General features: G+C 39.9%; 3 protein-coding genes across 18 annotated transcripts in view; 1 reads left to right on the top strand and 2 right to left on the bottom strand.

The window, feature by feature from the left end:
* The first annotated feature begins 28,681 nt into the window (after nt 1-28,681).
* LOC104611010 (Translation elongation factor EF1A/initiation factor IF2gamma family protein) lies at nt 28,682-121,655 on the top strand. 15 transcript variants are annotated; one of them, XM_010277912.3, is made up of 15 exons: nt 28,682-28,820; nt 28,915-29,113; nt 36,481-36,772; nt 36,942-37,048; nt 66,795-66,953; nt 67,100-67,324; nt 67,607-67,684; nt 85,555-85,644; nt 85,752-86,062; nt 86,174-86,284; nt 92,980-93,467; nt 105,061-105,229; nt 110,208-110,447; nt 120,417-120,551; nt 121,217-121,655. In XM_010277912.3, the coding sequence occupies exons 4-15, from the start codon at nt 36,946-36,948 to the stop codon at nt 121,340-121,342; spliced, it is 2,235 nt and encodes a 744-aa protein (XP_010276214.1). In that variant the 5' UTR covers nt 28,682-28,820; nt 28,915-29,113; nt 36,481-36,772; nt 36,942-36,945; the 3' UTR covers nt 121,343-121,655. The 15 variants fall into 15 exon arrangements, with proteins under 15 accessions (XP_010276214.1, XP_010276212.1, XP_010276213.1 ...); XM_010277910.3 differs by having other exon boundaries at nt 28,915-29,148; XM_010277911.3 differs by having other exon boundaries at nt 28,915-29,191.
* A 5,639-nt stretch (nt 121,656-127,294) lies between these two features.
* On the bottom strand, nt 127,295-129,135 carry LOC104611023 (putative F-box protein At1g44080). Its single transcript, XM_010277928.2, has one exon. It carries the CDS (start codon nt 128,875-128,877, stop codon nt 127,555-127,557), a length of 1,323 nt encoding a protein of 440 aa, XP_010276230.1. The 5' UTR covers nt 128,878-129,135; the 3' UTR covers nt 127,295-127,554.
* A 13,436-nt stretch (nt 129,136-142,571) lies between these two features.
* Nucleotides 142,572-144,179, bottom strand: part of LOC104611008 (sm-like protein LSM36B) — an 8,088-nt gene continuing 6,480 nt past the window's right edge. For both annotated transcript variants that reach the window (XM_010277909.3, XM_010277908.3), the window contains exons 3-4: nt 143,026-143,139; nt 142,572-142,936 (exon numbers count right to left, since the gene is read on the bottom strand). In XM_010277909.3, the coding sequence (XP_010276211.1) occupies nt 142,890-142,936; nt 143,026-143,139 (161 nt within the window). In that variant the 3' untranslated portion in view covers nt 142,572-142,889. The remainder of the gene's footprint in view (nt 142,937-143,025; nt 143,140-144,179) is intronic.

Raw genomic sequence — 144,179 nt, 5'->3', positions numbered from 1 at the left:
ACTTCAACTGAAATAGGAAAGATTTCCCCAAATTAGAAAAAATAAATAAAATTACACTCTGACCAAATCAAGTTTAACTGTTGTCTAGAACATAAAAATATTGATCCAGCAACAAGATACACTTAATCAGCCTAAGCCCAAATTGCACAGTTGAAAACATCAAAGAGCAATCCAAGGCAAATAAGAATAAGAAAAAAAACCATCAAAGAGAACATTACCATGCTCTGTTATTTATGCAAAGAGCAGTCCAAGCCAAATTACATAGTCGAAAACATCAAAGAGCAATCAAAGAGAACATACCATGCTCTATTATTTATGCAAAGAAAAAAAATATATAAGAACCTAGAAAATACTTACCAGAACGGCTGAACTTGGTCCCGAATGCTAGAACTCAACGGTAGAAAGAGAACACTGATGCCGAAGGGCGGAGAGAGATGGGACAGTGGAGTTAGAGCAGCTAAACCTCCCATTGCTTCTTTAGTTTTATATTTGCCTTTCAAGACTTCTTGTAGAGTTTTTGCTTGGGCTTGGGCTTGGGCGAAGAAAAGAAAGGAGATGTGAGAGAGACTTGACATTGCGAGAATTCTGACGTCGAATGCCAAACGCTGATGAGAACACCGTTGAAATAAAGAGCACTGGCAGGTGGCGATGATCGATCTTGGAAGGGATGACTGGAGTATGCAAAGAGCAGTCCAAGCCAAATTACATAGTTGAAAACATCAAAGAGCAATCAAAGAGAACATACCATGCTCTATTATTTATGCAAAGAAAAAAAATATATAAGAACCTAGAAAATACTTACTAGAACGGCTGAACTTGGTCCCGAATGCTAGAACTCAACCAAAAAAGAGAAAACTGACGCCGAAGTGTGACAGTTCAGCCACCATCAGCACCATCAGCACGCCATCTAAGTGTTTTGGGTTGGGTCCTTGTACTCTTTTTGTAAGGGGGGTATGCCAATGGCAATTATGTAAATAGTAGTATGAATGTACAGTATTTTGATGTATCCTTTTGTCACTCCCCCAAAAGCTTAACGTACTCTTTGAGGGGAGGTAGGTAGTCGAGTGAGCTCATAAGCATGTAAAGGTTAAGCACGAGATCCCCTCGACACTGTACTGTGTGCTTGTGCTTACCACTGATTAATGCAATACAAGTTGCCTTTTGTCTAATTTGTGTGCACTCTTGTTTCTTTTTGTGTGTTGTTGCTTGCATTTGTAGGCTTTCTCGACCCCAATCGAGCGCCGCACGGGGCCCCGTCGATTAACCCCGTGACAGTTGGTATCAGAGCCTCGTTGACACTAGTGGTTGTCAAGCGCAACGAGTCCCTTTCGTGCCCCGCAACAACACCAGCCGGATGAAGAATCGTGACACGCGAGAGGAGATCCAGGAAGGGATCTCATGGGTTTATGATGAGGACGAGCCTAGAGGTAGCTCTCCCAAGGACAAAGGTGTCAGCTCAAAGCATAGCAAGCGTGACAAGTCAGTTGACAGGCTTGCGACCATGGACAAGCGCATCATGCGCTGTGAAGCAGTGGTTGGCGAAACTCGTGACCGTGTGGACGAGCTTCAAATCAACCTTGAGACCGTAGCATCGGTCGTGGAAAGATTGGAGGACAAGTCCGGTGACAGCTCCAACAGGCCAGATAACCCACTAGAAGACCTGGTGAAGTGCCTACAGATCCAGCTTGAAGACTTGAAGGGCGAAGTGACCCTTCTGAAGAGGCTGATGGCCAGTACAGTTAGCACACCTGCTGCTCCAGCCCCTCCAAAGATCAAAGTCCGTGAGCCTACCTCATATGCAGGGACCCGCGATGCCCAGGAGCTTGACAACTTCCTGTGGCAAATGGAACAATATTTCACTGCCGCCGAACTCGTCGAGGAGGCGGCCAAGGTGCGTACTGTTGTTATGTATCTTACTGATGTTGCTATGTTATGGTGGCGCAGGAGATGTGCCGATGCGGAGCGAGGATTATGCTCCATTAATACTTGGTCCGTGTTCAAGAGCGAGATAAAGCGCCAGTTCTATCCAAAGAACGTGGAGTACCAAGACCGTCGGAAACTCAAGAACCTAAAACACACGGGCTCATTGCATGAGTACGTGAAGGAGTTCTCCGCACTATCGCTCGAGATCACGGACATGTCAGACAAAGACCTTATCTTCAACTTTATGGATGGCCTACAACAATGGGCCGAGCTCGAACTCCAGAGACGAGGTGTGAAGGACCTCGCCACAGCCATGGCCGTTGCTGAACAATTGGTAGACAACAGGCGACCAAGCAAAGACGGCCCCAAACCCAACTCATATCAGGGCGGAGGCAAGATAGGAGGTGATAGGAAACCTTACTACGCGCCCAAGGGAGACTCTGGGCCAAGTAAACCCAACACTTTTAAGTTCTACAGGAGACCCGAAGGAGACACTGGATACAGGGGTGGCCAGTTTGTGAAGAGAACACCTCCGGCACCATGCTTCATCTTTGAGGGAAAGCATTGGACTAAGGATTGTCCTAGTCGGGGGAAGCTCAATGCCTTGCTTGCAAAGCTTAGTGATGATGAGCATAGCGAGGAGGAGAAGGAACTAGGGGAGACAAGAATGGGGGCTCTACGAAGACTCAATGCAATGAAGAAGAAGACGAGCCCGCAAGGAGCATCGAAGTTCAAGCCGAAGGGACTGATGTATGTAGACATTCGCTTGAATGGTAAGCCCACAAGAGCCATGGTGGATACTGGTGCTACCCACAACTTTATCTCTATGGAGGAGGCATCCTGAGTAGAACTTGCACCTACCAAGGAAGTCGGATGGTTGAAGGCTATGAACTCTAATGCCAAACCCATACAAGGTGTAGCTCATGGGGTGGTCTTGCAACTTGGTGACTGGGAAGGGATGATAGACCTCTCAGTCGTGCCCATGGATGATTTTCAGGTTGTTCTCGGCATGGACTTCTTAACTCAAGTAAAGGCGGTGCCCATGCCTTTCCTCAACAAAGTGTGCATTTTTGAAGATCAGGCTCCTTGCATGGTTCCAGTTGTGCCAGATACCACGTCCACCCCCAAGATGCTCTCAGCATTGCAACTCAAGGATGGAGTGCGGAAAGGAGAGACCACTTACCTAGCCACATTGGTGGACTCTGACCTGCCTGATCCACCAACCGAGCATATCCCGCCAGCGGTTACAATGGCACTAGAAGAATTCCAGGACGTCATGCCTCCCACATTGCCGAAGAAGCTTCCCCCAAGGAGAGAAGTTGACCACAAGATTGAGTTGGAGCCTGGAACCAAACCACCAGCACGCCCGCCATACAGAATGTCTCCTCCTGAGCTAGCCGAGCTACGCAGACAGTTGAATGAGTTGTTGGATGCTGGATTGATTCAACCTTCTAAGGCCCCTTTTGGAGCACCAGTCCTATTTCAGAAGAAGCATGATGGATCTCTTCGGCTCTGTATTGACTACCGAGCTCTCAACAAGCTCACCATCAAGAACAAATATCCCATACCATTGGTGGCCGACCTTTTTGACCAGCTCAGCAGGGCCAAGTACTTCACCAAGCTAGACCTGAGGTCGGGGTACTATCAAGTGCGTATAGCCGAAGGAGATGTACACAAAACAGCTTGTGTTACCCGTTATGGGTCCTTTGAATTTCGTGTCATGCCCTTTGGGCTTACCAATGCTCCAGCCACCTTTTGTACATTGATGAACAGAATATTTCATCCCTACCTAGACCAATTTGTTGTTGTGTATATTGATGATATTGTAATCTACAGTAGAACCTTGGAGGAACATGTTGACCACCTCCGCACTGTTTTACAGGTCTTGCGGGACAACAACCTATTTGTTAAGAAGGAGAAATGTTCTTTCGCCACAGAAGAGGTGGCCTTCCTCGGTCATATAATCCGAGCAGGCACAATCAGTATGGATCCAGCTAAAGTCAAGGCCATTCAAGATTGGGCACCGCCCACCAGGGTCACCGAATTTCGCTCCTTCCTTGGCCTCGTGAACTACTATCAAAGATTCATCTCTGGATTCTCAGCACGAGCCACTGCCCTCACCAACTTACTGAAGAAGACTAGTATGTGGACCTGGAGTGAATGTTGCCAAACAGCTTTTGATGATTTGAAGAGAGCTGTCTCAGCAGAACCTGTCCTCGACTTGCCTGATCCAAGCAAGCCGTATGAGCTACACACAGATGCTTCTGATTTTGCTATTGGCGGGGTCTTGATGCAAGAAGGACATCCCATCGCCTTTGAAAGCCACAAATTGAATGATATAGAGAGGAGGTACACTGTACAAGAGAAGGAGATGATAGCCATCGTCCACTGCCTCCGCACAAGGCGACACTACCTGCTTGGCTCCAAGTTCGTGGTCAAGACTGACAACATAACTACTAGTTACTTTCAGTCTCAGAAGAAGCTAAGCCCTAAGCAAGCTCGATGGCAAGATTTCTTAGCGGAGTTTGACATGACTCTAGAGTACAAGCCAGGGCCGATGAACAAGGTTGCTGATTAACTTAACAGGAAGGCCAAGCTTGCAGCACTATCCACAGGTGAAGGTCCCTCTCAAAGCCAGATCAGACTAGACCTCATCAAGCTCATCAAGGAAGGACTCCAGAAGGACCCCATTGCTCAGAGCCTATTGACAGCGGCTCGTGAAGGGAAGACTAGGCGGTTTTGGGTTGAAGAAGACCTTCTTTTTACAAAGGGAAGGCGGATATTTGTGCCGAGAGTTGAAGACTTGAGGAAGACTCTCCTACGTGAATGTCATGACAACTTATGGGCAGGACATCCTGGGTGGCAGCGTACCTTGGCACTTCTACAACATGCCTACTATTGGCCTCATATGGAGCAAGATGTTCGAGAATACACAAGGACATGCCTGATTTGCCAGCAAGACAAGCCCGAACGTGCCAAGCCTCTTGGACTCCTACAACCTCTTCCAACTCCCTCACAACCTTGGGAGAGTGTTTCCATGGACTTCATCAGCGGTCTTCCTAAAGTGGGAGACTATACATCCATCATTGTTGTTGTTGATAGATTTTCCAAGTATGCCACTTTCACCCCAGCACCAAAGCACCTTTCAGCTGAAGACACGGCATACCTTTTCTTCAAGCACGTAGTGAAGTATTGGGGAGTCCCACAGAACATTGTTAGTGATCGGGATCCCCGATTCACTAGTGCTTTCTGGACAAAGCTATTCAAGCTTCTTGGCTCGAACTTGAACTTCTCCAGCAGCAGCCATCCAGAGTCAGATGGGCAGATAGAGAGAATGAACTCCCTCCTTGAAGAGTACCTCCGCCATTTTGTATCAGCTACACAGAAGAATTGGGTTCGATTGCTGGACATTGCGCAGTTCTCCGTCAACACACAGAAGAGCTCCTCCACCAATCAAAGTCCTTTTGAAGTCATCATCGGCCAACTACCAAGATGTCCGCACAGCATCGTCAACGACCATCAAGGAAGAGCCCTCGAGCCTTCACTTTCACCAGGGAATGGAAAGAATGCCTTGACATCACTCGAGCCTCCCTAGAGAAAGCCTCTAGAAGAATGAAGAAATGGGCCGATTTGGGTAGACGACCCGAGAACTTCCAAGTAGGTGACCTGGCCTTAGTAAAACTCCATACCCCTTGCCTTAGGTTCTTTCGAAGAGTTCATCTCGGGCTTGTGAGAAAATATGAGGGACCCTGTGAAATCCTAGCCAAAGTAGGAGCTTCAGCCTACAGACTCAAACTACCTCCATGGCTAAAAGTACACCCTGTCTTTCATGTAAGCCAACTTAAACCCTACCATGCCGACAACCAAGACACCTCCCGAAACCAAAGTCAACGCCCACACCCATCCTACCAACCACCCAAGAACCGATCCCTTGACTCCATCCTCAACCATAGGTTGTCCCAATCCTCCCAAACATCAGAATGGGAGTACCTGGTGAAGTGGAAGGGACCTGCAGAAGAAGACACTTGGGAGCTTGCAGAAGACCTCCTTCCGTTCGCAGTGAAGCTGAACGAGTACCTGAGGAAGAATCTTCGAGGACGAAGATTGAATTGAGTGGGGGAGACTGTGACGGTTCAGCCACCATCAGCGCCATTAGCACGCCATCAGCACGCCATCTAAGTGTTTTGGGTTGGGTCCTTGTACTCTTTTTGTAAGGGGGGTATGCCAATGGCAATTATGTAAATAGTAGTATGAATGTACAGTATTTTGATGTATCCTTTTGTCACTCCCCCAAAAGTTTAACGTACTCTTTGAGGGGAGGTAGGTAGTCGAGTGAGCTCATAAGCGTGTAAAGGTTAAGCACGAGATCCCCTCGACACTGTACTGTGTCCTTGTGCTTACCACTGATTAATGCAATACAAGTTGCCTTTTGTCTAATTTGTGTGCACTCTTGTTTCTTTTTGTGTGTTGTTGCTTGCATTTGTAGGCTTTCTCGACCCCAATCGAGCGCCGCACGGGGCCCCGTCGATTAGCCCCGTGACAGAAGGGCGGAGAGAGATGGGACAGTGGAGTTAGAGCAGCTAAACCTCCCATTGCTTCTTTAGTTTTATATTTGCCTTTCAAGACTTCTTGTAGAGTTTTGCTTGGGCTTGGGCGAAGAAAAGAAAGGAGATGTGAAAGAGACTTAACATTGCAAGAATTCTGACGTCGAACACCAAACGCTGACGAGTACGCCGTTGAAATAAAGTGCACTGGCGGGTGGCGGTGATCAATCTTGGAAAGGATGACTGGAGTCTGGAGTTAAGGAACTTAGGGTGTCACCATTTCAATTCACAGAGCTTTAGCTTAGAACTAAAATGAAAAGGAGGTTCTGGTGGTCGGTTCGGTTAACCACTGGTTTTCTAAGGTTAATCGAAAACTGAACCGATCCTTCGGTTTTTCAAATAAATCAAACTGAAACCGAATCGAATTGTTCAATTAACCAGATTTTCGATTCAGTTTCGGTTATTTTTTTGGTTTTTCTTGCTCACCCTAATAAAATCCTTATTAAATAGGGATACCCTAAAATAATTATATGTATGCCCTATGACAAAAAAGTAAGAGAAAGATGGTTTCCCAACCTTTCCCTGGGAAGTGTCTTCGTGCTTACTTGAGACACAAAGTTTGCATTGCATTCTCACCCACTACATCCTCCCAATGCTTAGCAGTTGTCTTCAATGCTTTCAACCTCATTTCAGCTTGATAAGTTCCCCTGTTGCATTTCAAATATTTTTTTGTTTTAATTATTTTTGCATTGTTGTTCCATATAGCAATTGCAAATTTTAAGGGGGGTTTGGTGCTTTGGTCAAGGATGTCGGACGACTGGGTCATGGGTGCGTCACAAAGCCATCTTGTGTATTAAAATCTTTAGACGTTCGTTATGTTATGTAAATGAAAGTGCCATAGTAGGTAGTCTTGGTATGCGATTTTGCTATGTTATCATTGTTTAATGGAGTAGTATGTTTTGATATGGATGTTTCATTGAACAATAGTAGATATGAGCAGTCAATGGAGCGGAGGGAATCCCGCCCCATTATATATTTAGGACGCTCATAACCCGTAGAAGTTATTCTACAGCTGCCAGGGAAATTTGAGGTAAATACAATGACATTGTTTTAAAAAGTCCCATTAGTCAATTTCAATGAAACTTGCATATATTCACACACTTGCAGGAGAACACAGTTAATGAAAATGAGGTAACTGCCAACCAGTTTAGTAGCCACAGAAGATGCAAATTCTTTAAGTGGACAATTCCTTGTGGATACTCAAAGGAGGTTACATCCCCAGGTAGTAGCAATGATATTTTGGACCCCATTTGAAAGCTGTAGTGTGCAATAAATGATTGTTAGAGGCAGATCGAGTGTATGAGATCACCATAGGAGTTAGTTGTAGAAGGGTTGTATACAACTCAATGGCTTGTTATTTTTTTTGTTGACTCTTGTTATCCTATCATACGTGTTTTAATTGTAGTTTTAGACCGATCTGGTTCAGTCTAGGATTGGTTGTTGTCATGCTCCTCCCTATTGTATGTTGGATTAAGTGACGTTATGTTTGATTTTTTTTTTTTTGTGGTGTGTTGGGGTGTAAGTGTTATGTCTGAACTTTTATTTCTGGCAATGGATTATCTGTTTATTGAACATTTCACCATCATTCCGTTTTGAAAGTAGTGTGCCATAATTTTGTCATTAATAGGGTTATTTCACTAGTGTGGTTCTTACTGATCATACCTTTTACGTTCCTTCAATGACGCACTGTTGTTGTTTCTTTGAAAATCCTTATACAGAAATATTGCATCGTAACTTAAGATTTTTATATCCATGACTCAATGAAAGGATCATGTTCCCTCATTGCGCCAAAGCCATGTGGATGTGGTTCAATGATTGTAAGGTGTGCGAAAAAGAAAAAGGAGGTTCTTCAAAACATCTTTTATGCCCCTTCGGGCAAGTCCGTCTGAATAATCCAATGCTGATAGGTGGGGGCATGTGAGCTAAATGATTGACCTCACTCCCTGTCAGGGTTTGGCGGCCACATCACCCCTCTGCCAGGTCTAAGTGCTAGTGGGGTGGAATTTGGACATTTGGTCACATCTCTTGTGCTGGGATATTTGGGCGTGGATAAGTAATGGGACCACCACAACTTCATAAGGACATGTGCATCAAGGCCACGGTGCAAAACGGGGGTGGTTCAGACATAGAGAAAAATGGAGGTCTTTTAGACCATCAGGAATTTAATAGGCTAGAGGGCCTAGGATGTCTTTTAGGCAAGTGGTGATGCTACCGTGAGGGTTTAGCGGCCCCATCAACCTTCCCTTAGTCGAAGTGTCGGTGTGATGTAATTTGGACATTTGGTTATGTGTGTTATGCTGGGCTCTCCGGGTGTGGATCGGACGTGGGACTACTACAAAGTCATAGGGTGATGTCCCTCAATGCCATTGTGCGAAGCGGGGGTGGTTCAAACCTACGGATAGGTCCGAATCTCCGTTGGGCAAGACCATCGGGAGCTTATTGGGCTGGAGGGACTAGGGATGTCTTTTAGGCGATTGTAACACTACTGTGATGGTTTTGCGGTCCCATGAACCCTTTGCCCGATCTAAGTAGCAGTGGGGTGGAATTTGGACATTTGGTCACGTGAATTTGTGTGGGACCACCGCAAAGTCATAGGGTGATATCCCTCAATGCCAGTGCTCAAACCTAAGGTTAGGTCCGATGTTTGTTGGGGTTTATTGGGCCGGAGGGGCTAGGGATCTCTTTTATGTGAGTGTCAATGCTACCGTGAAGGTTTGGCCACCCCATCAACCATCCGCCCGGTCTTAGTGCTAATGGGATGGAATTTGGACATTTGGTAACGTGTGTCAGGCTAGGATCTCTAGGTGTGGATTGACCATGAAACCAATGCAAAGTCATAAGGAGATGCCCCTTGATGCCACTGTGCGAAGCGAGATGGTTCAGACATATGGATAGGTCTGACCGAGCAAAACAGTGGTTTTGTAGAACCTTCATTTCTCTCTATCGGGCAAACCGTTGAGAGTTTATTGGGCTGAAGGGCCCGAGTATGTCTTTTAGGCGAGTGCTGATGCTACAGTGGGGATTGTCAGCCATAATCACCCATATGTTTGGTCTAAGTGTCAATGGGGTGGAATTTGGATATTTGGTCACGTGTGTCGTGCTGGGCTCTCCAAGCGTGGATCGGTCATGAAACTACCATAAATTCGTAAGGACATTCCCTCGATATCGCAATGAGAAGTCGAGACACTTCAGACCTATGGATAGGTCCGACAGAGCAAAAGGGAGGTTATTAATGATCGGATGTGTGTATGGACATTATCCCTTTCACCAAGGGATGAAAGGGGGTCCATTTTGTTAAACTACTTAGCTGCGACAAACTTTGGCAATTCTTTGAAAGTTGAGGTGTTGCCACTGATTCAAGTCGTAAAATTGGTGGAACAACAAAGATGGATAAATGTAATTGTTGAAGGTGATTACAATTGTTGGTACATAGTGCTCACTCAGTCCCCTAAAGCACAATAGATACTAAATTTATACTACAAGGACGCTTGCGATTAACCCATAACCGGTCCTTCCTTGCGATAAGCCAGTGATGAACCTACGACACATCGGGGTTTGCGATGAACCCATTCCCAACATAGGTGCAAGGCAAATATAAATTAAACTGACAAAGGGGTCCACTCTTACTAGGCCCCGGAACAAACTCTGGACCATTACGGGGCTGCGATCGACCAAAACCGGGATCGAATATTTGTTGCACATGAGGCTTTTTAATCACTCACATGACCAGGAGCCATGTAGGATTACTGGAAGACTACTCGTTAGGTGATGACATCACTAATACTACAACAATTAAGTGAGACGCGAAAGGCAGTAGCACACGTGGTTATGAGGATCTCTGGAAGAAAGAAAGGCTAATATTCGAGAGATCCCATAAGGACACATGGCAAAACCCTAGCAATGTTCCTTAATGATTGATAGTGAATCTAATATTATCTTTCCCAACGGAGAACAAATGCTTTTGGCTCTTTCCCTTCAGGGCCTTGGGATCCTCCCTTTAAATAGAGATCCCTCCCACGACAAAGGGGACATTCAACCCTTAGGAAACCCTATCATCAAGATTCCCTGCTCAGCTGCCTCCTCATCCCTCCTTGGCTCTGAACCCTTCAGTTGATTCTCCGTCCTTGGTCTTCCTCTGTCTTTCAAAGAGACCTCCTACTAACCTAACCACTCCTTACTTACAACAATGTTGTTATTTATTGGATAACCATAGAGGCAAAATCCCTATAGAGATTTATAGGTTTGGTAAGGGAGGCTAGGGTATTAAGGATTCCTTAAACCTATCATTCATGTGGATTCCTAGATAAGCTAATTCCTTAGGTGATGGCATAGCAATATTCGATGTAGAGAATCAAGTGTGTATTGGGGAATGACCTGTCTTGGGGCTCTGTTATTACTATCCTACTATAATTTTTATGTTGTTGGTTTGTTCGTCTTGTGGCTAGTTTGTATTGGCCTGTGGTCCCCTTCTGGACAGGTTTGGGTTATTTTCTAGTTCAATAAATAAAATGTCTCTTAATTTATCAAAAAAATGTTGTTTAATAAAACCATTTATTATGATTGTTATCAATATAAAAGTAATACCTAAAAAATAGGGCTGGACTCGAAACTAAAAAGGGATTTGGTCCTATTTTAGCAGTTAATTCGATGGAAACTATGAACTTACCCTAAAATTACCAAACCAAGCTAGGGACCCTTTGGTTTCCTATTTTCTAGTTTAACCACTTGATCACCAGTCCTATTTTCTAAACTGCATGGTAAATAACATGCTATGTGGAAACAATTCCTTAGATTTGTAACCCAATCGTGAGTATCATGGCTTATAATTTGTCTTACCATATTTTTATCTATATTCCAATACCTTATTAGCAAAGCATGCTCTCTCATTTCATTGAATTGATGGAAATGTTGAATCCTCACCCATATGCATGGTATACTTTTATCTTATTAGGTCCATTTATTCATTACATTCACATCTTTTTATGGTCCTAGGGTATTATTGTGCATGCATACAAAATAATAAAAAAAGTAAAAAGTATGGAAAACTCTACTACATGTTGATAAAAAAACTCTACTTCTACATTCAAAGGACCTACCATTCCATCGTTGTTACTGTTACTATTTTTTCTAGATCTTTCCATTGGATCTTTCTACATCTCTTAATAGATCTCGGAGCTCTCTTGACTCAAGGCCTGTTGTGATTGCCAAGTGTCTAACTAGTTAAAGAATTGCTTAATTTTTTGTAAAAGGGTACACAATTTTTTATGTATAATATTTTAGTTGCACCTCTGCCTCTTCTACATAGAGATCTTTGGTTTCCAGTTTTCATCCCTTTTACTTGGAAGCAAACATGGCATAAAGTGACACTAGGGCATCTTGATCCTTTAATTTTCAATTCAAAGTGCCATAAGCTTTATTGGTACTTTGGTTATCAAGAAAGGTCAAAGGTTACTCCCTTTATTCAACTGTGTCCCTAGTCATCCTCCCTCATAAAACATATGACAAATAATTTTTAATGTTTCACATTAATGTAGATAAGTTATTTGTATATAACTAGTAGTCATGACTGTATGAAACCTTGCACCTTCAATATCTGTTATTGGACGATAACCTAGTGAGGAATCGATGCATCACTTTGTATTTAACCTAAGCTTCAACCATCATCTCGGACTCCTCTTCCCAATTCAAAATTTATATTCTAAACAACTATTCAAATTAACTATATGTAGCCTTGCTCTTGATCTGGATACCCTAGCTTCAGTTAATCTATTAATAACCTTATCAATGACAAGGGATTAAGTTCTTAAGTTAGAAGTGTTTGAAAGTATAAAATTTCCGTTCTAAGTCAACGAATAAGAAAGCTATATAAAAAGTATTTGAATACGGGAATCCAATAGACCTTTTTCCGATGCTTCAAACGAAATGTAATAATCCAATGAGGCAAAGTTGATCACTTGAAGTGTGATTTCTGATCATGCATAAGCAAGTATAAGCAGTCACAAAATGCAACCCATCAACACTTATAGTCATAAGCATGTGCAATCATACATACAAATTGATATAAGGAAATTAAAAATCAATTACTTGGGAATGTTACTAGAATTTGGGCTACAACTACTCCATTGGGGCCTCGTAAGTGCTTCTATAGTGTCCAATCTGGCCACAGTGTACCACCCTTATCTCAATTGGCTAGGACTCAATTCATTTTGTTCATAGTCGCCCAGGCAGACGTTTGGTTCTCGGTGTCTGCAAAGCATTGCTTGTCGATTGATTGACACTCAGACTCATGGATGATAATGTGGCTTCGTTTACATAATCAATGGTGGACATGGAGCGTATTGGCTCCAAGTATATGATCTTCTGCATTTCATTAGAATAGTATGGATCAATATAGTCATACACACTCCATCTCGCATGTGACACAGCCGCATATGGCAGTCCACTCAGCTGCCACTCCTTGCACTAACATTTCTTCTCGTCCAGATGAACGGTACAATAGTTGTCCCCCTTCATCACTTCAAACTCATATACCAATGAGTGGAAAACTTGTATCTGGACGCTTTTCCTTATTGTTGCATACAACTTCTCCTATCTACTTCCCAACCGGAGTGGGGCAATCTCAAGCCTCCCAATGTCACCTCCAAAATAGATCCATCAGCTTTAGACAAAATGTGTTCAATGAAGTCATTATGGGCTAGTCACGAACATATGAAACACGTCCATTAAAGCTCTCTGCAATAATAGATGACATATGATCATACCTCATACCTAGGAACTTTGAGTTTGCCCAATGGTCAAATTGGTTGCCCTTAACACAGTTACCTAAATCTAAATTCAGCATATATAACCTCCTCATTATTGACTCGTACTTACTCGCTGACCTTGCGTACATGATCTTGTATACTACTTTCATTTCGCAATGCCCTCAATAGGCGAAGCCTTGTCATGTTTGATTTTAAGTTCTCCATGAGGTGCTGACAACAAAATGCATGTAGATCTGGACGGAATACTTGTTGAAACACATCTACCAAGCTTGTACCCCGATTGGACACATTTACTATGTCCCTGTCATCATTGATGGATGCCTTAAGATACCCCATAAACCAAGTGCAATATTCAATGCACTCTACTAGAACAATGGCAAATGCTACGGGGAACATACCATTATTTGTGTCTAATGATATTGCAGCTAACAACTTTTTCCGTTCAAATGCATCCCATCTACAAACTAGAGAGGACATCATTCAGATTAAAATCCATGGAGAGATGCATGAAATGCTAAGAACAATTCCTTGAACCTACTGTCCTCATCAATTGTATATATGACGTACAACTCCGAGTGGGAATCCACAATTTTTTCACAAAACCATGTGATACGTGAGTACGAATCATGGTCGGTGCCGTTGATCATTACCTTTGCCTTTTATTTCCTCCTCCATGCTTGATGGTACGTCAAGTACAACGCATAAGAACTATTTAAATCCCTGACAATTTCATTTGGTGTGTACCTTGGTGTATCTTGGACCTTTTCAACAAGCAGGTCACCCAAGAACTTATTGGACCTGGGAAGCCTAACGAAGCAATTTCCAACAACGCTATGGGTGTGTATATATTGGTATTTTTGCACCGGGACCATTGGGCCCCTCCTAGTGAATTAGCATGAATTTCCCGTTGATGGTTGTCCATGTCATAGTGTGCATGGATGCGCTGAGTGTCATTCCTTGTGAATGTATATGGGAACCTATGGCCACTGAGAACTTCGCCAAGGTGGCTTGGAATGCAATAGAATCTTTGAATATCTGCCTGACTCCAATTATCTCATTCTGCCACAATGCTACTGCCATGGTAGCATAATCCATTGGCCCATTTAAGCCAATACATGTATGCAAGCTATCAGTTCCATCAGATTCCATCTCCTAGTAATTTGTAGACAAATTTGCAGTCCTAACCTCTTTCGTCAATGAGACAACGATGTTGGACGATATTGTATTGTACCTAATCACTTTGTTGTTGAAGTTTGAGAGTACAAGTTTACTCGCACTGAATAGTGTACTCAATCTTAGCAACGATGGGGTCCAGCCCAAACCGTCCACAAATTTCATGCACAAGTCCAGTGTATTTTGTTCTTACAATAATAGGAATGCCAACCAAATTGCCATTATATGTGCATATGCACAATATAGATTTCTCACCTCTTGAATCCATTAGAAAATATTAAATTGAACACACACTTGTAATTTGATGGGGGGAGGGCATTCAGTATTAAAACCTTGGTTCTCGTATAGGTTACCGGGTGCAATTCAGGTACAAAATTTAATGGAGGTGTGAATAACACTAACAACAGTTCATACACTAGATCTAGTATTGATCCGACAAATGACCATCCAATGCTCGGTGGACAAAAACCTAGTTGGTAGGGATCCTTCTGTTAGTATTGAACACTAAAGTTTAGAGAGGTTAGCTTTAGTCAAACTTCATTCAACCTAGGCACCTAGGTTTTGAATTGTTCATACTCGCTCAATACACAAACACTTAGACACCTACCAAACGTCCTAAGAAAAACTACAAAGAAGCTTATGGGACTACAAGGAGAATGCCAAACTGGTTGGGGCTTTTCAACAAACAACAGACACTATGAAATGGGGCTAGGTAAAGGATGGTATCCTAAAAGAACAAGGGGTACTATGTTTGAACCAAGCATAAAGGGGATGTCGGTAGTCACCCATCATGAATGAATGGTCAATTTGCGTATACCAGCTTGTTTGGCACAAAATGACCCCACCCCCAACCGACAAAGTGTCTCAGTTGAATAGAAAATAAGGGAAGGGGAAATAGGTGAAGGTGAGGGTGCATGGCTATGATCTAGATTAGTTCCAAAGTGCCTCAATGTGTGTAGGAGTACCAACCTGACAACAAATAGCTGAAGGTGAGTGTCTTTGACCAAGTACAATGTAGGTGTACACTAAGAGGTGCAAGGAGTTCATGGGTATGCGTGTGGAATCATGACCACTATGAGCGAGGATGAAGGCTAGCTCAGAAGACTTGTAGGACCTTTAATGTCAATTAATTCCTTCATAGGTCCCTTTTCAACATCAAATTGGGTCCTACCCACCGTTGAGAAGACATGGTCCTTTAGGACTCCATACGACAAACAAGAACGGTGAAATGTGTAATATAACCTCCAATGAAAGCTATTAGAGAAGGAAATGGAGAGGCAGAAGTTAATGATATCTTCAGGTTGGTAAATGACATGAGAAGTAGCTTGGTGTGAATATGTAGATGATCCAGATTCGAAAAGAACTTCTCACATTGCCCCAGGGTTCAACAGCTCACCTAGGAACTACCAGACTGTCACAAGTGATGAGGAAAGGCCTCCAACTACTAAAGAGCGCTCTTGCAACAAATGTGAACAGTGTCAAACTACACGAAAGAATAAAACAAAGCCTATGACCATCTGTGTACAACGTAGACTCGAGGGTGGTCAAAGTGAGGCGTCTCAGAGAGCACCCCTTGCACAGCTATAAATTGCAATGGGTGGGGTGTGCCCGTCCAGCGATGAGCTACATCTTCGAATACATTCTTCCACACTGGGATGATGGCCTTGGACCTAACGATTTATTCCCCTCCAGTTAAAGGATATAATTCATCGTACTCTCACAATGGATAGTCAGTGCTAGGAATGGCCTTTAAACGAAGCATCTGTGACTATTGGTGGTTAATGGAAATAAGGGCTCATTCACAGGTGAACTTCGACCGGCTCCAGATGCAAGCATCCAAACTGCTGCCAATTTGGTGATTTGACATATGAAGCAGGTGTGTCATGTGCGCGTTGTTGATGACTCAACATCACCTATCCAGAGTTCAGACACCTTGCGTGAACATGCTGTAACCTACAGACGGAAGTGGACAATTTACAGATGGAAAATCTTGCACTAAAAACCCAAATCGTCAACTTGAATCACGAAATCAACAAACTAAGGGCCAAACCAGAAAGTAGTGACTCAAGCAACCACCTATGATAAGTGTAGAGTGGGCTTCCTCCACTTAGTTTTGTGCGGCTAATGATACAAATGTGTTGATCGAATAGATATGTTAATCTCTTCTACTACGATAATAGTGTAACCCCTCCTTTTGTTGGCATGGGAAGACTATCCATGCATATGGTTCAAATTCTATGACTATTGCGCTTCTAATATGTACTAAAATTTCGGATGCATCTTCTTGAATTGGAATCAATCACCTCACAATCTGAGCAACTCATCTCGTAATGCCACACATACACAACAATTCAAACTATGAAACATATGGGTGAGACGTTGTTGTCTCTTAAGCAAAATCCTGTGAATTCATAGGGGCTTCATACGTTGCGGCTTCACACTTTATAGTTAATAATGTACAATAGGATGCATACTACCTACTACAGGTCTAGCTTTGAACTGATCGTAGTCATTCCAATACGGTGAAAGGAACATGTTCCACACTCTTGGAACCAATCCCCATGCAGACTGGGTATAGGATCTATGGATATACCTACCCAAAATGACTCCCTTATCTAATGTGACACAAGTGACCAAATGTCCAAATTCCACTCCACCAACACTTAGACCAGGTGGAAGGGTGATATGGCCACCAAACCCCTACAGTAGCGTCAGCACTGGCTTAAAAGACATCCCCAATCCCTTTGGTCCAATAAATTCATGACGGTCTTTTTGTTCATAATGCATAATATCCATTTCCACACTTGCACAGAGGGGAAAGAGGACAAGGACAACATTTTGTTTTGTTTTCTCTTTCTTTTATGTAATTTCAAGATTTAAATTCAGTACTATATACCATATATAGCTAACTAGTTAGGGCTTGCAATTGATTCTATTTCAAACCTGATGTTGATGGTGTTAAACATGGATCTCCGTGGCAATCATCATATCGAATTAGGTTCCAACCCATGTTCATGTCAGAATAGTATCTACCACATACCCCTTTATTCATAAAAAGACAATATATAACATATCAAAACCGAGTGCATTTGATAGAATCCCTATTGACAAGTGTTTTCTTTCTTCCAAATTCCATGGAACTTTGATGGATGAGGCATGTGACCCTAACACTACTCCTTAAAGAAAAGGTTAGGAATCCTAGTTTCATGGAATCCTTTTTAATTGATTTCGTGAAATTTAAAAGTCAAATCTGATATGAAGCCAGTTTAAGATCAAACCCAATAGTTAACAAGAAATAGAACTCGAAGGAAAAGGTAAGCTATAATATGACCATGAGGAGTTCTCAAGATTAATGGTCCGGGATATGTAAAAGTTGATAAAGTGTAGGGATTTGAGGATTTTACAACAAACTTTGTGAGGCTAATAATGGATACTCAAAAGTAGAGGTGGTTCTAAAGCAGGTGAACTCTTGCACTGCCAAATAGTTGAGTCAATCCACCCCAATCCCCATTCTGTGGACCTATATTTTATGTAGTTAAAGGATTCTGTTTCCTAGATTCTAGTACAACCCCCCCAAAAAAAAAACTAAGCACATAGTTTTATAATATTAGAAATGCATTTTCCTCCTATATCTCATGGGCACACTCCTTCACTCTATGTTTCATGTTTCTCTCTCTTAATTTATTCTTTTATAGTTTCTATGGAAATACATTAAAGAATCTTCAATTCTAAGTGTTAGAAAACAACTGTACCCATTAATTGCAAGAGGCTCTACTCAAGGGATGTTGTGCCACAATATTTGGGCATCAATATCCTAAAGTAGTACATTGATCATTTTCTACAAAAAAAAAAAACCACGTTTGCTACTTAGTAATGAGCATGGACGTAAACCATTTAAGCGGAGCCAAGTTCTTATCTACTTATTGGGTTAAAGTCGAAGCACACATTCCGCACCAGACATTCCATGTACTTCATGACAAAGACACCACATTTATTGTCCCTGTACAAAACTTGCAACGGTTAGTATTTTTAGATACATAGGACAACCCTACAGGTGCAAAACTTGCAGTTAACAAGAATCCATACACATCTATCACCAGTAGAACATCGATGAAAAAGTAACAATGGGATACAAGAACACCAATTATCAAGTAAACTAATGTTAGCGGTCTACACTACATGTGCAACAAAGATGTACCTCATCATATACCCAAGCAGCTGGGTCAAACAAGTGTCGCATGCATCGTGCTACCAACCACACATTATCATTACTCCATATATATTGCTAGCTGCATTAAAAGGTTTTCATTCATTAGAATCTACTAAGAGAGGGGGTTATAGATGAAGCACATGGAACAAGGGTGCATACTTACTACCAAATCATCTTTTTGTAGCAACTTTTTATCCTTAAAGGAAGACCAAATTGATGGTCCATCAAGAAATTGCAATAAAGACATTGGCAGTTACTATGCAAATAAGAAATTCAAACCTACAAACAACAACTAGTAATTTCATTTCACCTTCCCTGTTGCACTTTCTTTGGATTGGCCACAACGACAACTCCTTCGCAGCATGCCCATGTTGCCCTAGAGCTTGATATGGGGAGACCACTGTGCTACTTTGGAACCACTCTCTCCTTGCCCGAAGTGATCTACATTTGTACATGGGTGCAACGAAAGGGGACGACTCAATGATCTCACAAGACTAGGATGCCGCTTTTGTATTAACCCGTTTAGGAGAGTTTGTTGCAGCGGTGTTGCTAGGTAAAACAATGGGGGGCACGACGGTGTGATCGTACTCATCTTTTGGCTAGCAAGAGGCTAATGCTAACACACCCTTGCTTATAGGGACTCCATCAAGATCTAATCCATTGGATGCTAGCATTGTAAATAGCCTATTCACCTCAGCGCAAAGCGCTACATTCTGCTTCATCACCGATGCATACAAGTTAGCCTCCATCTGAATAATTTGGTATTCTAATGGCTCCTTGCAACTTTTATAGAAACCCTAGACACAAAAACAAATAAATTAATTAGTACATTTCATCAGATGCCGCCACACGAAATATCAATCGAACCATTGAACTAGAGCTACACTTGCCTTCCTCCCTCTACATTCGCAGGGAGGATCAGGGTGATCACTTGCACCATGCCTTTCATCCTCGTTACTTAGGTAGACGGTCTCACGAACCTGATTAGTATCACAAATATGTGATTATATATCCTTCAACCAATATGCAATGGGTACAACACATCTTGACTGTTCTAGGATTGGAATCAACAAGAATAAACCCATTAATCATACTAATCGGGACCTTTGCACCCACATCCAGTGAGGGTAGATCATCAACGTTGGGGGCCAGAAATTCAATAATCTATAAAGGGTTCAAGTGTCATTATGTCGGCTTAGGCATCTCAGAATCTCAAAATCCAACAAATCAAAAAATTAATATCATGATTTTAAGGATGTAAAGAAAGTATCGAATCGACTCTGATATTCTTCAACACATTTGCTTTTTTCACCTTCCATTGGTACCCCAATTTCACCCACTTAAATAGTTGGGGACTGGCACCAGGATAAGATGGAATGAACATCAATACATGCCCATACACCCAAACCTATGGCATGAAGCAACCAATTAGAATGTGTCGAGTAGGTCAAATTTAGATACATGTTAACCTTGAAATGAACATGATAACTAACCAATAATGTGACACTACATCCAAATAGGTTGTGACTGGTTCTAGATGCACCTATGCTACAACTCCCCTTATGTATTGGATATGAGCCTATCTAGGCTAGCTACGAGGTAATTATGCATGCATCTCCCCCATGCATAATCACTTGAGAACTACTGTGAGGAAACAATATAGAGCCAAAGATGTACATGATCACCAGCTTCACAACCTCCTCAATGTACTCATTGGCATCGAAACAAACAATGTTCTTCAATTGGTGCACCATAGCATCTAGCTCTACATTGGACAAGTGGTTTTCTAGTAGGTTGAAGGATGCCATGAATGATGCCTTATTGGGCAAACCATTAGATAGGTCAAAGTGTTGCCCTTCAAGCAAAGCCCAGTGATCAAAGCTACATCGTGTACCAAAAAATCTAGTACCTTGCCAACTATAGTGAAGCAATGGGTAGTTGGGTCCCATGATTGCACAAGCTCGCCAAGTATGCTAACTTCAACCCTTACATGTGGGACATTTAGGAAATGCCCAAAGGGGGTCTGTTGGAGCCTATCCTTGTGCTCCAATTTCAATGGCAAACTATCCAACAACTCTCGAACACGTTTCATAGGGCATCATGAACCAATGTTGGGACCCAACATTTCCTACAAAAAATATAACATGTGTAACCTATCTCCACAATGTCTACTTACAAAAAATCCTGTCATAATTGAGAAGAAACTATGTCACAACCCACTAATCACTACTAAAGCATGAAAACAACATCGACCTACAAATGCTTCTTGTTAAATGAGCATTGTGTCTCTTCTTACCCTATTGTATTGAGTTAATTACTGTTTTACTTAAATTCTTTACTTATCTATGAAGGGGAACTTTTGCAATTGTATTGTTCCATATAAGTATTATACTTATAGGTGAATCTTTAGTTCTTTTGTTCTGTTAATTCCTAGGCAAAAGAAATGTTGAATGGACTATCATAGATTCTATCCCTATTCCATCATAACCAATTTTGAAATGTTAAAAGCATGGATAATCCTGCTTGTAGTATAAGAAAGCTCAAATAAGAGATATGATTAAGTAATACAATATCATATGGAAAGGAAGTTTATAATTCTAGGTAACTTTCATTTTTGTATCTTGTTGTTCTTCTCTCTCTTTTCCTCCTTTCTTTCCTTTCTTAGATAATGGTGGTTTTTTCAACAATGAAGGGATCTAAACTTTTGGCAACATTTGAACTCTCATCAAAGCCTATATTACCCAAGTTTGGTTATGATGCAAATGACAATATGTCAGATGAAGAATTTACAATATAAATTGAAGCATTCAACACATTGTCATACTCTTTTACAGGTATTCAGGCATTAGAACAAGACCCAAGTGAAAGACATATAAGACCATCACAAAAGTCATTATATTATATGACAAAAATTGCGACATCACACAAAAGTCACCATTCGAACTGAGTTAGCTAGTTAGTAGTTACTAGGTAATCCCTAACTTGGTTATCTCTATCCTAGTTTCTTCTTTCTAGTTACTTAGTTAATTATTTTTAACATTAACTTTCTAGTTTCTTCTTTCTGATCTTTAGGATTATTTTCCTTTTTTGAGTAGTAAATTTTACATCAAATAGGAAAGTTTGAATATGGCTACGTGGGGAAAAGACACAATTTTAGTTAATTTCAAAAACCATTTTGGGATTGACAAGCATTGCAAGCAAAATCCCTACACCTTTAGACTTGCCAAACTAGGAAATTTTCTCATTTGATACTATGATAGGAGTCTTGGAGAAATGGAGAGTGGACACGTTGGAGACTTGGCTAATTGGCTTCTTGCACTTTTGAAAAGAGTAAAAGAGAGGTTCTATACTCTCTAAGGTATCCTTTACACCAAATAGGCAAATAGGATTATAGGAGTCATAGTCATTCCTAGACTAGAGGTGTAGTGTGGTGCATTGGTAGGTTTAAGCTTTATTGTGTGTGGTGCATTGGTAGGTTAAGTTCTATAGGTTGTAGCAGAACCATTCAACCAAATTGGGAGAGATTTTTTTAGCAGCCAAACCGAGCCAAACCAACTAGGTCGGTTTCAGTTTACTCTTTAAGTAACCCGACCAGGTCGGGTCAGCTGAAAAAAACTATCAAACTAACCCAACCCGATTCGTGAACAGCCCTAGTAAAGCTCATGGCCTATAAAGAATTGTCACAAGGCCAGGTGATCCTTAGCTCAACAAGAATTGCTATGTGGAATAATAGTGAAAAAATAATTAATCAACAAATTTTTGAAATGATGTAACCAGCATTACCAAAAACAATGGACACCTAAGGGCACAAGTCTGTAGCTGCCACGAGGGGAACTCTACCAACCCGAAATGAGGTCAAAAGCGTTGGAGACAGTTGCTACACGTTGGAGACAACCAGTAAGCATTGGGAGGAAGTATTGGGTGAGAATACAATGCAAGCTTCACATCTCAGGCAAGTAGGACCGCTACAAGTGACATTACGTGTGAATCTAAGGGGATGTGCGTGTATGAATTTGGGGGAACACTAACAACAACCCGCTGTGATGGTTCAGCTAGGGAATATGACAAACCTTGTAGGATTTGGAAGAAGAAATCCTTAACATATCCAATGCACATCCTGTTAAAGAAGGGTGAACTTTCCCATGTGAGATGCTAGGAGCCAAGAGAAGGGGGAAGAACAAAATGTTGGCCAAAACCTTTGTCAACAGTCAGTCTTTAGGGGAAAACACCACTCTGGTATAGAAGAGATGGGAGGAGCCAAGAGGAGGGGGAAGAAGAAAATGTTCGACGGGGATTTTTATCACTGGCTCTGTTGTAGAAAAAAAACACTCGCCGAGATCACTCTTCTTTGGAAAACACCACTCTAGTAGACAAGAGATGAGAGGAGCCAAGAGGAGGGGGAAGAACTCCACCCTTGCCGAGGATTTTTACTACTACAGAACAAAACGCTTGCCGAGTCTGGTACCCAGGACAAGAGATGGAATAAGACAAAGGTGCATTCTGATCCAAAATTAGGTGACGTGTGTACCGAGGGTGGAGTTGAAAATAAAAACAAATTTATAAATCGGCTAACACTGCGATTTCAATCACCATACGCATGCTATAATTGTGTGTGAGAATAAACAATAATAGACAACCATATCTAAATTCCAATAATTACATTCAACTTTTATGGTGTTTACAAAAATCAAGACAAGTATCCAATTTATATAGTACATATATATGGTCATGGCCTCTCCGTGCACGAAATGGAATCACACAATAACCATATTGTCTTTTTTCCCATGAAAGCCACTATTATTTATGATTGTGCAATGTGTGTCTCAGCCCCATATTTAAGGGATAATAATCAATTTATGCAAGAGATTTTGACCATTGATCGACCTCTTGGCTTCTTTAAGGCCATGTTCGGTTTAAAGGAAAAGGTAGGGAAAGGAAGGGAAAGATGGGGAAACCTATACAATGTTTGTAAAGGTTTCCCTACCTTTCCCTTCCTTTTCCTGTATTTTCCTTCAAACCAAACATTGCCTTAGGGTTAGTTTTCTTATATATTTGGTTTTACATAGAGTAAAGAATAATAATAATGATGATGATGATGATGATGATGATTAATAATAATAATAATATAGAACAACAATGGCGATAATAATTGTGTACATGGAACCTTCATGACTACCTATTTACAAGTAGTTGAGATGTTGCAATAAAAAAGTATTTTTAGAAAAATAATTATAGATTAGTTTCTTTTAAAAATAAATAAAAAATACTAACCAAGTAAGCAAATCTTTAATTAATATTATTCAAGTGGCATTTTATTTTCTCAAGAAATTACATCTTAAAAGTGTTAAATTTCCACTCTAAAAAAAAGCTTATTTCCTCAGACATGTGCCTACCCACTCAAATAGTAGTTATCTCCACTCTGAAAAAAGTTGGTGGTAGTTATCTCCATTAAAAAGTAAAAAATAAAAATAAAAACATATTTTAAATTCTGTGGGATCCATGAAGTGGGTTATTATTTAGAGATATAACCTAATTGAACTCTTAATTTAAATAATAAATCTATACATAAAAGGTCAATTAAAATAATAAAACAAAATTATTAGAATACATAAACAAAAAATCAAAATAATGGCCTCATGCTCAATATCGGGGAGGGAGGGTTATTCTCTAGTATATAAATGAAAGGAGTTAGGTTGATGCCTCAAACTTTTAAAAAGTTTTGATTTTACCTTTTCCTCTTAAGTTGTCTATGCTAATCTCTTCCACCTAAATTCTGTTGCCACTTATTCTCTTGCAAAGTTAGACGTTCAAATATAGAAATGGTACAAAAATAGATTTGTTTCTATCATGAGCACTTTCTCTCGTTGAATTTTTTTTTCCAATATTGGTTTGTGCTTGGGGTTGCATCCCTGCTTCCCATACAAATTGGTTGCTTTGCCATTGCAACCTTTTCTTTTCTTGTTGTAGATGCTATTACCCAGCTTGTCTTCTTTGTATTAGGTGTAAATTCTATCTCCCTTTTGTTTGTTGATGGGTAGATTGACAGTAGATATTGCAAATATCCACTCTCAGCCTTGACTCATACTTTATAGACTATTCCTAGAGGCTATTTCGAGTTTCCTCATAAGTTTTAACACATTGTTGACCCTTATTTTATCATTGTTATTCTCAGATACAATGGGGTTTGTGTTTTTTGAGTTAGTTCGAAGAACTAACTATAAAGGTTACCAATGAGTTCCAAGGTGGCTATATTGGCATGGCTCCACTGAAGCATGTAAAATCATGCATTGTTTGATCAGTACTAGGGAGAAAGAAACCAATTGATGCACATGTTTCTTTAAAAGGAAGATATCCTAAATCTTGTTCATATGCACATATCAACATAAGGTCATGTTTGATTCACTGCTATGGACCTCATTCTTTTAATTCTTACTCATTTGGGAAAGAACAAGCAAGGATGAAGGACATAAAGAGTATTCAACTAAAAAAATGTTATACATTAATGAAACTTCAAAATGTGCCACTACAATACCTGAATTCTCAAAAACTGTCATTTTAGTCCTTGTCATTAATGGTCCCTCAGGTACTTATGAAAATGTCAAAACTACCCTTCAAAAAAGAAGACAATGACCTTGAGACTGAGGACGGAAATTGTATATTCATTTTGCAAAGTCTTCTACCTTGGCCACAAGTCTGCACACTCCTTTCCAATTATTCTAGTGATAGCAGACCCTTTCATTTCTCCCTTGGGATTCATATCACAATCACCCCAACATTATCTTTGAAGCACATGTAGACACCATCCTTTCAGCACCATGGCTTTCTCAGATGAATAGTAGTGACGAGCACGAAAGTTGGTTGAGATGCACCACAAGGCTCTCCAGGAGGCCCTTCCTGGTGACAATGTTGGGTTCAACGTGAAGAACGCTGCAATGAAGGATCTGAAGCGTGGGTATGTGACTTCCAACCTAATTGAGCTTATTCATGTCAAATGCACCCCTCTAGTTTCATAAAGCAGGTTGCAAATTTTTTGGAAACAAGTATAGATATTGAACTTATTCATGTCAAATGCACCCTTCTAGTTTCATAAAGCAGGTTGCAAATTCTTTGGAAACAAGTATAGATATATGTTGCTTTCCTGTAAACGATCCTTGTGGATAAGTTCTTAAGTTTGGTGAGATGAATAAGAATTATTTGAGAGATTCAATAATTGGCATACAAAGTGTTCATCTATTTTGGTGTTATCTTGTAGTGGGACTACAATTGAACTAATCAAGGCTCTAAGATGAGTTGATGCCTTTCTTCTCTTGAATTTCTTAGGAGCTATGACATTGAAATGATTGACAAAAATGAATAAATTACAATTTCCAGCCACCAAATGAGTTGTTTTCAACATTTTTTGTTTCAACTTATTAGAAATCTAGTGACCTTATGGAGCTGCATATCGGTGTGAAGTTTAAGTTAGAATCATGTGATGCTCAGGTTCACAAAGGTGATAGAATCAAAGTACACTACCAGGGCAAACTCATAGATGAGACTATCTTTGATTCCAGTTTTGAAAGAGGTGACACAATTGAGTTTGAGCTTGGAAGTGGACAAGTTATTAAAGGATGGAACCAATGGCTTTTGCGAATGTGTGTGTGTGGGGGGGGGGGTGGAGGAAGTTGAAAATACTTGCAAAACTTGGTTATGGGACTTAACGTTCCTCGCCTACCATCACAGGTGGAGCAGCATTGGTTTTTGATACTGAACTTTTGTGGTGAATGCAAAATCACCTAATGGAGAGAAAACAACAGGTGGCAACATCGAGTTATAGTCAGAGGAAGAATTAATTCCTCAAGTGTTACATGGTAGCTAAATTTTGGGTGCCAATCTACTCTACTTGCCAAGAAAAACTTTTTTTGCATCCTCCATTTACGAGTTAGGCTGAGAATCCTTGTCTAGAACTTCCGATTTGTTGTTTCTTTTTCTTCAATTTTGTCTTTTGAGTTCAAATCCTCACATCCTCTATACTCTATTGTAATTGAAAAATGCATCCCTTGTCTCTATTTTTACTTAAACAGCAACCTACAACTACAGTGGAGAATTTTCCTTTAGGTGATCTAATTTCAAATTCCTGTTAGATTTCAGGTAGGCAAAGTGGCCATGTCAACTACTTCTATCCATAGTTAACCACCCCAGTTTAAACCATATCCAACTCCAAGGATGATCCTACAAAGGAAGCTGCCAATTTCACCTCTTAGGTCATCATCATAAACCACCCAGGCCAGATTGGAAATGGTTACGCCTTTGTGCTCAAGTCCTCCAAGCGGAGGTTGCATAAACGGAGGGCTGAAGGCCGTCCAAAGGAACACGATGACGACTTAAGAGGTGAATAGCGTTTATTTTGGTTCAAACTTAAGGTAAAAGACTGTGAACAATGTCTTCTTTCGAAGAGTAGTTTTGACATTTTAAAAACTTTTAAGTCACACATGTCATCATGTGATATAAATGACTGATAGACTGTTAACATCGGTGATTATGGGCCTGTTCGTTTGCTCTGAAGTCTCACATCTGAAAGTGTAATAATTACATTAAGAGGTATATTGGTATCGGTGAACTTTTCTTTCCTTTGAACTTTGAATGTAAAGAATGTTGTTCTGAATTTTGAAAATTATCAAATATCCATTTTGACCCCATATATTAGAGTTTTTGTTTGTCTTTTTGGGGGTATCATTGGAAAACAAAAAGTTGTATAATTACACTTTAAGAGATAAGAGATAAGAGGAAATGAACAACCATCTTTCTCTTAAAGTTAAAAGATTCATCTTAAGAGATGAGAGTTAAGAGGAAATGAGCACGCCCTAAATGGACAGTTTTCGTAAAATCAGGTATTGCAATAGCACGTTTTGATGTTAAGGTATTAAAATGAGACTACCCCTAAACTACATGGTAGGAGTGATCATTTTAGCCTGGCTTGGGCCTCGGTTTTTTGTTAAGGCTCATCCCGGGCCCGGGTCTACAAAACTTAAGGCCGGGCTTGGGCCTAATTTTTTAGGCCCGACCCGGATATTTATAAATAATATATATCTTTATGTATATATGTTATTTAAAATATTTGATAATTGATGTTTTATATATTAAATAGAGATTATTAAAGATTTGTAGGAGATTAAAGATTTTAATCCAATAGTCTTAGATCTTACCAAATTCTAATATAGTATTTAATGAAATATAGAAATTAGTAAACCCTAATCTTCTCAGCTCTCTCTTTCTTTCACCAATTTCACAAAACCACTGCCCAATCTCTCTCTCACCAAAAGACGAATCTTCTAGGGATGAAGACTCCATTGATGAAGATAAATATGAAGTTTAGAGTGGTTTCAAGTTTTGGGTAAAATTGAAACCATTTTCCATATTTGATTACTTATTTATTTACATTAATTTAAACTATTTTTCTTAATTTGCTAATATCTTTTTTATTTCACTTTTGATTTGTAAGAGTCGAATGTAAGCTAGAGCCCCTTATAGAGATGTTTACAGTTGTTTTCTGGGTATTACATGACAATGGATGGTTATTTTTTGATAGATATTATATATAGGTTATAGGTTGATTTTTTGTTGATAGAAGAATTGGTTTATTAAAATTATCATTTTTAGCATACTAATGACCAATTAAAACTTATAAATTATAAGGTATAATTATTTAATTTCTTTTATGTTAAAAGCTTTTATCTTGATATTAAGTTTAAAGTTTCTTAAAGGGTACAATAATCTCCACGATAATAAGTGAAAAAAATACAATTATTTAATTATAGAACTAGAATGCTATAATTAGGCTTGGAATCTTGGCCCAGCCCGACCCGGGCCTAGGCTTATATTTTTAAGCTCATAATATGGGCCGGGTCGGGCCCAGACCCAGCCTAAGCCCGTTGTTACGAAGGCAAAGCACGGCCCATGATCACCCCTACTACAGGGTACTAATATGAAATTTTCTCAAAATCATATATATTTATTTGCATCACAAATAATAATCGTACTACAAGCTTCCAATCTTCGACTTTATTCTGTTATACAATCTGCTTTCTGCCTTTCTCCTCCCTTCTCACTCTCTCTATTCACGGAAGTCTTCGAGCATGGTAATAACGATCTCTCTCCCGCGTTATGGTAGGAGCGATCTCTCTCCCTCTCCTTCTCTCTCTATTAGATTGCGAGGTTATGTCTGATCTCTGTTCATCTAATTTGTTTTTTTCCCATTTAGGACATTAATCGGTGAAAGCAGTGGATACCACAGCACAAAATTTCATATTGGGTAAGAAAGAGCCTCATTTTTTTTTCAGAATGGGAAATGGGCTATTAGCGAAAAATCAGTAAAGACCGCAGCACAAAAGAAATCTATCTCCAGCAAAATTTTCGAATCTCACGGCGTTTTCTCGCAATGATGTCTTCTCTCTTCATTGGTAAAGCTCTCCGCCGCTGATGCTGATGATCTCTGGTACCTGAGTCATCATCTCTATTAATTTTTCTCAATTTTTTGCGTATGCCTCTTCATCCCTTCTCTCTTTTTCCTCTTCTTCTCTTGAAATATTTAAGCTTTTTATCTGATAAAAGGGTTGGCCTCATGGTCAACAAGAAATTGGTAATTTTCATTGTGACTATTTGTAGAAAATAAATGAGTGAGAGGGATATGCTGTTGAAGCTCAATGCGCATTGCTCTGTGTTATAGTCCTTTATGCTTGTTTGGTTTAATCCTAGCTTTGCCTCACGAAAACATCAAACAGGAAGGAATGACAAGGAAAAAAGAAGAGCTTTTATTATCAGAAAGTCTACTGGTCATAAACTCTATTTCTTCATAAGCAAACGAGATAGCATGATTTCTTTCTCCTTCATTTTCACAGGAAGGAATGACAGGGAAAAAACGTTTGCTTATTTAATTTGGAGAACTGCTATTGTTTTGGGTGGTTAGTATGATTAGTTCACTGAATAAGCAATAAGTAATGTTCGTACTCCATATCTACTGAATTTGGAGCAAGTGACAGGAATTACAAATTACAACACAGCCCAAAAAAGTTGAACTCTTCCCACCCCTTGCTTGGCCATTTTTTAATTTTTTATTTTGTATTCTTATTTTTATATTATACTCATTTTTTGATATATATCTACTGAATTTGGAGCAAGTGACAGGAATTACAAATTACAACACAGCCCAAAAAAGTTGAACCCTTCCCACCCCTTGCAGTTACATCCATGAACCGAGGTATTTGGTTTCTTATACCCATCGTCATCACTTGTTTGGGAGCTCAAAGCCAAAGAATGCGCTCTGCTTCCCTGAATTTGAGTTTGATTCTAAGGGGTAGTTCCCTTGTTGCAATTTCCAAATTTCTTTGTCATACTGAATGGGTGTAAGAGTTGTAAGAGTTTGAGAACCTTGAGGGAAACTGCTGGGATTTGTTGAAACTGAGCTTCCATTATTTGAACCTTTCTGTTGTTTGTGCAATTTTGAATAAGCTGATGTGAATTCTATGTTACTTTCTAGAAATTGATGTTGTTGGATTGAACCTGGGTTGCTTCCAAAACTAGCTTTCTCAGATGTTCCATCAAATTGTTCTCTGTATTTGACAGATCTTGAACTCTGAGATGTGAGTGCCAAAGAACCCTGCAAGAGGATGAGTCCAAAGGGAAATATGCATCAGCTATTGTCACTGAAACAAAGTACTGTTATAGTGATTGCTTATAAATGAGAATAAGAATAACAGTTTTAGCATGGAAATTCAACAAAGGGAATGCTATTTTGAGACGGTAGAGAGTTAGTAACAAATACTTCCTGTTCCATAATTTTGGCATAGATAGAGGGATTGGAGTCCATCATTTGATGGTGATCAATGATCTATTCTATTTCTAGGATAACGTAGATGATAATGAAGATACAATTTGTATAATGTAGAGAAAATGGTTGACCAGCTTGTGGTCCTCCACTTGTTCATATGTTTTTATACTGTTAGAATACTCTTTTCTGTTGTTTCTAGTGACAGGGGTATTCCTGTCATTGTACCACTTATTATTGAAGACCTATTTTAAATATCACTTGGGGCGGCAAACTAAGCTTGACCGAATCCCTCTTTTCTCTTCTTCCTCTTCCTCTTCCTCTTCCTCTTCCTCTTCCTCTTCATCTCTGTTTTCTTTTCTGTTTTCTAAACAGGTCTGAACCTCCTTGGTTTCAGAAAACTTGGTATCAAAGCAGGCCTAAAACTGGTTAGGGCTCTTATGTAGGTGTAGTCCAGCCGACTACATGAGAGTATTTCTAGGGCTGGAAGTTTCAGCTTGATTCGCCTGGTTCTTGGAGGTCATTAGAGATTGAAGAAGGTGCCCAAGGTTCAGAATACTTGGAGAGCTGTACGGTGACCAGGAAGAATCGGAGAAAACAGGTTGGTTTCTGATTTAGAGCTTAAATAAGAGATTGAGAGTGGTGCCCAGTATTTTCTCGGTTGTTTTTCATACTTTTTTGGACTGTTAAGCATCTGAAATTTTTCTGGAATCAGTACAGCTGTTCGGATGTTCTCTAGGATTGTTTTAGTGCTTCTTTACGGACTGTTCTTCTGCACTGTATTGTTTTGACAGTGTTGGTCACCTCTATTGCCCACCTTGTGTTCGTAAAAAGGCCTCTGAATCCTTTTTATTTTCTTTGGGTGCTGTTGGACAGTACTAGGAATTTCTGTTTGGAAAAGGAGTTTGGACAGTGCTGTTCTCTCCATTCAGTGAATATCCTTTGTCCATTTCAACATGGAAATGGCTAGATATGAGAACAAACCAAATGGAGGACTTGTAGGATTTGGAAACTCTATTGACAGTAGTTCATTTCAGATTACTACAGTCAAGTTTGATGGGACAAACTATTTGGAATGGGCCCAATCAGCCGTGATGGCCATTGGAAGGAGGGGAAAGCTGGGGTATGTGATGGGAGACACAAAGACACCAACACAGGAGGACCTATCCCTTGCTAAATGGGTCCAAGAAAATTATTTGGTTATGACTTGGTTATGCAACTCCATGCAGCCTCATATCAGTAGAAACTATCTTTGGGCAAAGACAACTAAGGAAATTTGGGACAATATGAAAGAAGCCTATTCTTAGCCCCTTCATGTTGTTAGAGCCTACGAACTGAAAATTGAGGTGAATAATCTTAACAGGCAGAGAAATCTGTGTTAGTTTATTTCTCTACCTTGAAATCGTTGAGGTATGAGATTGATCATCTTGAGACTATTGAGTGGGAGAGCCAGAAAGATGCTGCCACATATAGGAAATTAGTTGAGAAAAATAGTGTTTGAATTCTTGGCTGGGCTAAACTCTGACTATGACATTGTAAGACAACAACTTCTCACTAGAGATAGTGTCTCTTTATCTCAAGTTTACTCTCTGGTACATAGTGAGGAAAGTAGAAGAAAAGTTGTGTTACAAATTCCATCTATGAAATCAGCTTTAGCAGCCATAAAACCAAAGATTAGAGGTGTGATAAGGAGAGGGATGTAAAGAAGGATGGAAAGAGGGATGTGTTTTGTGACTACTGTAAGAAGCCAAAACATACTAAGGACACTTGTTGGAAGCTTCATCCTCAACTAATTCCAGAAAGACTTAGGAACAAGAAAGGAAATGCTAATGCAGCTATAACCACAGGAGCTTCATCCACACCCAACACTAGATCCAGTTCTCTTGATGCATTGGCTGCTATTATGGCTGGTTTATCTCAACTGGAGAGTGAAGTTTGCTTCTCTGGACAGTCTCATTCTACTCCTCCGTCCACTTCTGCTTTTGCTCAATCAGGTACAAAGGCCACTTCCTTTCATGCCTCTACCCCAGGTAACACTAGCCATTTTTGGATTGTAGATTCAGGTGCATCTGATCATATGACCAGTTTATCTTCCTTATTTCTATTGCTTGTCCTCTGGTAGAGACAAAAGTGTCTATTGCTAATGGCTCTCTTGTCCCTATTTTAGGCAAGGGAGACATCAATGTCTCTGTTGCTATTTCTTTATTCTCGGTTCTGCTTTCCGTCAGTAGTATCACTAAACACCAGAACTGTTCTATGACCTTTTTCCCTGATTATTGTCTTTTCTAGGATCTGGCTACAAGGAAGGTGATTGGGACTGGCCGTGAGATGAATGGGATCTACTTGCTTGAACATCCACCTGGGAAGAGTAAAGAAGTTGGGAAGTCTTTTTTTTTGATCAATTAGCTGGGAAGTCTTTTGTATCATAGTCTATGAGTCAGATTATGCTTTGGTTGATTGGGTCATCTATCTTTTGGGTCTTTAAGGAGTTTTTTTTCCTAATTTGTTTGAGCCAATCCAAGTGTCCAGTTTGAAGTGTGAGAGTTGTGAGTTGGCAAAGCATTGTAGATCAACTTATCCACAAAGTAATAGAAGAAGTTTTTTTTCCTTTTGAAATTGTGCATACTGATGTTTGGGGGGCCTATCATATTCCTGCTATGGGTGGGTACAAATACTTTCTATTGTTTGTTGATGACCACTCTCGGTTTTCATGGGTTTACCTCATGCACTCTCGGGATGAGGTTCCCACTTTGACCCGCATTTTTCATCAAATGATCCTGACTCATTTTGGGGTTAAAATAAAAAATCTCAGATCTAATAATGCCAAAGAATATTTTGCAAAACCCTTATCTTCTTATCTCCTTGAACATGGAGTGATTCATCAGAGCACTTGTCCTCATACACCTCAGCAGAATGGTGTTGCTGAGAGAAAAAATAGGCACATCCTTGAAGTTGCAAGAAGCATCATGCTGAATACTAATGTTCCTATTTGTTTCTAGGGGGATGCCGTTCTTACTGTTGTTTATCTCATTAATAGGATTCCATCATGAGTCGTGGACATGAAAGCTCCTTTTAACTTGTTATATCCTGATAAGGAGCAGTTTTCTGTTCTTCCCAAAACCTTTGGTTGCACTTATTTTGTCCAAATCCTTGGGCCTACCTGTTCAAAAATTGATCCTAAGGCTGCCAAATGTATCTTCCTGGGGTATGCACAAAATCAAAAGGGGTATTGTTGTTATAACCTTGTCTCGAGAACCAGATTTGTATCTATGGATGTCACCTTCTTTGAAGATGTCCCCTATTACCCTAGAGTTTCACCTCAGGGGGGAGAGTGGTGAGCCGGGTGTGTTTGCTCAAGATGTTCCTTTGCCTTTTCTGTTGTTTCTAGTGACAGGGGTATTCCTGTCATTGTACCACTTATAATTGAAGACCTATTTTAAATATCACTTGGGGCGGTAGACTAAGCCTGACCGAACCCCTCTTTTCTCTTCTATTCTCTCTTCCTCCTCTTTCTTCCTTTCTCTTCTCTTCTCTTCCCTTCTCTTCATCTTTGTTTTCTAAACAGGTCTGAACCTCCTTGGTTTCAAACAACTTATAAATTTTCTTGTTTCCTAGTTTGGATTTCATTGATGGTCATCAATGCCTTATGACTACAAGATAGTGCAAATGGTGGCCGAACTGAAGATGCTGTCCAACACATTTTTAAGTAGACCAATCTGTCTAGTGAAAATGAACATGACTTCCTTTAGTACATGATATAGTCAGCCATTTTTTGTTATAGGGTAATAAAACACATACACTCCTAGTTTATGTGTTTTATCACCTCTCCTAATTCATGTGTTTTATCACTTTATAACAAAAAATGGCTGATTATATCATGCAATTACAAAGGTGGGGGGTCCTAAGAAATTTCATTTAGTAAAGTGGGGTAAGGTGTGTAGACCCAAGGACAGAGGTGGGCTGGGGTTTAGAAGGGTAATAATCTTTAAAAAGGCCCTCTTGGGTATGGTTATGGGGGTTTTGGTCAGAGAAGGAGAGGGAGTCCCTTTGGAGGAGGGTAGTAGTTGGGAAATATGGGGTGGTGAGGTTTGGGTGGGAATTGAGGGAGGTGTAAAATTCATATGGGGTTCGTGTCTGGAAAGGAATAAATGCATTTCAACCAAGAACTTAGAGCATTTGTTAGCTTTAAGGTGGGAGATGGATCAAGGGTATTCCTGTCATTGTACCACTTATTTACATTCTTCTAGAAGAATGTATACAGTTGCTGGAAAGACTTCGGCAAATGTTTCAGCTTTCTCAAGGGATGGGCTATGGTGGAAAGAAAGCGGGGAAGGAAAATTTACTGTTTGAATCTTTTTATTTGGCTTTGGTAAGGGATCAGCTGGTCTCTGATCAAATGGAAGGTGTGTGGGGTAATCCTATTCCTCCTAGAGTGGAAGCTTTTGCATGGCTGGTAGCTTTGGACAGCATCCTAACTTCAGATCACCTGAAGAGCAGAGGTTTCAATATGGCAAGTTACTGCTATCTGTTCTGTTTGGATGAAGAGATTGCCATTTGTTCTACTTGTTTAAGATTGCAAGATTTTTTTGGAAATTTTCTTCCTTCCTTTCTTGGGGTCAGAGTATTTCAGCCAAGATCTTCAGCAGAATTGTTCTCTTCTTGGCCAAGATTCAATGTCTGCAGGAAAACAAGGATAGTATGGAGGTGTATCCCATTTGCTATGTGTTGGGTCATTTGGAATGAAAGAAATAAAAGGTTGTTTGAGAATAAGTCCAAGGATATGGAAGTTTTAGCAGCTTTGGTTGGGAAGCTAGTGTCGAACTGGGTATTGGTGCTTCCAGAGTTTGATCAGGTTTGGGAGAACTTCTGGAATGTTCTTGAAATCCAAGCTTGTAATGTCGACCAGTTCTCTGTATTCTAGTCTGTTTCTGAATTGTATTGTTGAGGTGTCACCTTGACACCTCTCAGATTGTAACTTTGTTATTGTTTAATGAAATCCTTCATTTTACCCTTCAAAAAATCACATAAATTAGGTTTTGTGTGTGTGACCCATGCAATAGGTGATTATCAATGTTTTCAGTATGTGGTTACATGTTACCTAAACGGATTTCCTAGTCATTTTCACCCCCCAAATTGCTTACTTGCGATAGTGTTGATTCAGTCAATGACCCAGTGATCTAACTGGTCAAATCGCTAATTGGTTACGGGATAGACTTTATTTATTTATTTATTTTTTTTTATTTTTTATTTTTTATTTCCAGCGGTTTCCACCATTAATAACAATAATTTTCATTTAACACACCTATTCTTGTTTATGATGTGGGTTTGGGCCTGGTCCAATTTGAACACAACCTAGGCCCAAGCCCAAAAGTTTTCAAACTAGGTTGGGGCAGGCATTTGGGCTGGGCTGCAAATGATCACCCCTAACTGCTGCCCAAATATTATTTTAGTTGACAAAAGAAAGGATTGAGAATGAAAATTGTAACCAAACGTGTTCAAAGTCATTTCCATTCTTGCCACAAAAAAAAATCTTTTTTTTTTTTTTTATTTGGAAAAAAGAGTTTAGTTCACAAATCACAACAAAACTTTCTTATTTTCCCCATTCTTGTCCATTCTAAAATCTCATTCTGGGCAAGAATGAACAAGAATGAGAATTGAACCAAGTATGGCATTAGTTTCCTTCCACTTTTTTGGCACTCTTTTGTTATAATTGTGTTTCATTGGTAGAAATGTTTAAAGATTGAATAGGAAAGCAATAAACTCCATTGCATGTTGGTTGAGTGCTTTGGTTGCCCAATGAGGACTTGAAATATCATGTGGACTATCAAAGATTACTTTCCCCAAAAGCTTATTTGGCCAATGAGGGTTTATGCAACATGTTTTGTATCTGCATGGTGTCATTTCCATTCTTATTGGTTCTAAATAAATAGTTCTGTTTTGCTTATAAAAAAATGAAACATGAAATTAATTAGGAACTGATGACATTTCTCTGTATATGGGCAGTGTCTTTCATGAGAAGTCTTCCTGTGCAACTTCTTTTCAGATGGAAAAGGCGATAATCCTTAGCTGTGAATCCTATTTTCCATGCCATGACCAGGAATTATTATGGGGATGCCACTTTATTAAAATAAATTACTCCTGCTTGCCACTGCAATTACCTGCATCACATATAATAAGTGCTTAACTCGTGGAAATGGACAACAGACCATCTTCAAGATGCTTTCAGTGTCAATAGCTTCATCACTGTCTTGACAGGGGATTTTTAATAATCTTTTTTGTGCCACAAGTCTTCAGGGTATGCTGGTTTTTATGGTTCAAATAAACCTTGACAAGTCTGGATATGTTGTATGTTGCATTGACCATTAGGATGTTTCACTGTGTAGGTTTGTTGTATCTCCTTTCATTTTGCTTATTGGAAATTTAATTGGATCTATCTTTTTCATTCTCTGTTTTCTTTTTTTCAGGAAAATGCCTCGAAAAGTAAATTATGGCCTTGATTATGATGAAGACTATGACATGTATGATGATTATGATTATGACTATGATCACGATTCAGATGTAGAAAGAGATGGTTAGTAATTCTCTGATTCAACTTACCTCTGTAATGCTTTTTTATAAATTAACTGATGTTGGGTTTCTTTTTTAGTACCTTGTTATTCCAAATTTAACATTCTTGGGATAACCATTTGAATTGATTTGTGAATATTGAGCTGAAGTCTAGGGTTTTTGTATTTTGGGTAATTAAATGAAGATTTGTATTAAATAGAGGGACAGGAACCCTCACAATCCTTTACATACCTGATGGAATCTTATGTACAAAATTTGACACTAACAGCCCATGTATAACATGTACCCTAATCTAACAAATTTTTTTATACTTAGGAGCTTACCAATAATCTGTTTCTCTCGCGATTCAAAGTGATCAAGTGTAAGCCCTTCAAAAAGTTTGGATATACTGGCCCACTTGACGTCTGATCTTTCCACTTTAATCACAGTTTCCTTACCAGTTTTGCCTTCAACTTTCAGCTGTTTCATTCCATCCAAATATACCAACACACTGCAAATATACTGGCCCACCTGATCACTGACCTTTCCTTACTACTGTTCTTGTATTAATCTTCTGACTTCTATATAAAAATCCGTGAAATGCTGGGAGCCACCTTTTCTTATATGATCCTAATTAAATCTGAGTAGTGTTACTGCTCACGTTAATTTTCTGTTTGTATTATTGGGGAAGGGGTGAGATGGTAGAGACTATGCTCATGCTAATTTTCTTGTAATTCACAACCTCTTGTTGTACTTGTTCTTTATTTATTGAATGAATTCTTCTTTGCTACTGATAAAATCCGAGTATTGTTACTGATTTTTTTTTTCAAACTGAGTAGTGTTACTGATTAAAAAAGTTCATCATAGACTAGGCAGAAAAATGCTACTTTTTTTTGATAAATGAGTAAAAGTTTTATTAATCCAATAGATAAGAGTTACAAGCAACCCAAGGAAAGGCATGAGATGCGACCTTTCCTTTAAGATTGATCACAGAATTACAAGTTCAAATGAACAAAGTTACAAGGTAGCCCAAAATAAAGAAGCCTAAGAAACTCCCTGTTTAGCAAGTGAGTCAGCCATCGAGTTTGCTGATCTGCCTACCCAGTGGACTCTAGTTGTCATTATTCCTTGTTAGCAAGTGAGTCAGCCATCGAGTCCCCTTCAATAAGCAAATGCTCTATCCCTAGCTGGTTCGCAAGCTGGATTCCTTGTACAGCAGCAAGCAGTTCAGCCCTTATAGAGTCTCCAAAACCCACAGGACCTGAATAATAAAGATATGATACTACTTTCTTCATTTCTCAGCACTCTGATATGACCCAGAAATTTGACACGCAGTTCACAGACTCACAGCAGAATCCAAACCACTAGTACATCAACAGGGAACTGATATTCATTCAGAAGAAAAGAAGATCACTTACAGTAGGTCGGTTCTTCGAGAGACCGCCGGCTCTCCCAAGCACTCTCAGAATTCTGTACTCAACAAAAGTCTGTCTCCTCCATCCCCCAAAGCCCCTTCTTATACACATCTTACAGCATAACTGCCTTCCATAATAAATGCCCAGCTGGCCAACTTATAAATGCCCCACACTCTTCTTATTCCCAACTGACAAGCTATAAATGCTACTCTTCTTATTCCCAACTGACAAGCTATAAATTCTACAAAACTCTCCTTATTCCCTCCAGCCATAAGTTCCCCCTTGTTCAATTATTTCCCCCTGTTATAATTCAGGTCTGCCTTAGAGTTCGGCCTGACTGAGTTCAGTTATGTAGAAGAAGAAAAAGTGATAAAGAAAGAGAGAAAGAGAGAAAGAGAGAAAGAGAGAAGAGATAATTCTGGTTCGAACTGAAAGAGTCAACTCTTCTTCTCCCAGTCGGCCAGTAAGTATTTATATTATTATTAAAACATGACTGAAAAGACCTATGTGCCTTTACTTAAGTTAAGAGCACATGTTTCAACACAACATTACAGATCAGCAACATCAATCAAGGTATAAAGACAGAAATACCCCTATGCTAACTCTCCCCCTCAAGCTGGTGAGTATATATCATATACTCCTAGCTTGTTACATATGTAGTCCACTCTTCCCTGACTCAAGCCTTTTGTAAATAAGTCAGCCCACTGATTTCCTGTATTAACATGTGTAGTGTCTAGTTCTCCATTCAGCACCTTCTCCCTCACAAAGTGACAGTCAACCTCAATGTGCTTGGTTCTTTCATGAAACACTGGATTAGAAGAGATATGAACTGCAGCCTGATTATCACAATAGAGCTTCATCGGAGTGTTAATGTTGTACCCTACTTCCTGTAGAAGGTTCCTTAGCCACACTAATTCACAAGCGGTGTGCGCCATAGCCCTATATTCTGCTTCTTGCCACAACCGTCTGCTTCTTACTTTTCCATGTCACCAGGTTACCTCCCAGAAATGTGCAATAGCCTGTAGTAGACCGCCTATCAGACATAGAACCGGCCCAATCAGCATCAGAATACCCTTCTATTTCAAGTTTTCCCCCACTCTTGTATATCAGACCGCGACCCGGGGCCCCTTTTTGATACTTCACAATTCGTTGAACTGCATTCCAATGAGGAATCAGAGGTTTTTGCATGAACTGGCTTACCACACTAACTACAAATGAGATGTCTGGTCTGGTAATGGTTAGGTAGTTCAGTTTGCCCACAAGTCGTCAGTATCTGCCAGGGTCTTCAAACACTTCACCCATATCACTGCTTAGCTTGGTATTTGTGTCCATGGGTGTTTCTGCTGGTTTGGCACCCAACAAGTCTGTTTCTTCCAACAAATCAAGTACATACTTCCTTTGGCACAGGTTAATCCCATACTTGGATCTCGCTACCTCTATCCCCAAGAAGTATTTCAGTTTACCCAGATCCTTTGTCTGAAAGTGATCCTGCAGATAAGTCTTCAACTTGTCAATACCAATGTTATCATTCCCAGTAATAACAATATCATCTACATACACCACCAACAGTATTTTTCCTCTCGGAGAGTCGTGACTAAATACAGAATGGTCAACTTTGCACTGTTTCATGCCAAACTTCTTGACCACCTCACTGAACCTACCAAACCATGCTCGAGGAGACTGTTTAAGCCCATATATAGCCTTCCTTAGTCTGCACACCTTACCATCCTCCCCCTGAGCAATAAACCCTTGAGGTTGCTCCATGTAGACCTCCTCGAGTAAGTCACCATGCAAAAAGGCATTCTTGATATTAAGCTGATATAGTGGCCACTCATACATGGCTGCAAGAGAGATCACAACACGAACTGACCCTATCTTAGCAACCGGTGAGGTCTCTGTGTAGTCAATGCCATAGGTTTGGGGGAGTACCCTTTTGCAACTAATCGCGCTTTCAGGCGTTCAACGCTACCATCAGGCAGATACTTAATCGTATAAACCCACTTACAACCAACAGTTTGCTTCCCAGGAGGAAGAGCAGTGAGGTCCTAAGTATGATTATGATGAAGGGCTGAGAGTTCTTCTTCCAAGGCACGGCACCACCTTGGAGAGGCAAGGGCTTCCTGGACATCTTTAGGAACAATAACTAATGATAACAAGGTAACAAACTGGCGATGGGAAGCGGAAAGGTGAGTAAGAGAAACATAATTAGAAATGGGATGAAGGGTGCAAGTACGTTTACCTTTCCGGAAAGCAATGGGTAGATCAATCTCAGATGCTAAGTGGGGGTTTGGTGCCAGATCCGTCGATGGAGATGTAGCCGGAGGAGTAGTAGCTGGTGCACGTGGGCGATGTGTATACACATGACGGATAGGTGGGCGTTCAATTGGTGGTGGCACCGGAGGCAAGGATTTGGTCATGACTGGAACAAAGGGAGGAGGATCGACAACGGGAAGTGGAAGAGGAGGTGATGAGGAGGAAGAAGCATCACCAGACCCCTAAAAGAACGGAGTAGACTCAAAGAAACTGACATCAGCACACACAAAGGACCGTCGAGAACCGGGATGGTAACACCTATACCCTTTCTGGGTTCGAGAATAGCCAAGGAAGATGCACTTGAGAGAACGGACATCAAACTTGTCGTTCCCGGGACCCATATTATGGACAAAACAGACACACCCAAAAACTCTTGGCGTAAGAGGGAACGGAGACAAAGTGGGAAACAAGACCTGAAACGGAGACTGACCATCAAGGATGAACGTGGGCATCCGATTAATCAGAAAACAAGAGGTAAGCACTGCATCACTCCAAAAAGGTTCGGGAACATGCATGTGATGCATTAGGGATCTTGCTGTTTCAAGGAGATGGCGATTCTTTCTCTCAACCACCCCGTTTTGTTGTGGGGTGTAGGACACGAGGTCTGATGTATAATGCCGTGTTGGTCCAGGTATTCCTGAAATGATGAGGATAAATATTCGCGGCCATTATCAGAACGAAAAACTTTGATGTGGGTACCAAATTGGTTACGAATTTCAGCATAAAATTTTTGAAAAATGGTAAACAATTCACTTCTTTCTTTCATTAAATAGAGCCACGCCATCCTTGAAAAATCATCCACAAAAATGACAAAATATCTGTATCCATTATATGACATTACTTTATAAGGACCCCAAACATCTGAATGAACTAAAGAAAAAGGACTCGACACACGGTTATCAACCCTAGAACTAAAGGGAACGCGATGGTGTTTCCCAAACTGACACGACTCACAATCCAAAACAGAAAGTTTACTCGAGGACGGAACCAAGGACTTCAAGACTTTGAGCGACGGATGACCAAATCGGCAGTGCCACTGGAGAGGAGAAAGAGATGACTGGAGAGCTGTTGAAGTTCTACCACCACCACCGTCAAGATAATACAGTCCACCTGCTTCATGCCCTCCACCAATCTTCATCCCCGTCTTGAGATCCTGAAAGACACACATAGAAGGATAAAAGGTAATGGAGCAGTTAAGTGATTTGGTCAGCTTACTAACAGACATAAGGTTAAAAGGCAATTTAGGAACATACAGAACTGATGAGAGGGATACAGGATCTAGGTCAACATTACCAACACCACAAATTGAGGATGTGGAACCATTAGCAAGGGTGACAGATTGTGATGTTGAGCAATGAGATAAGGAGGAAAACACACCTGGAGTTCCAGTCATGTGATCGGAGGCTCCAGAGTCAATGATCCAGGGATTGGGTGTAGATGCCAGACAAGCCATACCTGAGTGAGCAAAAGTCGCCGTGTTCTGCTGTGATTGGATAAACCTCTCATATTCATCACGGGGAACACTCACCATCTCCTTCATGGGACCATCTGTGGATGTAGGAGGCAACTGGTCAGATGAATGATTCTCCTGTCTAAAGCTGGAACTTGAGTCACCGGTCGCGGCATGATTGGCCCAGGTTGAGGGAGGATCATGTAGATCATAACAATAGTTGATGGTATGTCCATCCATACCACAATGAGTGCACTTCCTCGGGCCTGAGCTACGTCCTCTACCACGGGCTCCCCCTGAATCTCTGCTCCCAGTACGACCACCACCACAATTATGAGTAGACCCACCATTGCCACTTCGGCCATATGCAGAACCACTACCACCACCACGGCCAGACTGAGCTCCCCGAGCTCCACCTCTACCACCACAGCCTCTCGATGCAGCAAAGGCAGATCTATCTGAGATATTAGAGTTCTTAGTAGATCCGATAGAAATCCTCCGAAGTCGAGCAAATACCTCTTCTAGGGACGGAAGAGCTGATCCCCCTAATATCTGAGCCTGTACTGGTTCATATTCAGACTTTAGTCCCACCAAAAATCTAGTCACATCAAGCTGCTCTCTCTGTTGTTGCTGAATCTTGACATCAGAAGTGAGAGGATGATAGACATTCAACTCATTACGTATGTTCCTCATGTTGGCATAGTACTCCTCAAGACTCTGATTGCTTTGTTGCAGATTAAAGTACTCTTGATAAAGCTGATAAACTCTGGTTGTATTGTCCTGCCCCGAATACAATTTCTTCGCATGGTCCCACACATCTTTGGCAGTATCAAGGAACATGAAGTTCACACTAATCCTGGGTTCCATACTGTTCCACAACCATGTGATGATCTGAGCGTCCTCTTGCTCCCAGTCTTCATACTCGTGAGAGTCAGAGGAGGGTTTCTCCTCTTTGATGCGTTTTACCTTCTTCTTTGCCTTCAGAAAGACTTCAACGGATTTAGCCCAAGGCACATAATTCTCTCCATTTAACTTAATGGAGGTCATCTGAACATTCAGGTAGTCTGTAGGCACCATCACACTAGGTTTATAATCATTATTGTCTCCCATTATGTTATCACCAATTCTGCACACTTGCTGAATTCTATTATCACTGAGATCTGCACACTACACACCACTAGGTCACACCTGTCACACTGATTGTGTTATGGGCCCGAGCGTAGGATCGCGTCACGGGTTGTTCCACGGCAGGAACCCCTGATCTTCCCTTGCCCTTGGCCTTGCGCACAGACCCTATTTTGCGTATCTAGTGGGTGGTTTGTCCAAGAGACCACCCGAACTCTCCCTTGGGGTGATTTGTCCAAGAGACCACCCAAACTCTCCTCACTCTTTTCTTGGCTGGAAAACTGAATGCTTTATTTCAATTCGTGGCTCCTTAAATAGGAGCTTACAGAAGGAAATTCCTAATTAAACTCAAACTCCAACTTGACTCAAACTCCTAATTACCCACTCCTATTGGTAACTCACTATTACTTAAGATAAGATAAAGATGAGATTAAGATAAAGCTAAGGGATAAGGGATAAGATAAGGATAAGGTAAGCTGGTGGCGAGTTGGCATATTCAGATAAGGGTGGGCCCACCCCCATGAGCTGCCGTGTGGGCCCCGCTCTACTACTGCTGCCGGGTGCGTGCGCGCGGCTCATGGTGCCACTGCCGCGCGGTGCGTGCGCGCAGTGCTGCTGCCACGCAGTGCGTGCGCACGCCTCAGGGTGCCGCTGCCGTGCACGCGCCTCATGGTGCTGCTACCGTGCTGCTGCCTGGTGGTGCGTGCTGCGCCATGGTGCCGCTGCCGTGCGGTGCCGTGTGTGTGCGCGGTGCGTGCTGGCGTGCAGTGCGTGCAGTGCGTGCTGCTGCCTGGCGGTGCGTGCTGCGCGCCATGGTGCTGCTGCCGTGCGGTGCCGGGCGTGTGCATGGTGCGTGCTGCCGTGCGGTGCGTGCGGTGTGCGCTGCTGCCTGGCGATGCGTGCTGCGCGCTATCGGCGGTGCATGCTGCAGTGCTGCCAGGCGGTGCCCACTGTTGTGCGGCCTGTTGTGCGGGCTGCTGCCTATGGCTGCGCCGCGGTGCCTTGCCGGATGGTGTGACCATAACAGATTGCAGCACTAATTGTTGCTAGTATGTGTGCTCTTTACACCACAAACCCCAGATCACACCTGTCACACTGATTTCAGCACTTGTTGTTGCTGAAAAGTGTGCTCACACCACAAACCCTACTCCTACAACTACCTGAAATCTCACCACTATATGATCATATCTCTTCCTTCAAAATGCACAAAGAAACCAGCATAAACCCTAGCACTTACTGGCCGAAACCCTAGCAAATGGTCTGAAACACACCTCCTATTTAATCCCTAACAGATATCATGCACTGGAATCTCTTACCTTATCGCTGAAGTAACACCCATGCGAGCAGGAGAGCAGTCCACACACAACAGCCGCTTCACACACAACAGCCACACACAATAGCCACTGCCCACACAGTTCGGCCCTCTATTCTTCCTCTACTAGGAGAGGACGATCTTAGAAATCACAGCAACCGACCACATACGACCTGACTGGAGGCATAGAGACCCCCAAGGGAAGAGGGCGATCACTCCTTTTCAGCCCTTTCCCTTATCTCCAATCGAACACAGAAAAGAAGAGGAAAACCCTAGATAGGGTGCGCAGAGAATAAACCGTAGGCAAGCAGAAATCTAGGCAGATTTAACCTGGCTCTGATACCATGTTATAATTCAGGTCTGCCTTAGAGTTCGGCCTGACTGAGTTCAGTTATGTAGAAGAAGAAAAAGTGATAAAGAAAGAGAGAAAGAGAGAAAGAGAGAAGAAAGAATTCTGGTTCGAACTGAAAGAGTCAACTCTTCTTCTCCCAGTCGGCTAGTAAGTATTTATATTATTATTAAAACATGACTGAAAAGACCTATGTGCCCTTACTTAAGTTAAGAGCACATGTTTCAACACAACATTACAGATCAGCAACATCAATCAAGGTATAAAGACAGAAATACCCCTATGCTAACACCCCCCTTGGCCGAAAGCTGACCTTTCCCCTTCCTGGCATATGTAAAATTAATTGGGGGCCTATCATTACCCGCCGCCCAAAGTCTAACCTTGTCCTCAAGGTTGAAATGAGAAAATTGGTCGCGAAGTAAGTCAAAAGACTCCCATGAATCTTCAAAATCAGGCAGGTCCTGCCAATGGATAAGCACTTCCGGACCAGTAACTCCAGGCATAGTGGATGGACGCACCCCTCGAACGGCCGCAGGTTCCACCAGCATTTCCATATCAGCTGACAGAGTGGAAGGAACCACAGGAGAAGAGACATGATTGTCAATTGCCTTCTTGAGTTGCGAGACATGAAAAACAGGATGAATCCTTGCCTCTGGAGGAAGTTGAAGTTTATAAGCGACAATGCCAATTCTTTCCACAATAGCAAATGGTCCATAAAATCGAGGGGCAAGCTTTTCATTGGCTCGGCGAGCTAGAGACTGTTGGCGATAAGGTCGCACTCGCACATATACCGAATCTCCAACCTCAAATTTAACATCACGACAGCTCACATTAGCCGAGTCTTTCATCTTTTGTTGTGCACGGTGTAGATGAGCACGCCGCTCCCTAAGTATAGCATCTCGCTGAAGGAGAACAACTTCAACATCAACATTAGCCGTAGAGCCAAGCTCATAGCGGATTAATGGAGGAGGATCGCGCCCATAAACCACCTTGAAAGGTGTCATGCCAGCGGCAGTGTGAAAAGAGGTATTATAGCTGTATTCTGCCCACGATATCCAAGAAGACCAGCGGGAGGGGGAATCAGCCGCAAAGCACCTCAAATAAGTCTCCAAACAGCGATTAACCCCCTCCGACTGTCCATCTGTCTGAGGATGGTAAGCTGAACTACGATGCAATTCTGAACCCTGTAGGGTAAAAAGCTCGTGCCAAAAGAAGCTCATAAAGACTTTATCACGATCAGATACAATCGAGCGGGGAATGCCATGTAAACGGACTATGTTGTGCAGGAAGGCCTGAGCAACTGTGAGAGCTGAGAAGGGATGACTGAGAGGGATAAAATGGGCATACTTGGAGAGACGATCGACCACCACCATAATTGTGTCAAACCCCTTTGACTTAGGAAGAGCCTCAATAAAGTCCATAGCAATATCCTCCCAGATCTGTTCAGGTACGGGTAAAGGTTGTAAAAGGCCAGCGGGGGACATGGCTTCATATTTACTGTGTTGACACACATCACAAGCCTGCACAAACTCTTGGACAGAACGCTTGATCCCCCACCAGTAAAATTCAGCTGCTATTCGCCTGTATGTCCGGCGGATACTCGCGTGACCTCCCACAACTCCCGAATGAAACTCCTTCAGTAAGGGGAATAAATGGGGAAGAAGCCGACAGAACCAATTTACCATGATAACGTAGGTGTTCTCCAACGAAAGAATAGGCGAGATAGGATGCCGGTTCATGCGGTATGGCATGCTTGATGGGGCCCAGGAAAGGATCAGCATCAACTTGCTCCTTAAGGTCATCAAAATCAAGGAAAATAGGGACTGTAAGAGAGTTTAAGTGCATTTCAGCAGGAACTCTGGATAGGGCGTCAGCCACGGTATTATCGGCACCCGGTTTGTACTGAATCTCAAAGTCATAATTCATAAGCTTAAGAAGCCACTTATGATGCTCACCTTCGACAATCCGTTGCTCCAACAGATACTTGAGACTACGTTGGTATGTCCCAACAATAAAGCGTCTTCCAAGAAGATAGGGGCGCCATTTTTTAATGGCAAAGACAATGGCCATTAATTCCCGCTCGTAGACAGATTTTGACTGTGCAGACAGGCTAAGCTTGTGGCTATAAAAAGCTATAGGCCGATTATTCTGCATTAATACCGCCCCGAGACCTACACCGGATACATCCGTCCCGATCAAGAAGGGCTGGGAAAAATCTGGAAGGGCCAACACAGGTACGGTCGTCATAACCCGTTTCAACTTCTGAAATGCATTCTCAGCCTCCGCATTCCATGAGAAAGCATCCTTTTTAAGCTGCTGCGTCAATGGCCATGCTATTTTACTGTAGTTATGCACAAAACGACGATAATAGCCTTTGAGTCCCAGAAAACCGCGAAGAGATTTAAGTGAAGATGGTTGAGTCCAGTCAACCATGGCCTGGATTTTAGAAGGATTGGCAGAAACACCAGCCGCGCTAATAATATGACCCAGGTACTCAATGCTAGGCTGAGCAAAGATACATTTCTTTGAGTTAGCAAAGAGACGGTGGGCACACAATATAGAGAAGACCTGTCGAAGGTGATCCAAATGGGCAGCTTCGGAAGCACTGTAAACCAGAATATCATAAAAAAATACCAGCATAAAGCGACGGAGGAAATCATGGAATACCGTATTCATTAATGACTGGAAGGTCGAGGGCGCATTGGTGAGACCGAAGAGCATGACAAGGAATTCATAATGGCCCTCGTGGGTGCGAAATGCAGTCTTGGGAATGTCTTCACTGCGGACCCGAATCTGGTGGTAGCCCGATTTAAGATCAATTTTGCTGAAAATAGAAGCACCATGGAGCTCATCGAGAAGTTCTTCGATAACCGGAATGGGGAATTTATCCGGAACCGTAGCACGGTTAAGGGCTCTGTAATCCACACAAAAACGCCAACTTCCGTCTTTCTTCTTGACTAAAAGGACCGGGCTTGAGTAGGGTCTAGTACTCGGCTGAATAATACCCGCAACCATCATCTCAGAGACAAGGCGTTCAATTTCATCTTTATGGAATTGAGGATATCTATAAGGACAAACAGAGATAGGAGAAGTGCCCTCCTACAAGACAATAGCATGTTCCGTAGCCCGTGTAGGGGGTAAGCCCGTAGGCATGTCAAAAACATCTTTGAACTCATCTAGTAAAGCGGAGATTGGAGGGGATGTAGGCAATACAGAGTTCAACGGAGAATCCACTATTTGCAATTGTTTTAATTCTAACAAAACCCCTTGTTCCTCATGTTGTAAGTTACGCATCATAGCATGCAAAGATACCTGAGAGGAACAAAGAGAAGGGTCGCCCTGCAACTTTACCCGGACACCTCCCAAATTGAGCTTCATAGACATGTTGCCCCAATTCATCACCGAGTCCCTGAGGGATGCTAACCAAGGAAAACCAAGAATGACATCCGTAGAACCCAACTTTAAGGAAAAGAAATCAGCAATGACATCCAATTCGGGTAAGTTGAGGCAAACCTGACGACAGACTCCGAAAGTTCTCACCTCATCACCATTTCCCATCTGAACTACAAATTCGTGTGTAGGGGTGCGGGGTAATTTCAATTCTTCCACTAAAGTTTCGGAGATAAAGTTGTGGGATGCACCCGAGTCTACCAATATGACCACCTCACGTGACAAAATGCGTCCACGCACCTTAAGGGGATTTGTCGCACACAACCCAACAAGAGACGAAACACAAAGTGCGGATGATTCTGGAGCCGAAGCAATTTCAGTGTCCCTTGAAGTGCAGTCCCAATTAGACGCATCAGAAGCAATTTCCTCCACATCATCTTGAACCCATAAAACCTGAAGTGATTTCTGAGCACAACGATGTCCCGGGCTATATTTCTCGTCGCAACGGAAGCATCGACCCTTCGCACGTTTTTGTTGCATCCCTTTGTCAGTCATCTTGTTGAAAGCAGGAGGTGGGGCCTTAATAATAGGGTCTGATGAAGGAGGGATTGCGGCACGTGCAGGTCGGGTGACAGCAGAAGTAGTCACTTGCGAAACCCGTGAGTTAAAGTGGGTTCCAGGGAGGTACGTTGCGGGCCCACGAGGAAATGAACTTGATTGATAGGCCCATAAGGCCTGATTCTTTTCCTCAATTTTCTGGGCTGCAACCATTTTTCTAATCAGCCCAATGGGTTCCATCTGTCGGAGTTCGGCCTGGATATCTGGGCGCAACCCATTCACAAAGGCTGCTTCAAGGACTGATTCTGGTAGGTCACGTAAGGGGGCAGAAAGCACCTCGAAATGGCGACGATATTCCTTGACAGTAGTGGATTGACGTAATGATAGAAGCTGCTCCTACAAGTTTCCCTCCTGAGTTGATCGGAAACGTTCAAGGAGGAGTTCCTTGAATTCTGCCCAACTGCGAAAAGGTCGCCTACCATCCTCCCAATAATACCAAGCCAGTGCATCACCCTCTAAACAGACCACTGCCGCCTGCAGACATTCCGCCGTAAGCAAGCCATTAATCTCAAAATAGCGCTCTGCGCGAAAAAGCCAGTCATCCGGATTTTCCCCATAAAAAATGGGCAACTCCAACTTCCGAGGAAGTGGATCAGAAGTATGTCCCGACACTGACATTGAAGACGACGTCGGGAAAGCTGCACTCTTCCCTTTGTCAGCCGCATGACTCGATGTGACTAAAGGAGGAGCAATGTCAGTTGCAGACAAAGGAGTTGAATAGGCCTGTTGCTGAAGCAACAAATCAAATCGTCTCACCAGATCTTGAACACCTCCTTCCAGAGAGTGTACCGAGTTCTCTAGGGACGAGATCTTCGAAAGTCCAGCACCTACCTTATCTGGATCGAGTCGCTGAAACTCATTGCGTAAGCCATCCATCACCAAACGAAATCCAGAATGCAGAGAAGTCAGGCGTTCTTCGAAACCCTCCACCTGCGATGCCACTTCCTTAGCTGTCACCATGGCTGAGGAAAGACGTGCTCTGATACCACTGATATGACCCAGAAATTTGACACGCAGTTCACAGACTCACAACAGAATCCAAACCACTAGTACATCAACAGGGAACTGATATTCATTCAGAAGAAAAGAAGATCACTTACAGTAGGTCGGTTCTTCGAGAGACCGCCGACTCTCTCGAACACTCTCAGAATTCTGTACTCAACAAAAGTTTGTCTCCTCCATCCCCCAAAGCCCCTTCTTATACACATCTTACAACATAACTGCCTTTCATAATAAATGCCCAGCTGGCCAACTTATAAATGTCCTACACTCTTCTTATTCCCAACTGACAAGCTATAAATGCTACTCTTCTTAATCCCAACTGACAAGCTATAAATGCTACAAAACTCTCCTTATTCCCTCAAGCCATAAGTTCCCCCATGTTCAATTATTTCCCCCCTTGGCCGAAAGCTGACCTTTCCCCTTCCTGGCATACGTAAAATTAATTGGGGGCCTATCACACTCTTATGCGTGAAGGTCCAGGGTTACCTTGGCTACTCCCATCAAAGTTCAGCTTAATAAACTCTTCCCCAGGTGGCATCCATTATACCACATTCCTGATAGAAGTATTAGCGACTGTTTACTAGCTCCTCCATAGGTCATCAAAGGAATAGACATAAAAAAGGTTCAATGTTTTAGCCACTAAATTGCCCTTGCCAAAATACAACTTTTAACTTCTGAAAAGCTTCTTTCCTTTTCACAAAAAATTCTGGCATTCCTTTCTTCCCAAATAGTCCACAATATAGCTGCCCTGATGCACTTTCACATATTTCTCTCTCTTTGTGTGCTATTCAAATGTAGACGGAGTAAACAATGAGCTAATATCAAATGACAGGTTTCACCTACACTCTAACAACACAAAAATCCAATTCCATAAAGCTACAACAAAGGAGCAAGAGATTTGTAAGTGGTAACAGTCCTCTTTTTGAGCTTTACAAAGAACACACCAATTAGGGGATAAATACCAATTTGGTCTCTTCCTTTGTAGGTTTTTAAAGGTATTAACCTTACCATTGTAGACTTCCCAACAAAAAACAACAATCTATCTTACAGTTATTGATCGAAAAAAAAAACAAAAAACAACAATCTTTGGGGGAATGGGTCTAGTCTAGAATTCTTTAACCGGGAAACCTTGGGGTGCAGGAATAGAGCAAAGGGATTTGAAAAAGGAGGAGCAGGTAAAGTTGCCTTTCGGATTAGAGTCCAAATTCTTAAGTTAGGTTTGGGAGGATCCAAGCAAGTAGACTCAAGTGATAACAACGGTTTTGAGACACAAGTAGATTCATCATCACGTAACCCTCATTGAAACCCAAAATCCTAGTTTAAGGCCAAAGGAGAAATTGGGGAGGAAATAAATTTGGAAACTGACTCTTTCTTATAAAGGGAAAGAGAGTAAAGAGAGGGAAAAAAGGTCTTTAAGGGGTTGGTTGCCCACTCAATTGTCTTCCCAAAAAAGAACATCATACCTGACCAATCTGAGGAATTGGGGAAGGATCCCATGTATATAGCCTTCTAGGATGTTGCAAGAATTGCTTGTCAAGATACCCCAATATCCCAATCATTCTCTGAACAGCTATGAATATTATTCACCACCTTGTGCCACAACCTTTCTCTCTCCAATGGCCATCTCCATAGCTACTTTCCTAGTAGAGCTTCATTCTTAAGAACTAGGTTACCTAATCCTAATCCTCCTTCCTTCTACTATCTCCCACCTAATTAGATGATCCTTCTTAGCTTCCCGTAGCTCCCACAAAAAATCCTTCATCACCTTTTCTAGTTTATTAGCTTCCCTTGAGGGTATCCTGAACACAAAGAGAAAATAAATCGGAAAACTGGAAAGTGTAGCCCTAATCAAGGTCACTCTACCCCCTAATGAAATGTAACTCTTCTTCCAAGTTGTCTATCTCTTTTCAAACTTTTCCACAATTGGATACCAGAATTGACATTCTTTTGGGTTAGCACCTAAAGGAAGACCCAAGTAGGCTAAGGGCCAAGAGGACATGGAACACTCTAGGATTGTCAGATTGAAAGAAGATTTAAAGGATTTAATAAACTCTTTTAGATTTTCACTCTCCCTAGATCTCTCCCCTCATGAAAAATGATAGTATCATCAACAATTTGAAGATGAGTCATCGAGACATTGTTCCTGCCTATCCTCCAACCACTTATTAGCCCCTCCTTGTCTGTTTTAGAAATCATTCTACTATACACATCTACCACAAGTGTAAACAAGAAAGGAGAGTGGATCACCTTGTCTTAATCCTCTACATGCTGGGAAAAAAATCCTTAACCCCTCCATTAACTAGAACTGAAAATTTACAGGAGGTTTTATACATCCAGTCACCCAATTGCACCTTGCCACCACCTATCCCCAAATCCATACTTGGAGGAAATCAAAGCTTCTAATGCCCAAAATTACATGTTGCAACTTGCATGGACTCTTCTAAATGAATGAAATGTCAGTGTTGGACATGTGTCTGATTCTGACATCATGGATTCTTTTTTTTGGTAATAAAATAAAAAGAAGAAATACCTTGAAGGTGACTAGTGTCTCCGAAAGCGCATCGTTAAACACCCCAGAACACCAGTTTAAACATTTATAATTTTTACCGTTTCTCAAACAACTACTAATGTAGTAAATGGGTGAGAACGGGTCATATCCACAGGGAAGCAAGTGAAAAATTAATATATACTTAGATCCGGACAAGAGAATACAATCGAGAATTGCAGAAAATAAGAAAATAGAATCTATTATTGCTGAAATTAAATGTTTTGAATTTAAAATAAAAATCAGAATTTAATAAAGTATGGGAATCAACAAAGGAAATAAAAGAAATAAATAAAAAAAACGATCCAGAATCCGGATCCGGTGGTGGTAGCTGTAGATCGGCCAGACAGCTTGGAGAAACCCTTCCTGACAAGAATCGGGCGTTTGTCCTTTCTACAACCCTCGAATCCCTCGAGACACCTTAGCCTTGAACCGAACGAATTCAGATCTGCAAAACAGAGAAAAGGACAAGAATTAAATCTAAAAGATTGCAGAAATAAAAATAACAGAAAAGAAAATAAAGAAAAGAAAAGAATGGTTGATTAGATCTAGTGGCGGTAGTTGCAGATTGATTGAACAGCTTGCAAGAACCCCTCTTGACAAGACCTGGGCGTCCTCCCCTTCTACAACCCTTGAACTTTTCAATAAACCTTAGTCTTGTTAATTGGGTGAGTTGACCAACCCCTTCTACAGGGCCCCTGGGACCCTTTTTATAGAGAAGGGTGGATATAACTGGAATTAGAGAGAAAGAGGGGGGTGGAAGTTGGGTTTTAGCAAAAATATGGGTGCCCTAGGGTTTAGAATGAAGGGTTAGGATGGTTCTAGGGTGATCCTAAGGTTGAGAAGAAAAGGAGAAGGCACCCAATATTATGTAAGGCTGAGATTTAATGGCTAAAGGCTGAATGGTGAAGATTAGAAGTTAGGTGGCTCCTAGGGTTAGAATGCTAAAAAGAGAGTGCCCTAGAATGGATGGTGGAGATTAGAAGGGATGGAAGGTGATGATTTAGCAGTTAGGGGTGGCTAGGGTTTGTTAAGAGTGAAAAGAATGGGTTAAAAGGTGCCCTAGGGTTTGCTAAGGCGTGAGAAGCATGCTAATACAGTAGGAGGGGCGCCAAACTAGGTTTAGCAGCTAGGAGGCGCCCTCTTGCTTTTAGTTTTTCACAAAAACACCCCCTCTCAGCTGGACTTCCCACCAGCTTCCCAAAATCTGCATTTCAGCCATGAAAACTTTCCAGTTTTCCCCAGAATTTGCACAGAGACCCTTAGAGGCCACAACATTGCATATAACTGGGAAAAGGGCACATCTTGACTATTCTAAGGCCGAAAATACCCCTGAATTGATGCCCTTAAGGCATCAAAATGCAGAGTTATCAGTGACCAGAAGTTACCTGAGAGAGAAAAGAGGAGAACTCCAATCCCACCCAATTATCAACAACTTGCAACTCAACCAAACAAGAAATAGATCCCCATGCCCATCTTCCCAGGTGAAGAAAATAAACCAACAAAACAAAACACAAAAACTACACCCCACAATCAATCTGACAGCAATAGTGCTCAAGCAAAAACCCAACCAACTAAACAGAAACGAAAACAAAATAATCCCATCAAGTGTCTCCCAACCAACATCCTAAAAGGAACAAAGCAACACCGTTGATTCTTGAGGGACTTATATGCAACATTTTCCTTTCTCTCCTTGCTTAATTTACAAAAATGAATAGCTAATGCATAAAACGGATTACATTTTTCCCATAAAACATTATTAAGTAACAATGATAAAATTTTGAACCCTTTTATAGGTATATAATGATAGATGTCACAAAAAAAGATGGACTATCTTGATAGCTTATATATATATTTTTTATAGATATGTCTGCAAGCCATTGCTCTTTGGTTTTGCCCAGTCAGACTCCTCAACACATGTTGAATTCTAACTTATATGTCTGTGTCTATGCAAGATGTGGCACTGCCAAAATAAGAATACCAAGACACCCCAACAAGAAATAAATTTACATAGCTACAACTAATCAGTCATCACACTCTTGTACAATCCTTTAAAACAAAGGTGTCCTACATTCTCACATCTTCCTGCATGCTTTTACGTCTTCCCTTTGATTCATTACCTCTACTAATCCTTCAACTTTGCTGTCCTCCATAGTGCCCTTGACATGACATGCTTAACCTAGCAACTATTTTAAAAGATGTGCCTAGGTTCACAAGAAAAGGCTTATTTTGTGGGGTGTCTCACCTGAACAACTAGGCATATCTTATGTTGCCTTTTGTGTTTTTGACAGAAATCTTGAGATTGATGTTTGAATAGATAATTAGTATATTACAGGTTATAAGTGACATTTAGAGCTTAAACGGTTAAACCTATGTAGTACTTGAACCTTTATGTTAATAACATGTTGCTCTAACAATCAAGCTAATAAAAGATTTTGGAATTAGTTATTTCTTTTAGAATTTAGGTTTGATAGATGACCTGATATTTTTTGTGAAGGAGGTATTAGCAAGAAGGTAGCAAATCTAAAGGAGCTGATCAAAGGCTTTGAAAGAGTATCTAATCTGAAAATAAATTGGGAGAAGAGTTGCATAGCAGGTATAAACTTGGAGGATGGGGAGATTGAGGCTATAGCAGAGTGTCTTGAGTGTTCCATCTCTTCTTGGCCTATGTCTTACTTAGGGCTTCCATTAGGAGAAAATCCTAGGGAGAGTAGATTTTGGACCCTAGTGCTAGAAAAATTTGAGAAGAGATTAGCTTCATGGAAGAAGAATTACATCTCTTTCAGAGGGAGAATCACCTTAATAAGAGCTACATTGGCAAACTTACCCACTTGTCTATTTTTAGGATACCACCTAGGGAAGCTAAGAAGTTGGAGAAGTTGATGAGAGATTTCTTGTGGGAGCTGGGACAAGGAAAAAAAGGATCATTTGGTTAAATGGGAAATTGTTTGTAGAAATAAAGAAGAGGGGGTTTGGGACTAGGGAGGGTGGTTTCAAAAAATCAAGCCCTGTTAGGGAAATGGTTGTGGCATTGGCCATTGGAAAGCGAGAGGCTTTGATATGAGGTGGTGGGAAGCATTCATGGGAGTTTAGAGAATGGGTGGGATGCTGGTGTATCAAGGCAGGCTAACTTGGTGGCACCTTGGAAGGCCTTTCATAACATCCTTCCTCAATTTCTTAGGTTTATTAGGTATGAAATTTGTTCAGGCAATGCTGTCCATTTTTGGGAGGACATTTGGGTAAGGAACATCCCTCCAAAGGACCTTTTCCCTTTGTTTTTTTTTTTGTTTCTTTGTATAAAAAAGAGGTGGTCTCAAAATTTGTCTCATCTTTGGGAACACCTATTGGCTCCTAATTGGAACTTTGGGTTTCGTATGGGATTAAGAGATGATGAAATTGAATCCCTCTCTGACTTGCTTTGTTGCCTTAGTCAGGTCCATGGTTTTCAAACCGCCATTGACCTGGATGGTTGGACCGTTCGGCCTGGGAACCATCCAGGCAGCCGGTTTTGTTTTACCCCAAACTTGGTCCCTGGCAAAAAACCGTTGAATCGGTCAACGAACCATTGACTTGGGCGGTTGAACAATTGACCCGTTCGACCCGTTCAATGGTTTTGGCCGTTTTTAAATTTTAATTATTATTTTTTTATTTTTTTATTTTTTTTGTTAGAATGTGCCGTCCGTTCGGATCGGATGGTTGAACTATCGACCTGGAAACCGGTGGCTAGAAGAGTTCCGGTTCTGGATCATTTTTTAAAACATTGATTAGGTCTACTTGGATCCCTCCTAGCCAGACAAAAGGGTGTGGCTCCTAGACCCAAAGGATCTTTACTTGTGCTTCTTACTTCAAGTCCATCTCTCAATTTTCTACCCAACAACCCGTTCTGCCAAAGGAAATCTGGTGCAGGCCAATTCCCCCAAAGATTATGGCTTGTTGTTGGGAAGTATACTATGGAAAAGTAAGCACACTAGATAACTTGCGAAAGGGAAGACCTTTCCTTTGTATTTCTCCCAACTGGTGTATCCTGTATAGAGCTCATGGGGAGGATTGTTACCATCTACTTATATCTTGTCCATTTTCTGCAGACCTATGGGCTTGGTTACTTTTGTTGTTTGGGAGTAGTTGGAGCTTATCAACAGAAGTTTGCATGGTATTTGACCATTCTACTTTCTCTTGGCCTACAAAAAGAGGGAGAATTATGTGGAGATGTGCTCGCGCTGCCCTGATTTGGACATTATGGGAAGAAAGGAATGCTAGAATTTTTCAAGAAAAGGAGCAGCTAGGAACTGAAAGACTGTGTTGCATAGGGCAATACTTTGGCGGAAGACTTGCTGAAGCTGAACTTTGATAGAAGTAGCATGAATAACCCAGGATTATCTGGAATGGGGGGTGTTCTGAGGAACGAGAGTGGACAGATTGTTTTGGTTTACTTGGGTCCTTTAGGATTTGGAGACGCTATCTACTGCTGTACAAGGGGTGCAATTTGCAAACCAGTTGGGGGTAGAGCATTTGATAATTGAAGGGGACTCCAAGGTGGTGGTGGGCTGGTTCAAAAACACTGGGGATGTTATATGGTGCTACAAGAATGAAATGAAGAAATTTAATTGGTTGACAAGGAACATGTTGGTTTCTATACGGTGGGTGGGGAGATCAGCGGATGCTTGGCTGGTGTGTTAGCCAAGCAAGGGGTAAATAGGGAAGATTGTTTTGGGCTCAGCTGTGATTTATGTAATTTATTCCTAGATTACTTGTAAGCTTCTAGGTGGGACTGCAGCTCGTGCCTCTCCGTGGGATGTTGTATGAAGTTACAACTCTAAATTGGTTTCTGAATTAATAAAATTATACTATTACTCATAAAAAATTCATAACTCAACTCAGCTCAGTCTTAATCCCACTTATTCGGATATTGTTATACATTAATTTTTTTCTTTTTTCTTCTTTTTGTTTATTTTGTTAAGTGTTGCACTGTTGTCTCATTTTGCTTAGCTTGCATTTTACCTTTTGCCTCCCACCCTGGGATCTAGGAACCCCTGGTGCTTTGGTTGTGCTTTTACTTTTAAAACACTAAGCCCAACCTGGACCAGCTTTTTGTACTGCAAGGTTGCCTATTCCCTTCTCTCTTAATCAGATATAACCCTTCAGATTAGTTAATTCCTATTGATTCTAAAATCTAAATGTTCTATTAACAGAGTTCTGTGCATCACAATTCACAAGAATTGATTAGCTTCCCCATAATCACTTCAAGAAAAATATTGTACCTCATTTCTAAATAAGCCTTTTAGTTTTCATGTAGACATTTCAAACAAAAAGCTTCAATGCAATAAAGTGTCTCATGATGGTATTGTGACAAAATATTGTTGTAATTAATTCACTATATACAAGAAATTTATAGTGTGGACTTAGGAGGTCTGAATCCTTTGATTGTTAGGTGTGATTCCAATCTAGAGTTAGAGTTCTAAGTAAGATGCCAATGACAACCTTCTGAATTGCTTCGGTTGGATCCTGTCATGCCAATTGGATGGTGTACATCACTGATGGATCTTAATACAACATTCCTAGTTTCCTACAACTTGGATTGAAGCAAGAACAGTAAGATGAGGGAGATGGAACAAGACGAGAGAAATTTCTGGCCGACGGGGAAGTGGTGATTGGAGATGGTTATTGAAGCAAAAAATTTCTTACTTGAGCAGGGATGGACAAAAAGTAAGGCTTATTTGAAAATCAGAGAAGGTAGTAGGGCAATGATCTTTCTACCAGAGGAAGCATGTTACTGGTTGAAAGGCTTTGTCGATGGAACAATTAACACTATTAGGGAAGAAGGTTGGAAAAACTCAGTAGTATGTTGTGGGAAAAGATTTGAAACAGTACTGAGAAGGAATTGGAGAGGATGATTTATCATGGTAACAGAACACTTTGGCCTTAACAAAAAGCAAATGATTTGTATATCGGAAGGACAGAAGGGGCAAGGATGGGCTTCCTTCGCCAATAATCTTCAGGCCTTTCTCTTGGAAATCGAGAGGAAGGTTGCAGAAGAATCTGATAAAAATTCGCTTGAGAGTATTCCAACGAACCATTGTACTCCAGAGCCTAGCAAGGGGCAAAGCCCCTTTTGTCAAGAAATCTTGGTAGCAAGTTCAAATGAAAACCAAAAAATAGCACTTGAAGAAGGGAGAGGCAAATGGGAGCATAAGATGGTATTAACGGCAGATAGGGCGGTAAGGGATTGGACGAAAATCCTAGATGCAGTTGTGGAAAGACTGAGTTTAGAAGGTGATGTTGTTTTATTGTCGTTTGCCGAGAAGAAAGCCATTCTTGATATTGGCGATGTGAAGCTGAGCTTCAATACAGTCCAAATAGATGGAGGACTGATTCAGATTCAAAACTGGGTCCCAATGTGCAATGAAGTAGAGCCAAAAGACGGCAGTATCCTCATCAAGCTATTAGGGCTTCTCTTTAATCTCTGGAACAAACCGACCTTAGGAAAAGTCGTCAGAGCTCTAGGCAGTGTTCTGTTGGAGTTAAACCAGAGGAGCCTGTGTGCTGTAGAACTTAAAGTTGCAGGAATCAAGCCGGACAACCTGCCTCATTCATTTGAAATACTCTCAGATGGTGCCTGGTACAAAGTATGGCTGGCCTCAGAAGTTGAGGCGTCGCACTGGGGAAGATGAACAGAGGTAGGAGGTGAAGGTGAGGTTGCAGGATGGAACACACGTGGCTCCCAGGGAATGGCTGAGGAGCCTGCAATGCGTGGAAGAGTGAATGAAGATCTTTAGATGGCCTTTCCTATGATGACGTGGCCAGAAGGGGAAACGGTTTGGCGGGTCTCAACAGAGTTGCTTTATCTGAATCGGTTGGAAGAGCGGTTAAGCCAACAAATGGACCACATGTAGCCAATAGTGGACCGCGTGAAAACATAAGTCACCACGTGGGGTGGGAAAGGGAAAGAGAGTTAGTAGACGAGAACTCTCGTCTATCATCTTCTAGGAAAGGTTCGGCCGAACTTAGTGAGTTACAAAAAAGGAAAATAGAAAGAGGAAATCGTTCGCTAAGCTGGGTCCATCGACCGAATTGGGAAGAGCAGGCGTGCAATGTAGTTGATCGCCTAAGTCCGTGCTACATTAGAAACAAAATAGAAGAAAGGGAAGAGAAAGACCAAGGGTGGATAAATTGCAGTTCTGAGAGTGATTTTGAGGAGTGTTCAGAAGAGACCGCGAGTTTAGATATTTCGGAAGAGGGAGGACTTCACGAAGCTCAAAACAGGGAGGCATTAAATTTGGAGCATCTTTTTCTTGGAGATACGGTGGGAGTACAAAAGGAGAACTTGGGGGTTCAGGTGAACGAAACAAAAATCTCTAATAGGGCAGCCCAAAGCCCAAAAATGGACAAGCCTTTACCAAGTTTTAGTGCCATGCAAGAAGCTGAGGAGATAGCTCAAGTTAACCCATAACTAAACAAGGGTACACCACAGAGAGGTAAACAATCTGGTAAGGGAAAAGGTCTTTGTGTAGACCAATTGACCGGACATAGTTCCCCCCAAACCGAGGAGACAGAAAGCTCCAATTGCTCTTTATAGGGATTGACAACCAACTATCCTTATTTTCCCCTTTCTCACAACCCTTAGTCGAATTTAGGTAACTTTGTCAACTTTGTCAATTTAGTTTTTGCTACTGACGAGTGTTTTGTGTCCCTTGTTCCAGATTCCCTTCTCAACCAAGAGTCAGAGGCCCATGGACAGAAAGCCATTGTGAGGATACAAGGGGAGAAGGAAGGGGAGGAAATGGAGGGGAAAACATGCAAGGATAAAAGGATCTGAGGAATCATTGAGAGAATAATGGGTGAAGTGGAGAGGAATGAATTGTAGAGGGAGGTTACAAATGGGGCAGAAAGGGCTCCTGGTGGAGTGAATGTGGTAAGGAATGAGGAGAGGATTAGGAGAGGAAAGTGTGGAACATTAGAAAAAGGGGAAACTAGTAGGGAAGATTCAGTAGCAGAATTTGTGGGAAAGCTAGGGCATAAACTGAAGAATCCAAATGATTTAAAAGCCTTTCTACAAAAAAAGGAGGATAGTAAGATTAAGAAAAGAAAATTGAGTGAAGTTGATAGATTAAAAAGAGATATTGAGGGGGATAAGAAGTTTGGGGTGAAAGGGGACAAAGGAAAGGGATTTAATAGATTTTGGTGGTGCTAGGGTTGCTCTAACAAAGTTAAAATGTGAATCCTAACTTGGAACGTGAGGGGGTTGGGTAGTGCTAGGAAGAGAGTAACAATTAAAGAGGTGATTAAGAAGTTTAATCCAGATGTGGTGTTAATTTAGGAGTCCAATAGAATGGATTTAAATTGCAAATGGGCAAGAAGTGTTTGGAGAGCTAGGGGGATAAAGTGGGCGGCTTCTCTTTCATGGGGGTCCTCAGGTGGGATTGCAACTTTATGGAAAGAAGATGTGCTAATAGGAGTGGAGGAATTAATAGGTGATCATTCTGTTTCTTTGAAATTTAGGCAGGTGGAAGATGGTTTTGAATGGGTACTAACAAATGTGTATGGCCCCAACGACTATAGGCAGTGAAAGAAATTGTGGGAATAATTGATTGATATTAGGGGCCTTTGGGATGAACCTTGGTGTGTGGGAGGGGATTTTAATGTAGTGAGATTCACAGAGGAAACCAACAACCCTAGACAGAGAGTGACAACAAGTATGAGAAAATTCAATCAGTTTGTGGATACTTTTGAGCTTAAAGAATCTCCACTCCTAAATAATATCTTCACCTGGTCTAACCTTCAATCAAGTCCAATATGCTCTAAGCTGGACAGGTTCTTGTTCTCTACAGATTGGGAGGAGCATTGGGGTAACCTAACATCTAGGGAACTTCCTAGACTTACTTCAGACCACTGGCCTATAGTGATGTGTAAGGAGGAAATGAGAGGTAATGGACTTGCCCCTTTCAGGTTTGAAAACATGTGGTTGATCCATCCGGGTTTCATTGAGAAAATCAGAGAGTGGTGGGAGCAATTTAATCCGTCAGTAGAGTGGAAGCTACCTTTGCCCTATGGAACTGTTATTAGGTTATTCTGTGGCTGAGTTGGTAAGAAATTGGAAAGAGATAGCTACCTTTGCCCTATATAAGAGAACTCTTAGCCCTTCTTGGTCCCCTCCTCCCTATGGATTCATAAAACTGAATTTTGATAGTGGTAGCTTAAGGAATCCAGGGCCTTCTGGGATTGGGGGAGTGTTCAGGAATGAGGATGGGGTTATTACTGTCATGTTTTCAAGCCTAATTGGAGAAGGAGACTCTCTTAGGGCAGAGATTCTTGCAGCCCTGGAAGGTATCCAAAGAGCAAGTGATCTGAACATTAGATGTTTGATTCTTGAAGGTGACTCGGAGGTGGTGATTTGATGGCTAAAGGAAGAAGACATTAGTTTGTGGAGTTATAACAATGAAAAGAAAAAATTCAAATGGCTGAGTAGGGACATTGTAATGCCATACAGATGGGTGAAGAGGACTGCTAACTCATTTGCAGATGGGTTAGCCAAGCAAGGAATGAATAGGGAATCTATGTTATGGGCTAATTTTTAACTTTCTTCCAATGTATTATGGTGGTGGGGAGTTAAGACATTTTACCTCCCCCCTTTGTAATTAAAGTTTCACAAAGCTTCACATCATTAAATTCATAAAAAAAAAGCTTCACATCATTAATAAAGTTTTTTTATTACTGATCCAAAAAAAATCACTATATACAAAGGTGATATGCAAAGTTGTAATAACTATTGAAGGATTAAACTCCTGAGCGTCACTATACTTTGGGAGAGAATAATTGAACAAATATTATGACTTGAAACAAGTGTATCAGAGAATCAATTTGACTTTATGACAGGGAGATCAACCATGGAAGTGATATTTCTTTTGAAATGATTGATATAAAAGTTCAGAGAGAAGAAGAAAGATCTTCATATGGTGTTCATTGATCTAGAAAAGGCTTATGATAGAGTTCCTAAAGAGATAATATGGTGGGTCTTGGAAAAGAAAGGGGCTCAAAATAGGTATACAAACGTAATTAAGGATATGTATGAGGGGGTAACAACCAATGTTACAACACTAGTGGGAGACTTTAGATTTTACAATTACGATGGGTCTTCAACAAGGTTCAACACTTAGCCCTTATCTATTTGCACTGATCATAGATTAATTGACTAAACATATTCAAGAAGAAGTACTAGGGTGCATGTTGTTTGTGGATGACCTTTTTTTAATTGATGAAACTAATGAAAGAGTAAATGCAAAATTAAGCTTATGGACAAATGCCCTATAGGTTATATTAAAGCAATGTGGTCAGACTAGAGCCCCCCTGATCAGACACGTGGCTTCCTATTAATTTAGGAAATATCATTTCATAAGTGGTTTGCTCTCATTTTTAAATAGAATTCAAATCACTCTAAAACAGTTGAGGGTGGTTAGCTCAACTTTCAATTAGGAGGCTTCAAGCTTAGCCACGTGTCAAACCATTCTTTCAAAAGTAAGGGTAGTTAAATAAAAAATAACTAAATAACCGTTTCTCATCTCTATAAAAATAAAATTTAATTTAATCTCTTAAATTAAATAATAAAAACTGGGTGTTAAACAAAAATGATAAGCATGCATGAGTAAAATAATATATGAGTAAGCATACATGAGTAAAAAAGTATGTCAGAATACTAGCCCATACTTGGTACAAGTGGTCATGCCTAGTTTAGTAATAATAGGAGTGAAAATCAGGATACACTTAGGATTGGAGACCAAGAGATAACTCAATGTGACCATTTCCGATACTTTGGTTCAATAATTCATAACAAAGGAGAGATTGAGGAGGATGTAACCCAAAGAACTAGAGCAGGTTGAGCAAAATGGCGGGGTGCATCTGGACCTTTGTGTGATTGGAGAATACCACTTGGATTAAAAGGAGAATTCTATAAAACAGTTGTAAGGCCAGCTATGTTGTACGGAGTAGAGTGTTGGGAAGTCAATAAACAACATGTTTAGAAAATGAGGCAAAAATGTGAATACTAAGATGGATGAGTAGAAAAATTATAAAGGACAAAGGATAGGATCGGGAATGAAGCCATTTGTAGAAACTGAGTAGCTCCGGTAAGTAATAAAATGAGAGAGAGTAGGTTAAGATGGTTTGGTCATGTGCATAGAAGACCACCAACAGATCTAGTTAGAAGAAGTGATTTGTCACAAGTGGAGGGGGCTAGAAGAGCTAGGGGTAAACCAAAAAGTTCATGGGTAGAAGTAGTAAGAAATGATTTAAGCAATTTAATAGTGGATGTGGTTTTAAATAGAACGGATTGGTGAAACAGGATTCATGTAGCTGACCCCATATGGTTGGGATAAGGCAATAAGGCATGGATGATGATGGCATTTCAAACAAAAAGTATATTTTGGTAAGGAGTTTAATTCTTATCAGAAGGTGCTATTTTTGTCTGATTTTGAAGTGGGGAGGAAATTACAGCTTGCGGAAAAAGAGGGGTGTGAATCCTCCAAGGATATTGTAAGCCCCCATGGCAATGATAAGGTGGGTGGTGATTTGTTTTCCAATGTCACCATTGGAAAACTGGGGACGGATTTAGTGAGGAAAAGAGTTGCAAGTTTGGTTGAAAAAATCAGAAATGATGATGCTTTGTTGGTAGACTTGAAGAAACCCAGAGGTTCAAATGGTGGTCAATTAGTTCATGTCACATGGTCTTTCATCACTTGAAGGGCTCTTTGGGGTTGGTCCTTGCAGTAAGTATAAGAGGTATTACAAAAGAAAAGGGGTGAAGGATAGGCCGAATTCTCATAACAGCGCAAGAAACAATCTTAGCTTGGACTTGTTGAAGAAAGGGGTGGGAAATATGGACTTGGAAAAAGAGACAAAAGGAGAGGAGAAAAATGAGGTCTTGGATTGAGTAAGAAAAATAGAAGGAAATATGGACTTGGAAAAAATAGTAGAAATTGAAGTCCAAGTAAGCAAGTTATTAGGGTTATTTGTTAAAGGAGGGGAAGAATTTGCAAGAAAAATGTTCCAGGAGTTGGAAAATAGATACCCTTTGAACGATGAAAGCTTCTTAGGTGAGGCCTGAATGGTGAAAGTTGTTAGGGTATTTGTTGGTTTGGGGATCTTTGGGGGGTTTGCTGGATTTGGAAGTGCCTTGGCTTTTGGCAGTGAGTCTTGTTGTGTTTGTAAAATTTGGGGAAGAAAAATCTGTATTAAAAGGATTTGGAATTGGAGGATCTTGGGGTGTAGGTATTCGGCTTTGAAATTTTGTGGGTGATATCTTGTCACCTCATTGTATTTTTTTAATAAAATTTACTTTTTTATTTATTAACAATAAAATATATGTATTGGGAAAAATGTGTATATGAATAGCGTCTAAATGCACATACTAGTGATTTAAAAGGTGCACTTGGGGCGCTCAAGCAAGGAGCATTTTAAGGCATTCGTCTTGCCTAGATCCCAAGCGCAACACTTTCAAAAGGCATGCACTTGGTGCACCTTGCACTTCAGCTTAGGCATGCACTTTTTTTTTTTTTTTTAATTTTTTTGTGCTTCAGCCCAAGCCCAAGTGCCTTGCGCTTCACCCCCTATTTGCGAATGTTGTTCATTCATTCGTCCTAATAAAATATTTTCTTAAAAGGCAATTAAAAATATAAAATCATTTTTTTTTGCGTAGGTATTAACATTTTAGGACCCTAACATGGACTTGTTTGGGCTTGCCTCGAGGGGCTTGGTACAACGACGGCTTGTAGAATCAAGAATGCAAAATGTAATTGCATTAGCTTTGTTTTTTTTTTTTGAAAGGTAAGTAAAATTTTATTTATGAGAGAAGATACAATACAGCAGCAACCTAGTGGAAAAACACTAGGAAGACCACCATTTTACAAAAAAAAAAGCTATTTTAAGTAATGCAATTAAGGAGAAAAAGAGATTGAGGGTTTTACATGCTTGAATATGTTCTATATGTTTGATTGTTTTTAAAATTTCATTTAAATATGCTTTACATGTTATGCTTATGTATTTTGATTTTAGACAATAGGTTTGTTAACACATTTTTTTTAATTTAAGTTTATATTTTTTATTAATATAATGTTTACTATTTTTATTTTTGCATTTTTGATGTTTTTTTGGATTTTTTTTTTGTATTTTTGCGCCTTGCTTCAAAAAGGTGCGTGCCTCAACTTGCACCTTGGGCCTTGGGTGCAAATTGCCCCTTGCACTTTTAAAACATTGGCACATTCACATTTTATGCTCATAATTTCATATATCTTCTATAAAGGTTAAGTATGATTCTTCTTATACTCGAAGAAGATCATAGGCGAGGTCACTCAATGTACAACTAATTGCTAGCCATTGGGAATACAAAAACCCCATAGATGAGAGAAGATTTTATCATTTGTGTTACACACGTACGGAAGTATTGGCGATGGAGATGGAAATGGTCTTGCTGTTCCCAACTGATTCAGACCCAATTAATAATTGGGTTGGGACTGGTTCTTGTTGTTCTGAATCAATTCAGACCCAAACTAATTATAGTTAATAATATAAAAAGATATCTTGGGTTTTTTTTGTAATTTTGTTATATTTTATGTCTAAAAGAGTAAATTTCATAAACAGTACATAAGACAATTATGGTTAAAATATTGATCAAAAAGATAATTATGGTTAAAAACACATTTTATCAACGTATAAACAGTTTAGTGTTTTAGTTTCAGTTTTATTAAGGTTTTTATTCTCAAAATGAAGTTCTAAATTGTTATTATCATTGGTAATTATAGGCGCCAAGTATAATTGGGTCAGACTCGGTTGTCCTGATTAATAAATCGTTCGGACTGTCTGGTTCTGGGTCCTGCTTATTGTCCTGATTAGTAATTGGAATGGGATTGGTACACCCTGTCCCGAACCAGATCCGACCTATTGACAGCTCTAAACACCAGTAGAAAATAAACTCCAATATTCGCATAAATAAAACTATTGCATGGACTCCACAGACATGCTAAAATGACCAAAATACCCCTACAGTCCAAAAATATAGAAGTACATAAAATTTAGAAAATTTCAAGACTAAAGGTTCTACATCAGGATCACTGGGAGCAGCACTGGTAATGGTCTTTTCTGTACTGGTGGTTAACTGAATTTGTTGATATGGTGATGTGAGCAGGATCCTATCTGCTCTTACTATTTGCTGCACAAATATGTCATTTCCACATATTTGTTTACTCTCACTTCACTTCTTCTAACAGGAGGAATGCTTGAGGTAAGGCAGGCAATTGCCAAGCCTGGTATTTGGCGTTGCTCCATTTGCACATATGATAATGATGAAAGTATGCCTGTCTGTGACATTTGTGGGGTTTTTCGGAATCCACCAGTTAATGTTAGCAGCACTGGCAGTAAGAAAACAGGTATGTTAGTATTAAGGTGTTAATAGAAGCATTATGCCAGTTTCTATATCCTATAATGGTTAAGGAATTCTGTGATATGAGTTGGTATTTATCCAACCTTATTTTACATTTCTTGCCCCTTTATAGAATAGAGTTCTTTCATGCAGTTGATGACATGTGCAAAGATTCTGGAGCATCCATAATGGCCAAGTCTCTTTTTGCATCATTGCCTCGTCGGACGCCCAAAATGGCCATTATCTTTCAGCAAGAAAGTGATGATTTTGTGAGGAAAGAGGCCAATAACTTCCACAGGACTGGAAATATCCAATGCCATTTTTCTGATTTCCATAAAGCATTTAAGTCTCCTTATTGCAATTACCATATCAACATAGGTCTGCATAATCTAAAAAAGGATGTGACTCCAGAAGGATAAAATTTATTTGTTCTCTATCATTTATTGGGTGCTGATTAAAAAGTAAAGAAACATTCATGCAAGGCATAATTGAGATTTCTGTACACCAATTATTATGTTTTTCTGTATTTGAATTTTGAAATTCAAATTTAATTTCTTATACTATGGTCAACTATTTGAAACATTTTTTTATTCATGTTTGTTACTGTCAAGTTCCATGATTGCCACACATAGTTCTAAACATTCATGTTATTGAAAACAGACCCATTCAAGTTTGATAGACCCTCTCCAGATGATTTGGTTTCTGAAGGGAAGAATTCTTCCAGGAAGGTTTCAAAAGGTATCTGCTAACATGTTAGAACTTTTTTTTTGATAAGTGCTAACATGTTGGAACTATTCTGTGGTTGTTGTATAAACCAATGATATGTAGTTGCTCTTTTTTTTTATTTTGACATTCAGTAATGTTATTAACTTATTATGCTGCAAATGTGAAGGATTTTTGTCCTATTAGCCTTGTTGGAAGTGTGTAAAAATTATTGCTTAGGTGTTGTCTTCTAAAATGAAAAGCCTTGTTGAAGGGAGGCATATTTTGGATGGAGTTTTTGTGGATACGGCCATGTCAGCTGGTCTTTTTTGGACTATATGCTCAAAAGGATGAATTTTGGAACCAATTGAGGAACCATATAAAAGTTTGTATCTCAAATTTGAGTTTCTCAATTATTTTTAATGGTTGCTTGCATGGAAGATTTTTTAGTTTGAGAGGGATCAGGCAAGGGGATCCTCTTCCTTCCCTCCTTTTTATCTTCATCATGGAAGCTCTCAGCAAGATGGTCAAGAGAGCGGGGTAGCTGGGCTTGATTGAGGGTTTCGGGATGTGTGAGGAGAGGAGCATCCCTCTTTTACAGTTTGCGGGTGTCACTCTCTTCTTCTGTAAGGCAGATTCAATTTCAGACAAAGTTTTGAATCTGAGTTTCATCTTAAAATGGTTTGAGGCCATCTCAGGTATGAAAATCAACTTTTTTAAGAGTGAATTGTTTGCTGTTGGTGAGGGTGTGAATGCTGATTTGTTGGCTGTAATTTTTGTAAATTACCCACAAGATACTTAGGGCTTTCACTAATAGAGAAGAGCATTGCAAAATCAGTTTGGAATCCAGTCATTGAAAGGGTGGAAAAAAGGCTTTCAGGGTGGAAGACTAAGTATCTATCTAAAGGGGGAAAGTTGATTTTCAAAATGGGATAAGGAAGCTGTCCCATTTTGAAGTATGGTTCTTCTCATGCTCAAAGAAGATTATATCCTGTTAGTGCTTTTAGATTTTCTCCTTGTGCTTTTATGTATGGTTCTTATGCTAACAGGGAAGCTCTGGTATGAAGTTAGGTTGAAAGATTTATATCCTGGGCTTTTTGATTTAGCTGTTAACAAGGAACTTTGGTGGCAGACTGGTTGATGCTTCAAAATGGGACAGCAGTTTGATCTCTTACTTTCAGGAGGAACTTAAATGATTGCACAGTAGAGCAATTGGCTGACATGTTACATAATCTGTATAGCTTTATACGGGGTAAATTAGGGTAAATTGATAAAAGAGATTGGAGATGGTGCAAGGATGGTAGTTTTTCGGTTAAAGCCTTTAATAGTAAGCAGGTGGAGAGGAGGGAGAGATTTTCCTTGGAAGAGTGTTTGGTGCACAATTGCTTCAAAAGAAGGTTGCTTTTCTTATGTGGACAGCCTCTCTTAACAAATGTTTGACTAGAGACAACTTACTGAAAAGGGGAGTTCTATTTTATAGCACTAACTGCGTTTTTTTATCAATATGCACTAACTGCATTTGTTTCTCTTTTTGTTTTGGGCAATATTGTAAAATGAGTTTTTGATTTGGGGAGGGTTAAGAGATTGTGCCCCTCCCTTGCTCTCCTATATTTGTTTCTCTTTTTATTTTAAGTTTTAATAAAAGTTTCAGTTAATCATAAAAAAAAAGCACTAACTGCATTTTCTGTAACAAGGAAGTGGAATCTGTTGTCCACTTATTCTCGCATTGTTGTTTTTCTAGAAGGCTCCAAAGTTTTAGACATTTTTGGGTTACACTTTTGTCTTCCAAAATTTGTGCTGGAGCTTTAAACTAGTTGGCAATTGAAGGGCCTGAGTAAAAAAAGGAAAACTAGAAAAGTAGTTTGGAAAGTGATTCCTCTAGCAATTTTTTGGATTGTGTGAATGGAAAGAAATGGCAGAATTTTTGAAGCTGTGGAGAAATCATAACATTTATATGTAAAGGAACTATGGGGTAGAGTTCACTATTGGGTTGCAATGAACAAAAGTTTTACAGAGAATGGATGGGACTCTGGCATTCTGGCAAGAACTACAAGGGCATTTCCTTGGAAAGCAATCCAAGCTATTCTGCCTCTTTTTTTTCCCTGGATCCGATATGATTTGCACTCTGGCCACCTTATTAAATTTTGGAAACAAGTTTGGGTTGGGGATTCTCCTTTGAAAGAACAGTTCCCAATTTTTTTTTCCATGTCTACCTTCAAGGATGAATCATTTTATACTTTTCTTGTACCTTCTGACTCTTCTTTGGGGTTTGGTTGAAATTTGGGACTGAGGAGAGAGATCAGAATTGGACAGTACCTTATCACTTTTATCCATCCTCGAAGGAGTGTTCCTGGAACCAACAAAGGTAGACAGCAGAATTTGGATTCTCTCTCCTTCTGGGACCTTCTCTTGTGCCTCTTTTTTTTAAGCCTTAACACAACTGGCTATTCCTTTTGGTTTGTCCTTTACTGTTAAGGAGGTGTGGTCTCAACCTATTCCTCTGAAGGTGGGAAGCTTCTGTTGGAAGGCCTTCCTAGAAAGAGTCAACACAGGAGATCTACTTCAAAGTAAAAGGCCCAATAGATGTTTGTCTCCTCATTGGTGTGTCCTCTGCAAAGCTGCTGGTGAGTCTGGGTTTCACTTACTAATTTCCTGTCAATTTACAAACTTTATTTGGGAATGATTTCTTTCCTTATTTGGGTGTAGGCGGAACTCTCCAATGGATGTGCAAAGCTTGTTTACTTCCTCTCCTTCTAGCTGGCCAACTAAAAGGGTAAAGATTATGTGGAGAATGTGTTAGGGCTGCAGTATGTTGGTCTATTTGGGAAGAAAGAAAATTAAGAATCTTCTCAGAAAAGGCAAGAACTGTGGAAGCAGTGATTCTTGCAAGTGTAGTTCATTGGCTGGAAACCTTGGATTTATTTGTGGACTTCTCAGTTGTTGATTTACTTAGGAATTAGAAGGAAATTGCAGATTCAGCCCCAGCCAAGAGGGTCTCAAGTTCTTGTTGGACCCCTCCACCGATTGGCTTTACCAAGCTGAAATTTGATGGCAGTAGCATGGGCAATCTTGGGCCCTCTGGAATAGGAGTCTTGAGGGATGAAAGAGGGAATGTGATAGCCGATAGCATTGTTTTCAAGGCGCCAAGGCGAGGCTAGGTGGCCATGGGGCACCCAGGTGCCTAGGCGGGCGCCTAGCCCTCGCCTAGGTGACGGAATTTAAAAATAAGGCTTGCCGATGGATTTCTACCCCTTTTGAACTAGTTTTGTTTTGGTTTTATGTATTCTGCACTTTTGTGCGGTGTTGCTTCAAGTAGGCAAAACAATATATTAGAGTTGTGACTTGCAAGTTAGAAGTTAGAACTTGAAAGAACTGAAGGGGGCAGAGCCCCTATTTTAGATCAACAATACATAGGGAACAAATACTAAAATAAAAGAAGAAAATGAAAAGGAAAAGTAGAGGGCAGAGCCCCTGTTCTAGACCCAGAAATGCTGGTGAAAATATTAAAATAAAAGAAGAAATATGAGGAAGAAAAGAAGGGGCTGAGCCCCTTTTTCAGAAACCAATGATGAGAACAAAAGAAAGCTGAAAAAGTGCAAGAAATTAAGAACAAAAGAAGTGGGCAGAGCCCCTGTTTTAGACCAAGAAAATCTGGTGAAAAAAATACTAAAAAAGAAGAATAAAAGAAGGGGTGGAGCCCCTGTTTCAGACACCAATAATGAGAAAAAAAAAGCTGAAAACATGCAGGAAATTTAACAACAAAAGAAGGGGGCGGAGCCCCTGTTTTTTTTTCCAAAAAAATGATTCAGAAAACTTGGAGAAAATATACAAAAAAGGAAGAGGAGAAAAATGGGGTGTAACCACTGTTTTAAACCAGGAAACTGAGAACAAAACTAAGAAGAAGAAGAAGAAGAAGAAGAAGAAGAAGAAGAAGAAGAAGAAGAAGTGAATAGAAAAATAGAGAGGATCACCTTGTCTAAGACCAAGAATGATAACATGCAATAGGTTCTATTATAAAAACTAAAACAACCAATAAAATATTATATATTTTATATTTTTTTATTTAATAAATATTTGTATAGTATATATTTGCTTCAGCCCCCGAAGCATGCGCCTAACATAGTTGGCATTTGGGCGAGGTGTTCTTTGAAAAGCGCCTAGTCGCGTAGTCGTTTGACAACTATGGCCGATAGGTATGTTTTCTGGGCCAATTGGAATAGGGGACTCATTGGGGGCTGAGATTTTAGCAGCTTTGGAAGGGATTCAAAGGGCCAATGATTTGAACATAAATAAGCTGATCTTAGAAGGAGACTCTGAAACTGTAGTGAATTGCTTAAAAGAAGAAAATTCAAGATTATGGAGCTACAACAATGAATAAAGGAAATACAATTGGTTGACAAAAGATATGGAAGTTTGATGCACTTGGATAAAGAGAAGTGCAAATGCATTGGCAGATGGTCTAGCTAGGCAAGGGGTGAACAAAAATTCTATCTTTTGGGCTGTTTTTTAATTGTCTCATGGTTAGGATGTACTTTGGGTAGTTGGGAGTTAAGTTTCTTTAGCTCTTTCCCATGTAATTCTGTTTTTCTCAATCACTAATAAAATTCATTGTTATTGATAAAAAGAAAAGATAAGTGCAAACTCTTTTGCAGATGGATTAGCCAGACAAGGGGTGGGGTAAGGCACACACCTTTTTGAAGCAAGGAGAAAAAATGCAAAAAATGCTAAAAAAATTCAAAAAACCAAAAAATAAAAAAAAAATTAAAATTTTAAAATACTAAACATAATATTTATTAAAAATATAAACTCAAACTCATTAACAAAAAAATATAAGCTATAAAATATAATATTAGAAAAATATAAAATATAAATCATATTAATATTAATTATTTTTTTTGAGATGAAGGGTAACATATTTCATTAAACTAGAAAGTGGTACATGAGAGAATGTACAATAGGAAGCACACACAAATTACAAAGGCATCTCTCTCTCTCGCTATGTAAAAGATCCCCATTGGCACCCGATTTAGCCAACCAGTCTGCTACTGAGTTTAGCTCTAGGAATCTAGACCAGATTAGCATTTAAGGATTCTCAAAGATCCCGAGCCTCGTCCAAGTAATGAGTAAGCCTCCATGGCCCTCCATTCTTCTCCCCAATCCATCCAATGGTGTTTCTTGATTCACCTTTGATGACAAGGGAAGAAAGTCCAAGGTCTCTTGCAATTCGGAGTCTAGTTAGCAGTGCTAACACTTCAGCCTTTGTAGAGTCAGCCATCCCGATTGGCCTTCTATAAGCCCACAGTAAATTCCCATCCATTCCCTTAAACATGCCCCCCTAGCTAAACCAGGGCTCCCAGGAGCATTTCCATCAAAGTTCAGAGTCACCTCCTATTCTACGCTTGGCTGGGGAATGCTTGTTGCTTTTAAGGGAGCTGGAGTAGAGTGCAAGGTTTCCATTGTGTTTCTTTGAAGGTCATTCAAGGAAACACCTTTGAACTCCTTTGAATTCAATGCCCAAATGTTACACAAATAAAAGATGTGAGGTGGTGGGTGTCAAATCCAACCAAAAATAAAAGTCCTACTCGAATTAAATACTTTTGTATATAATGATGAGCAAGGTCGTCTCTACAGGGATTGGGTTGATTTATTTCCAAGAAAACGAAGTAGAGGGTTGTTATAAAGATGAGGAAAATAAGATAAAATAAAGTAAAGGTAAATTCGATAGAAGGCAACATCCGGTTGAAGGGATAAGTTTAGCCTTGATTCTTACAATTGATCATCGATGCAAGGATGAATTCAAGTGCTTATGAGTAAATTGGTTATAGCTACTAACAAGCTCTAATAGCCAATCTCTACTTGTATTTTCGGCAATCAAAACAAGTTCTTTGATTGCTTCTCTTATTAATAGACAGCCCTAAACAAGCTCTTAGGATTTAATCTATTAACAGCATTAAGAATTGGAGAGACCCAATTCTGGTCAACGAACACACAAGCTCGGTTCGTTTAAACCAGATTATATATTTTCATAACATGAACCGAAAACTTGTCCATAATCAGTTTATGTTATTTGCCACAAAGATTAAATCTAACAAACATATACGAATTTGATGATCTAATCGGCAATAGGTTATTTTATCGATTGAACAATGGATCCTGTTGCTCAATCAATAAAATAATCTTATACAAGAAATCGCAGAAAATATATAAATACTCATAAACAATGAACTGAAATAAAATCAATTAGATCTCACAATTTTGTAGAACCAAGTCTTCCTTAACCTTCAACCAGAAAATAAAAATTAATCAAACTTCATGGAGAGATCGCAGCTTCCAGATGGAGAGGATGAATTCTGCTTCCTTCCTTCACTTCTTCTCTCCTTGATTGAGTGATTTCGACTGCTAGTCTACCCCCCCTTTATATAGCCTTAGGGGGAGGGGCTGCTTCCAACACCTTTTGGGAGTTCTTTCTCAAAAATAGAAAGTCTAATTTCCTAATGGGATAATGCTTAATTCAGATCTAATCTTATCCTTATCTCTAAATAGAAATTCTTAACTAAGATGGACTTTGACTTTCTTTCTTTTTAGAAGTACAGCAAGAAATAGACTCTATTAAAACTCTTGGTGACTCACACCTCCAACTCAGCCGAATCCTACTAGGATTGATGGGGCCCACTTCTTGCATGCTGAAATCGTGTTGGTCTTCTCCCATCGTGCTGGGGCTATGCTGCAAGCTCCTTTCAGCTTTCTTCCCAAATTGTGATTTTCTAAATAAAACACAATGAAATCCATTAATTAACTTACTAATTAAATAAGAAAAAATACAAATAATATGGAAATTACGCACACTATCATGAGGTAATAGATCACCCAAACATTTTGCTTTATTGTTGAAGATTTGGTTATTACTCTCCTTCCAAACCCCCCACAAAACTGCTTTAACCACAGTGCGCCAATACACTATTCCCCCTTTTCCAAGGCCTCTTCCTTGCCATTGCCACAGGAGGTCTTCAATATGTTTAAGATACATAAACATAACATGCAAAACATATTTAAAATGAAAATTTAAAAATAAAATGAAGCATAACATATAAAACATATTCAAACATGTAAAAATCTCAATCTCTTTATTCCTTTCTCAATTGCATTACTTCAAATAGCTAATGTGATATTAAACATTATGCTTTTCTAATTCTACGAACCGCCTTTGTACCAAGCCCCTCGAGGCAAGCCCAAACAAATCCATGTCGAGGTTTTAGATTCTTAATCCCTATAAAAATAGATTTTATAACTTTAATTTCCTTTTGAAAATATCTTTTATTAAGATGAATGAATGAGAAATGCTAGCAAATATGGACTTCTTTGGGCTAGCCCAGCCGCAAGGCTAAAAAATAGAAAAAATAAAAAGGCACAAATTTTCAAAAGGTTCATGCCTGGGTTGAAGTGGAAGGTGCACCAGGTGCACGCCTATAGGGCTGTCAATGGATCAGGTCTAGGTTGGGTCTAGGTAGAACCAGTCTTGAGCCGATTAGTAATCGGGACTAAACCATTGACCTAGAACCGTCCCAGTTAATAGTCAGGTCTATCAGGTGCAAACCCAATTATACTGAAAACTATATTTGTGTATTTAAATAATAACTTAAAAATTTAAATTTGACAATATAACCTTAATAAAAATGATAGAAAAATACTAAATTATTTATATGTTAGTAAATTAAGCATTTTATCTAATATTATCCAATGTTTTAAAACGCGGAGGCATGACGCAAGGCACTCCACTACCTAGAAGCATGAGGCATAGTTCAGAATCTAAGAGGCATAAGCCTCCTTAAGAGGAGGGGATGAAGGGGAAGAAAAAATATCAATTTTCTTTATTTTTAATAAAAATCTTTTATACAAATGCCACATGGCATTTAAGCATAGTTAGTGACAAGTGTATGCCACATGGCATCATATATGGATGCCATGTGGCATTTGAACATAAGTCAATAAGATGTGCATGCCATGTTGTCATGAGGCTAGTAATCAAATCGACTGTGACAATGTGGTGACATATATGGATTCTGTGTAGCATCTAAAGCATAAGTCAATGACAGGTGTATTCCACATGGTGGCACATATGGATGCCACATGGCATTTGAATGTAATCAGTGACATGTGTGTATGTCTTTTTGTTATAGTTTGTGTCTTAGTTTGTTTTTCCTTCTCTTGGGTGATAACTTATCACCTTCCTCTTGTATTCTCTTTTTATTTTAATGAATTATTAGTTAGTTTTCAAAAGTGACATGTGTGCACCATGTGGAAGTATATATATGCCACATGGCAGCATATATGGATACCACATGGCATGTGAAGGTATTTAACGACACAAATATGAGACATGGTGGCATATGCTATGCCAAGTGGCATGCACACATGTACAACTTGTCTCCAAATTCCATTATTTACTTTTACTTTCAGTAGTGTGTTTTGAAAAATTTTCACCCAAACGGTTTTCAAAGTAAAAATAGGAAAGTAGAAATATTACTGGCATTTGTATTTAAGTACTTTGGATCCCTTTCAGAGCTGGGGTGCTCACTCTGGAAAGGAATTTTGAAATCTTTCCTGACTTTTTCTGATGGCCTTGCTCTCAAGATTGGTAGGGGAGACAGGTTGAAGTTCTGGAAGGATTCCTGGTGTTTAGACACCCCCCTGGCTGAAGCCTTCCCGCTGCTTATTCAGTGTGCCCTGAGCCCTGAGGCTTCAGTGGCTGAAATCTTTTTGACTGGGAGATGGATCAGCTGTTGGCACTTCTGCAACTGTTACAGAGGCAATCTATCTCTACTAATATGGAGGATGAGTGGAGGTGGAGATGGTGTTTTTACTGTTAATTTTTTTTTTTATCAATAACAGTGAAATTTTATTAATGATATATATAAAGTCAGAATTACAATGGGAGGGAGCTAAAAAGTCTTAACTCCCACCTACCCAGGAAACATCCTGCCCATGCAATGATTACAAAACAGCCCAAAATAAGGTGTCTCTGTTTACCCCTTGCCTAGCTAGACCATCAGCCATGTACATTGAATTTCCATGTCCTTGGTTAGCCACTTAAACTTCCTCTTTTCATTGCTGTATTTCCAAATCACAGAACTGTCCTCTTTTAGCCAATTCATCACAGTTTCAGAATCACCTTCTATAAGCACCTTTTTGATATTCATTTCCTTGACCCTTTGTATCCCTTCAATAGCTCCTAAAATCTCATCCCTCAATGAGTCTCCCACCCCAATCGGCCCAGAGTACATGGCTAACAAGTTCCCTGTTTCATCCCTTATCACTCCCCCTATTCCGGAAGGCCTTGGGTTGCCTATGCTGCTGCCATCAAGCATTTAAAATCTTTCTACTTAAGCCTGAATCTGCAATCTCCTTCTAGTTCCTTAACAACTCATCAACTGAGAATACTTTGAACAATTCCAATGTTCTCAACCAATGTACCATCCTAATGTGGATGATCTCCATGATTTCTTCCACACTTCTCTCTTTATTTGAGAAAATCCTTGAATTCCTCTCCTCCCACACTGTCCAACAAACTGTAGCTCTACCAGACCTCCACACGATCTTAGCCCTTTTAGTTGGCCAATTAGGCATGGAGGAAAATAAGCTTGGTACATTCAAAGGGGGGATCCACCTGCATCCAAATAGAGAAGTAAACCATACCCAAATAACTTTAACAAACTGGCAAGATATTAGTAAATGGTATCCAGACTCACCATCAGACTTATAGAGAACACACCAGTGAGGAGACAAGCAACTATTGGGTCTTTTCCTTTGGAGTAGATCCCCTGTATTAACTCTTCCTAGGAAGGCTTCCCAACAAAAACTCCCAACCTTTGGAGGTATAGGTTGACACCACACTTCTTTAACAGGGAAAGATGAACCAACAGGATGAGAGGGTAACAGTGCTTTGAAAAAGGAGGTACAGGTGTAGGAACCCGAGGGAGTGAGTGTCCAAATTCTGCTATCTGTTTTAGAAGGCTCAATGAATACCTCTTCGAGGATAGATAGTAAGGCTATAGTACAGGCAAACTCTGTGTCCCTAACATCTCTTCTTAGACTTAAATTCCAACTAAACCCAGAAGGTGAATTGGAAGGAACAAGAAAGGAGGAGACTGGTTCATTTTTTAGGGTAGAAATAACAAAAAGTCCTGGAAATTGATCATTCAAAGAGGAATCCCCAACCCAAACATGTTCCCAAAATTTGATGAGGTTACCAGAGTGCAAGTCATACCAGATCCATGGAGAGAACAAAGGCAAGATGGCTTGAATAGATTTCCAAGGGGAAGCTCTTGTAGTCCTTGCTAGTATTCCTAAATCCCATCCATTATTTACCAACCCATGTATATGATAAGCCCAGTAAGAAGGAGATTCCCGAGCCTAGTAAGAAGGAGATTCCAGGCGAAGCTCTTCAGGCCCATCAGGCCCACTCAAGAACCCAGAACCTCACGAGGGTCACTCCCCCAATTACCTGTGTACACGCGTCGCCCACGTATCGGGTAGAGCCAGGCGTGCTCAGAATTTGTTATGGTTTGTTATGAGTTGTAGGGCCATGCATTATAAAGGCCAATCACGTATTGCGTAGAAGGTATGAATGATATTGCATTATTCTCTCTCTCTCTCTCACTCTCTCTCTCTTCTCTACCTCTCGTCTTCTACCTTCGTCTGTTTCAGGAGGGCGAGCTCTCTCGAATCAACTCACCAACAACCCAGGAGAAGCAGGGACCTAACAGTTGGTATTAGAGCCTAGCTACGATGCCTACCACCAGGTCCTCGTTTGTAGAGGAACGTATTGAGTTGAGGGAAATCAAGGAGACCCTCTCCGCTCTGGTAGGCCAGTTTGAGAGAATCTCTTCAGGACCCAGAACCTCAGAGGCAGAAGGATCGAGTAGCAGCGGCATACGGCAAGGAGGAGTCTAGCCCGTCAAGGCTGCTAAAATCGACTTCCCTCTGTACTCAGGTGATGATCCCATCCCCTGGATTTACTGGGCTGAGTGTTATTTCGAATTTCATGAAACCCCTACAGATCAGAGGGTCTCCATTGCCGCCATACACATGGATGGAGAAGCCATTATGTGGTACTAGTGGTACTGGAAAACCCACCCTCAGACCACCTGGCTAGACCTTACCGAAGCACTACGTGTGAGGTTCAGGCCTTCTGGTACGAGAACTATAATGAATCACTTTCCCGAGTAAGGCAGACTGGTACTGTGAGGGAATACCAGAAAGACTTTGAAAGGTTAGCAACATGGGTACATGGTTGGCTGGAGACGGCTCTGGTGGGTTGTTTTATAGGCAGCTTAAGGGAGGAGATAAGGATAGAAGTTAACACCATGCAACTGACCACCTTGGTGGTTGCGATTGGATTGGCCAAGCTCCAAGAAGAAAGACTGGACCGATTACAGAAGTTGGGGAGGCTAAGCGGGCCTCAGGCAGGCCTAAACCAGAAAGGACCTTGCCCCAAGATTGATCCCAAGCCGGGACCTCTACTACCCACGCCCACCACCACCCATAAGCCGGTTCCCCTGCTAGCCCCACCGAGCAGGAAGCTAGGAGCTATGTCCCTCCCGTACCGAAAATTATCATGGACAGAGATGCAGGCCCGTAGAAAGAAGGGTCTCTACTATAACTGTGATGAGAAATTTGTTCCTGGCCACAAATGTAAGACTCAACAGGTTTTCCTACTCCAAGTAGAAGGGGAAGATTTCTCCATAACCCAAACGGGAGATCCGGGTATACAACAAATGGAGGTGGTACCGGAGGAAGAATATTGTGTCAGATCCCTACAAGCCTTGGCGGGTTACCAGGCCCCCAGAACCATGCGGATAAAAGGGTTGATGGCAGGGAAGGGCGATGCTGTCTTGATTGACAGTGGAAGCTCTCTGAACTTTATTACTCGTTGGCTGGTTGTCAACGTGGCAAATGGCCACCAAATCACCTGTGATGGGAGGTGCAAAGCTGTGGAGTTGTGGATTCAGGGGTACCAATTCAAGGTGGACCTACATCCATTAGAGTTCAATGGGGCAGATGTTGTCTTGGACATATAGTGGCTACAGATGTTGGGCCCAGTGGTGTGTGACTGGGCCTAATTGACCATGTAGTTCACCTACAATGACAAACCTTATACACTGAAGGGGATTAAGGCCCAACCCCTTGCCGCAGGAAGTGTGGAAGCTATACTCAAGGCCTGCCAACATGACTCGACACCCTTGCTGATGAGCATGGGCTCAATGCTTATTGGGCCTACTACGCTCACAGGAGATAGTGAACCAACTCCAATCCAAACCCAGAAACTCCAGTTATTACTTCAATCCTATTCAGATGTTTTCCAAGAACCCACGACACTACCTCCTCCTCGAGCCCATGACCACCGGATCCCCATTCAACCCAAAGCCCCACCTGCCAACGCCAGACCATACCACTACCCCCATTACCAAAGAGTGGAGGTAGAGAGAATGGTGATAGAGCTATTAGACAAGGGTTTAATTCGGCCCAGTAGCAGCCCATTCTCATCACCCGTGATTTTGGTGAGAAAGAAGGATGGGAGTTGGAGATTTTGCGTGGATTACAGGGCCTTGAACCGCATCATGGTCAAGGATAGGTACCCCATACCCCTAATTGAAGAATTGTTTGATGAGTTGGGCCAAGCCAGGTACTTTTCTAAGATTGACCTACGGTCAGGTTACCATCAAATCCGGGTCCACCCCGATGACATCCACAAAACCGCCTTTAGAACCTCAGATGGACACTTTGAGTTCCTCGTGATGCCATTTGGGCTGACCAACGCCCCTTCTTCATTCCAGAGGATTATGAACGGTATTTTTAAACCTTACTTGCAGCTCTTTGTTCTGGTGTTCTTTGATGATATATTAGTTTATAGTTCCAGCTGGGCTTCTCATGTAGAGCACTTGCAATGTGTATTAAAATTACTACGGCAGCACCAACTGTTCGCCAAGCCCTCAAAGTGTTCATTTGGGCACACCCAAATCAATTACTTGGGCCACATCATCTCTGGAGGACAGGTACGCGTGGACCCTGAAAAGATTGAATGCATGCTCTCCTGGGCCTGGCCTAGCTCCCCAAAAGCTCTGAGGGGGTTCCTTGGGTTGACAGGTTACTACTGGAGATTTATTAGGGGATACGGAGTTCTTGCAGCACCCCTCACACAACTACTGAAAAAACATTCATTTGAATGGGATCAGAATGCAAAAGAAGCCTTTCAGGCACTGAAGGTAGCCGCCACCTCACCACCTACACTAGCCCTTCCTAACTTTGAATTGGAGTTTGTAGTAGAGGTCGACGCTTCGGGTACAGGAATTGGTGCAGTCCTGATGTAGTAGGGCCAGCCCTTGGCCTACTTCAGCAAGGCTCTCTCCTCACAGGCCTAAGCCAAATCCACCTACGAGAAGGAGCTCATGGCCATTGCCCTAGTAGTCCAAAAATGGAGGGCTTACCTATTGGGCCGACGGTTCATAGTCAGGACTGACCACCAAAGTATCAAGCACTTGTTGGAGCAATGAGTCTTGGGCCCAGATTAGCATAAATGGGCTTGCAAGCTGATGGGGTATGACTTTGCCATTGAATATGTAGGAAATTGTGGACCCCACATTAAGAGTATTCGTGTGACACCCTGAGATGTACTTAGATTTAATTGATTAGGATCAGCTTTCCTAGTAGGATAAGTTTTATTCTATCTTATCTAGGATTAGTTTTATTTTAATCTTATCTTTTATTGCCATGTAAGCATTAAAGTTCTTTTACAATTAGGAAACTGTGTATATAAATTAAGTAGTGGGGCGGCTGTTTTAAGCACTCCAACCATTCTCTTCTTTCAAAGCTTCTCCCATGAGTGCTCCTTCTCCATTTCTCTTCTTCTCTTCTTTTTTTCTTCTTCTCTTTTATTTACTGTCTAAGCCCGGACCCTCTAATGCAGTAGCGGATGCCCTCTCCAGAGCTGAAAGTTTGTGCTTATTGGGCCTGTCCCGACTGGGCTATCCATTGTCAACACAACTGAACCAAGAAGCCCAGGACGATCCCCAATTAACCCGAATATGGGCCCAAGTCCTGGAGGATGCGGCCCAGGTTCCTAGATACACACTTCAAAATGGGCTTCTCTACTACAAGGGAAGAGTGGTGGTGTCAGATGGATCCAAATACCATCAGGAGCTACTTCGGCTATTCCATAACTCGGCCCAGGGAGGGCACTGTGGAGTTCTATGGACCTATAAATGTCTAGCAGCTCATTACTACTGGAAAGGGACGAAGCAGATGGTTCAGGAGTTTGTGGCCCGATGCACTGTGTGTCAACAACAAAAATACAACACCCAGAACCTAGCCGGATTGCTGCAACCTGAGCGAGTTTGGGAAGAGGTAACCATGGACTTCATAACTAGGTTACCCACATCCCAGGGAAAATCCATAGTGCTGGTGGTGGTAGACCGGCTGAGTAAGTATGCACATTTTCTAAGCCTCTCACGACCCTATACAACAACCATGGTGGCCCAATCTTACATCTGGGAGGTGGTTAAGCTTCATGGGACACCACAGTCCATCTTGACGGACTGGGATCCACTATTCATGAGTACCTTCTGGAAGGCATACTTCGCAGCTCAGGGGGTTTAGATATTGCACTCCACTAACTACCACCCTCAGACGGACGGACAATCGGAGGTCGTCATTCGATGTTTGGAGACTTATCTGAGATGTTTTGTGGGCAATAGGCCCAAGCAATTGGCCTAGTGGCTGTCCTGGGCTGAGTGCTGGTACAACACCACCTTTCAGGTGTCAGTCGGGACCACCCCTTTTAAGGTGCTATACGGTTACGATCCTCCCTCCATACTGCCTTATGAGCGAGGCACGTCACCGATAGCTGAGGTGGACACACAACTGCAGGCAAGAGACACTACGCTAAAGCTCCTCAAGTTTCATCTACAGCAAGCCCAACAGTGAATGAAGTTGGCCTATGACAAGAAGCACTGAGAACTGGAGTTCTTCGTAGGAGATTGGGTCTATCTTCGGCTCCAGCCGTATCGGTAGAACTCAATGGCGAGGAGCGTATCTTAGAAGCTATCCCCTCGATTCTTTGGCCCATTTCAAGTAGAAGAGTGAATCGGGTCCGTAGCATACCGTCTCTGCTTACCGGTTGAATGCTAATTGCATCTCGTATTCCATGTCAGCCTCCTCAAGCCCTGTGTGTCTCCTATCGACACTATCAGTCCCACTCGCCCACCTTTCACTGAGTCAGGGGAGGTAATATTTGAGCCCATGAATATCAAGGACTTATGCTGGGTTCGCAGGGGAAGGAAGGTGGTCGAACAGGCCCCGGTAGTATGGTGTGGCTTGCCTCATGAGGATGCCACGTGGGAAGACTACACTCAGCTTCAGAAGCAGTTCCCTACACTCGACCTTGAGGACAAGGTCGTTCTTGAAGACGGCGGGATTGATAAGCCCAGTAAGAAGGAGATTGCAGGCGAAGCTCTTCAGGCCCATAAGGCCCACTCGAGAACCCAGAACCTCACAAGGGTCACTCCCCCAATTACCTTTGTGTACACGCGTCGCCCACGTATCGGGTAGAGCCAGGCACACTCAGAATTTGTTATGGTTTGTTATGAGTTGTATGGCCATGCATTATAAAGGCCAATCACGTATTGCGTAGAAGGCATGAATGATATTTTCCATTATTCTCTCTCGCTCTCTCTCACTCTATCTCTTCTTTACTTCTCGTCTTCTACCTTCATCTGTTTCAGGAGGGCGAGCTCCCCCGAACCAGCTCACCCACAACCTTTCTTTCTCCAATGATACTTCCCACTACCTTAACCCACAACCTTTCTTTCTCCAATGAGAATCTCCACAACCATTTCCCCAGTAATGCTAGATTCCTAGTCCTAGTGTTTCCAATTCCCAACCCTCCCTCCTTTTTACCTCTACAGACCACCTCCCACTTGACCCTATGATCCCTCTTCTCCTCCTCCGGCTCCCACAGAAAATCTCTCATTAGTTTTTCCAACCTACTAGCCACCTTAACCGGGATCCTAAAGACTGACAAAAAATATACAGGAAGGTTAGCCAGAGTAGGCCTGATTAAGGTGATTCTCTCTCCAAGAGACAAATAGTTTCTCTTCCAGTTGGCAAGTCTCTTTTCAAATCTCTCCACAACAGGGGCCCAAAACTCACCTCTCTGAGGATTATCCCCCAGAGGTAAGCCCAGGTAGTTTAATGGCAGTTAGATACTACACATCCCAAAATGTCTGCATACTCACCAATCTCCCCTTCCCCCATATTGATTCCAACTATACAACTTTTCTCAAAGTTCACCCTAAGATTTGACATCTGCTTAAAAAGTTGTATAGTGAGATTCAAATTTTTTATCCAATTGACATCCCCTCCTTCACAAAACAGAATCGTGTCATCTACAAATTGTAAGTGTGTAAGTGGTACATTATCTCTTCCAACTCTCCACCCTCTTATTAGCTCCCTAGAATCTGCTTTGGATATCAATCCCCCCAACATTTCAGCAACCAATTTAAACAAGAGGGATAGGGGGTCTCCTTGTCTAATCCCCCTCAAAGCTGGGAAATAGTCCACCACTGTCCCGTTTACCAAAATGGAATATTGACAATCCCTAGTGCAACCCATCACCCATTTGCACCAGATGTCTCCAAACCCAAAGTTAATCATCACCTCCAATAAGAAAGACCAATCAACCAAATCATAAGCCTTTTCGAGATCTAGTTTGCAGACCACACCTCTTCTCCTGGATCTCTTATAATCCTCTAGACTCTCATTTGCTACAAGTATCTGATCTGTTATTTGCCTCCCCTTCACAAAAGCTCCTTGATTGTTTGATATATAGTTGGTAGCCCCTTCCTGATTCTAATTGACAGCACCTTAGTGATGACCTTATAGAGGCTTTTAAGTAGAGCAAGTAATTCTTATTTTCCAAGCAATCAGGTGTGGAATTCTGTCAGTCCACCTAAGCATAATTTTTTGATTTGGGTGATGGCTCTAAATAAGTGCCTGTTGAGAGCTAATTTGGTTAGGAGAGGGGTTCAGCTTTCAGACCTTAGCTGTGGCTTATGTGGGCTTTTGCCAGAGACAGTTGATCATCTTGGCATCCACTGTTCGATCTCTGTAAGAGTTTGGGAGCACTTTCTTAAAGCAGCTGGGGTCTGCTGGGTTATGCCTGGTTCAATTAAGGATCTCTTATGCTGCTGGAATTTGCCAGGCCTGAAGAAAAAGGGTAATCTGATCTGGAGAACCACCCCTGTGGCTGTCTTAGTAACTTTATGGACTGAAAGAAACAACCGAATTTTCTGCAACAAAGTGAGAGGCCCGGAGGAATTAATTCAGGCTGCAGTGTCTAAACTTGCTTCTTGGCTGTCAGTTAGCTCTGAGTTTAAGTCTCAGAATCTTTTCCATTTGCTTTATACTCAGTCTGTTTGGAGTCTGTAACATGTCTTCTTTCTGGGTGTGAGATGCCCGGAAATTGTTGTATCTTTTTCATCCTTCTTTAATAAACTTTTTACCTTACCTTCTCAAAAAAAAAAAAATAAAAAGTACTTTTAAAGGTATAAAGTATGAAGTACTGGCAAATAGGGCCTTACTCTTTCCTTCTAATCATCTTTGTTTTTTCATAAGTTTTGAGGTTGTTTTTCACATGTGTATTACTTAGTATTTGATGTTTTGCTTCTTTTTTGTGGCGATGATTGTTTACATTATCCACAAACAATGAACAAGATTGGTTATTGATCATTAATAAAAAAATGGGTTAGTTTTCCTTGTATTTCTTGATTTGCATAGTTTAGTTTTAAGTTTTGACTTTCTTTGGTTACAGTTAATTTCTATATGTAGCCAACTTTAAGATTTTATATCTCCAGGAGTTCCATCAAATGCAAATGAGAAGGTTGGAACAGTTAAACTGCCACATGCTAAAAAGTCAGAGTGCTCACTGGTTTCATTGCCAAAAGGTAGAGAGTTGTTACTTCTAACTTGTGGTTCACTTTTGAAGTTACTAGTTTCTTCTATTACAGCTGTTACTTTATGCTAGCCAACTTTGTGGATTTGACATCTTCAGGGCTTCTGTCAACTACAAATGAAAATGTTGGGACATATAAGATGCCAAATGTTAAAAGTATAGAGGGCTCATCTGTTTCATTACCAAAAGGCAGTCAATTTCATGCTGATGAAAGCATTTGTTCTTCTGTCAATGAGGAGAAGCCACAAAGCCTAGCTAGTAGTTTCACCGATGTAACTTTGAGTGAGAAGTCTGGATCCTCGAAAACTGTAAATAGTAAAAGAGCTACTTCACATGCTGAATATAAGCCAGAGAAATGGATGCTTCCTGAACAAAATGAAGGAATACTGACTCAGCTAAATCTTGCTATTGTAAGATTTGAAGACCTGGACATCTGAGTTATTGTTGCATTTGCACAATTTTCTCTTTTTGGAATCTTCAGCATAAATATTATTTCTAATCCTTTCACAATGTTGTAATAGGTTGGCCATGTTGATTCTGGAAAATCAACACTATCAGGGAGGCTGCTTCACCTTTTGGGACGGATATCCCAGAAAGAAATGCATAAATTTGAGAAAGAGGCAAAGCTAAAGGTTCACTAACTCTCTTGGCTTAGACTTTTTTTGATGGTAAAGAAAATTTTCATTAAAAAAATAGAAGAAAGTGCAGGCTTAAGTGATAAGATATCATCAAGAAAGAGAAAAGATAAACAAGATATCATTCATCTAAACCCACAGTTCCTAACAGCCTACTCCTGAAAAGAGTTGAAAAATTGTGGAACGATTTTTCCTAACAACCCACAGTTCCTATAACTCACAAGCCTAACAGCCTTGAAAAATTGTGGAACGATAAATGTGACCTTCCTCAACACTCCACTTCTCTGAATTCAACTCTTACTTGCCAAACCACCATTTTCTCACTCAAATTTCCTCAGACCCCTCAAAGAGAAAAAGTAGAGGTTTCTGTGTACTTAGTAAATTCCAAAATAATGATCTCTCCAAGATAATTGTTAAAATCTGTATGTGACATTTTAGAATTGTTAGTTCTCTCTCTCTCTCCCCTTTAATTCCAGTGTTTTAAAAGCACGAGGGCCAATTTGCACTTGAGGAGCAAGGCGCAAGGCTGGGCACGTGCCTTTTTGAAGCAAGGCGCAAAAATACAAAAAATGCTAAAAAATAAAAAAAATGTCAGAAAATTCAAAAAAATGTAAAAAATTTTAAAAAAATCAAAAAATATTAAACATAATGTTTATAAAAATATAAACTTAAGTTTTAAAATAAATGTTTTAAAAAATCTAAAATTAAAATAAATAAACACAACATGTAAAGCGTATTCAAATGAAAATTTAAAAATAAAAGCAAACATATAAAGCATTTTCAAGATATCTTCTTGAAAATGTTGTTCATTCATTCATTCCAATAAAATATCTTCTTAGAAGGCAATTAAAGTTATAAAATCATTATTTTTTATGTGAGGAATAAGAATATAAGACTAACATGGATTTGATTGGGCTTGCCTTGAGGGGCATGGTTGGGGGGTCCGGGGGTGGAGCCCCCGGCCCAGCCATTAGGCTAAAATAAAAGCAAAAAGCGCAGAATTTTAAGAAGGCGCATTAGGCGTGCGCCTAGGCACGCCTTTTAAATCACTGATTTAATTCCAAAAACACTTCTCTGAAAGCTTCCTCACCACCTAAATAGAACAAAACCAACTTATTTCCAACCTAACATCTCTTTCTTTGATCACCTTCTTTAAACCTGTTTAACCTTGAAAGCTTCATCAGTTGAGATGAAATCCTCATCGTACTCTTGCTCTGCTTCCATCCTGAATAATGTTCCTGAATCCTCTATTAAACCCCTTTCAAAGTCTTCAAATGGCCATGTTCCAAAAACACTTTTACTGAGACACTTTGTTCTCTCAGTAGTCCTGTGAGTAAGATAAACTGCAGTTGTAGTTTTCTTTAGGAAGTACCATAGCTGTGAGGCTTAACAGACAAAGAAAATGGTGGATACTTATGGGTAGAAGGTGACAACCCCAGTGAATCAACTATGAATGTGGTGAGTAGATCCTTGTTATTCCCATAACCATTTTCCCCCTCCTACAGAACTTACCTTTTTATTTTATTTTATTTTTTGATTTCTTACAAAACTTACCTTTTTAATATTCCTCCTTGAAACCTACTTTGCTCTTCTAAAGGTGTGATTTAATTTTTAGAGATGCCTTTGTTGTGGTAAATATTGATATTTTGCGCAACATATCTATCACTACCTGTATCTACCCCTTTCTTCTGAGTTTGAACCTCATTACAGTCAAATAGAGCACTCTATTGAATCTATTGAAGTTAACTTTCTTCCTTGTGCATCAACTACATAGGAAGAAGTCTTTCTGTCATGAACCACCTCCTTTATAATGCCTTGAATGCTAAGTTTTGTCCTACTATGTCATACTTCTTCGACCACTTATCACAATCCACATGATTTAGAGGACTGACTTCTGTAGGAGGAAATAAGTTGGAGACAAAAGTCAAGGTGTAAGTGGTTGAAAGAGGGGGATAGAATACCATGTTTTTTCATGCAGTGGCAAATGGAAGAAGGAGAAGGAATTATATCTCAAGTTTGGAGATTGAAGGGGCAATAATTTCCAATCAAAGAGAAATTGCAGGGGCCTTTGCAAATCATTTTAGGTCTATTTTTAGAAGACCCCTAAACAATAGGGTATGGCTTGAAGGATTGGAATGGCCTACACTGAAACTGGAGGATAGGGAGGCTGGAAAGGAAATTTGAATTGGAAGAGATAAAGAAAGCAGTGTTTTCTATGGATAGATCAAAGGCACCAGGCCCTAATGGCTTTAATGGCTTTTTATCAGGATTGTTGCGAGATATTAAAAGAGGACCTAAGGCTAGTGTTTGATGAATTTTATTCTAGAGGAGTGATAAACCCGGGGCTTAATTCCACATTCATTGCCTTGGTTCCCAAGAAATGGAATGCAAATCACCCGAGGGATTATAGGCCAATCAGCCTAGTTAATAGCCTCTATAAGATCATCACTAAGGTGTTGTAGAAAAGTGCTCCCAGCAATTATAGCAGACAACCAAGGAACTTTTGTGAAAGGGAGGCAGATAACAAATCAAAAGACTTATAGCAAATGAGAGTTTGGAGGAGTTTAAGAGATCCAAGAAAAAAGGGGTGGTATGCAAATTGGATTTGGAAAAGGCTTATGACATGGTGGATTGGTCTTTCCTATTGGATGTGATTGGTCAATTTTGGGTTCAAAGAAAGGTGGTGTAAGTGGGTGATGGGATGTATTAGGAAATGCCATTATTCCATATTGATAAATGGGATAGTGGTAAATTTCTTTCCAGCTTTGAGAGGAATAAGACAAGGAGATCCTCTTTCCCCTTTCTTATTCATGATGGTTGCAGAAGTTTTGGGGAAATTAATTTCTAGAGCAAACTCCAGGGACTTAATAAGAGGATGGAGAGTTGAAAGGGAGAGTGTGCCACTCACACATTTGCAATTTGCAGATGACACAATACTCTTTTGTGAAGGAGGGGACCTTAATAGGATAAGAAACCTGAAGCTCACTATACAACTCTTTGAGCAAATGTCAAACCTTAAGGTGAATTTTGAGAAGAGCTGTCTAGTGGGGGTCAATATGAGGGATGGGGAGACATCGGAGTGTGCAGACATTCTAGAGTGTGCAGTTTCTAATTGGCCTTTAAATGACCTTGGTTTGCCATTAGGAGACAACCCTCAGAAAGATGAGTGTTGGGTTCCGGTTGTGGAGAGGTTTGAAAAGAGACTTGCAACTTGGAAGAAGAAAAACAAATGTTGGCTAGCAGGTTAGAAAAACAAATGAAAGATTTTCTTTGGGGGCTGGGGGAGGAGAAGAAGGACCATAGGGTTAGGTGGGAGATGGTTTGTAGGAGAAAGAGGGAGGGAGGTTTGGGTATTGGGAATATAAGGAGTAGGAATTTGGCACTACTAGGAAAATGGCTGTGGAGATTTTCTTTGGAGAAGGATAAGCTGTGGGTGAAGATAGTGGGCAGTATTCATGGGGTAGTAGGCAATGGATGGAATTATGGGATTCTGGCAAGGACTACAAGAGCAGCACCATGGAAAGCTATTCAAGCTATTTTGCCATTGTTCTCTCCATGGATCAGGTATGACTTGCACTCAGGTAATCTCATCAATTTTTGGGAACATATCTGGATTGAGGATTCTCCCTTAAAAGATCAATTCCCGAGTCTTTCACTCTTTCCACTTTTAAAAATGAACTAGTTTCCTCCTTCCTTGTTCCTTCTAACTCAACTTCTGGGTTCAGTTGGAACTTGGGCTTTAGAAGGGAAATCAGGGACACAGAGTTTGATTGTATCTTATCCTTGTTATCCATTCTTGAAGGGGTCTTTTTAGAGCCAACAAAGCAGACAGTAGAATTTGGTCTCTTACCCCCTCTGGTTCTTTCACATGTGCTTCTTTCTTTAAATTTCTAACACAACCTCCTTCTTTGGGTCTGTCATTCCCTGTCAAAGAGGTGTGGTGTCTTCCTATACCCCTAAGGTTGGGAGTTTCTGTTGGGAAGCCTTTCTAGAAAGAGTTAATACAAGTGATTTACTTCAAAGAAAAAGACCCAGCAGTTGTTTGTGTTCTCACTGATGTGCTCTTTGTAAAGCTGATGGTGAGTCTGAATACCATTTACTGATTTCCTGTCGGTTTACTAAAGGCATTTGGGAGTGGTGTACTTCTTTGTTTGGGTGCAGGTGGATCCCCCCTTTGAATGTGCAAAGTTTATTCAGTTACATGCCGAGTGGGCCAACAAAAAAGGCCAAGATCATGTGGAGATGTATTAGGGCTGCAGTGTGTTGGACTGTTTGGGAGGAGAGGAACTCACAGATATTATAAGAAAAGGAGAGAAGCTTGGAAGTAATTTTGGAGGTAATCCATATTAGGGTGATACATTGGCTGAAAACTTTGGCATTGTTTGCAGATTTCTCAGTAGATGAGATGGTAAAAAACTGGAAGGAAATTGCAGAATTAGCTTCAGCTAAGAAGGCATCAAATTCTTGCTGGAGTCCTCCACCTAACGGCTTTATTAAACTGAATTTTGATGGCAGCAGTATGGGTAATCCAGGACCATATGGAATAGGGGGAGATGGTTTAGCTAGGCAAGGGGTTAACAGAAACTCTTTATTTTGGGCTTTATTGTAATTGTATTTGGTGCTCATTGAGTGTTATAGGGAGCTAAGATTGTTTAGCCCCCTTGCTTTGTAGTTCTTCTTAATACTAATTAATACAATTCACAGTTATTGATAAAAAAAAAAAAACACCACCACTCAACATTTCAGTAGCATCCTCTTTTTCAAGTACGATTGCCTACTTTTTTCTTCTCTGTAAGGTCTTTCTTCTAGGCTTCTAGCTCTAACTGTTTTCCTCTATCACTCAAACTAAAATCTTTTTATTTCTTTGACCTTTTTTCTGGTATAAGTTACCTCCCTTATTGAGGCCACCTCTCCCAAGATAGCTTGGACAAACATTGGACAATGGCCTTTTATGTCTAACCCTTAATACCATGTTTGCTAACTGTCAATGGTCGACCTCATCTTTATTTTTTTGATCAGCAACTGTCAACCTCGTCTTTATAATGCTCTTCAATATGATATCATTGGTTGTTCACCTTAGGAGAAAAAATTTTAAATTCATGACTCCACTTCTTGCCTTTGTTAAATGCTATGTGTCTGTTAAAAAAACATGTTGCTTTTGTTCTCCTTTTTAATTTACTAGATTACCATTAACCTCCTTCACCTTATCAGCTTCTTCCTCTTGATGGTTATTGTTCCTACCACTTAAAGTGATGAAATTTGTCCTCAAATGTCTCCCAGTGAGTGCCCCCATAGACAAGCAACTGTGAGTTTTTGAATGATAGGTCTTCTCCTTCAACTATCAGTCTAACTTAATATTCTTCTCCTGCAAACCATATATTCAGCAGTATTGGTATTGATTAAACAGCATCCACCTCAAACAACATCTTCACCATTTGCAATTACTCCCCAATTTTTATTCCTACCATCAATCTTCTGAAACCGACCCACAATATTCCTGATTTCTTAAATGCCTGCATACACTGCACATTAATCATATGTCGTACACATCAATCCATAGCAAACTCTTGTCCTTTGTCTTCTCCAAAGAACCTTCCAGTGGGTACCTATGGCTGATACATAATTCTGGTCCTCTTGCCTGTCTGGTCTGTCATTCAAAATGAATAGAAACAGTCCACCTTTTAGTTTTTCTAACTCCTACCCCTTGTCCTATGCATAGTTTTCAAGGTGCCAAGGCGAACCTAGGCGGTAGGGGAGAACTTTGTCACCTAGCCACCTAGGCGCTGCTTAATGTCTAAAAATATAGAACAAAAAGGGGATGAGCCCCTATTTTTGCCATTGAAATAAAAGTAAAAGAAGGTCATAGCCCCTATTCTTGTCTTAGAAAAGAGAAAACATGAAAGGAAAATCTCAAAAATGATGGAGAAGGGGCGGAGCCCCTGTTTTAGTTCAAAAGAAGAAGTGGCGGAGCCCCTGTTTTAGTTCAAAAGAAGAAGTGGTGGAGCCCCTGTTTTTTGTTCCGAAAAAAGGAAAAACAAGTGTTTTTTGTTCTAGTCCGCCCCTATTATTTGTTCCATTAAGAAGCAGAAGAGTTAGGAGGAGGGGTGGAGCCCTGTTTTTATTCCAGAAAAAGAAAAAGAAGAAGGGGCAGAGCCCCTGTTTTTGTTTGTTCCAAAAAAGAAAAAGAAGGGGCAGAGCATACCTTCTACCATTCTGCGATTGGTTGATTTCCCTTGCTTCTTCAAAGATGTAGAACATGTAACTTGGAACCCTGACGAGGATTTCTCTCGAACTTGTTTCTGTCTTCGAATATCTTTCTATCAGAAACTCTAACAAAATAAGAAACTAATAAAAATATTTATTATCTTATGAAACAAATAAAAATAATGATTCAGTGCATATACTTGGGTGAGGCAAGCCCCAAAAAGTGCCTACACGCCTAGGCGACACCTTGACAACTATGGGTCCTATGTTCTTCTCCTTGAGATCAGTATCAACAAATCTACCAACCAAGGATACCTCTATTAACTGCAACCTTAGACAATTCTTTATGCTGGGTGAAGTTATTAGGTATTTCCACAAATCATAATTTCATGGCAAAGAATCTATAGTGTATCATGAACTGTGAAGTTAATCTAGAAATTACTATAGGCAATCAAAAGCCTGAGAATGCCCATGGCCCTTCAATGCAGGGGAAGGGGTCATTTGCTTATGCTTGGGCATTGGATGAAAGTGCTGAAGAAAGGGAGAGGGGCATCACCATGACAGTTGCTGTTGCCTATTTTGACTCCAAGAAATACCATGTTGTTGTGCTTGACTCCCCAGGACATAAAGATTTTGTCCCAAACATGATTTCTGGTGCTACACAAGCTGATGCTGCAATTCTTGTGATAGATGCCTCAGTTGGATCATTTGAAACAGGAATGGACAGTAATGGTGGACAAACAAGGGAACATGCACAACTTATTAGAAGCTTTGGTGTTGACGAAATTATAGTTGGTATTAATAAAATGGATGCTGTGAGCTACTCCAAGGAACGGTTTGACACAATAAAAATGCAGCTTGGAACATTTCTTCGATCCTGTGGTTTCAAGGATTCTTTTGTGTCGTGGATCCCCTTGAGTGCAATGGAAAATCAGAATTTGGTGAAAGCAGCATCTGATATCCGGTTATCCTCTTGGTAAGTCTCTTAACTATTTCTTCTGGTACTTATTACATTTGTCAAAACTTGCACTTTATTCTCAGAGTGTTAGCAAACCTATAATACCTGGATATGGCTTGATATGGTGTAGAGAGACTGGGCCAAATGGGCCCTATCCCATTATTCTCTTATTGATTAGTTCTTTCTTGTTATTTGTTCTTAATGGGCCTTTAATTCTTGTTTATGTTTTCTAAGTATGCTAATGAGGTGCATGCCCACTTAATCTGAATTATTTTACTATTTCTCCCTTCTTCTTGCTGTCTTCTTCTTCTCTACTTTTGCCTTCTTTTGCTATAATCTGAATTATTTTACTATTTTGTATTGGTCTGAATCACATCTTATGGTATTGGATATGAATTTTACATTAAAAATTAATGTTTCTGGCATGATATGGTACCCTTGTACAGGATCTGAGATAAACTCAGGATCTGAGATAAACTCATGGTAGCAAACTCAGGATCTGAGATAAATTCATCTTTGTTTAACTGCTGATTTGTTTTGGTTATTTGTCTTGAAATGTAGCTGATTTTGCTCTTATGAATTTTTGGGTTTCAGATTTAAATTGCCATCCTTAAGAACCTTAACAACATTTTAGAATTCTAGTTTTTGGTTATAGCAGATTCTTCTACTTCTGTTTCAGACTTGCAGTAAGGCCATTATAAAAAGTTGTTATACTTTTCATATTTGCAAGTGATGATTAATTTATTATTGATTGTGAAAACCCTCAAGCTCTGTTACAGGGGTTGATTAAAAAAGGTTGTTTCCTGAACGTTTAACCAAGAATTACTTGTGGTATTTATATTGTTGGGGCTGAACGTCAATTTAGCCAAATGTAGTTTGGTGTTGGTGGAGACCAAAATGGAAAGGAATGGAGTTAAGGAGTGCATGGCTATCCTAGGTTGTGAAATTTGAGAGTGGCCAGTTAAATACTTAGGCCTTCCTTTTTCTTTTTTTTTTGTGGGTGGGGTGGGGGGGGGGGGTAAGCCTAGGGATAGGAGATGGGCTGTAGTAGCTAATGCTTCTTTTAAGAAAAACAGAACTGTAGCAGTTTGAACACCTCCTCTGGAAAGGTTTACTAAACTGATTTTTTTTTGGAACAGTCAGGGCAATCCAGGACTGTTAGTCATAGGAGGGGTCTTGCCTTTCAATGTTCAAAATTCCAGTGAAGGTTTCTAGTAGGTTGGAGAGGATGATGAGAGATTTCCTTTGATAGCCGGGAGAGGAGAAGAGGAACCATAGAGTTAGCTGGAAGGTGGTGACCAGGAGTAAAATTTATGGTGGTTTGGGGCTTGGGAACATTGGGAAAAGGAATTCGACCCTTTTGGGGAAGTGGTTGTGGAGGTTTCCTATGGAGCAGGAGAAGCTATTGCCTAGAATAGTGGCAAGCATACATGGGATGGAGCAAAATGGATGGGATGCTGGAATCAGAACAAGGACCACAAGCACTTCACCTTGGAAAGTCATTCATGATCTGCTTCCAGTTTTCTCCCCTCTTGTCAGGTATGATTTGAATTCAGGTAATTCCATAAAATTCTGGGAACAAACTTGGGTGGGGAATGTTCCTCTTAAGGACCAGTTTCCTTCTTTGTATGCTCTCTCTGATTTTAAAAATGAGCCAATTTTTTTTTTCATCACCCCTTCCTCTTCCAGTTCTGGGTTTGGGTGGAACCCGGGTCTGAGGAGGGTTGTGAGGGATTTAGACCTCAATAGTCTTTTCAGCCTCCTTGAACTTCTTGATAATGTTTTCTTAGACCCCTCTAAGGTGGACTCTAGAATTTGGACCCCTACCCCCACAAGCTCTTTTTCTTGTGCTTCCTTATTCAAAGTCCTATGCTAGTCCACCAGTCCTGCAACCTCCCCTTTCCCGGTTAATGAGGTTTGGTGCAGACCAATTCTTCCTAGGGTTGGTAGTTTTTGTTGGGAAGCCTATCTAGAAAGATTCAACACTAGTGATTTGCTCCAAAAGAAGATGTAGAGAAGATGGGCCGAATGGCCCATAGACAGTTAGTTCATGTTATGTTATGTTATGTTATGTTTCTCTCTGTTGTGGGCCTTATTCTGGGCCCATACTCTGTATTATTCTGTTTTTTGTATTTTCCTGCTCTCTCAAGGGCCTCTCTGTAATTTGTCAAAGATTAACTTATTAATAAGATGTTTAGAGTGTTAGAGAGAGGTTATGTTCGAACCTCTTACTCTCTAACACTCATTGCCGCCAGCTCTTTCTTCTCTACTTCTCTTGTTAGTTCTCTTTTCTGGTTTGCATCTAATCTCAAACAGTTCCACACATCAAGTGGGCTGTTTTTCAACTTGGTATCAGAGCGGGCCATTGCTTGGCGTGTCCCTCATGTGGTTCTAGTTCAGCCAACTACATGAGGAGGTTCTAGGGCTGAAGTTTACAGTCATCCGCCTGGTTCTTGGAGGTCATTGGAGGGTGCCCAAGTTTCTATACACTTGGAGAAGGGTTCGGTGACCAGGAGGAATCAGAGAGCAAGTTTTTCAGCCTGATTTGAAATCAGAGAAAAGGGATTCCGAAACTAGATTTCGAAGCTAGCTCAGAAAAAGTGTTCGGCCTGGTTTGAAGTTCAAACCAGAGATACTGTAAGTTGTTTTCTCAGTTCTTTGCTGAGTTATTTTTGTTATTTGGGAGGACTGTTAAAGCATTCAAAGCACACCTCCATTCGGCCCACTGTTGCTGGACTGATTTCTGGGTTATTCTGGAAGTGTGGTTCGGCTGTTATTGGGCTTCCAAACTGCAAAAAACTGATCTAAATTAAGTGGTACAAGCCTCTACTTTAGTTCAGCTGCTTCTTGGACTTAGACAAAGTGTTCTTGAAGTGATTTCTGCTTGTTAACAGTGAAGTGTTGACTGTTGCATACATAGTGTTTGTAAAAAGTCCTCTTAGCTACTGTGGACTGTTTTTCTTTGTTCTCCTTGGGAAATTATTGTTGGGAACCAAGAATACATATTGCTTGGAGGCCTACTACTTTTTCTTGAAGGCTGAATCAAGGTTTCTCCTCTTTGAAAGTGCTGCCACCGAACTTGGTTCTCACGGCTGTCAGTTCTGAACTGAGTTTTGTGTGTTGTTGTGTTTGCTATTGTTCAACTCAATCTGAGTTCCTTGAAATCAGATCACTTTTAAGGGCCTGCCGAAACCCTAATTGAAGTTGTTACATAATGGACTTCTCAGAAATTGAGAACAAGAGCACTGCTGAATATGGACATAATTTGGGAACTACAACTGATTCCTTGTTGGCTGTAACTACAGTTAAACTGGATGGAACCAATTATTTGGCCTGGTCACAATCCGTAAAAATTCATATTTGCAGTAGAGGAAAGTGGGGGTTTATCTCTGGGAGCAAGAAAGCTCCCCCAGAGGAGGATCCCTCTTATGAGAAATGGGTGCAGGAGAATTACACAGTGATTGGGTGGCTTGTGAACTCAATGCAGCCACAGATTAGCCAACATTACCTGTGGATGAACTCGGCTAAAGAAATCTGGGATAGTGTTGCAGAAACTTACTCCCAGAAGTTGAATGTTGCCAGAGCTTACAAACTAAGAAGTGATGTGAAGAATCTAAGACAGGGGGAGAAGTCACTTGCAGCATACTTCTCAGCCCTAAAATCTATATGGCAAGAGATTGATTTGATAGAGGCCGTGACATGGGATACCCTTAAGGATGCTGAAACATATAGGAAATTGGTTGAAAGGAATAGGGTCTTTGAGTTCTTGACAGGACTGAATTCTGAATATGACATTACAAAGCAAAACATCTTGTCCAAGGAAGATGTTTCATTGTCTCAAGCATATGCCTTGGTCAGCAGTGAAGAAAGCAGGAGGCAAGTGCAGGTTCAAGGGGTCAGTATCAATGATCATTTTGCAAATATGGGAATCAAACCCAAAGGGGTTACAGGAGCCCCCAGTGGCACAGGAAAGAAGGAGGTAGTGTGTGAATATTGCAAGAAGCCGAAACACACTAAGGACAAGTGCTGGAAATTGCATCCCAGTCTTGTCCCTATCCGATTCCAGAAGAAGAATGACAGTAGAAAGACAGGAAGTGCACATACAGCCACAAGTACAGATACAGAGTTTGAGTCTGCAAGTGCACAATTGGCAGCCATGAAAGCTGATTATGAGAAGTTTGGAAGGATGATCAGCCAGCTTGAAGGTGTAACTTCATCATCCAACCCTTCTGGAAGTCCAGCCACCACTGCATTTGCTCACTCAGGTATAAGGGCTTCTGCTAACCATGCATCTACCTCAGGTAATCCCAAGACCCCTTGGATCATTGACTCAGGTGCTTCTGATCACATGACCAACCTTTCCACTTTGTTTGTGTCATATGATTTGCTTCCTGGTCGTGACAAAATCACCTTAGCTGATGGTTCTCTTGCCCCCATTTCTGGCAAGGGAACTGTCAAGCCTACAGACTCTTTACTTTTATCTTCCACTCTTCATGTACCAAAGTTAAATACCAACTTGTTATCTGTAAGTAGCTTGACCAAGTCATTGAATTGTTGTGTAACCTTTTTCCCTTCTCACTGTGTGTTTCAGGACCTGAAGTCTCAGAAGGTGATTGGGAGTGGCCATGAAGCGAATGGAATATACTTGCTCGACACCCCTGGCCAATGCTTTGATCATCCCAAGAATGCTGCTTTCGGTTCTACTTCTTCAGAGTCTGTCAGTCAAATTATGTTGAGTCATTGTCGGTTGGGTCATTTACCTTTTTCTGCTTTAAGTCATTTGCTTCCTAAACTGTTTAAGGGAGTCAGTGTGTCCAGTCTCAGTTGTGAGTCATGTCAGTTGTCAAAGCATTGTAGAAAAAATTACCCTGTGAGCAATAAAAGATCCTCTTTTCTTTTTCATATTGTACACTCTGATGTGTGGGGGCCTTACCACTTATCCTCTATGGGGGGCTACAAATACTTTATCCTGTTTATTGATGATTTTTCTAGATTCACTTGGATATACTTAATGAAATCCCGAGATGAAGTCCCGAGACTTGTGAGGCAATTTCATGAGCTTATTTTGACTCAATTTGGTACCAGAATCAAGGTTTTCAGATCTGACAATGCAAAAGAGTATTTTGAGAAGAGCCTATCCTTGTATCTCTCTGACATGGGGGTTATTCACCAAAGCTCCTGTGTTAGAACCCCTGAACAAAATGGAGTTGCTGAGAGAAAAAATAGACATATTGTTGAAGTTGCAAGGAGCCTTTTATTTGCCTCACATGTTCCCACAAGATTTTGGGGTGATGCTGTACTTACTGCTACCTATCTCATAAACCGTATGCCATCCAGGGTTTTAGGGTTTAAATCCCCCTTCAGTCTTCTTCATCCAGATAAGGATCTCTTCCCAATTCCTCTTCGTGTGTTTGGTTGTACCTGTTATGTTCACATTCCAAGTGTGCAGAGACACAAGTTTGAACCAAAAGCCCACAAATGCATCTTCCTCGGTTACTCCCCCACACAAAAGGGTTATTGTTGTTTTGATCCAAAGACTGGCACCAGACATGTCTCTATGGATGTTACCTTTGATGAACCTTCTCCTTTTTATGGTTCCCCTCAGGAAGGACATTGTCAACAGGGGGAGAGTCTGTCACAAGTTTTTGCTCTTCCCCTTCCTGTCCCAGTTCAGTCTCCTGACAAATCTGTATCCTCACAAAATGAATCGACGGAGGATTAGCCACTCCATTCCTCTTGTCCTAGTGCTCCTATTTCTTTACCTCCTCGTCCTACCCATAATCCCAAAGTGTATCAGAGGCAGAGATCCAGGAATGAGCAAGTGGTTTCCCTTACAACAGATGAGGCTCATACCCTCCCAATCACAGATGAGATACCAGGTACTGCTTCAGCTCCCTTGGAATCCCCCTTCCCAGATCTTGATGTCCCCATTGCTGTTAGGAAAGGAAAGCGGAAGTGTACTGCACACTGCATTTCCAAACACCTTTCTTATGACCTACTTTCCCCTTCATATTGTGCCTACCTCTCTTCAGTTGCTTCTAACCACATTCCTAGGTCTGTATCAGAAGCTCTTGGGATTCCAGCATGGAGAGATGCCATGCAGGCTGAAATGGATGCTCTACATGAAAATGGTACTTGGGAGGTGGTGGATTTGCCTGAAGGGAAGGATCCAGTTGGATGCAAGTGGGTTTTTACCATTAAATACAGGGCAGATGGGACTATTGAGAGGTACAAGGCCAGACTTGTTGCAAAGGGCTACACACAGACATATGGGATTGACTATCTGGAGACTTTTGCCCCTGTTGCTAAGATGACATCTGTAAGGGTTCTTTTATCTCTGGCAGCTCACTTTGATTGGCCTCTCTATCAGTTAGATGTAAAGAATGCATTTCTGAATGGTGACTTACATGAGGAGGTCTACATGTGTCTTCCTCCAGGAATGTATGGGAAAGATATGCAAGGAAAGGTATGTAAACTGAAGAAATCTCTTTATGGCCTCAAACAATCTCCTAGAGCCTGGTTTGAGAGATTTAGAGCTGCACTTGTTAAATTCGGCTATGTTCAGACACAGTCAGATCATACTCTTTTTGTGAAGAAAAGTGGGTCTCTAGCAGTGTATCTCATTGTGTATGTTGATGACATTATAGTGACTGGTGATGATGTCTCAGGCATTCTGGGCCTTAAGTCTTTCCTCCGTACAGAATTTGAGATTAAGGATCTGGGGGAGTTGAGATATTTCCTTGGCATAGAAGTTGCCAGATCCAGGGATGGGATTCTTATTTCCCAGAGGAAATATGTCCTTGATTTGTTGTCTGAAACTGGAAAATTGGGTGCAAGACCAGCTGCAACTCCTCTTGATATGAGTCACAAACTTTCAGCTTCGGATGGAACTTTGTTGGAAGACAAAGGGGTCTTTCAGAGACTTCTTGGGAAGCTTTTGTACCTGTGCATGACTCGGCCAGATATTGCGTATGCTGTCAGTTGCATTAGCCAGTTCATGCATGCTCCTAGAGATACCCATATGGCAGCAGCAGAACGGATTTTGTGCTATCTGAAAGGCTCTCCAGGAAAAGGAATTCTATTTGCCAAACATGGTCATCTGAAACTCGAAGCCTATACGGATGCTGATTGGGCTGGAAATATTGATGATAGAAGATCTACTTCAGGGTATTGCAGTCTGGTGGCTGGTAATGTTGTCTCTTGGAGGAGTAAGAAACAAACAGTTGTGGCTCGATCCTCCGCCGAAGCAGAATATAGAGCCATGGCACATGGAGTCTCGGAATTGTTGTGGTTAAGGTCATTAATGGAAGAACTTGGGGTAGATCATGACAAACCCATGATGTTGTACTGTGATAATCAGGCTGCCATCAACATTGCTCACAACCCGGTACAACATGATAGAACCAAACATATTGAGGTTGATAGACACTTTATTCGTGAAAGAGTCTCCTCCGGTGAAGTGTGTCTTCCATTCATTACTTCTGACGGACAACTGGCAGATTTTCTCACCAAGGGCATTTCCAAGGCAAGGCTTCAACATGACACTGGCAAGCTGGGCATGATTAACATCTATGCTCAGCTTGAGGGGGAGTGTAGAGAAGATGGGCCGAATGGCCCATAGACAGTTAGTTCATGTTATGTTATGTTATGTTATGTTTCTCTCTGTTGTGGGCCTTATTCTGGGCCCATACTCTGTATTATTCTGTTTTTTGTATTTTCCTGCTCTCTCAAGGGCCTCTCTGTAATTTGTCAAAGATTAACTTATTAATAAGATGTTTAGAGTGTTAGAGAGAGGTTATGTTCGAACCTCTTACTCTCTAACACTCATTGCCGCCAGCTCTTTCTTCTCTACTTCTCTTGTTTGTTCTCTTTTCTGGTTTGCATCTAATCTCAAACAGTTCCACACATCAAGTGGGCTGTTTTTCAACTGAAGAGACCCAATACTTGCTTGTCACCTCATTGGTGTGTTCTTTGCAAATCGGATGGGGAGACTGGTTTTCACTTACTAGTGTCTTGCCAATTTGCAAAGTCAATTTGGGAGTGGGCTTTTTCTCTCTTTGGGCGTAAGTGGAACCCTCCATCAGACTTGCAGAGTCTCTTTTCTCCTTTTTTCAGGTGGTGCATGAAAAGGGAAAGGACCATGTGGAGAGGACTGAAGGCTGCAGTATGCTGGTCAGCATGGGAAGAAAGAAATTTTAGGATCTTCTCAGAAGATGAGAGAGGGGCTGAAGAATTGAGGGCTGTGATCCATATAAGGGCTGTACAGTGGCTGAAATTTTTAAAGCTATTCACAGACTACACAGTGGATGACATGTTGAGGAAGTGGAGTGAGATTGCAAACTGCACACAGACCAAACCAGTAATAAGGGTGTCTTGGACCACCCCCCCTCTCCCCCCGCCCACTTGTTGGTTTCCTAAAAGTAAACTTTGATGGGAGTTGTAGGGGGAATCCTGGACAATCAGGGATTGGGAGTGTTTTTAGGGATGAGAATGGGATCATTTCTGCCCTATTCTCAGGCCCAATTGGAATGGGGAACTCCCTTAGAGCTGAGACCTTGGCAGTTATGGAAGGAGTCCAGAAAGCTAAGGAGATGAATGTCAAAAAAACTCATTATTGAAGGGGACTCGGAGGTGGTGATAGGGTGGCTGATTAAAGACAACTGTGGCTTATGGAGCTACAGCAATGAGAGGAGGAAATTCAAGTGGTTGGTGCGGGAGATGGAAGTCAGGATGAGTTGGGTTAAAAGATCAGCTAATTCTATAGCTGATGGATTAGCTAAACAGGGGATAGAAAGGGAAGCAATGTTTTGGGCCAAGTTGTAAATTAACTGTTTCTTCTTTTCTTTTCCTTTTCTTTTATTTTTTTAGGGTTTAAGTTGTATTTGGAAGATAAGAGTGTTTGTCTTCCTTGCTGTAATTATTCTTATGGTGTTTCAATGAATTTAATGAATCTGTTATTGATAAAAAAAAAGGAGGGGAATGAGGAAAGCAATATCATATCCTTGCTTTCAGGCCCAGTTGGGATAGGTGATTCTACAAGGGCTGAGTTATTGGCTGCAGTAGAAAGGGATTCTGATGGCCAACCAACTTGAGTTGGAGAAGTTACTAATTGAAGGGGGCTAAGGGATTGCGGACTGGTTGTTGAACCCAGATTCAGTCATTTGGAGTTTTAGGGATATCATAAAAAATGTTCAGTGGTTAACAAGACACATGACAATTGTCTACAGGGACCTTCTAAAGAAAGCTAAGTGGCTAACTAGAAACATGAATATCAGCCTACACTGGGTGGGAAGGTCGGCGAATGTGTTGGTCGATTGTCTTGCCAAACAAGGGGTTAATAGGGAAAGCTTATACTGAGCTGCTTTGTAATCTTTTCACTACTGTTTTTTTTTTCTGTAAATTTCTTTTAAGGAGAGGTTGCACCTTGTGCCTCTCCTTGGGATGCCTGTACTAGCTCTCATTTCTTGATTAATAAAATCACAATTTCCTTTTAAGGTGTTCCTATATGTGACATTTGAAAAATCTGCATTATTTGTTTTAGGCAGTTAGCTGTTCTTGATGGGATGAGGAGGTTATGATTTGTGTACTTGTTACATGATTTATTCTATCATTTCTTCATTTGTCTTTCTCTTTCCAAGTGGTGATTGATCCTCTAGCTCAAACTAGTGTTTCTCCGCATATCATTGTTTCAACTGTGGGTGATCCCAGCTTACTTATCTGTAAAAAGATAATTTCCTAATGTGCTTATGATGTTCATTGTTACTAATTCTTGTCAAATAATTCAGGAGCAATTAATCAAAGAAATAAATAAAATCTGGTGTTAAAAGAAAAGAATAACAAAGAGAAAAGAATGAGCGACAGAAGGAAGAGAAGAGTGAAGAGAAAATCAGATGGTGATTCGTGGTGGTCATAACCAAGGATTTAAATATCGATACGATACGTCCGATACGGGGCGTATCGTATTGGTATCGGCCAGAGGGGATACGGGATACACTACGAATAAACCTGTATCCCCTGAATCGCGTGTATCGGAGTGATACGCCTTCATATCGGTCTGTATCGTGATGTATCGAAGCAATACGCATCGATACGACCGATCGGCGTTTTCTCGCGTGCGCGTTTATTTCCAAAAAGTTGCACCTGGCGTGAATCGAACACAAACCTTCCAATGGCAAAGCCTTAAACGCGCGCTTGAACCATTAAGCCACTTTTCATCTTATGAAATCTAATAAAATAAAATAATTTCTTTCTATTCTAGTGCCCACATATAATGCAAAAAAGTTACATTTTTGTTTAACAATTCCATTAAAATAAAAAAAATAATATTCAAAACTAATATTTTATAAACTAATAGAATAAATAATTTTTTAAGTCCACATTTATATAAAAAATTTGTTTAATCTCAAGAAATTTATATGAAAAAGATATTAATAATAGAATAATTATTTTAGTACTTAATATTTATAAATTTGAACATGACATGTAACTTAAAATTTTATAAATTATTAATTAGTATTTTAATTTGAACTAAATAAAAGTATATATATTATTTATAAAATTAAGAATATTATTTACAAAAACCTTGAGAATATAATATAATTGAATTTGTCAAATCCATTAATCTACATTTATATCAAAAAATGATTTTTTTATCTCAAATTTTATGAAAATAAAAATATTAATAACGGAATAATTATTTTAGCAATTAAAAATTATGAATTTGCATATGATGTGTATCTTAGAAAATTTAATATATTTGATATGTTTTAAGTTAATACTATATGTTATTATAAATTTTTAATTTATATTTTGATTACATTTTATAATAACGTGTTTATTGTTTACAAAAATAAAAATATTGTTAACTAAACATTTGAGAATTAATTTTTAGTTGATTTCAGTTAATATTAAAAATTAAAAATAGTCAAATAGAAAATAATCGACATAATAATTCACATATAATAGTTGCATATGTTTTGTTCCTTGAAACTCAATAGAAAATAACATAATAATAGCTTTGTGCATGTATTAATTTTTAAACAATATATATATAATATGTTCCAGGATTCTTGGTTGATACAATATCAATAAAATTTTATGATTTCTATGCATCCCACTATATTAATTGCAGTATATTTCTTCACATATACCTTTAGAATATACATTTTCTATGTATCTATACATTAATTATGGCTATTTTGATCTTAAAAATAATGTTATTAATATGTTTGTGGAATTCATATGCATTTTTTGGCGTATCCATATTTTTTTGTCCGTATCCATGCGTTTCCAAAGTGTATCCATATCCGTATCTGTATCCATATCTGAGTGGTCCGATACAATACCCGATACTGATACGTTAATCCTTGGTCATAACCATCCACCCACACTCTCTTACAGAGTTGATGCAAATATGTGGAAAATTACAAAACTGCCCCTAATAAGGTGGCAGTAACAAAAGGTCTATAAGAAAACTAAAATATACCCATGGCCCAATAACAAGTCCATAAAATAAATAAGGAGCATAAGAAAAAAAGCCCATAATTCCATTTCTATTACTATTTGAATAATTTTTAGATTTTAAAAATTTATGAATTGTGTTTTCATGCAGGTATCAGGGATCACATCTGTTGGATGCAATAGATTCTCTCCACCCTCCCATTAGGGATACTGTGAAGCCACTACGTATGCCTATATGTGATGTCATAAGATCACACTTGCAAGGACAGGTAGCAGCCAGTGGTAAATTGGAGTCTGGAGCTATTCGAAGTGGTTCAAAGGTACACAACCTCCATAATTGTTTTGTTGAGTAAGCATATCATTGGCATATGTTAGTTAACAAATTGAGGCAAGTCTTAAAGTCATTTCAATTATGGTGCTTTTCTCAAAACTTAATTGTTTGCTGAACCTTTAATAGCATCATAAATGATTAGGGTGTTGTTCAGAGTAATCATGATTGTGCATATTTCTTGTTTAATTGGAGCAATCATGGTTTTCAATTGTTACTTATTAGTATGATATTGTGTTTGTGTCTGTAAGAGAGGAATTGCACCTTGTAACTGTACTTGACAAATAGCTTACTGACTTTGAGATAGAGGGGTACTCCAAATTGGTAATTGGGTGGATGCAATCAGGACAGCTGGGAATTTGGCAATATGGACAGCTGATAAGGGAAATACTTAGCATAACAAGGGAGGTGGGTGTTTGTTTCGAGTGGGTAAGGAGATCAGCAAATGGTTTTGCTGATGCCTTAACTAAACAAGGGACTCTAAGGGAGGGACTTTACTGGGCAGTGCTGTAATGGTTGATGTTTATTAGATTAACCTCTTCTAATAAGGGTTGACTCCTATATCTCAGTTTTAAATTTTCTTTAATGAAAGTTACCATTTCTGATTAAAAAAAGCTTACTGACCTAATGGTCCAAAACATCAAATCTGCAGGATCACCTGGATAGACCATGGATCAAAATCCATACAAATTGGATTGTTCTGTCCATATAGATTTCCTGTGCATGTGTGTTTGTGTCTGTGAGAGAGGAATTGGACCTTGTAATCATGCTTGACAAATAGCTTACTGACTTAATGGTCCAGAACATCAACCCTGCAGGGTCACCTGGATGGACCATGGATCAAAATCCATATGGATTGTTCTGCCCATATAGATTGAATGTTGCCTATAATAGCTTTAGATCTGGAAGGTTGGTTAAGATTGATTGGTATGAATTTCGTATGGTTCAATCAGGAGTTCATTCTGCTGGCTGACATTGTGGAGGACTGCAGTTTGGTCTAACAAAGCACATAGGTTTTGCTTCATGGGCATGGACATGTTAATGTAGGACAAGGTAGGGGTCTTACCGATTTCAGATTTAGTGAGCATTGTAGAGAAATGAAAGGAGATATGGGTGATTAATGATGAATAGTAGAGATGGTGAAGCAAGTAGACAGCCTTCTGTCCACCAAGGAATTGACAAGATATTAGAAAGGAAGAGAAGAACTATAGTTGTTACGTTGATCCAAAATAACTTATAACTAGCAGATTGCCTATACGATGCATGGGGTATTTGTATATTTAAAAAAGTAAAAAATAAATAAATAAATAAAATAGCATGTGCAGAGAATGATTTTGAAAAGACACAAATGCCAAAATCCATCTACTGCTTGCGTATGATGTAATCCTATTTTGTGATGATGGCCTTTCTTCCCTAAGGAACCTAAAGGAGCTTCTTAGCTCAGTTGAAAAATCTTTCAAAATTGAAGGTTAATCTAGGGAAGCTATGTTCAGGGATAAATTTGCAAGAAATTCATGAATATTTGAAGACGGAGAAAGGAGCAAGGAAGCCTTGGTAGAAATCATAACCTTACGAGTGGCACACTGGGCAAAAAGTTTGAAACTTTTTTCAGACTTTAAGGTTGAAGACTTCTTTAGGGCTTAGGCTGCTATTGCTGCCTCTTCATCTAGAAGACAGGAATCCATTGAGAGGACGTCACCTCTATTATGTGGCTGGAAGAATTTGAACTTTGATGGGAGTTATCTGGGTAATCTGGGCCCCTCAGGTATGGGGGGGCATTAGGGATGAGGAAGGAAACATCATAGCCTTATATTCTGGACCTGCTGGACATGGCGATGTGGCAAGAGCAGAACTATTAGCTGCAGTACATTGGGTCTAGAAGGTAAAAGAGCTGGGCATTGATAGACCAATCATTGAGGGTGATTCGAGAACTGTTGTAAATGGATGAAGGAGGGGGAAGGGTTGACATGGCACTTGAGGAATGGATTCAGGCAATTTTAATGGTTATCAAAGCATATGGCAATCACAGTTAAGGGGTACAAGGAAGTCAAGTGTTTTGGGCACAATTGTATGACTTGGGTAATTGGGTTGGGTCATTTTTTCTACAGCTGTGTTTTTTCCTTTTTCACAACCTCTTGTTGTATTCATGCCTGATCTTATTAATGAAATAAATTCTGTGTTGCCAATAAAAAATAAATAAATATGCAAGAGGAAATCCATAGAATAGTAGATCTCTTAGGTTGTGAAGGGGGGAGTAACATTAATCAAAGCAATTATCATTGACACTACCAGCCATGACCTAGTGAAGAGATTTCCTCACGCTACCACTCCTTCACCTACACTAAGCAACAAACAATAGTCAGGAGGAATTAAGAAAATGATAAAAATGATCTCCACTCATGCAAGAACCCCTAGCAAATGAACATCCCCTATTAAAGACCAAAATCCTACAAACAAATAATAAAACCTTAGAAACCATAGCGAACATCATCTCCATTTGATCAAACTGATTGGCGTGAGAAGAAACCCTAGAAAGTTAACCTCTAGCAAAAACAAGATCACCACTAAAAAAGTAAAAATCAGTTTAATGTCCACTTGTTTTCTAGAGTAGTTTTTCAAAGAAAGGTCTATTGATTTTCTAGAAAATTAGACAGAATGATCAAAAAGTTAAAGTAGCTTTAATAATAATAATGAAGTATAAAATTAGGCATTCTAATCAGTCATCAAATAATAAAAAAGAATAAATTAGAAATTATTTATAGAAAATGTAAAGTAAAAAAATGAACAGCAATAAAGTACAACTTAGATAATGTAGAAAATCAATCATTGGCAATTAGTTATTCCTAAAGAATCAGAAAATTGAATTAATAATCAGTCATAGAAGAAAATAGTCAAATAAATAATAAAAATTAAATAATAATAAAGTAGAAAATTAGTCATTCTTTTTTTAGAAAATTAGTCATATAAATAGTCAAAGAAATAAAAAATAAATAACAATAATGTGTAAATTAGATAAAGATCAATGAGTACAAATAAAAAATAAGTAAAATATTATTAAGTACATTATTGAATGGTTGTTCTCATCAATAAGTTCATTATTCATGGAGTCTAATTTGTAATACTTGCTGGTTAAAAGATCAATATGATGGTTCATGGGTTGGTGAAAAGATCCAGTGTTATGCATGTTGATTAAAAGATCAATAAGATGGTTCTAACATGTAATACATGCTGGTTAAAACTTAAAACAATGGGTTGGTTAAGTTCATGGTCTACACGTGGGAACACTCAAACATGAAAGTGCTCATCCATGTGTGTGTGTGTGTATTGCTTTAGAACTAATTCAAATCCGTAAGTAACCCATGGGCGTAGTTGTCAAGGCGATGCCTACGCGGGCGCCTAGGCGACAAGGTGCCCTTGGAGTCTCGCCTCGCCTAATTGCCAAGTAGTTTTCTATAGTGTGTTATAACAAACTTTTATGTTCTTAATTTTTTGAGGTTATAATTATAAAATAAACATTTTTAAACTAAAATATTCATTTTGTGTGTTTATATACTAATCTCTTTTTGTTATTTTCTAATTTGTTAGGGTTTAATAAACACAAACATTGCTAAATGCTGTATTGAACCCTCAAAGACTTCAAAACCTGAACCAATAAGTAAGAAAGAACAATGTTGTCCAATCAACACATTTTCTTCTTTTTCTTTACTAATTTTGTGCTTTTATATACTAATTTCTTCCACCTTTTCTTTTCTTCTTTTCTTCTTTTCCTATAACAGAAATAGGGGTTCAGCCCCTATATTTTTCGAAATTTCTTTTCTTCTTTTTCTTCTCATGAATATGTTGGAATATGTTGATTTTCTATACTTTAACATGAAGTTTATACTTTTCTTATGAAAATTATGGATATTTATGAAGGAAATATGATTATGGAACTTAGGAACCTACCCTAGTATCATGTTTTTACTTAAAAAAAATCTATTGCCTAGGAGACTAGGCGCCCCCCTGTCGCCTAGCCTTGCCTTGGTGCCTTGAAAACTATGCCCATGGGAACACTCAAACAAGGACCCTAACTCCTAAAATAATTCCAATAACACTTAAGCAGTCTTACTAAAACTAATATAAAAGCACCAGGAATACTAAAAATAGTAAAATGTGATTTTACACTATCAAGTCTAGACCAATGTTTTGAAAGCACAAGGCACAAAAAAAGTACAAAGGGCTTTTTGTGCCCAAGGTGCAAGGCGGTGCTTGCCTTTTTGGAGCAAAGTACAAAATTAAAGTAAAAATTTGCAAAAATGTAAAAAAATTCTAAATAAATTAAAGTTAAAATGCAAACAATAATTGTATGAGCCGCCTTTGTATCAGTTAAAATGTTTCATTCCTAATTGTATGAGCCGCCTTTGTATAATGCCCCTTGAGGCAAGCCCAAACAATGTTTTAAAAGAAAAAATGCATGAAAGAATAACATTAGTAGATAGGGGGTTCTCGAATTTGTTTGGGCTTGCCTCAAGGGGCTTGGGGGTCCGGGGGCACCATGCTTCAGAAAACAAAAAAGAGCAAGAATTAACAAAGGCGCATGCTTGGGCTGAGGCACAATGCACCAGGTGCACTAGGTGAGTGCCTGTTCAAAGGGGCTGCACCTAGGCCTTGGTGAGGTGCAAACCCTAAAGTGCACCTTGCCTGTGCATCTAGGTGCGCCTGTTAAATTACTGATCCAAAAATCACTGTAAATAGTAATTTCAATTTACTAATAATAGTAAAAGTCTAGGATCTTAAGACACCTATAACTAGAAAATAAATTTAAAAATTAAAAATTCCAATATTTTCACTCAAATTCTAAAATTGGTATATGAATTGAAAAACTGATTTATATCTTCATAAATTCTTTCTTTGCTTCTTTATCTGCATCACATGTATTTTTGATTACTTGTACCACTACGGTGTCATCATCATAAGTATGTTTGGTCTAGGTTCTAGTGATGCCTTCAGGAGATGTAGCAACAGTTCGTTCCCTAGAACGAGATTCTCAGTGTTGCACCATAGCAAGAGCTGGAGACAATGTGGCTGTCAGTCTTCAAGGTATTGATGGAGGCCGTGTAATGGCTGGTGGAGTTCTATGCCACCCAGATTTCCCTGTGGCAGTTGCAACCCGTTTAGAGCTGAAGGTTCTTGTCTTGGATATTGTAATGCCAATCCTAGTTGGCTCTCAGGTTTGTATTCTCGAAACCACTGATTTTCCACTTTATTTTTTATCTGTATTTTTAAAAGTATATATATTAAATATAAAGGGCACAAGCCCCAGAAAGGATTTACATGTATAACACATCAAAATCAACAGTACAAAATTATCTACACATCCAAGTCAATCTCATGTAGAAACCATCTCAAACAAAGCTAAAATTCTGGCACTAGAAACCTTAGATTAGATGACCAAAAATAGAGAATGCTGAAAGTTTTAGAGAAATATGTCCCCTGATGTTATCTTGTTTCCAGAAATATATCTTCCATTCTTTTCCATATTGACATCACTAAAGGCAGAAAATTTGTTAGAACCTTTCTTTCTGAAGTAAAATCCATGAGCCAATCCCAAGTACTTTTTTTATCAGTAAACAATCAAGAATTTTATTAGAAAAAATAATGCTGTACAATTGTGATATGCCATGAACCCTTTTTCTTAAGGTAGATTCCCACCTACCCGAGTTTTGTAAATTTTACTCGCATCCAGTTCCCAATGGAACCTCCCTCCCCCCATATCAGCCATGCTATTGGCACATATATGTATCCATTCCAAATGGGATGCGACATTCAGTTCAGCTGTCATTCTTCTTACTCCCTGCATGATTTATATTCCCATGTTTCCCCTGTGTTATGTCTGAACTGTCCCACCACTATTTGAGTCACCCTCCACCATAATATTTCTGTAATTGAAGCAATGTTTAGGAAATCATAATGGTATCGTAAGTCATAGAGAAAATCAAATTGAATCGTGAATCGTGAATCGTATTGTAAACCATAAGATTATTTCTACTTTTACAAACTTGTCAAAAAAAATTAAATATAGATATATTAAAAGGCTAAATATATATAGGAAAGTGATTTTACCCTATTGTTAATCCATATCTACCACATATGTACCTAAAACAATAGAATTTACCATTTATACAATAGAAGCCCAAGATGATATAATCAAGTTTGACTTGAAACTCAAATAAATTCACATATAATGGCCCTTAAAACTATATATGATGCAAAATAAACTCAATGATGGTCTTAAATAATGTAAATAAACCATTTTCTAGTAAGGGCTCTAAAACAAGTCTTGATAAAATTAAATATAAACATAAATGATAAAGTAGAAAACTGATTCTTAATTGAATTTATTTGAACTACAATGAATTGTTGGAATTGTATAAATCGTAAGATTCAAACAAAAATTGTAAGATTTTTGTAGAAAATGATTTTGACATAAGATGTGAATCGAAACCATTGGGATTCATGATTCAAATCATGAATCATATCATAAATCGTAAGATTTTGACATCGTTGAATTGAAGGTTTTGCCCAATCATAAGCCATGTACAACCATCATAACAGTCAAGACCCGAAAACATATCCATTATTCCATTACAGCTACTAAGTACTACTATCCTTGAGTTCCTTGTGTTGCCCAAGCTACATCTATCAAAATTCATCTTAATGAAATGATGTGTAGTGGGTGATACCAAAACATAATAAATTAAATAAGATTCTAAAAAATCCTAGCACGTTGAGATTGAACAGAACTTAATTTCTCACTGCTGCCCCACTTTTCCTTTTTTATAATAAAACTGAAATTACAAGATTACCCCTGAAAAGAAAAAAGGCAAATAACTAATAAGGGAAAATAAATGAAAATGACAAAAAATCCCCTACAATCAGCATTTATAATTTAACACCCCCTCAAGTTGGAGCATATATATCATGAAGTTCCAACTTGTTACAAATGTATCTCATCCGTGTCTAACTTAATCCTTTGGCAAAGAGGTTGGCTAGCTGATCTTTAGACTTCACGTAGGGTGTAACTATTTCTCCACTAACATTTTTTCCCACACAAAGTGGCAATCCACATCTATATGTTTGGTTTTCTCATGAAACACTGGATTGGAGGAAAGGTGTGTGGCTTCTTGATTATCAAAAAACAACTTAATGGGAGTTGAAATAGTCACTCCTATCTTAAATAATAGTTGTTTTAGCCACATCAACTCACAAGTAGTATGGGCCATGGCTTTGAACTCTACCTCAACATTACTCCTAGCCACAACACTCTGCTTCTTACTCTTCTAAGTAGTCAAATTGCCTACCATGAATGTGCAATAACTTGTTGTAGACCTTCTATTTGTGACTGATCCTGCCCAATCAGCATCTATATATCCCTATAAAGAGTGTTCTCTTCCCCTCTTATATAACAAGTCTTGACCTAGAGCACCCTTTAAATAATGTAGCACTCTAAGGATACCTTCCCAATGGATCGACATCAGATTTTGCATAAACTGGCTCAGCAATCCATCATTGAAGGAGATATTTGGTCTTGTAATTGTGAGGTAAATCAGTTTCCCTACTAATCTCCTGTACCTTCCGGGATCAACTAGAAACTCTCCCTCATTATTAGACATCCTTACATTCGGATCTATAGAGGTATCTATTGGTTTTGCCCCTAATAGACCCATCTCTTCCAACAGATCAAGCGCATACTTTGTGAGATAGAGATTCTCCACTTTTACCTTGCTACTTCTATACCTAAAAAGATATTTCAAGTGCCCCAAGTCCTTAGTTTAGAACTGGTTCTGTAAAAACTGTTTCAATTCTTCAATACCCAGTTTATCATTTCCAGCAATAATAATGTCATCAACACAAAACTACCAAAAACTGCTGTATAACACTACTAAATCTTCCAAATCAGGCTCTCGGAGATTGTTTCATGCTAATGTTCTTCAGCAGTATAAAAGAACATTAAATTCATGCTAATGTCTGGTTCCATACTATTCCAAAGACACGTCATAATCTCTTCATTCTGCTGTATCCAATCATTGTACCCAGCAACTCTTGAATCTGGTCTATTTTCCTTAATATATTTCAATTTATCCCTCACAGTCAAGTTTACCTCAACTGATTTTGCCCATGGTACATAATTTGTACCATTGAGCTTAACTGATGTCATCTCTAGTTCTGTACGGCCATGAAGTTTGGCTGAATCACTACACTTGACTTGTTCTCAATACTAGAGGTTGTCATAACCTTAATAACAAAGCCGGCATGTTATTGAACAGCAAAAAATAAAAAACAGAACTTCTAGACCAGAGAACCTTCAAATATTGATCATGTATTGGTCTGAGAGCACTAACGTTACAGGTGCAGACTATCAAAATGCACGAAGAAACGTATATTTTTTCTTTTTGAAGGATAAGTAAAAATAAAAAAACTTCATTAAACTGAAAAATAGGTATGATACAAATTAGTTGGTTGTTAAGTTGACAAACCAACCAAAGTTACACCACTCAAACTAAAAATAAATCTTCATTACAAGGATGCAACTCAAGAGTACTCCAAAAGTTCTCTAACATAGTTTTCAAGGCATCTTGGTGATTCTGGGCGACACTAGGGTGCCTAGTTGCCTAGGCGATAAAAAATTTATAATATAAAATTCTAACTTTTGGCTAGTTCCCTAGTTTTATATACCATTCAGCAGGTATATTAATTGAAAAAAAAAATAGCAATTCTCTTTATTAAGAACATTAAATTTCCTCCAACAATGTGGCAAATCATCACATCTAAATGATAAAAATCTTTTACATATATTAATTTAATTATTTTAAAAAATAATACTGCTATAATAAGGATTTAATAGAGAATTTTCATATCAATTAGCAGCTGAACAAGGTTAATTTTATATGATAAATACTCAAGATGGAAAGTAAAATAGAAAAAACAAGGATGTCGTTTTTGTTTTATTTAATTAGAGAGAGAGAATAGAAAAAACCGAACCTCTTTATAATTCTGTTCTCTCTTTCCTCTTTCTATTTTTTCTTTTTCTCTCCTCAAAACCCTTTGATCTTTTAAATTTCAATGGTAAAACATTAAAGCAAAGTATATTGATATATATAGCATATAGTAAAATCTATTAACACATACATTAATAAAATACAGCAATATAAATGATATTATAAAAGGCGGCCGCCTAGTCATTTTTGTTGCCCAGGCAGGTGCCTAGTTGCTAAAAGTCAAGGCATTTGGGCAAGGCACTCAGTTGCCTAGGTGGGCACCTAGGCAACACCTTGACAACTATGTTCTCTAACACATCGGCTTTGTTCACTTGATTGAACTCTGGCAGCCAAAGAACCCAGTCTGATATCAGATTACTCACTGCAGCTATCAGAAGATCAATGGTTTTTGAGTTGTCTTCAGAAACCCTTCTATTCCTCTCATTCCATATGGCCCAGCAGACTGCAAATGGAATGCAGCTCCACAGGATTCTAGGTATCTTGCTTCCTCTAAGTTCTGGCCGTTTGGAAAAGATTTCTGTTGGGGATGATGGTTGAAAGACATTCCAAACAGGAAGGAGAAGCACTTCCATATAAATTTTGCTGCACTGCATGAAAAGAACAGATGAAGGACTGTCCTCCAAGTTGCAAAAATAACAGTAGCTTGCCATGTGAAATCCTCTATTCTTCAAATGATCTGTAGTAAGAATGCTGTCATGTGCTACCAACCAAGCAAAAGCCTCTATCCTTGGGGGTACTGGGTTACCCTACACACCTTTTATCTGCTCTAGCTCCAAACTCTCTTTTACTAGGGCCTTGTAGAATGACTTCACTGAGAATCTTCCTTCTTTGCACTCTTTCCACCATAAGCCATCTCCTATGGTCCTAGTCTCCTAGAGATATAGATGCCTTCTACTTTCTCCAACAGCAGGATACATTCTTCTACTTCTTGGTCAAAGGTCTTCTAAATTTTGGGTTCCAAATCAGCTACTCCATCTCCATTCATAGCACTGATTAATTGTGATTTTCTGTTCAGTCAACCTGTATAACCTTGGACAAACCTCACAAAGTTTCCTATCCCAAGCCATTCATCTTCCCAAAACTTAACTTTTGACCCATCACCCAGACACCCACTTTGAATCTAATCAGTCCCCTGAACTCCTGGTTAAATCTCATGATCCCTTTCCAAACACTCACCCCATATGAACTCCTCTTGGTTCCCACCCAAACCTTACTACTACATATTTTCCAACCACCACCCTCCTCCATAAGGCTTCCCTTTCTCTCTCTCTCTCTCTTGCCCAAATATCCACAACCATTTCCCTAGTTATGCCTTGTTAAATGGTTTTATCCTTCTCAACCCCCCCCCCCCTCTCCTTTAAACCTTTTCCCACTTGACCGGGTGAAACTTTTTGGTTCCCCCACCCCCCATCCCTTCCCATAGGAAATCCTTCTGAATCTTCTCAATTTTCATAGCCCCCTCCTTAGGAACCTTTAACAATGAGAGGTAATAAGTTGGTAGGCTAGATAGAACACTCCTTATGAGAGTAATTCTTGCCTCCCATAGTTGTCAAGGCGACACTTAGGCAGGTGACTAGGCGACAAGGCGCCCTTGGAGTCTCGCCTCGCCTAATCACCAAGCAGTTTTCTATAGTGTGTTATAACAAACTTTTATATTCTTAATTTTTTGAGGTTATAATTATAAAATAGACATTTTTAAACTAAAATACTCATTTTGTGTATTTATGTACTAATTTCTTTTTGCTATTTTCTTATTTGTTAGGATTTAATCAACACAAACATTGCTAAATGCTGTATGGAACCCTCAAAGACTTCAAAACCTGAACCAATAAGCAAGAATGAACATAAAATGTTGTCCAATCAACACATTTTCTTCTTTTTCTTTACTAATTTTGTGTTTTTATATACTAATTTCTTCTTCTTCTTCTTCCACCTTTTCTTTTCTTCTTTTCCTATAACAGAAATAGGGGTTCAGCCCTTATATTTTTTGAATTTTCTTTTCTTTCTTTTTTTTTCTTCTCATGAATATGTTGGAATATGTTGATTTTCTATACTTTAACATGAAGTTTATACTTATCTTATGAAAATTATGGATATTTATTAAGGAAATATGATTATGGAACCTAGGGAACTACCCTAGGATACATATTTTTACTTGAAAAAAATCCATTGCCTAGGCGACTAGGCGCCCTGTTGCCTAGCCTCGCCTTGGCACCTTGAAAACTATGCTGCCTCCCAAAGAGAGATATTTAGCCTTCCATCTGTCCAATCTCCTCTCAACTCTCTCTATAAGAGGCTTCTATATATTAACCGCTGTTGTACTAGACCCCACCAGCAGCCCAAGATAGTGGAAAGGTAGTTCTCCAACCTTACAACCCAACACCACTGCAAATTGCTCCTCCCTATTGGCCAGCATCTCAAAGTTAGCCAAGATAGCTCTTAGGTTCAGTATTTGGTTAACTGAAGCATCTATAAATATTAATGTGTCATCTGCATATTGAAGGTAAGAGATACATGGGCCTTCTACTCCTACACTAAAGCCTTCTATCCAAACAGCAAGGGGGAGATTGGAAAAATTCAGTTGACACTCCATTAATTAGCAATGAGGCTGAAGATATACACCATACATCCAGCCCCCCCAACTCTCCCCAATCCCCATTAGTCTTTACATCTCTTCCAAAAATCCCCACTCCACATGGTCGTAAGCTTTCTCTATATCTAATTTACCCACTAATCCTGGCCTACCACTTCTTATTCTTGAGTCAATACATTCTCTCTCCACCAGTACCCTATCCAGAATTTGCCCTCCTTCTACGAAGGCCATCTGAGATTCCCCTACCACCTCATGATCACCCTTTTTAACCTGCTTTCTAACATCTTTGCCAATAATTTGTATGGACTGCTTATTAAACTTATCGACCTGAAGTTTCTTATGTGCACTGCCCCACTCTATGAAACACCTTTTACAAGCATAGCCAATCTCAACATGAATAGTAGATAAAAGCTCATGCTTCCACACTATTTCCACCCACCTTTCAATGGACGAATGGAAACAACAAAAGAAACATAAACTAACCTGTACGGCTGTACTATTCACCATCAGATCCTCTTTGAACTGCCAATTAGAGGGAGACTAGAAACCACTGAAACCACCATAAACGTTGCAACCTGAGGCATGAAGGCCTCCTTCACTAGTGGGCAGTCAGTCCTTTCTGGTTGCTTTTCCCTTCTTCCAACTATGGTGAGAGAAAAGAGATCGATTTCTGTTGTGTTATCCTTACTAGTCCAAGTCGCTAATCTTGCTCTTATACCATGATATCAGAACATAACAAATTAAATAAGATGCTAAAAAATCCTAGCTACAGTCCAAATCTGGTTCAGACTGAAGTAGGAGAGGAGTAGAGAAGAAGTTAAAGAGTGAAGGCTTGAAGCAGGTTGAGATCGAACAGAACTTGATTTCTAACTGCTGTCCCACTTTTCCTTTATTATAATAAAACTGAAATTACAAGATTACCTCTAAAAAGAAAAAAGGCAAATAACTAACAAGGGAAAATAAATGAAAATGACAAAAAAACCCCTACAATCAGCACTTGTAATTTAACAGGAGGTATCCATGGAGTGGCTACTTGTGCTGTTGGTGTAGAGGATTCAACAATCACTTGCCAATTCCAGATATCTTTGGTGGATAAAAGGAAAAACTCAACAAGGTTCTTGCCTGATGTGTCCTCACTATAACGTTCTCCATTAATGCTTCCTTAGTTTGGGTCTTCAATTTAAATATTTGTGCATTTCTTTCCTCCCACGTTGTCCATAAGATAGGTGCTCTAGTTCCACCTGCATCCAAATAAGTGTAAGCTAATCTCATCTCATAACTTACTCTACATAAAATAGACATTTTATTTGAGATATACCTGTTAGGCCTTTTCTTTGTAGATGCTCACAGGTGTTGATTTCTCATGTACCACCTCCCACAAAGGAATTGTGGGGGAAGGATCCAAAGAGATTGATGTGAAGAATGAGGTGCAAGATAAAAGACCCAAATCACAGGCTCATTGATTTAAAAGGCGCGCTTAGGCGCACAAGCGAGGCACATTTTGGGGTATGCGCCTCGCCAGGTCCTAGGTGCACCCCTTTCAAAAGGCGCATGCCTGGTGTGCCTAGGTGTGCGCCTGATGTGCCTTGTGCCTCAGCCCAGGCGTGCGCCTTTTTAAAATTTTGCACTTTTTGCTGTTTTTTGAGTCTAATGGCTGGGCCGGGGGCTCTGCCCCCAAACCCCTGACCACGCCCCTCGAGGCAAGCTCGAACAAGTCCATGTTAGGGTCTGAAATTCTTATTTCTCACATAAAAAATAATGATTTTATAACTTTCATTGCCTTTTAAGAAGATATTTTATTGCAATGAATGAATGAACAATATTAGCAAATAGGGGGTTCTACTCTGCTCCGGTTCCCCACTCCTAGGCCCCCTTCCTTCTTGCTCTTACATATAGCAATCTAATTAAGTAGATGGTCCGTTTTGGTAACTTCTTGATCCCAAAGGAAGTCTGATGATTTCTCCAATTTGCATACCCATCCTTTTTTACGCATTATTTTCAATCCTTGCACACTAATTGGCAAAAATGATTTATCAACGATTTTGTTGGATTCCTCTTTTAAAAAATTTCTATCGCCCTCCCCTCTTCCTCGCCTTCCCACTTTCTTCTCTATCATGTACAATATCACACTTTCAGCTTTTCCAATTCATTTTGTTGTTTTTAGCGCATTGTTAGGTGTTTGAACCGTCACCCATAGAGCTGTAAAGTGGGTCAGGCCACCCATAGGCTGGCACAAAAAAGTGGGTTCTGCCAGCATGGCTTGCAGCCTAATAATGGCATGACGTACATATATTAATATATTATTAATTTGTATATATACATATATATATATATATCATAATTATATATAATAATATAATAATATATATACATATATATGTATAAAATTTTTAGTTTTCAATTTTATTCTATTATTTCATATATAAATAAATGTATACATCGAAATTCATATGGAATAAAATTTTAAGATTTTTTTTATTTCTTGTTTATCTTGTTAATTTATTTTAACTTTTTCATTTGTTTTTCAATTTTCTAAAAAAAGTTGTGCTGCCCACGGTACAGGCTCACCTAGGCTCGTGCCATGGGCCATCCCAGTTACAATGCAGGTAGCCCACAAAAGTGGACCATGCTGGCCTGACATGACCCACATTACACCTCTAGTCACCCGGCAACAATTTTGGTTTGAGTTGACTTTGTTAGAGACATGTCAACATGGGTAGTTGAATTGTCAATCTATTGTTGACAATTATGCATTTGTGAAAGTATTATTTTATGCAATTATACATATATAATTTCAACCCATTGTTGACACTCAACCCAAATACTGAATACCTAATTATGCAGGCATTGTGACCATTGGTTTTGGTGTGCCTTTTCACATTCTCGAAGGTGGAAAACTGGAAATGAAAAAAGATGGGTCACCCTAGCCCATCCACAAAAATAAAAGGAAAAAGAAAAAACACCCAGAGGCATAACTTTGTGCTCAGTGGTCAGATCCGGATGTTTTTTAATCTTGGGTAACTTCGCACGATATCAATGCAATGCAAGGTGCCAAAGGCATCTTGACCCAGTAATTTTGCCAAAAATTCTTTTTTTGTCCTCAAAGCTCATTTTAGCTTTCTTAATTTATAAAAAAATAAAACTAATATAAAATACATATTATATGAAGAATATAATGATGTCATTGGGTTGACCCATTTCAGACAGTTGAACTGCTGGTCCACCACCCAGAGGAAGGAAATGGGTCAGCCTACAGATCACTTTTAAACATTCTGCTTCTTTATTTCTTCCTTCTTGGTTTCAGCCCTAAAGTACACCTTCAACTTGATCCTCTACATCCTATATACGAAAACTTTGATTGATCATCCAATCACCTTGGGGTTCATTCCTCTATAGATAAGGCTACCCTTCTTTTCTCTAGATGAAGACTCTTTCAAAATCACGTGTCATCCTGCTCCCCAGGCATAGCGGTTAATCCTACCACATTCTTCTATTATGATAATATTTTTGATCATTGACAAATGATTTGAATTAATATGGATGAGCAGATAGAATTTCATATATACCATGCAAAAGAGGCTGCAAGAGTGGTGAGGATAATATCTTTGATTGATCAGAAGACGGGCAAAGTGACAAAAAAGGCACCTCGCTGTCTTACATCTAAGCAGAGTGCAGTGATAGAGGTAAGATGACAGATTGCCGTTCCATCCCTATGGTGAAATATATTGTTCATTGGCTCTGCAAGTTAATTATGGGCTCCATTTTCAGTAGATTCTCTGGTTTGCAGTCTTGTCCTTGTATTAACAATCGTCTCTCTTTACCTCTTCGTGTGTGTGTGTGTATTACATCTATGCATTGGTATAATGGTAACTGACAAATGTGGTAATGTGGGTTTGAGAGAGTGGCCACTTTCAAATTTGCATTGTTGGCATGTCTGCGCATCCTTGGGGGTGATGAGAACTAGGAAAACCCGGCTACATGTGAAAATAATCATCTTCCATTGCCAACTTTGACTTGAAAATTTTAAACTTTGAACAGCTAACAGAACAATTGGGAAATCCATCAAACATAGTTGGATATAGGGCTGACATCAACCGGGAGATTAAACATGTGGTTAATCCAGTGGGCCCACTACCCCCCCCCCTTCCTTTCTATATGTTGGATGATTTTGTCGCATGGGATTTTAGTAAAATCAAATTGAGATGGTTACGTTTGTTATGGTTAAAAGCTCGTCTATATAGGTTGAAAGGATTAGTAAGACATGTTATATACACAAATATCAAGATAACAGTTTGTGCCAGCAGCAGGCCAAATCTAATTTGATTTCTTTTTTATCTCAAAACTTCAGGTGGTACTGGATGGAGCTGTTTGTGTAGAAGAATTCTCTAAATGTCGAGCTCTTGGGCGGGTTTTCCTACGATCATCAGGAAGAACTATTGCTGTTGGGATTGTAAGTCGAATAATTGAGCAGTAGTATTGGTTCTTGGTGGAATTCCCAAGTTTCTTAATCCCACCTTTAGATAAAGGAGCCAGAATAGTTCAAGCAGAACATTTCTGCAAAAATGACTCGTGGTCTCTGTTAACTGCCTGTGGTGACCAGGATGTGGAATCCTTTAGGTACTTCTTATGTAACTTTTGCAAGTAGGTTCTTAATCGTGTTATGTAACTTGTATCAATTTTTCCAAGTACAAAAGCGAGAAAGCATGTTTTCTGGGTATAATGTGATCGGCTGCAAAAATCCAGTTCAGATTTATCACTCATCATCTATGATGCTTCGATTATTTTAGGCATTTCAGAGTGTATTTAATACGACAGACCTGATCTTCATTTAGCTGATTCATACGATTACCGATCAAGCTGTTTGCATCAGCATCTACACCAATAATAATATAATGTAGTAATTAGTATAATAAAATACAATCTGTTAACAAGTAGTCTCCTGGTCTTCCGTTTGGGTGGGCTTTCACACGGTGGCTCCTGACCTTACATGTGGAACCCAAAACGTTATGTAGCATTGAGAGCTAAAGTAACTTAACTCCCTACAAATGTCACCAAGGTTTTTAAAATCGAACCGGACAACAAATTGGTCAGGGGTCCGGTTATGAAACTTCAGCAGTAAAACAAAGAAATAACAGAACAAGAAGAAAGGAGAAGAGAAGAGAAGAAAAATGACGCAGAATAGAATGATCTGCCGCCCAGGACTTTTATTTATATACTCTTATTAAAAACAAGAACATAAAGACACTTATGCCCCTGCCGCCCAACTCAATCCTTAGTCAATAATGAGAGAAATAACAATGGGCCCAGTAAGGCCCAGAAAACTAATAAACAGAAATAATAATAGGTCCAAAATAATAACAATTAAATAAAAGGAAAAAAACAATTGATAATGGTAGGGGCTTCACTAAATCTATTTCCCCACACTCCCCCTTCAAGTTGGGAATAAATATTAGTCATTCTCAACTTGCATAAATCTGTCTCTAATTAGACTCTTGTAACTACTTTGGTGAAGAGACCGGCCAGCTGTATATCGGAGGCAACATAAGGAAGGCACACTTCTTTGGAGGCAACTCTTTCCCTGACAAAATGCTAATACACCTCAATATATTTGGTTCTATCATGTTGTATCGAATTATGAGCAATATTGATAGTAGTCTAATTATCACAATACAACATTAGAGGTTTTTTATATTCAACCTCCAACTCCTCAATTAGTGATTTTAACCACAACACTTCAATCGCCCCATTAGCCATAGATCTGTATTCTACTTCAGCACTGGAGCGGGCAACAACTATTTATTTCTTACTCTTCCAGGAGACAAGATTGCCCCCAATAATAGCACAGTACCCTGAGGTAGATCTCCTATCATCCACACATTTAACCCAGTCTGCATCAGTGTACACTTCTATCTTCATATGACCATTATTTTTGAAGAGTATACCTCTGCTTGGACACCTTTTTAAGTAGGCAAGTATCTTCTCAATTGCAAGATGGAATGTTTTGGGAAACTGCATATACTGACTGACAACACTAACAGATAAGAAATATCTGGGTGTGTCAGACAGAGGTAAAGAAGCTTTCCAACCATTCGTTGGTACATGGCTTTATCTTCGAATAATTCAACCCCTTCATTGCTTCCTTTCACTCAGGTACTACTAAGGCATATATGATGGTGAAATATGGTCATAAGAAAGAAATTGAGAGATGCAATGGGTAGTAGATGAGGTGCAGTGACGCTTTACTTTGTGTATTGCAATAGGAAGGTCAAGATCATTTGTAGGAGGTTGAGGTTCAGTGGTAATAGTAGGCATATCATCTACAGAAGTAGTAGGAACAGAGGGTGAAATACCTGAATCTAGTGTCGCAGTGGATACTGGAGGTGGCCCGGACTGTTCATTACTGGAACCAACCTGCTTCCACCATCGTTTGTGAAACACTCTCAACCCTTTACACTTTTGGTATCCCCCCTCCCTACACTCCTCTTCATAGACAGGAATAGGCAATGGAACTAAGCAAAAACATCTTGCTCACCACTCTCCCCCTGGGGTGAAGTCCTGGAGTAATAAGGGACATCCTCAAAGAATGTAACATCAATAGACACAAACCTAGTCACAGAGACTGGATCATAACAGTAATACCCCTTTTGATTTTGTGCATACCCAAGAAAAATACACTTGGCTGCCTTATGATCAAATTTAGAACAATGATGCCCAATGATTTGAACAAAGCAAATGCACCCAAATGTCTTAATGGGAATAGTGAACTGGTTTTTATCAGGTATAATAGGTTAAAATGTGCTTTCATGTCTAAAACCAATGAAAGAACTTCGTTGATAAAGTAGACAGCTGTGTGGATGGCATCCCCCAAAAAATGAATGGGAGCATTAGAAGTTAACATGATGCTCCTAGCAACTTCAAGAATGTGGCTATTCTTTCTCTCAGCTACTCCATTCTACTGAGGTGTACAGGGGCAGGTGCTCTGATGGATAATTCCATATTCGAGTAGATATGAGGCCAAGGACTTTGCAAAATATTCCTTTGCATTATCAGATCTGAGAATTTTGAGCCTTAACCAAAGTGGGTTAAAATCATCTGGTGGAATGCACAGGTTAGAGTAGGAACCTCATCTCAAGACTACATAGGGTAAATCCAAGAAAAACGAGAATAGTCATCAATGAATAGAAGGAAATATTTATAACCACCCATTGCATTAATGTGATAAGGTCCCCAAACATTGGTATGCACAATTTCAAAATGAACAATGCTTCTTTTATTACGCAAAGAATAGGTTGATCTACAATGGTTTGCAAGTTCACTACTCTCACACCTTAGGCTAGACAATTGGACAGACTCAAACAAAATAGGAAAATGACTCTTCAATGACCCAAAAAATAAATGACTCAATCGATTATGCTAAAGCATAATTTGACTTGCAGATTGAGACACATAAGACCTCCCAACATCTTTGCTCCTTCAAGTGGATGCTCAAGCAAGCACGGCCAATTCCAATCACCCTCCTTGTCAGTAGATCCTGAAAGATACAATGATCAAGAAAAAAAAGTTACTGAGCAATTTTTTATTTTTAGTAATACTATTAACTAAAATAAGATTTGTGCTAAGTTTAGGGACATGTAATACAGAGGATAATGAGATGGTATCAGACACTCTGATATCTCCCTTACATTTAATAGGTACAAGGGAGTCATCTGCAATAGAAACTTTGTCTCTGCCCGAAGATAAGGAGTACGAAATAAACATAGAGGATAAACTAGTCATATGGTCAAAAGCACCTGAATCAACAACCAAAAAATGGCTAATGTTACTTGGGGCTGAATCATGATATGTAGTAGCTCGAGTGCCTAAGTGAGCAAAAGCCAATGTCAGAGTAGTAGTAGATGTTGCAGTTGAAGACTGAGATGATCCTGAAGCTCCAACTTCACACTCTAACTGAGTCAAGCCAACTCTAACTACAGCTATTGCATCTAGAGATGTGGGTTTTCTTATAAAAGATGATGCACAATCAATAGTAACTGTTGCATTGGCATTCCCCTTCTTCTTCTTGAATCTTGCTGGAACAAGATGAGGATGCAACTTCTAGTAGGTGTTTCTAGTGTGTTTTGGCTTCTTGCAATAATCACACACCATATTCCTCTTGTCTTCCCTTTTCATTTCTCTCTCCTTATCACTAATAGATTTTGACTTCATCGTTGCCAAGGCCGATTCCATGGAAGGAATTTGTAACATAGCTTTTCTTCTGCTCTCTTCACTATGTGCTAGTGAATAGGCTTGAGACAAAGTGACACTATCCCTGGTGAGCAACTATTGCCTTACAATATCATAATTTTAATTTAGTCCAGCAAAGAATTCAAAAACCCTATTTGTTTCAACCAATTTCCTATAAGTTGCTATATATTTTTTTTTTTTATCAATTCCTATAAGTTGCTACATCCTTTTGGCTTTCCTATTAAATGATCTCCAAGTGATCAATCTCACGCCACAAAGATTTTACGGTAGAGAAGTAAATTAGTATAAGTTTCTCCCCCTGTTTAAGGTTATTTACTTTACTTTTCAGTTCATATGCCCCAGCAACATTATTTTCCCAAATTTTCTTGGCACCCACAAATAATTTCTACTGATGTGTGGTTGCATAGAGTTGTAAAGCCAAGTCATCATTAGATAGTTTTCTTGAACCCATTTTGCATAGGTTGAGTCTCCCTTTACTAGTTCTTTAATGTCTCCTGTTACATATCCAAGTTTTTCCCTTCCCCCAATGGCTATCATGACTGATTGGACCCATTCCAGGTAATTTGTGCCATCAAATTTAAGGGTAGTGATCTGAAAAGTATTATCTGAATTACTCCCAAACCCCACACAGATCCTTCTCCAAGGGATTTTGGTTCCTTCCCACCTATTTCCATACTTATCCCACCACAAAAACCTGAAAAGAACTCCCTTAACGGATCTGAAACACAGCTTTAGCAGTAATCCAATACAAACTTCAAGACTGAATTACTCCCTTAACAGTCCAGAACTGAAAGCAAAGCAGAAGAAATAAATGGGATAGGTCGAAGCACACTAAACTGACCTGTTCTCAGTAGAAACCCTAGAATCAGTCTAGAGAGAAAAGGAAAAGAACTAGCCGCTCCTTCCAAAAGGGTTAAATCTCTTCCTACAAGCAGCCGATCTCAAAAAAGGAACTATCTTTAACCCAAAAACCTCTGGGCGCCAATGCCAATTGAACTGATCCATAAACTCTGATTCTTCCTGGTTAATGGTGATCTCCAAGATTGCAGATCTTGAGCAGCAAGAATTCCTCCAATCAACCTCCAAGAATCAGGCAATACAGTCTGAAGAATCCATCCCTAATGCATCCTCATGTGGTCGGCTGGAAGAAGCCTACATAGGAGCCCTAGCAAGCCCTAAACCTTGCTATGTTGATCTCAATTGATCAGAAATCTGATGAAACTTCAGCAGTAAAACAAAGAAATAACAGAAAAGGAAGAAGAAAGAAGGAGAAGAGAAGCGAAGAAGAAAGGGGCGCAGAATAGAATGATCTTCTGCCGCCCATAACTTATATTTATATACTCTTATTAAAAACAAGAACATAAAGACACCTATGCCCCTACCGCCCAACTCACTCCTTAGTCAATAATGGCAGAAATAACAATAGGCCCAGTAAGGCCCAGAAAACTAATAAACAGAAATAATAATAGGCCCAAAATAATAACAATTAAATAAAAGGAAAAAACAACTGATAATGGCAGGGACTTCACTAAAACTAGTCTATTTCTCCACAAAACTGAATGGACGGTCCGTTTTGACAAAAGATTAAAACAATTAAAAAAAAAGGTCAAAACAGTTGAATGGTTTGATCGTTTGGGTTAGTGATTTGTTGACTAAATCAATGGTTTTTGATAAAATAATAGTTCTGGGGTAAAACGTAATTGGTCACTTGACCGGTTCCCAACTTTTCCGGTCCGACCCTCTGGTCCGGTCTTATTTTGAAAACCATGAATGCCACTAAAGCCAAAAAACAGAAAAAAATTACAATTGAGCTCAAAAAACATAATCAGTAAAAGAGAATCTAAACATAGGCATTTTTACACTACCGAAAGAACATATAGTCATTTTTATAATCTTTGCCGTCAGTTTTAACAGAGTTGGACTTCAAGGGTATATTTTTTAAAGTTCATTCTTGAAAGTTCAGACCCTTTTTAAATTTACACCCAATGGATGGAGACCCTGGACCTTTATTTATGCCAAAAAGCCAGTTTTTTGCCACTTCCCCACGTGTCTCCAACAGGTGCTTCTGATTGAGATTTTAAAATCAGTGGCTGTTTCATATGTTCATTTTGAACTCAAAAACGCCTCGGCCTGGCCTGTTTTAAGATGAGCCCTTTCATTTCCAATTGGTAGGAGATAAATGAAAACAGAAAACCAGAATGTTTAATTTGACATGTTTCATGAACGCTCTACATTTTCAGACAATCACACCATTATATACCCGTTTTCAGTATGTATTAATGAAAATGCTGAAAAAAAAAGGGAAAGAAAGCAAGTTCTACAGACTACAGCTCAGAAAATAAGACCAAAAAACAGCTTCTTATCTTTTATTGCTCAAGTGATCAATAATAATAAATTAGAAAGGAACCGGAACTGAAGAATCCATCACTTCATCACTTCAGTTCAGATTGAATTTGAAGGTGTAATCCAAATGGGTGGACCCATATCTGTGTCAGGATCAAAGGGAAAGCAACTCTCAACCATCCCATTCTCAACGTGATAGATGCCCGAGTAATGGAACTCATCAAATGACTTCTTGTAGAAATTAAGAGTGAAGTAAATGCAATTCTCTTTCAATCCCAAGAACTCAGTAGCAGACAGAGATTTGGAGGTATTTCTTCCCAGGAACAACGCTTGATTCCCCAAACTTTCTTGTACGTTCCACTGATAACCACCCTCTCCTGATCCTGAACTAATATTATCCTCATCCAGCACATATATTTTGAACTTGACGCAGAGTTGAGGTTGGAAGATGAAGTTGTGTGGGGAGTCACAGCCACAGTCACAGTAACAAGGACGATGGGTTTGCGTGGAATCATAGCCATGCGTCCGAATTAAGTGAAAGAAACCATAAACCAGTAACAATTTTTCCTTGGGTTCCACCAAGTACCTAGTCATCATCTCGGTATCAGATCGACCAAGTGGCCGAGGATCCAGATCCACCGGAGGAATCTTCAGTTTTCTGGCACTAGGACTACGTGGACCCTGCAACTGGAACACCCAAAGCTCATCTTTTCTGTTTACTGCATAAAGCTTTCCCTTGTGATATATGGCATCACTGTAACTAGATTCTGGCTGATGGAGAAGCGTCCATTTAAGGTCTCCCAGTCTGCAGAAGACCAGATGGGTGGCATTCATGGCAACAACCATAAAATCGTTGGTGTTATCAGAAACAGGAGGATTGGACAGTATTACCTTGTAGGCCAAGGGTGGTGAGAGTCTGGGAAGTTTGATTTCAGCTCCTGAGAAGGGATTCAAGAGAAAACACCCACCACTGGCACTGTTGCACATCAACAACCAGCCTTGAGATGAACCACAGCAGTGCGCTAGGCCGCCGGCGGTGGGCAGTGGAATATAGTATTTCCTGCTCTCAGAGAGACTGAAGAAGCCGTAAGTCTGAGTTTTTGCGTCACAAGTGAACATCAGCCATGGGAGTCCTCTGCAACACAAAGAGTAGCCCAAGTCCATGCCAACTGCAACTGATCTCCACAGCTTGCACACAGAATAGAACCGGATGTAGTCGAGGACATCTAACCGCCTCAGGATCAGTTCGATAATATCGTCGGGAAGTTCAGAGCACCATGGATTGGTTTTGTTCTTCTCGTTCTTTATAGTCTTCTTTTCCAAATCCTCTAACAACCCAAATGATGAACAGGAAACCCCAAGGTATTGCAGTAGCACAGAGATGAAAACCATGGTGAAGCCTAGCTCCTTGTGATCCCTCATGGTGGCAATAACGTGGTGTTGATCTTCTTAATTATAGGAGACTTGTTTGAAGGTGCTACTCTAAATTCAGAAACCCTTCTGGAGCTCAAATTTGGAAATGTATAATTTGAAGGGAGATACCAAAATTTGCTTGCCAAAGATAGGAGTTGATATATTATTCTCTGCAGGTATGAAATCTCTTCTCATTCCAAAGTTAGATGGGTGGTTAACTGGTTACGTTCATAAAGAGTTTCAGCTCCCAAGTTTGTGAACAAAGATTTCTAGTTCTACTACACGTCTTTCCATAGCAGCTGATGAATTAGTATTAATCTTTCCTTAATTTCCATGGTTAATAATAACTTGCTATGGTGGATTTCTTAGCTATTGTTTCTGTAGAAAGTATAGAGCTAGTTTTTAGGAGAACAACTGGAAATAGATCGCCTCAAATCCAAACTGAAAAGTTGTAGAATCTAAGCCAGCTTTACTTGACGTCTCTAACCATCAAACACTCTATAAATTAATAAAAGCTGTGCTGTCATTACGCGTTTTATCTCACTGAGCTTTCCTGGCCTCTAACCATCCAACCAATGAATTCTTTCACCAGTCCAACCCTAACCAAACAAAGAATATAGACTTCAAATTTCAGAGTGATTATTCATTGATGTATTTATCATCACACCCATGCATGATAACTGGATCGGAATGTTGAATTTTGGATTAGAATCAGATTTAATTCACAACCATCTTGTTATATTCAAAATGATCAGAACTTCAAAAAGTGTAAATAACTAATTGTTTTTTAAGTTATATATGTATATATAATAACTTTTTATTGGATTCGAATTTGAATGGGATCAATCTAGGGGTGCGGGCCTATTTTTGAAACCGAACCGGTATTATCAGTTTCTGGAAAATGGGTAATCAAAACCAAACCAAAGACGATCGGTTAACCGGTTGACCGGTTTGGTTTATCAATTTTTCGGTTTTTATATTTATAATATATATTATAAAAATATATAATAAAAAACTAAAAATATATATATAATATTATATTTTAAATAATAAATAATATATTATATATTTATATATAATACATATTTATTAATTTATAATATATAAAAATATATATAATATACATAAATGTACATAAAATATACAAAATATATGTATACCGATCGATTCGGTTAAACAGATTTTTCGGTTTGATTTCAATTGGTTTTTCAGTTTGATTCGGTTTTTCGATTTTTCTTGCTCACCCCTAGTTAAATCCACATCGAATCTAATTATTAATGAAACAAAAGTTCTAACATCTCAATCCAAAATAGTCGAATTTAAAGTGGAATAAGGTATTAGACTTTCAGAGTACTCCATTAACAACCCTAAGGGAGATGTGAAACCTGACATAGCCCGATTTGGCCCATTGTGTCTGGTGTTACTGTGGGAGATGTGAAAGGGGCAGAGGGGAACTTTCGTGGCCATCTAAATATCATCAGTTTAACATCTTCACTAACTAAGAAAAAAATTGTCCAGACCCCAAAAGTTAAAATTGAAAAAGACGCAAACTAAAAGCAATACGAAGAAACAAAATATGGTTAAGATTAAATGAAAAACAAGCAACTTGGACATCATAAAATTTGGATTATACCAGGTTCTAGTACAATCCAATTTGATCCAAGACAGATTGAATGATAATGATCTGGATCCAACCTGGTGAGGTGCGATCTATTCGATCCCTCGTGTTCAGTGACTAGGCCTAAACTAGGATCTGATCTAGCAGTTCGAACTATGTTGCCGAGTTGAAACCTGTATGTTCGAGTTGGAAAGAGCTGTCAAGAAAGAGAAGTTAGAGTGCCTGGGTAGGTTTTACCCAGGAGAACACTCCGATGCTTAAGTCAGAACAGTGGTTTCTGTAAGGAGGTATGAGAGAGCTTAAGAGCTTTAGTGTGCATACCTTTTAGGGTGGATTTGGAGTCTTTTTATAGCTATCTGAGGTTCAGTTGCCATCATGCAATGTCTTTGAGTCTTCTGCGGAGCTGTTTCCGCAGTTTAAGGCACGCTAGAGTGTCAATTACTAGATTCATGCGGCGGTTACAGGTCGCCCGCAGGTCTTGTGGCGAACGGTTCAGTGAGTTGTTCCTATGATCGTGGTAACGGTTCCTGAGAGGGCACGGCGTGCGGAACGGTTTAGGCGAGCTTGTGTCAATGGCGGCCCGAGCTCGCCCCAGCTCGGCCACACACCTGAGGTTGGTTGCCACGTGTTGAACTGTCGAGCTGCCTTGCTGACGTGGACACTATGCTATCATCAGTGTCCACATGTCAGTAATTGTGTGGGGGTGACCAAAATGCCTCTCATCAATTGCCCCCCACTCTCGAGCCGCTGCTCAGCTGGCGAAGATAGTAGGAACTTCTAGGGCGTTTTGGGTCTACTCGTCTTTGTTGGTGGTTTAGTTCACCTTTGGTGGCAGTTCAGCCCACCCGATTTGTGCTTGGTCCGAGCCGCTTCTTCTGGAACCTTTTGGAGCAGGTAGCTTCATGCACGCGACGTTCATGACGGGTAATTTGAATTTAAATGTGCGCCTAAATTCAAACTAAGTGCACACTGGGTTTTGAATTTTTGAATTAGCACACTTGTTTCTGAACTGTTGCCACGCTGTCCTGCACCTGTGTCGTTGGATCCTTGACTATGCGCCTCTGCCAGCTGCAGTTCCCATCTGGACCATCAGTTATGCTTCCCGCGAGCTATAAATATGGGGGTCTCTAATGAGGTCCCCACATATTCACTATTTTTGGATTTTTTTGGAGGAAGAGGGTATTCTGCAAGTTGGTTTCCAGTGCCAAGCAGTTGAGGCGAGCTTTGTTTCTGGGTAGGTCGGACGAGGAGTCTAGCTCCTCTGGCGAGGGTTCGTATGAGTCCTTCTATGGTGGGGCCTTAGTGGGCAAGAGGGAGGAAGTAGAGGTCGTGATAGATGCATTTGAGCCGACCCAACTATCTGCGGAGGAGATAGTGGAACTATGTCAGAGATATGGGGTTCCCAACGAGTATCATTGGATTGAGCCGACTGCCAATCACTATCCTTAGGACCACGGCAGGGAGGGGTTGTGTGTTTATGAGGAGTCGCTGGCGGCCGGCCTCCGGTTTTCCCTTCATCCATTCATCATTGTTGTATTGCGGCACTACAGGGTGTCGTTGGGTCAACTCACCCCAAACGGGGTTAGGACACTGGTTGGATTGATCAGCTCATGCCACCACTGGGGCTTCCCTTTGAGCCTTGAGACCTTCTCAGCTTTGGTGCAAATGAAGAGAATATCTGGCCCCTTTTGTTTCTACCTTCCTTTCCGTAGTGGGAGGAAGATTTTTAACTTTCCCAACAAGGTTAGGGGCTAGAAGCAGAGGTTCTTTTTCCTTGAGAAGGAGGGCGGCTGGGATGTCAACACTGCCTGGTACAGTAGCCCCCAGAAGGTTGCTGAGTGCAAGGATGCTAAGCTACAGGCTGTTGTCCAGCAGCTTGCCCCGGAACATGTTAAGATTGGAGAGTTTCTGGCCGAGCCGATGCTTGTGCAGGTAGGACTGAGCCATATAGGTGGGTCGGTTGTCAAGTCACATGTAGCATGTTTTCTTCAAGTCACACATTTACTTACTCCCTTTTTCTGCTAATTTGACTGCTAATGCTATGTCTTTGTTTGCAGGTATGGCTAGAGGTGTACATCGAGTCGGGCCGCCAGCAGCCCGGCACAACAGCCCACAAGTCGTGCCAGGCCCCGCACGACGGTCCGTGCCGTGCTGGGCCTGGGGTTTGAAGTCCACAGGCCGACATGGCACGACACGACCAAGCAGGTCGTGCTGCCTGCGGCCCGCATGCCAGCACGGCCTATATATACCATTTCTATATTTTTTATATATGCATAATATTTATATATTTTATATATTTATATATAATATATTATATAAATTATAATTATATAACAATATATAGTATATAATATATTAATAAAATAAATAATTTTTTATTTTATTATACTAATTTATTTAATTATTGTATACATCAAAATTCATATAAAATTAAAATTTTAAATTTTTTTCAATTTTTTAAATAAATAGGCAAAAATAGCTTTGGCCCGTTCCATGGCCCGACTTGGGCCAAGGCTTGGCCCATGGGCCAGCCCGGCCCGCAGCACGACACGGGCCTATGCGGGCCTGGGCCGTGGGTTGTGCCGGGTCAACCCCCAAAATTTTCACTGGGGAGGGCAGCACGGCCCGCACTTTGCCCAGGCCACCTGCGGGCCATGCCTTGCTAGCCCGGCACGGCCCACTTTACACCTCTAGGTATGGCGAGCTTGTCTTCCATGATGTTGGCTGAGGAGGAGCTGAGGTCTTCTCATAAGAAAAGCTGAGCTGAGCATAGGTCATCCAGGGGGAAGGTTTCTTCGTCCGGGACCCCTCTAGTTATCAACCTGGAGGGGGAGGGGGATCCGATGTGCACGGAGTAATAGCCACCAGAGCCGCAGGTCACCCAGGAGGAGTGAGAGGCTGGCCCCTACGTGTCCGATATCCCTCCCTTTATCCCCAGCATCCCTGACCTGTCCATGATCGATCAGTCGAGTGATGTTCATGTAGCTTTTCAGTTGGGCAGGGACATACTTCTACCTAAGGACATGTGGCAGTACAACAAGCTGGACCTTGTCAAGACTGGGGCCCGATTGGCCTAGTGTATCATCTAGGTCTCTTTCTTTTTTTTTTCCGAAAACTTCTTGATTTTTTTTTACTAGGGCACCTTACTCTGTTTCTGATTTTTGCAAGTGAGCACTTATGGCCAAGTTCTGTTGGACCGAGTTCGCTCTAGGTAGAAGGAAACGGGTAGCATGCAAGCTAATATTGGTCTACTCAATGCCAAGGTGCAGAAACTCAAGATCAATTCAAAGGGGGAACGTCTGGAATGCCAGTGCTTATACAATGCGAACCTGAGTCTATAGCGCGAGTTGACCCAGTCCCAACACGAGTTAAGCGAGTCACAGTCGAGGTGTGCCCAGACGGTGTGTCTGGGGAGCTGAGCGAGCTAGGGAGGAGGTTCTTGCTTCTTACTTGCAGTCCCCTACATACGGGAAGCAGAGGGCAATGGACGGTATCCCTTCGATGAAAAGGGGATTCAAACTATGTCATCGTTATTTGAAATCCTTGTACCTTGATCTCGATGTCAGCTCTGTCACGACATGCAAGATCCCGTGCGAGCTCGTCACACAGGTAGATGAGGAGCTTTGGACCCCAGAGGATGAGGAGGAGGAGAAGGAAGATGGCGAAGAGGAGGTCGAGGGAGAAGATGACGAAGAGGCTCAGGATGATGCTGGTAGCGATGAGTAGCTCGGCCTACAGCTCGACCGGCGATCTGGTGGAGATGGTGGTGACTCCCTTTGCTGTTCCGAGGGCTTCGTGCTCCTGTAAGATTTTCAGGGCTTGTGTGCCCTGTATTATCCGAACCTATTGAATCTTTTGTTTTTTTAGTGGCCGCTTGGTCTGCTTTTTGTAAAGTCGTTTGGCCCTTTTACTAATAAAAATAGTCATTCCTTATAGTACCCCTTGTTTGTCCCACTAATGTTGTTCAGCTCACTTCTGTTGTGGAGTGCATTAACACTATTGAACCATTTTCATAATGCTGACCTGAGCTGTTAGTTGATGTTGGCGAGCTTGTAGCTCGAAACACTTTTTACTAGAAATAGTATCTACGCAAGTTGTTCACATTCTAGGCCTGGGGTACTGCCTTCCTATCAAGTGTTTCGAGCTCGTACGTGTTCCCACCTGTAGTCTTAAAAGCTCTGTAAGGGCCTTCCCAATTCGGGTCGAGCTTCCCCACACTGGGCTCGGGTACCATAACTTTTCTGAGCACCAGGTCGCCAACTCTAAAGTTGTGTTTCTTGACTCGGGCATTGTAGTGTTGAGCTACGTGTTGTTGGTATGTTGCAGTCCGAATATAGGCGAGGTCTCTGGCTTCTTCTACTAAGTCGAGATTGGCTCGCAAGTCTTCCTCATTTAAGTCTTCAGCGTATGCTTCAGACCGCAGTGTCGGGATTTCCATTTCAGTTGGTATTACTGCCTCGGTCCCATAGGTTAGGTTGAAGGGTGTTTCACCTGTTGCTATTTTGATGGTGGTTCTATATGACCATAGCACGTTGGGTAGCTCATCCACCCACAATCCCTTAGCTCGAGAGAGTTTAGCTTTGAGGCCACGTAGGATAGCTTTGTTGGTGACCTCAGCATGTCCGTTAGCTTGGGGGTATGCCACCAAGGTGAAGTTTTGTCTTATTCCCGTCTGAGTGCACCAACTCTAGAACTTAATGTCTTCGAACTGTTTTCCGTTGTCTGAGATTAATACTCTGGGTAGGCCAAACCTGCAGACTATGCTCCGCCAAAAAAAGTTATGAACATTGTGAGTTGTTATGACTCAGGTTTCAGCTTCTACCCACTTGGTGAAGTAATCTACTACCACCACTAGGAATTTTTTCTACCCTTTAGCCGGTGGGAAGGGGCCTAGCAAGTCTATGCCCCATTGAGAAAATTTTGGGAAAAAATGAAAGAAAGAAACACAAGTTTTTCATTGTGTTTCCCATAGACGGTGCCAAATGGTGATGTGCAATCTGCTCGCTCTCTCGTGTTCAGTGACTGGGCCCGAACTAGGATCTAATTTGGTAGTGCCGAGCTGAAACCTGTATGTCCGAACTGGAAAGAGCTATCAAGAAAGAGAAGTTAGAGTGCCTGGGTAGGTTTTACCCAAGAGAACACTTTGATGCTTAAGTCAGAGCGGTGGTTTCTGTAAGGATGTATGAGAAAGCTTAAGAGCTTTAGTGTGCATACCTTTTAGGGTGGATTTGGAGTCTCTTTTTATAGCTATCTGAGGTTTAGTTGCCATCAGGCAACGTCTCTGAGTCTTCTGCGGAGCTATTTCCGTAGTTTAAGGCGCATTGGAGTGTCAGTTGCTAGATTCGTGTGGCGGTTACAGGTCACCCACGGGTCGTGGCGAACGGTTCAGCGAGTTGTTCCTATGATCGTGGTAACGGTTCCCGATAGGGTGTGGCACGTGGAACAATTTAGGCAAGCTTGTGTCAACGGCGGCCCGAGCTTGCCCCAACTCAACCACACACCTGAGGTTGGTTGCCATGTGTTGAACTATCGAGTTGCCTTGTTGATGTGGATGGTGTGCTGTCATCAGTGTCCATGTCTCGGTAATTGTGCGTGGGTAACCAAAATGCCCCTCATCACAACCGATCTGAATCCATTACATAAGAATCCAATTAATCATATTCGATTCTATTGACAAATACAAATCCAATCTAAATCAATCCCTCCAAACCAAATTCAGAGGCATCCTTTTTATCAAAATTAATAGAATTTCCTATACACAAGTTTGAGAGGCTAACAAAAATCCTGATCTCTCTCTTTGTATTGAGGGGCATTTTGGTATTTAAACATCCAAAACTGAACACGCATGAAGGCCTTCTCAATGTTTTCCCCATTCAATAAAAATTAACTGAGAACCCTTTGACAAGTAATGCTTGAGGATTAGCCTAAAAATAAAGGGAAGGGTTTTAATATTTGTTGAAAAGCTCAAGAAAGATTTAACTAATTTATTTTGACTTAATAATGAATGTTTTTTGGTAAATTACAAAGCCCCCCCCCCCTATATTTTAATTTGTGACAAATTACATTGCAACAAATACTTCTCGTCGATCGGTCGTTAAGTTAGATGACAAAAGGCATTAAATTATCAAAATACCTCCATTGCTTCTCATCGTGAAATACTTGTCATCTCACTAGTGATCATTGTCGAAAAAGGAAGAAGTCTCCAATTGATTAAAATTGGACACTTACCTTTTGGAAAAGGAAAAAAAAAATCTCTAGTGAATTTGCTAAAAAGGGACATTCACCTGTTGGGCATGGATTTTGAACTCTATAGAGGCTTGATACCTTGGCTACATAAACCCCTCTAATCTGGCACTCACCTCCTCGTCCATGTTTCCCACCTCAAGTGTGTTTCTACTTAATGCCTTGTGGCCATTTCATCTAATTTCAATGGAAAAGACAATGAACAATACAAAGTGTAAAAAAAAATGTAAGATGAATTCATAAATTAAAGGGTAAAATAAATTAGAAAGGATAGATTGGACAAAAACTTCAAACAACAGGATGAGAATATTTTTCGAAGTTAACTGGTAGAACACTAATTGTCTAATGGCTAAAGTTCAAGGGGGCCTTAGTCGCAAATTAAAGCCAAGTAGAATAACTCTATCATAAAGGAGGTCACTGAAAAAGAGATATACAAGGCCCTTCAATCAAAGAGATCTCAAATCCCCAAGGCCAGATGGTTTAAATGCTATGTTCTTTAAAAAATTCTATAACACAATAAAAGATTTTGTTTGTGGGACAAACAGAGCTTTCTTTCATTTAAGTTATGTTTGGTTTGAAGGAAAGGAAAGGTAGGGAAACCTTCACAAACCTTGTATGGGTTTCCCTACCTTTCCCTTCCTTTCCCTACCTTTTCATTCAAACCAAACATAGCCTTAGGGAGACCGTGCCCAATCTTAAACAAAACTTTCATTACTCTCATTGCAAAAGTTGAAAATCCTAAGACTATTAATAATTACATCCCTTTTAGCTTGTGCAATGTTATTGATAAAGTGATCACAAAAATTCTTATTAACAGAACCAAACCCTTCCTGGAAAATATAATATCTCCTTACCAAAATGCTTTTGTTCTAAATAGATAAATTAATGACAATATTTTGATATCCCATGAAATGATTCATTTGACGAAAAAGAAGAGGGAAAAAAAGGTATCATGGCTTACAAAATTGACATGGAAAAACCCTATGATAGATTGGAATGGGAATTCATTGAAAAAGTGCTCAAAAAATATGGACTCTCCAAGAAAGATGGGTAGGGTGGGTCATGAAGTGTATCAAGATAGTGTCCTTTCAAGTTGCGATTAATGACTCCCCCTCAAGAAAATTCTCCCTCTAGGGGGATCAGATAGGGAGACCCTCTCTTCCCTTTCATATTTGTTCTATGTGTGGAAGCCCTTACTAGAAAACGTGAGAAGGAATCTTTGATTCTTGGTAATCCTATTGGAAGTAATGCAGCTAAAGATAGTTCAAAAATCCCAGTTCTCTAGTTTGCATATGACTGCCTGATTTTTTCTTACACTACAATTCCAACTTATGTGAAAATTAAAGAAATTTTAGAGAATTTTGCAAAAGCTTCTAGACAAACCCCAGATTTTAACAAGTCAACTATCCAATTCTCCAAAAATATTCCAAATAGGTTGCAAAAAATTTTGGCTCGGTTCCTTAATATCCCAATCCAACCAAATACAAATTTTTACTTGAGGGATCCTCTAATTAATTCTAGGGTTGTAAGAAACACCTTTCAATATGTAAAAGATAAGGTCAACAAAAAAGCTAGTTGGGTGAAAAAAGAATTCATTATCTTTATTAGGGTGACTTACCCTTCTATGTTCTACCACCAGCATGATGCCCCAGTATTTAATGAGATCCTTTAGACTGCCCCAAGGTATTATTAATGACATTGACAAAACCCATAAGAGATTCATGTGGACCAATTCAAGTGAGAAGAAGCATGTGCATTTGCTTAGTTGGAATAAAGTGTGCTCTCCAAAAAGTTGGGGAGGGCTTGATCTTCTGAATCTGCATTGGGTTAATGAAGTCAACCTAACTAAGCTGGGATGGAAACTCCTTAATGAGAATAGTAATCTATGGCTAGAGTGGTTGGGGGCAAGAATCTGAGAAAGGAGAATTTATGGAGTGCAAAAAGTAATAAGAGGATTTATTGGGCCTGGAGGGGTATCCTCCATGCTAGAGATCTCTTAAAAAGAAGACTTCGATGGGAAGTTGGGTATGATAAATCCATAAACTTTTGGAATGATAGATGGATGGACAATTCATCTATTGCTGAAAGTTTAAATATAGGCCAAGGTGAACTGGATAATCAGTGTGTTAGCGATTGTATTAACCAAGAAAGGAGAGTCTGGAGGGAGGATAAAATCCAAGGACTTGTCCCTCAGATCATATGGAACAAGATAAAATATATTTTCATTCCATCAGGAGAAGTTGAAGGCAAGATGATATGGAGATTGAATCCAAGTGGTGAATTTTTCATTGAAGTCAGCTTGTAAATTGAAATGCAGTTTGTCTTCCAATAGAGAAAATAATGTCAACTGGAGAGCTTTCGTATGGAACCTAAAATGTTATCCGAAGCTCAGCCTTTCTTTTCTTACTGCTAAAAAAACAAACTCCCTTCAAAAAAACCTACTAAGGGCTAGAGGTTTAAATATAGACGGAGGTTGCAGTTTCTACGAGGAGGAAGATTTAGACCATGTCTTTAAGGGGTGTGAGGTGGCTAAACAGGTTTGGGGGTCAAATTTATATGAGATGGATTTGAAAAAGAAAAGCAATACGATGGAAATGTGTGTTAATATCCTCTGGCAAATTTAGAAAAAACAGAAATTAAAAAACTTTTTTCCAATAACTCAACCCCTCCTCAAATCATTGTGGAAAAAGCTTCAAAGAATTTGGTTGAGTTTTTTTTATATTTTGTAGGACCTAGGAATTTCAAGAGGGAGGAAAAAGTGGATAGGTATTACATGGCTTCCCCCTAAATTTGGATTGATCAAAATAAATTTTGATGTATCTCGCTCGAACAATGGGACGTGTTCGGTGGCTGCAGTTGCTAGGAATCACATTGGCAAAATAGTAGACTTCAAAGGTTACAATCTTGGCATCTCTACCGTCAATACTGTGGAAGCATGGGCTGCGTGGGAGGTACATAATCTGGCTGCAAACTTTAGAAATCAAGCAATTATTATTGAAGGGGACTCGAAGCTCGTCATTTCTATTCTTAATGGTCAAGTCACCCCTCCTTGGAATCTTGGGAATATTGTGCAGGATTGCTTGCGGATCAAGGACCAGCTTATGCATGGTGTGTGGTATAGACACATCTACGAAGAAGCTAATTAGGCAGCATATTGGCTTGCTAATAAAGCTTATTTGGTTCTTAATGGTTGTATCTCTTTAAATCTATGTAATCTCCCTTGGGAACTAGACTTTAACTGCTAGAGTGACTTGTGGGATTGTGCTACACCCCGGCTTGTGTAGCACCACCTGGTTTTATCAAAAAAGAGTCATTGTCACTCACCCCATAGTACAAGGGTGGTCATTGTAATTCACCTTTTTAGTAAATTACTAAAGCCTTTCCTTAAGTTTCTCACCATTGCTGAAACCTCTGCTGAAGTTTGATATTTACAATCACCTCCTCTGACTTTTTTGATATGGTTGCAAGTAGACCCCTTCTGCTAGAATCCTCTAATAATAGGCACAAAAGTGTCCAAAATGCCCATGAAGTTACTTTTGACCAAAATGTTTAATTTCATATTTTCTCTTCAAATCAATCGATACCCCAAATTCTTCCAATCTCTTTCCAGAAATTGAATTATTTTTCAAATTTTCCCTTCATATCAATTGCTCAAAGATAAAACTGCAACTTTAAAAACTCTCTCTCTCTCTCTCTCTCTCTCTCTCTCTCTCTCTTTGTTATTCATAAAGTTTGTATTGTTTTTATCGTAGAAACCAACCTCAATAATAACTATATAGGTATTTTGGACATTTATGTGCCTCTTATTAAAGGATTTTTAACAAAGGGGATCAACTTGCAACTGTGTCACAAAGTTCAGGGGAGTTGATTGCAATTACCAAACTTCAAGTGAGGTTTCAACAATGATGAGAAACTTAAGGGAAGTTTTAGCAATTTACCCTTTTTATTAGCACTTGATAAGGTATTTTAATTCACTTTACCGATTATGGGAGTGGTCTTGGAGTATTCGTTCTAGTGAAAAAGAGTTTCTTCTTAAGAGTTTCGCAACGTATGAGTCTTGGGCTGAGTAGGAACCTTCATTGGTCCAAACTTGCACATTGGATTTTTGGGCCATTTAGATATCCTCTCCAGAGCAAATTTTCTCGCAAATCCATTGCCTTACACAAAATAATCTAATCCTAAATCCATCACCTTACACAAAATAATCCAATCCATTTCCCATCAAAGGCAAAAATAAGCTCTCAACATCATATAGAAGTAACTATGGATGGCGATTTCATAGGAATTTCTAGGTATCCGACTCGTTCCAACCCTAATAAGATGGTATAATATAATGTAAGATAATATATAGTATAAAATAATTTTTAATATATAATATATATTAATAGAAATTAATTAGAATCCAAGACAAAGGAGCCCTATGACCTATGACATTCCTAATTGGTTAATTTGCAAGTTTGGGGAATTTGGTTAGGTTCAAGTCCAATCCCCAAGCAATACTTTTAGGTGAGTTGCTTGTTTATGAAATTTAAATTTTTATTAGTTAATTTTAAAATGTTATTAACATAATTATAATTAAATTTAAATGGATTTTAAATTAATATAATTAGGATTTAAGATTTGAAAATACAAATTATATCTATTTGTCTAAATTCAAATTAAGAATCAATTGGTTTGGGCAAGTTTAAGTCCAATCCAAACAATATTTCTAGGTGAAATATTTGTCTATGAATTTTAATTTTTTTATCAATTAATTTTAAAATTTTATTGATATAATTATTTCTAAATTCAACTAGACTTTAAATTAATGTTATTAAGATTTTGGATTGCAAATGTTATCTATTTGTCTGAATTTAGATTGAGATTGAATTAGTCTGGGTAAATTCAAGTCCATTCCAAGCATTATTTTTAGGTGACATACTTGTTAATGATTTTTAAATATTTATAGTTCTTTTTAAAATTTTATTGTTGTAATTAAGATTGCAAATGGTATCTATTTGTCAAAATTCAAACTAATGATAATCTTATTATAAAATATCTATATATGTAGGCTCTACTTATCTGATTCAATGTACATCTCTTCAGTTGAGGATGATGTTCCGATAGAGGCAGCAAGTGCTCCTATCTCTTATGTCACTTAGTTTTATTTATTTTTTGACTTATACTATATTTTGTTTTGTTCTTTTATATGGAACCCATTCTATGTAACGATGGTTGTTGTTGAATATCGTTGGTTGATAATAAACTTTGGAGACTGCCTAAAGGTACTTACTACCTAGGCAAGTTCGGGAATGGATTAATTTTCACAGATACCCTATCCATTGCCATTCCTAGAAAGTAACGGACGGGACCAGAAATCATGGTCCAAGCCCAGAACAAGCTATGCTTAGCGGGCACACAAGACAAGACTAAGGCAAATAGGTTTTGATGTCCAGATCTTGTAGAGCTCATTAGTGACTCGTGTTAAGGATAACAACCAAGTAACAAGACTGCCTAAAGGCCCTAAACACAATGCCACCCAATAAAAATTACTACAGGGATGATTATTTCATTCTCAATAAAAAAAAAATGTAGTTTTTTCTCTAATCACACTCTTTTATTAATAATATAAACATTTTAATCATTTTAGTTTAGTTCATTAATAGGCTTCAAAAATAAAAGTCGGATCCACAGTTCCGCATGGATTAGAATCGATTCAAATCCAGACAAAGACGAATAGAATTTCGAACTATGCTATGTATATGTATCTGAAATCCCATCTTTCTGCAGCCTAACCGTGATCTCACTATATGTTTGCTTAGCTTTTGAAAGCATGTCATCGTCATATGCTTCGGTCACAATGTCAAATGAAAATTCGAAAGCAAGTACATTTCTTCAAAGTTCAAACCCCAACATGAGTTTTCTACAGTGCATTCTAACAAGAAGTCTATTTAAGAATTAAGATGGATGCATTATGGTATGCAATTGTTTTGGGCTAGACATGGTTTCCAGTCACAAACTCACAACCATTAAGACATACAGAATCCTGCCAAGATGCTACTGCATTATGTTTGATATCAGAAGTATCTCATTGAAAGGTAGGAGTTATGGTTGATATCTCCACGGGCATTGCAAATCAGACGTATTTTTGCTTTTTCAGAAACAGCTCAAGGCTAGGTACCTAGGCCCCATCTGCTAGTGTCCTCTTTGATGTGCTGATGTACAAAACTGCATCCACAGGAAGAGATAGAAATCCTAATTTTCATCTTTATTTGGAACATAAAGATGGTATGGAAAAATGAATCTTGTAATATTACCGTTGTTTCCTCGAATGAAAGCATCGCCATATTTGTTTTTTAGCTGCCCGTTGACATATTCTTCGGTTTGCTCCATTGCTATGTTCATATATCCATCCAGACAAGCAAGGATACCTGCACAACAATTTGACTTCATAATAAGTCTTGTATTCCGCCTTCCACTCCCCACTTCTCACACACACACACAGTGGAAACACTATAGATGATCAAATGTACAATGCCAATACAAGATCCTAAACCTCGAAACAAAAGGTTGTTACCAAATTCTAGGCCCCCCTAACCAAGGTCTTGAGACAGGTTGGCCATAGTTATCAAGATGACAAAGCTAGATTAGGGCTAAGTTTGTAAATGGATCAGATTCAAATTGGATATACCTCGACCCAAGTTTGATCCATCCATATTCAGATTCAAATTAAATCATTTCCACAGGCATCAGGTTCATATCAGGCTTGGGTTGGCTTCAGATATTGCATGCAAATAATAAATTAAACTAAAAGGTTATCAAAACATTCCATATTATTAATAAAATGAACTAGAAATGACTTTGAAACTACATATCATGAATAACATGAAAAAAATTGTGAGGGGGCCTTTTTTTTTGGATGTAAGGGGGACATTTGATAACTGCTGAGAAAAGATATCTGAATTGCTGATTAGCTGATGATGAATGTTGATAAGTTATTGAATGTACTTAATATGTTTGGTAAACATGGAGAGCTGAATGCTAAAAACTACAGTGCAGAGCTTGAATCACAACGCCTTGCGGAACTTGAATTGAACTACTGGCTCAGCTCCTTGTACTGAATTTTTAGTTATATCAAAGATAATACCCAAAAAATGAATCCTAAACAACAGAAAGAATCTCCCTAACTATAAAAAAGAAGCTTCTAAAACTAAATAGAGATAATAGAAGGGTATTGAGAAGATCCAACATGAACAGAGCTTAACTTTGGTTATATCATGCTTCACAACATCTTCAAATAGATTTAACATTTCTTCACTCCTCTATCAACCAAGAGGAGGCAGCAAAATAGATAAGGAAAATCAGAACTCAAATAAGGGATAGAAGTGGATACAAAGGAATGAGAGAGTGGAGGGAGAAAAGCAGAGATAGAAAAAAAGTGGACCTCTACGTGGTCCATGAACAGTTTAGT

Source organism: Nelumbo nucifera, chromosome 7 (assembly GCF_055504915.1).
Source record: "Nelumbo nucifera cultivar China Antique chromosome 7, China Antique-T2T, whole genome shotgun sequence".
NCBI classification, from domain to species: Eukaryota; Viridiplantae; Streptophyta; class Magnoliopsida; order Proteales; family Nelumbonaceae; genus Nelumbo; species Nelumbo nucifera.
Note: the sequence above shows the minus strand (reverse complement) of the source record. Positions and strands in the feature narration are given on the sequence as shown.

Excerpts from the sequence above, each read along its gene's own strand:
- LOC104611010 (XM_088891246.1), top strand. The coding sequence starts at position 36,946 with ATGCCTCGAAAAGTAAATTATGGCCTTGATTATGATGAAGACTATGAC. Across the intron at positions 37,049-66,794 it reads TTCAGATGTAGAAAGAGATG|GAGGAATGCTTGAGGTAAGG; the intron begins GTTAGTAATTCT and ends TTCTTCTAACAG. Across the intron at positions 67,685-85,554 it reads TTCCAGGAAGGTTTCAAAAG|GAGTTCCATCAAATGCAAAT; the intron begins GTATCTGCTAAC and ends TTATATCTCCAG.
- LOC104611023 (XM_010277928.2), bottom strand. The coding sequence starts at position 128,877 with ATGAGGGATCACAAGGAGCTAGGCTTCACCATGGTTTTCATCTCTGTG.